We start from the raw sequence: 144,179 nt of genomic DNA on the forward strand, positions 1-144,179 counted from the left end.
GTGAGAATTATGCCCACAGAAGGCACAGCACCCTGTGCCATCAAGGTGGTAGCAGTGATGAGCACCAATTCTCAGCTTCCCACACAAAGCCCGTCCTTTGAACTGTCACCAACCCATGTCTCCTTGACCCCCCTACCCAATCTCCTACTTGGAGCCTCCAAGGACCCTCAGCTTCCTTACCCAAAATCTTTCCCTTCTCTTTCCACAGCTGGCCTACAAAGACACAAAGCACCTTCTAGTTATCTCTATGGTGAGATTTCAATAAGTCACAAAGTCAGTCTTCCCCAGCCTCATTCTTCCCCAAATCTACTCTGAGCCCAGCTCTCCCAGGCTCTTTCTCTGGTCTCTCTAATGAAGGCATTCCGAGCACTGTGTCCACAGGAGGGTAGGGCCAGAGGAGGAAGACACTGTGCTCTCTTGATGTGGAGAACTCCAGCTGGGAGGGAGAAGCCCTGTCCTTGACTCCCTGGAGCCCACTCTGTCCACAGGTCCTCTCACCTGCTGCTGAAGCCCCATCTGGACTCTCTAAAAATGTCCCTAATTAGCAGAGTCAGAAACAGGGGCAGTGAGACTGTGCTTCCCTCATCAAGTTACAACCCAGCCCCACCAACCTCAGATCATTGATAACTGCCTTAGTCAGCTGGTGCAATGCTTCTACCACCTCCAGTAGGCCTGGATTCTAGATTTACTCCCAGCTCCAACATTCACTGCGTGTGTAACCTCGGGCATGCACCTGGGCCTCCCTGAGACTGTTTCCTCACCTGACAAGTGTTGTTATACCCAACGAGTTAGAGAAAGCGCCACACTCTGAGATGAATTAAGAGTCCTTTATTAAGCCGGCGGCCAAAGAGATGGCTAACGCTCAAAATTCTCTCGGCCCCAAGGAAGGAGCTTGATTAACTTTTATACCTAGGTTTAGGAAGGTGAGGGGAAATCAAATGCAATAATTCTATAGAAGTAAAAACATGCAAGTATCAAAAAACAAATGGTTACAAAGAGATAAACAATTTAAAAGACAAATGGTTACAAAAAGAGCAACAGTACCAGGTGCAGGGCTCCAAATACTTCATTATAATTAGATATAGGTGCTATGCCGGACAAGAACTCAAGGTTTTATGTTGTTGTCCCTTTGAGAAAAATCCTGGGAACTTCATACACTGTTGGTGCCAGTACCTTATCAGTTAATTGGGCTCCTTTGAAATGCTGAGGATCTGCTTAAGACAGGTCAACTCCTTGCGGAAGGGGGTTGGGTAAGGAGCCCTTAGTGTCTTGTAAATTAAGGGGTCAATTGGAGTTTGTCCAGCTTTCCCAGCTAGAGAGAGTCTTATTTACATGAGAAGCAAGGCTAGGTGATTAAAGAGCCAAACAGGATAAAATTCAAAGTAGCGAGTTAGAGTAAAAACAAGGTTAGGCATTTCAGTGTGGTGGGAACACCTTCCTCGTAGGGCCTCCTGAGGACCCAGTTGCATGTGGCTATCACCACTTGTTCTCACCATCATCCCTCTCGGGAAGAGGTAGGCACAAGAACTCTCAAATTTCCTTCCTCCGTTGCACCTTATCATGACCCTGAAAGGCCTGCACAACAGACTTCCTGCATTCTCCAGATGAGGAAACGGTGGCCCAAAGATGGCAGTGACTTGCCCAGGGTCCCACAAGAGAGGCTGGCTCCTCCTCCCACCTGGAGGGCCTCCCCTAGCTCCCTTCATGCCACACACCAGCACCACTACTGGTTAGGGTCCCATCCTCTAGACTCTATGGGAGTCCACACCCCCATCCAGGGCCAGCTGTGGTGGAAAAGGGACATGGTGTATTGGGTGGCCTGGTCGAGCAGTGCCAACTTGTCCCAACTTCACTGGGATTGCAATCTCACAAGCTGGGTTTGAGGGTATGCCAAAGACTTCACCTCCCTATTGATCCACCAAGAAAGATTCGCACACAGAAGTCTCTTTCTTTATCCACTCCCTTTAGTTCATGCGTGTTCCCCAACCACCAGCTGCCGGCCTCCACTGTTACTGATACCCAGGGCTGATCTCACCTGCCTTGACAAGGCTGCTGAGATTCAGGTGGACCTAAACAGATGTTTGGCTCAGACAGGTCACTTCAGGCTTGTGTCCTGGGCCATCCCCCTTGCTCTTCAGAAGGCCCCTGCCAGCGTCAGTGTGCCAAGCCCTGACCCTAGTGGTCTCTCCGTAAGGACTGCATCTCACCCACCCTCTATCACCAGGGCTCCTGCTCAGCCCTTGTCACTTTCCCAGGACAAATCTAGCTTCACAGACACGTCTAGATCCTGTGCATTTCTCTTTGTGGTGTTCAAAGAAAAAGAATAATTTCCATTTTTTTTCTAACTTGACCTACAACCTATTTATTGTGAAGATGTCCAGGCTGCAGGCCATGTCTACTCACCTACTCAGAAGGCTTCAGCTCTTGCTTTAGTGCCTTCTGGGTCCATTCTGTCGCTAAATGTTTATGACCTCAAGGGGGAAGCATGAGCAAATGCAATTCCATTGGTACCAGTGCAGTGAGGGCGGGGCCAGAAGGGTGAAACTCACTGGGATTATATAGAAATTTTATACAAGATACACATTTCAAGATTGGTTTGGAGAAATGCAGGAAGAACTATCTTTCATAGATGACAGTATGTAGAACTTAAGTTTCTTAGCCAGAAGTTCACGGGTCCCTCTTACTAAATGTGGCAATATGTGATGATATCCCAATGGCCATAACACACACACATAATTTATGGGACTCATTTTGTATTAGAAATTGTGCATTTCAGCCAAAAGTTTTTTACACATGGATAGTTTCCCACATTGCTTGAAGATTGGAAGTGAGAGCACTTTATGAAATGTCCTTTTGGACACACTTTCATTGAAGGTTCCATGTCCCAAGGAGCAAAGAGACAAGTCATGATCAAGTGGCCTTATCATATGGGGTGATGCCTGGTCTCATGATTGAGGAAATCAAGAATGCAGACACACCAAGGGTGATGTTGGAGGAGAGGTTTAATAGGTGAAAGAAAGAGAACAACTCTCCGCTGCAGAGAGGGATCCTCAAAAACTCTTGACTTTCAGGAGTGAAATGCAATGGTTTTTATACATGAGCTAGTGGAAGGGAGTGTCTTATCCACATAGGGCATGAAAAAATGGTTAGGACCAGGTGTGTCATCTCCATAGAACACGAATCTCTGGCAGCCCACACTCCAGCCTTGTATTATGCAGGCGGGTTCTTAGCCTGAGCTACTCCAAGTTGCTTATCTCTTTCCTACTGTGCATGTGCAAAAAAGTTGGGTGGAGCCCCCCATGTTGAATGTGTCTGGCCTAAGGTGGTCCCTTCTTTTGGTGCAGCTGCAGTCATACCCTCTCATATAAGCTTCTAGCTTCCTTATCTATGATTGCAGCCCCATCTTCCAGGTTGCTCTTTGTTAAAGAGAAGTGATTTCTTGGGCTGCTTTTCTTTAGAAGGGACGTTCTGCCGAGGACTGTGCTGTATCTGACTAGCTAGTTTCTTTCTACCTCCACTCTCAATGATAACTGTCCAGCTTTTAAGGGCATCATGGGGTTGGGAACAGACAAATTTGAGACCACAAAGTACCTTAGAATACGACTTTACCCTTCTATCAACTTTAGTGTGAATTGCACATCTACTGTAATATCTGCTTCATGCACTACTGAATATAACAAGAAGGGAAAATGTGTATCTTCTAAGAATCCAGATGACAAACAGACTTTCCACAGATTCTTTGCATCCTCCTGTTTCTAGAGCTTGGTCATTCCAGTGTAGATTGTTCTCTTCGGAAACACCAGGTGATGAGGAAGCCTAGGCTGGCAAGCAGGACACTGTGGATTACTTGTTGCGGAGGTGTTTCCGTGGGGTCACTAAAGGGGCAGGCACAGCAGCCCACAGGACAGCTTCAGCAGCGATTCCCTCTGGCTCTGCCCCAGCAAGGTAAGGCAGGCAGCAAAGCTCTGATTCCTTGTCCTAAAGGGCGACCTCGGCCGGGTAAGCCCCAGCCTCCAGAAAAAAAGGGCAGATCAGGGAGCGCCCCACGTTACGGCCTTGTTGTGGGCTGCACCTGCAGCCTCACTGGTGCATGACTTCTAGGTTCTGTTCTGGTCCTTCAGGAGGCAGAAGATGACGTTTCTCTTCGATTCACCACCCTGTTGGCTGGGCCTGGGAAGGACTCGAGGTCTGCACGGTGGTTTCCGAGTCTCCAGCACCCAGTTTTCCCAATGTGCTGACAAGCAGGATGGCCAGAAGTACCTGGGTGGGGAAGACATAGGGTGAGCAGAAGAAGGTGAGCTTCCAGAAAGAGGCCTAACACAAATGCTTAGTGCCTGGGTGGATGCGGATATTGCTGGGTGCTACTTGGGGGCAAGGCCCTGTGCCCTTCTGGAGATCGCCAAAATAACCACATTCTGCCAGGAGTCACCGGGGATTGTCTGAAAACCTTTGGAAATGATACAGGCCCCCGTTGCTCAGTAACTGGAAGAAGCTGCAGCTGCAGCCAATCACTCAGGCCACTGAGGGGCGCTGGGACCCACACCGAGTACCCCTTGTACGGCAGCCTGGGAACACAGCCTAGGTCTGTGGCACCAGTGAGAGCGCAGCCCGCGCCTCCACTGCCCTGGTTCTCTTCTGGCTCACTCCTCCCGTGGCTGTGCCAAGATTCTAGAGGCTTGATATCTGCCTTGCCTGAGAAGTGTGCAAGGCTGAGGAGGCAGAGCAGGGGGAGGTGACAGCCAAGAGCCCTGCTACAGTGCTGGGCACTGCGAGGAGACAGGACAGAGGCGGTCATCTTGTTCTGCTCGGAGAGGAGAGGCCAAAGCTCATGACACACTATTTTTAGGGGGCCTCCCATTCAAGTCCTATCCAGTCTCCACTGTCCTACACTTCTCCAGACTGAGGAGATAAGGCTCTGGTAGATGGGCATGGCCACAGAGGTCAGCATGTCCCCCTGGACAGACCCACAGACTGATGGAACTGGGCCCTGCACCAAGGAGGCTCTCTCCAGTGGGCAGGGCAGTGGACTCCCGCATTGGCAGTAGGAAGCTCCCTAGCCCCTTCCACCAGCCACCTGCCTTCAGTGACTGAGATCCTCAGGGCTGAACAGGCCCCCCGTGGCAGGGCTGCTGAGATTCAGATGAGTCGCTTAAGTTTTCAGTGTCCTGTGCTATCTTTCCTGGCCTTCAGAAGGCTCCTGCCAGCCTGATTGGGCCAGGCTCTGACCCTGGCTGCATCTCCCTGGGAGCCCCATATCACCTGCCCTCCATCCCCAGGGCTCCTGCTCAGCACTTCCCATCTTCCCAGGACAAGCCTGGCTCCAACAGACATGTCTAGACCCTGTGTGTTTCTCTTTGTGGTGAGTAACGAAAAAGAATGATTTCCATTTTCTTTTTATTTTTTTCTAACTTTTAATTTATTTATTGTAAAAAGGCTTGGGCTTCAGGAGACCTGACCTACCCCGCTAGGGGTCTTAGCATTACTACAGTACCTTCCCAACCCACCCTGTCACTAAATATTTCCACTCTTAACAAAATAGGGGGAAGCACAAGCAAGTGCAATTCCACTGGCACCAGTGCTTTGAGGATGGGGTCAGAAGGGTCATACCCATTAGGATTCTATAGGAATTCTGTAGAAATAAACATCTCACAATTTGTTTGGACAGATTGACATGGAGAAATAACTTTGATAGGTTCTAGTATACAGAAGTTAAGTTTCCTAACAGCCATGAGCTTACAGGTTCCTCTTGCTGAATTTGGCCATATTTTCTGATGTCCAAATTGCCATCATGGGCATACATATGTAGAATAGTTTATACCATTCATTTTTACATTACCAAATGTGCATTTTTGGCCAACAGTGTTTTATACATCATGGATAGTTTCCCACATTTCTTGAAAATTGGAAGTGACAGTCATTTATGGAATGTTGTTTTTGACACACTTCCATCTAAGGCTCCATGTCCCCACAGTGCTAAGAAGACAAGTAGTCATCATGCTTCCACTTAGAGGGGCCCAGGGAAAGCAGACATAATATGAGAATGAAAAGTACCTTGGAATCAGAATTCACCTTTCAATCAGTATGAATCAGAGGTCTATTAGAATAGCCTGTTCATGCACTCTTAAGATTTCAAAGAGGGACAAATGTCACCTTTGAAAAGTCAAAGTGACGAATGGACTTCTCTCAGATTTTTTTGTTTTGTTTTGTTTCTGGCACTTGGTCATGCCATGGTAGAGCATTTCTTTTGGAATTACTGGGTGCTGAGAAACCCCAGGCTTGAAAGCTGGACACCAGGGAGTCCCTGTGGGTGAAGTGTTATTGAGGTCGCTAAAGTGGCAGACACTGCAGCCAGCAGGAAAGCAGCATCCAACATTCTCTATGGCACGGCCCAGGTGCTGGGTGAAGCAGCCAGCCCAACAGCTTATTTTATGTGTGGAAGAGTGACCCCGTGCCTCTGCACGGCTCCAGCTTTCAAGAAACAGGCGCAGGCCAAGGAGCGCCTTGCACGTTTACTGCTGCCACGTGTGGGGCCTGCATCCGCCACTGGGAGCCCCGCTTCTTCCTTCAGTGCCAGGTCTGTTCCATTCCTTCTGGAAGCTTCAGAGGACTTTCCTCTCTGACTCCCGGCATGTTCACCTGGATACTGCAGGACCCCATATCTGTGCATTTCCCGAGTCTCTACGGTGCCTGGTGACCCACTGTGACAAGGAGGATGATCCAAAGTAGGGGATTAGGGCCATGAGGTAAAAAAAAAAAAAAAAAAAAAAGGAGAGATGCTGTATGGATGAGGCTTGATGGGACCACCTCTAATCTGGGGCTGCTGGTGCCACGCGGGCAGGGCTGGTTGCTGCCACACGAGGTGATCCTCTGTGCTGAAGATTTTCAACCTTTCCACCCTTTCCCCATCGGGGACGCCTGGGTAACCAGCTAGAGCACTAGTTCCAGTCCAGAACAGACTGCGGACCCTGGTGTGGGCTCCAGCCTGCAGGACACGCGCATGAACCTCGGAGCACCCCATATGCCTAGGTTGTTGTGGGCTAGACTGGCACTTCCCACTGGCCTGCTGACTTCTTCTTGGAGTGTAGGGGTTTTGTTCTGTTCTTTCTGGAGGTGGCAGATGACTTTCCTTCTGGACTTCTTGCCTGTTCACCTGACCTTTGCAGGACCTGAGATAGGTGGGGTTCCCGGGTCTCCATAGTGTCAGGCACTCTACTGTGATGACAAATAGGATGACAAAAAGTATGCCGGTGGTTGAGGAAGAAGAAAAAGAGGAGGAGTGGAACTGCAGGGAGGAGGCACAACAGGATGGCCTCCAGCCTGGGGCAGCTGGGTTGGCAAGATTAGGGCTGGTTGCTGCCCAGGCAGGCAAGGAGATAAACCATACTGAAGAACGCCATTAGCTCCGTCTTCAGCTTGGCATGCCTGGGCATATCTGAAAACCTTGGGAAAGTGTTCACGTTTTCAGCACTTACGAAAAGGAAGAAACAGCAGTTGCAGATGCTCTTCCAGGCCTTCCAGCAGCATCGTAGAACCTGCTCTATGTGACATGTGGGCTGAAGCCTGGGCCTGCAACCTCGGGCCAGGGGACCCGTGAACGCAATCGTCTCCATGGCCCCCCTCTTCAAACTTGATTCTCCCCTGGCTGGGCCAGAGTTCAGTTCTCCTCCTCCTTGGTCTGCCCCATCAGAGTGCAGAGGAGGAAAAATGAGGGGGTGGAGTCAGGAGCCTTTTTCCATTGCTGGTGTACTGAGAAGTATCTGGTTGTGCTTGAAGGGGAGAGGCCAAAGCCCAGGACATTCTGCTTTTTTAGGTAACTTACGTTTCAAGCCCTATTTGGTCTCCACCAGCTTTTGCTTCTGAGGACAGAGGAGCTGGGGCTCTGTTACATGGATATCTAAAGAGATATCTTGCCCTGAATGACCGAGAGACTGATAGGTCTATCCCAACACCAAGGTAATGTGACTCTCTTTTGCTACCTGTGCCCTCCCTATGGATTGGACATATCACTGGGCCAAGCACCAAGGTAATATGACTCTCCTGCTTGTACCCTGCATACACTGGGCATTGTGACATATCACTGAGCCTAGCACCCAGGTGATGTACCTCCTTTTTTGGCACCTGTCAACAAAAGGGATTGTGACATATATCTGTCCCATCACCCAGGTGATGTGACTGTTGCCTTCTGTTCACTCACAGATAGGATTATGACCTCCACCTAGGCTCAGCACACAGGCATCATGATGTCTTTCAGATGCAGAACCACCCAATAAAAGAGATTTTGACTCTCATAGATAGATTTAGGGTGAAGGATAAGGTCCTGAGTCTCCTACTTGTGAAAAGTTACAGAAGAGTCTGACACACACATATATTAGGAAGCTTTTGGATGGTACAGAGAGTTTTATAATACAAACCAGAACACAGTTGACATTGTGATTCTCATAGCCACATTCTTCTGAAAATTTGATTTGTCACCCTCATAAATGGACAGAGCCCACTTGTGAGATCTGTAATCTCACATGCAGAAGAAGTCCACAGTTGGAATTGTGACTGTTATATGTAAATCTGGCCACAGGTGGGATGGTGACTCATTTCTGGACCCAGCTCACAGGCCCAATAATGACTCTAATACCTGGACCCCATCAATAAAATAAATGTTTGCTTTAGTAACTAGACTTAGGGCAACAGGGAATGTCCTGGGTTTCTTACTTGTATGAAAGTCACAGAGCCCTACAACAATCAAGCATACAGTACAATGTCCTCAGGTGGTAAAGAGAGTTTCATAACAGGGTCCAGCACACAGATGAAATTGTGATTCTTGTCTGCACACTCAGCTAACTGTAAGGACTATCATCCACCTACATGGGCACAGCCCATTGTTGAGGTTCTGAATCTCACACCTGAAGGCAGTTGAAAGTTGAAACTGTGACTCTCATACATGTATCTGGACAACAGATAAGATGGGGGATTTTGGATCAACATTAAACACCCTGTTAGGCTGTTTCTTCTTTATTAAGACACCGTTTTTAGATGAGTTTGGGGATCTCATGCACAGATGCATTCCACTGTTGACATTGTGACTCATGTACTTGGACAGAACTCACAAAAGGTGTTGACTTTCATATTTGGAGCCAGGCCATATGCAGTATTGTGAATCTCATCCCTGGACCTTTCTGCAGGCATGATTTTGACACATATCTTTGCCTAGCAAATGGTTGATTTAACTATTCTGCCAAGGTCCCATCTAAACATGGGATTATGACCTATACCTAGGCCAAGCACATAGGTGATGTGACTCTCCTGCCTGGGCTATACTCTCAGAGTAGATTTAGAAATGTTTATGCACAAATCACCTAGGTGATGTGACTCTCCTCTCTGGCCTGGGCTCAGCCCACAAGGGGCTTTGTGACATATCACTGGGTCCATCACCTAGGTGATGTGACTCTCCTCTCCTGTCTGGGCCCCATCCCTATTTGAAATTTTGATATAACCCTGGGTCCATCACCTAGGTGATGTGACTCTCCTCTCTCCTGTCTGGGCCCCATCCCCATTTGAAATTTTGACATAACCCTGGGTCTATCACCTAGGTGATATGACTCTTCTCTTTTGCCTTGGACCTGCTTACCTGGGTTATTGTGACGTATTACTGGGCCCAGCACCTGGTAGATTTGACTATTCTTTTTTGCCTAGACTTTCCCTGCCAAAAAGATTGTGACAAATCAATGGGCCAAGCACTCAGGTGATGTGGCTCTCCTGTCTAAGCAATGTCTATAGTTGGGATTGAGAAATCTACCTGGGCCATATTTTCTGGTGATATAACTCTTCTACCTGAGCCCCTTTCTCAGAGGCATTGTGACATATCTCTGTGCCTATCACCTAGGTCATATGACTCTTCACTTTTTTCCTGAGCTCTGTCCACAGGGTAATTTGTGACATATTGCTGAAACCAGGACCCAGGTAATTTGACTCTCCTGTCTTGTCCCCGCCCACAAAGAGTATTGTGACATATCATTAAGCTCAGCAGCCAGGTGATGTGACTTTCCTGCCAGGGCTCTTCTCTCAAAATGGATACTGACATATCTCTGGCCCAGCATTCAGGTAATGTGGCTCTCCTTTCTGGTCCCTGCCTACAGGTGGTATTGTCACATATACCTGGGTCCAGTTCACAGGCATAATAATGACTATCATACATGGACACAACCAATAGAAGAAATTCTGACTCTTCTAGCTGGGTTTATGGCAATGTATCATGACTTCGGACTCCTATATTTGGAAGGATCACAAAGTATTAGGAAGCTTGTGCATATTCTATAATGCCCTTTAATGGTACACAGAGTGTCATTACAGGGCCCAGCACACAGCCAACAGTTAAAATTGTCAATCTCACACCCGGACATAACAAACTGTTAAGGCCCTGAATCTCACTCATAGACACAGTCCACAGTTGCAATTTTGACTGTCATATGTGAATCTGGCCATAGGTAAAATGGGTGACTCATTGCTGGACCTAGCTCACAGGCATGGTAATGATTCATATCTGAACCAGTCAATAGAAGGCATGTTGAATCTCATTTCTGGGCTTGGAGTAACAAGTAAGATCATGGGTTTATATAAGCACAAGGTTTCAGAGTGGATTGCAAGTCTCAAACATATCATAAAAAGCCACAGGTGGTGCAAAGAATAATAAAACAAGGCCCAGTACAGTGTTGAGGGTTTGACTGTCATTGCATACACTGCCAACAGTAAAGATTTTCACACTCCCACATGGACACAGTCCACTGTTGAATTTCATGCCCAAATGCAGTCAAAAGTTGGCATTATTATGCTTATATGTGGATCCAGCCTTCAAGTGAGTTGATGAGTCTCTGACCAAGATTCCACAAATATGTTAGGTTTCTAACTCTCCTATTGTGTGTTGTCTGAGGTTGAGGCTTTCATGCATGGATCCAATTTACTGTTGAAATTATGACTTGCATACTTGGACACATGAGGCATGTAAAAGTTTATGAGGTGCATACTTTTTATACCCAGAGCCAGAATATGTGCAGGAATGTAAGTTCCATTCCTAGACCTTCCCACAGGTGTCACTGTGACATATAGTTTTGCCCAACCAGAACTTGACTGATTTGAATATACCACCTGAAGAAAGCCCACAGTTTAGATTGTGACATATACCTAAGCCAATAACCTTGGTAATGTGGCCCTCCTGCATAGTCCCTTCTCACAGGTGGCACTGTGATATACCTCTGGTCTCATTTCCAGGTGATGTGATTATCCTCCCCTGCCCAGGCCCCATTCCCAAAGGTGATTGTGACACATTGCTGAGCCCAGCACTCATGCAATGTAATCCTTCAGCCTGTTCTGCACACAGGGGACATTGTAACAAATCACTGGTCCCAGCACCATAGTGATGTGAATTTTTACCAGCACCAAACTCCCAGGGGGATACTAATATATCTCTGGCTCGGTATTCAGGTGATGTGACTCTTATGCCTGGTTCTGTCGACAGGTAGGATTGTGACATATATCTAGGTTCAGGTCACAGGAATAATGATGACTGTCATATGAGAGCCCAGCCAAAAGAAGAGATTTTGGCTCTCATGCCTAAGCTTAGAACAATCAGTAAGGCTCTGAGTCTCCTAATTGTATAAAGATTACAGATGATTATGACACTCATGAATATTGTATAAAATACTTGGGTCTTATCAGAGTCCATTACAGAGGTAAAATTTTGCCTCTCATGGGCACACTATCCAACAGTTGGGATTGTCACTGTCACACATGGACAAAGTCCATTGGTGAGGATCTGCACCTCACATGTGCAAGCAGTCCACAGTTAGAATTGGGACTGTTATATGTTGATCTAGAGACAGAGTGGAAGGTGACCCATTTCTGGACCCAGTTCATAGGCATGTCAATGTCTCTCATGCCTAATCCCAGAAAATATGAGAGATGTTGACTCTTGCATCAAGGCTTACAGCAACAGATAAGATCCTGGGCTTCATACTTTTACAGAGGACTTAAAGAATTACAACATTCATGCATGTTGTATAATGCCCTAAGGTGGAACAGAGAGTGTTAAAACAGAGCCCAGCTCAAAATTCTGATTGTGACTCTTGTATGCACACAGACCACAATTAAGATTAAATGTGAACAGAGCCCACTCATGAGGTCCTGGATCTCACTCACAGAAACAACTCACAGTTGGAATTGTGACTCTCATATCTGGATCCATCCAAAAATGAGATGATGGCTCATTTCTGGACCCAGTTCACAGGCACATTGATGACTCTCATACCTGGACCCAGCAAATAGGACACACATTGACTCTCATGCCTGAACTTAGGGCAACATGTAGGATCATGGGTTTATACCATCAGTAAGTTCTCAGAGCAGGTTTCACTCTCATGCAGATCATATGAAGCTCTTACGTGGCACAAGGGGTGTCTTATAGAGACCCACCACAGAGGTAACATTGTGACTCTTCTATGCACACACAACATACAGTCAGGAATGTCATCTTCCCATATAGACATAGCCCATTATGGTTCTGAATATCACATCCAGATCAGTTGAAAGTTGACATTGTGACTCTCATACATGGATCAATTTCACAGGTAGAATGGTGACTTTTATACCAATGGTGAGTTTGGGTATAAACTCAACACAACTGTGAGGCAGTGACTGCCCTAATTGGACAGTTTTGGCAGGTGATGTTGGAGCTTTCATGCATGAATTCTGTCCATCACTGATATTGTGATCTGTGTACCTTAACACAAATCACAGATGTTGTCTCTTATGCCTTGATCCAGAAACTGTGTGGGACTGTGAATCTCATCCCAGAGCCTTCCAGCATATGTGACTTTGACATAATTTTTTCTCAGCACTTAATTGACTTTACTTCCCTGCATGAACCCTGCCAACAGTTGGGTTGTTCTGACTTATACCTAACCCAAACACCTAGATGATGTGACTGTCCTGTCTGGGCCTTGCCCAGAAGGGGTATTGTAAGGTATCTCTGAGCCCATCACCTAGGTGATGAGATTCTACTTTCCTGCCTGTGCCCTGCCTCCAGTAACAGAAATACCAGCATATTTCCCAGGTGGTATGACTCTTCTCTCATGACTAGGCCTCATGAAGAGGGAGGACTGTGACATATTGCTGGTCCAGCACCTAGGTGATGTGACTCTTTTGACTGGGTTCTGGCTACAGTGGGCATTGTGACATATCATTGAGCCTAGCACAAAGGTGATGTGACTTTCCTGTGTGGGTCCTGCCCATGGAGGGATATTGACATTTCCCTGGCCCAGCATTCAGGTGATGTGGCTTTCCTCCCTGGTTCTGCTCACAGGTGGGGTTTTGACTTATACTGAGGCCCAGGCAACTGTCATGATCATGGCTTTCTTACATGGACCAAGCCAATAGGAGAAGTTTTGACTCTAATAGCTAGGCTTAGGGCAACAACGAAGGTCCTTGGTCTACTAATTATAAAAGGTCACAGAAGATTATGACACTCACATGTATTTTATAAAGCCCTCGGGGTGTATAGAGAGTTACATAACAGGCCCCAGAAAACAGGTGAGCTTGTGACTCTTGAAGACACATGTAGCCAACAATTAGGATTGTCACCTTCATACATGGACAGAGTCCACTAGTGAGATTCTAAATCTCACACATGGATGCAGTTCAGAGCTGAAACTGTGACTGTCATATGTGGATCTGCCTTCAGGCTGGATGATGACTAATTTCTGGATCCAGCTTAAAAGCATGGTGTTGACTCTCATACTTAGACCAAGCCAATAAGACATACGTTGACTCGTACCTAGCCTTAGAGCAATGGGTAAGGTCCTGAGTTTCCTACCTGTACAGAGGTCACAGAGAAATATGAAACCCTAACATATGATACAATTCTCTCAGGTAGTACAGAGTATGCTCAGACAGGGCCCAGCACACAGTTGAGGTTGTTACTTTCACATACACATCCAGTCAAAAGTTAAGATTGTCACCCTCACATACAGACAGTGCCCACTGCTGAGATGCTAAATCTTTCGTGGATGCAGCCTACAGTTGACATTGTGACTGCCACAGGTGTGATGCTGACTTATTTCTGGACCCCACTCACAGGGACAGTGATAAATATTAGTCCTGGACACAGCCAATAGGAGAGATGCTGACTCTCCTCTCTGGGCTTAAAGCAATGTGTAAGATCATGTGTCCACACAAGCATACAGTTCTCAGTATTGTGACATATTTTTTTGAAATGGAGTCTCACTCTGTCATCCAGGCTGGAGTCCAGTGCCACGAACTTGACTCACTGCAACCCCCACCTCTTGGGTTTAAATGATTCTCCTGCCTCAGCCTCCTGAGTAGCTGGGATTACAGGCATGTGCTACCACGCCCGGCTAATTTTTGTATTTTTATTTAGTAGAGACGAGGTTTCATCATGTTGGTCAGGCTGGTCTTGAACTCCTGACCTCATGATATGCCAACCTCAGCCTCCCAAAGTGCTGAGATTACAGGCATGAGCCACCACACCAGGCCAAGTATTGTGACTCATTCCTATTTTTTAAAGCCCTCAGGTGGCACACAGAACATCATAAAATGGCCCAAAATACCAGTGAGATTGTTACTCTCATATGCACTCCCAGCCAAAGCATTGTCAATTTCCAAATGAACACAGCCCACTGTTAAGCTTCTGAATCTCACATCTAGAGTCAGTCAAAAGCTGAAATTGTTACTGTCATATAGGGATTCTATGTACAGGTAGGATGGTGACTCTGGACCAAGGTTCAGCACTTTGTGATGTTTTTATTTTTCACTGGGACACTGTCTGCAGGTGAGATTGGGACTCTCATGCACAGACTCAGTCTACTGTTAAGGTTGTTACCTGCCTTTTGGGTGCAACTCACAGGAACTATTGCCTCTGAATCCAAAGCTGGGGCATATGAGAGATTGCAAATTTTATCTCTGGGCCTTTACAGGGGTGTGACTGTGACATACACCTTTGCTCAGTATCTGACTGATTTAATCTTTTGCCTAGGCCCAGTCTACAATTTAGATTGTAAAATATACTTAGGTTTAGCACCTAGAATATGTGACTTTCCTGCCTGGACTCTGCCCTCTGGGGAAAAAGTGACATATCTCTGGCCCAATCACCTAGGTAATGTGGCTCTCCCATTCTGCCTGGGCCAGTCCACAAGGGTCATTGTGAGATATCTCTGGGCCCATCACCTATGTTATCTGACCATTTTCTTTGTCTTGAATTTGTTTACAGTAGGAATGATGACATGTTACTGGGACCATCACCTAGGTGACATGACTGTCTTCTGCCTGGAACGTGTTTACAGGGTGGATTGTGACATATTGCTTTGCCTAGCACTCAGAAGATACAATTTTTATTGCCAGGACCCTGCACACAGGAAAAATATTGACATATCACTGGCCCAGCACCTAGTTGATGTGACTGTCCCTCCTGGTCTTTGCCCACAGGTGGGATTGTCACATATAATTAGGTCCAGCCCACAGGTATGATGAAGACTCTCTTATATGTGGACTAGCAAATAGAAGAGATTTTGACTCTTATAGTCAGGCTTAGGGAAACAGGCAAGGATCCAGGTCTTCTACATGTAGAAAGATGGATGCATTACAATACTCATGCATATTCTATAAAGCCCTTGGGTGATATAGAGCATGTCATAGCAGGGCCCAGCACAGGGGTAAAACTGTGACTCTGTGGGCACACCCAAATGACAATTAGCATTGTTTCCCTCACAAATTGACCAAACTTACTGGTGAGGTCGTAACTTTCATATGGGGACACAATACACAGTTAAAATATTGACGGTCAAATGTGAATCTGGCCAAAGATCGGATGGTGAGTCATATCTATACCCAGCTTACAGGCCCAGTGATGACTGTTATACCTGCATCCAGCCAATAAGAGAGCTGTTGACTCTCATAGCTAGGCTTAAGCCAAAAAATAAAGTCCTGAGTTTTCTACTTTAAAAAAATAATAATAACAGGTGATTACCACACACACATATTGTGTAAAGCCCTCAGATGGTACAGTGAATGTCTTAATAGTACCCAGCACAACATTGAGATTGTGACTATTGTATGAACACCTAGCTGACTGTTACAGTTGTCACCCATACACATGGACAGAGCAGAATAATGAGTACCTGAGCCTCACTGACAGATACAGTCTTCTGTTGGAATTGTACCTGTCACATGTGGATTGAGCCACAGGAGGGCTGTTGACCCATTTCTGTACCCAAATCACAGGAACATAAATTGCTGTCATACCTGAACCCAATAAACAGGAGAGATGTTGACGGTCATGCCTGGTCTCAGGGCAATGGGGATAATCATAAATTTCAGATGGTAACATACACCTGGGAAAGCACAAAAATCTCAAAGCAGATTGTGACTCTCAGATACACCATGTAAAACCATCAGGTGGTATAGACAGTTTCATAACAGGAACCAGCAAACTGGTGAGATTGTGACTCTCATATGCACACCTGGCTCACAGTAAAGATTCTCACCCTCCCACAAAAACCCAGCCTACTTATGATATTCTGAATCTCACACTCAGAGGCAGTCAAAAGTTGGAACTTTGACTCTCATACATGGATGCAGTCCACAGGTAGGATAGTGACTCTCACACCAAGATTCAGAACACCTGTGAGGCTGTGACTCCCTTACTGGGACACTGTTTGCAAGAGGGGTTCAGATTCTCATGCACAGATCAAGTCCACTGTTGAGGTTGTGACTTGAGTACTTCAACGCACCTCACAAGATATGTTGACTGTCATAAGTGAAGCTAGGACATTTGTAAGATTTTGAATCTTATCCCTAAACTTTTCGAAGGTGTGATTGTGACATATACCTTTTCCCAGCACCTGGTTAATTTTACTTTTTTGCCTGGGCCCAGTGTGCAGTTGAGATTGTCACATACACCTGGACCATGCACTTTATTTATGTGCCTCTTCAGCATGAGCCCTGCCCTCAAGGGAAATTATGATGTATCTCTGGGTCAGTCATCAAAGTGAAGTGACTCTCCTTTCCTGCCTGGGCCCTGCCCTTAGTTGAGATTGTGACATATCACTGGACCCTTAATGCAAATGATGTAACTTTTCTGCCTGGGTTCTAATTAGAGAAGGGATTGTGAAATATCCCTGGGCCTGTCACCTAGGTGATGTAACTCTGCCTTCCTGCCAGAACCTGCCCCTAAGAGGCATTGCAGCATATCACCAGGTCCAGCTCCTGGGTGATATAACTGTACCATATCAGCAAGTCCAGCTCCCAGGTGATATAACAATGCCACAGAGGGTATTGTGACATATTGCTGGGACAAGGACATAGGTGATAAAACCTTCCTGAATTGCCCCTGCTCCCAGGGGGGATTTTGACCTCTCACTGGGCCAATCACCTGGGTGATGGGGCTCTCCTCTGCTGCCTAGATCCTGCCCAAAGTGGCAATTGTGACATATCTCTGACCACCACCCGGGTGATGTGACTCTGGTGCCTTGTCTCTCCCCACAACTGGAATTGTGAAATATACATGGGTGCAGCTTACAGGTGGGATGATGACTCATACGTGAAAATATTTGACTCTTGTAGTTAGTCTTAGGGCAAAAATGAAGGTCCTGTGTCTTCAACTTATAGGGTGGTCATGGAGTATTTTGACCTTCATGCACATTGTATAAAGCCATCAAGTGCTCCAAGAGTGCCATAATGTAGTTCATCACACAGGTGAAATTGTGGCAGTTGTATGCACACCCAGCCAAAAATAAGGATCGTTACCCTCCGACGGGAACAGAGCCCAATGTTGAGGTTCTGGTCACACGCCAAGAAGCCATAAAGTTGGAATTGTGAATCTCATATGACAATCCAATCCACAGATGGGATGATAACTTCAAGACCATGATTTAGAACACCTGGGGACTGTGTTTCCCCTATTAAAACACAGTCTTCAGGTGAGCTTTGGGCTCTCGTTCACTGATTTAGTCCACTGTTGTGGACTAACTTGCATACTTGGACTCAACCCACAAGAGGGGCTGACTCTTATACCTTTAGCTGGAAAATGCACAGGATTGTGAATTTATCTTGTTGACTGGGCCCAGGTATAAGTTTTATTGCTATGCCTGTGAGATGGGTTCAAAAATGAGTCACTATCTCACCTGTGGCTGCGTCTATGTATGACAGTCACAATTCCAAATATGAATTGGGCTTGCATGTGAGATTTAAGACCTCACCATTGGGCACTGTCCATGTGTGAGGTTGACAATTCTGTCAGCTGGTTGTACATATGAGAGTCACAATCTCACCTTTTTGCTGGGTCCTGTTATGACACTCTCTGTACCACCTGAGGGCTTAATACATTGTGCTTTGGTGCCCATAATACACTATGACCTTCGTTAAAGTAGGAGACGTAGGACAATGCCTCTTGCCCTAAGCCTAGCTATGAGAGTCAAAATCTCTTCTCTTAGCTTGTTCTGTATATGACAGTCATCATACCACCTTTAAGCTATGACTATATATATTTCACAATTTCACCTGTGTGCAGGGACAGACCCAAAAGTCACATCACCTAGGTGCTGGATCAGGTGATATGTCCCAATTCTTATTTTGGGCAAGGTCTAGGCAACAGAGGAGAGACACATCACCTACATCATTGGCCCAGTGATGGATCACAATTCTCTCTGGGAGAATAGCCCATTCGGGAGAGTCATATCACCCAGCTGCTTGGCCAAGAAGTATGTCAAAATGCCCCCTGTGCACAGGGGCCGAGGCAGGACAGTTACATCATCTGGGAGCTGGGCCCAACAATATGTCCCAATTCCTTTTGTGGAAAGTGTCCAGGCAGAAGAGCAGAGTCAAATCACCTAGGTGATGGTCCCAGAGATATGCCACAATTTCATTTGTGGGCTGGGCCCTGGGATAACAATAACATCACCTGGTGCTGGACCCAGCAATATGTTACAATGCCAACTGTAAAAAGGTTCCAGGCAAGAGAGGAGAGTCACATCACCTAGATATGGCATAATGTCCCCTTTGGGCAGTGCCAAGGAAGGAGTGTCTCAACTCCTCTGTGCTGGGCCCAGAGATATGTCACAATACACAGTGGGCAGGATCCCAGCAGGAAAGAAGAGTCATATTACCTAGGGTTTAGACAAGCAACATGTAAAAATTATTCCTGTTGGCAGATCCCAGCCCCTCATCCAAAAGAATCAAGTCACCTGGGTGCTGCTTTCTGTGAAAAGTCACAAGCCCTTTTGAGTGCAAAGCCCATGAAGCAGAGGCGATTCACATTACCTAGGTGATGATCCCAAAGATATTTCACAATGCTCTCTGTGGGGAGGGCCCAGGGAGATAAGTCACCTCACTTGTGTGCTGGGCTCAGAAAACATCACAATCTTTTCTGATGGAAGAGCCCAGGAAAGAAGGAACAGCCACATCACCTAGGTGCTGAACCCAGTGATTTGTCAAAATCTCTATTCTGATCAGAGTCCAAGCAAGTGAGGAGAGTCATATCTTTTAGGTGATTGGTCCAGAGATATTTCCCAATGCCCCCTGTGCACATGGGCCAGACCAAAGGCACACATAAGCAACATTACCTTGTTGCTTAGCCCAATGATATGTCATTATGCTTCTTGAGGCCAGGGCGCAAACAGGATCAGACAGTCACATCATTAAGTACTAGGCTTAGTGATATATTATAACCTTACCTGTGGGCAGGGTCCAGTTAGGGGAAAAGCTTTACATCACCTATGTTCAAAGTAGAGAGATATATCACAATTCCTTTGAGGGAAGTGTCTAGGCAAAATAGTCACATCACCTAGGTGTTTGTCCCAGGTATAAGTCACAAGATATCTCTGTGCTGAGCTCAAAAGAACTGTCAAATCACTAAGGTTCTAGGTGGAGGTGTATGTCACAATTATACCTGTGGGAAGGCCCAGAAATGAGACCCCCAATCCCACATATTTACCCACTCCAAGTAGAACAGTCAACAGCTCCTGTGAGTTGGGTCCAAGTACATGAGTCACAATCTCAACAGCGGAATGCATCCTCATGTGAGAGCCCCAATCCCTTCTGCAAGCTGTGTCCTGGTAAGGGAGTCCCAGCCTCAATGCTGTGCTGAATCTTGGTGGGAGAGTCACCATTTAACCTGTGGACTGGATCGATATGTAAGAGTCACAACTTCAACCTTTGACTGCCCATGGGTGTGAGGCTTAGAACCTCAGTTGTGGGCTGTGTACATGTGGGCATGTGACAATTTCAACGTTTGGCTGTGTGGTCATCCAGGTCTCTATATCTCACCTGTGAAATGGGTCCTGTTATGAAACTCTGTGTACCACTCAAGGGGCATATTCGATATGCGTGGGTTTTATAATCCTCTGACCTCCATACAATTAGAAGGTCCAGGACCTTACCCATTGCTCAAAGCCCAGTTATGAGAGTCAAAGCAGATGCAGTGAGATTTGAGATGGGAGGAGGACTGAGATGTTCTCTGTGAGGGTGTAATTGTTATTGTCCTGGGGCTATTTCTAGATATGTTCAAATAAAATAAATTTAGAGACTTTATCCTAAAGGAGTATTGCAATAGTGGAAGCATCAAGCATAATATCTGCAAACATCAAAAATACTAGGCAGAAAAGAGTTGTCTTTCGAATGGAAGAGAGAGCCTCATTAGAAAGAAGGGTGGGAGAGGAAGGGAACAATGCAGAGTGGCAAAATCCATTCAAGATTAGAGAAGGTTTCACCCTGAAATCAGCCTGTTCTTGGGAGGGGTATAAAGAGGGGTTGTATGTTTACTCAGACTGAAGGTGGAGCAGAGGCCAGGGGCCTGGGGGAAAAAAGAAACAAGCAAACTGAGCCTAACAAGTATTTTCTTCTGAACTCTGAAGACAAAAGTGTTTAATTGTTTATGAGGAACAAATGGGAATGTGGAGAATCTGCGAATCTGTGATATCTAAAAGAGGTTGTACCATCTAGGTCACAATGGTAAAGGTGTTTCTTTGCAATAAGCTGTTCTCACAGAACACAAAGAATTAGAGAGTTTTCTTACATCACTATTTACCAGGACTCGCTACCCAACCCATCTTTCTTTTCTACTTTTCTTTGCTGTATCCATTCTCAGCATTTGTCTTTTTCTGAATTGTATTTATTATAATAACCGGGTAAACAGGTGAAATATTTTGCCAAGTTCTGTGAGTAGTTTCTCAATTATTAAACTTGACGAAGAGGGTTATGGGAGCTTATGATTTATAGATAGCTGCTCAGAAGCATGGATGTGCCCATATTGGTTGTGACAGGCATGTGCAGTTGGGATAATGTGGGACTGAGTCCTGAACTTATGGGGTCTATGCCGAATCTGGGTGGTGTCAGAATTAGGTTGTTAAACTCCCAGTTGGTGTTGATGAATTGGTTGGTGTTCAACAAACTCCATATATTTGGCCTTAGAACAAAGATATCACAGCAACCTTGGCTGGAGGTATACTGTGGGTCTTTTGGGGAATAAAGACTATTTTTTTACACACATGCTGTAACAATGTGAATTGTCTTGTGATAAGAGGTCTCATCCAGGGTCAGAGGGAATTGAGGACTAAAAGGGATGGAGTTCTGAGGGAAGACTCCTCTCCCCACCCTGCTGCTATAAAGTGATTCCTGCACACTCACGCACATGCACACTAGGCAATGATGTAGCTTCACCCCTCCCATAACAAGGCTTCACCCTCAGGAACTGTGCTGAACCTCTGCATCTAGAGTTTCCTACTAATAGGCTACCTAAGTGCCCAGAAGACTTGTGGCTTACTCCTATGCCCACATCTTGTATCTGCACCAGTGACCTATTTTCTCCACTATCCTAGGCTTCTAGGCCCTCTGTCTCTCTCATCTGCCTGCATACACACATTTAGAAATCAGAGTTACCCTGCGTGGAACAGTGTCTATAGCACTAACCAGTCCTTTCACCAACTGTGCACTGTCCCCTTCCCATGGGTTTTTTGTATCACTTTCTCTTAGTCTGCTTTTTTCTTCTCCACAAATCCTCTTTCACAAACCCAAGGCCACACCTTAGGTGCCTAATACAAACCCTATAGACAAATTGAATGTCTATGAGTTAAGGATAAAATTTTGGGAACCGTTTATTGTAAGCATAAACACAAAATAAAATAAAAATAAGAGACTTAATGTTTCAACTTGAAAATAAAAAATAAAATTTACTCCTCTCATTTTTCTTAAATTATTTAATTTAGATAAATTTTATATGTAAATTATTTCTCTGCTTTTATCTTTTTTGTTGTCTTTTATTGAATCTCTTTCTGTTCTAATTTTTATTATTTTGTTTATTATGCTAACATTAGGATTAATTAGTTTTTTCCAAGGCTTTTGCAAATCAAAGTCACGTTGTTTCTTTCTTCTTATTATAGAAATATATCACTGTAAACTCTTGTATAACAATGGCTTTTTTGCATCCCAGAAGTTGTTGTATGTTGTGTTTTTATTTCTATTTTTCTGAAGATACTTTGTGATTTCCTTTTTCTTTTCCACTTTGACCCATTTGTTGTTCAGGAACATGTTGTTTAATATCCACATATTTGTGAGTTTCTAAATTTTTTCTGTTATTGTTTTCTAGTTTTATAAAACTGTGATTTAAAACGTTGATATAAATTTATTCTTTCTAAATTTGGAGAGATTTTGTTGTTGTTGTTGGCCCAACATACGATATATCCTGGATAACGTTCCATGTGTGCTTGAGAAGAATGTGTATTCAAATACTGCTGGATGAAATCTTCTGTGTATATCTATTAGGTGCACTTGTTCTATAGTGCTATGCAAGTACATTGTTTTCTTTCCTTTTGATTATTATTATTCTTTAAGTTTTAGGGTACATGTGCACAACGTGCAGGTTTGTTACATATGTATACATGTGCCGTGTTGGTGTGCTACACCCATTAACTGGTCATTTAGCATTAGGTATATCTCCTAATGCTATCCCTCCCCCCTCCGCCCACCCCACAACAGGCCCTGGTGTGTGATGTTCCCCTTCCTGTGTCCATGTGTTCTCATTGTTCAATTCCCACCTATGAGTGAGAACATGTGGTGTTTGATTATTTTGTCCTTGCGATAGTTTGCTGAGAATGATGGTTTCCAGTTTCATCCATGTCCCTACAAAGGACATGAACTCATCATTTTTTATGGCTGCATAGTATTCCATGGTGTATATGTGCCACATTTTCTTAATCCAGTCTATTGTTGTTGGACATTTAGGTTGGTTCCAAGTCTTTGCTATTGTGAATAGTGCCTGTATAAACATACGTGTGCATGTGTCTTTATAGCAGCATGATTTATAATCCTTTGGGTATATACCCGGTAATGGGATGACTGGGTCAAATGGTACTTCTAGTTCTTGGTCCCTGAGGAGTCGCCACACTGACTTCCACAATGGTTCAACTAGTTTACAGTCCCACCAACAGTGCAAAAGTGTTCCTATTTCTCCACATCCTCTCCAGCACCTGTTGTTTCCTGACTTTTTAATGATCACCATTCTAACTGGTGTGAGATGGTATCTCATTGTGGTTTTGATGTACATTTCTCTGATGGCCAGTGATGATGAGCATTTTTTCATGTGTTTTTTGACTGCATAAATGTCGTCTTTTGAGAAGTGTCTGCTCATGCCCTTTGCCCACTTTTTGATGGGGTTGTTTTTTTCTTCTAAATTTGTTTGAGTTCATTGTAGATTCCGGATATTAGCCCTTTGTCAGATGAATAGGTTGCAAAAATTTTCTCCCATTTTGTAGGTTGCATGTTCACTCTGATGGTGGTTTCTTTTGCTGTGCAGAAGCTCATTAGTTCAATTAGATCTCATTTGTCAATTTTGGCTTTTGTTGCCATTGCTTTTGGTGTTTTAGACATGAAGTCCTTGCCTGTGCCTATGTCCTGAAAGGTATTGCCTAGGTTTTCTTCTAGGGTTTTTATGGTTTTAGGTCTAACATTTCAGTCTTTAATCCATCTTGAATTAATTTTTGTATAAGGTGTAAGGAAGGGATCCAATTTCAGCTTTCTCCATATGGCTAGCCAGTTTTCCGAGCACCATTTATTAAAGAGGGAATCCTTTCCCTATTTCTTGCTTTTGTCAGGTTTGTCAAAGATCAGATTGTTGTAGATATGCAGCACTATTTCTGAGGGCTCTGTTCTGTTCCATTGGTCTATATCTCTATTTTGGTACCAGTACCATGCTGTTTTGGTTACTGTAGCCTTGTAGTATAGTTTGAAGTCAGGTAGCGTGATGCCTCCAGCTTTGTTCTTTTGGCTTAGGATTGACTTGTTGATGTGGGCTCTTTTTTGGTTCCATATGAACCTTAAAGTAGTTTTTTCCAATTGTGTGAAGAAAGTCATTGGTAGCTTGATGGGGATGGCATTGAATCTATAAATACCTTGGGCAGTATGGCCATTTTCACGATATTGATTCTTCCTACCCATGAGCATGGAATGTTGTTCCATTTGTTTGTATCCTCTTTTATTTCCTTGAGCAGTGGTTTGTAGTTCTCCTTGAAGAGGTCCTTCCCATCCCTTGTAAGTTGGATTCCTAGGTATTTTATTCTCTTTGAAGCAATTGTGAATGGGAGTTCACTCATGATTTGGCTCTCTGTTTGTCTATTATTGGTGTATAAGAATGCTAGTGATTTTTGTAAATGGATTTTGTATCCTGAGACTTTGCTGAAGTTGCTTATCAGCTTGAGGAGATTTTGGGCTGAGATAATGGGGGTTTTCTAGATATAAAATCATGTCATCTGCAAACAGGGACAATTTGACTTCCTCTTTTCCTAATTCAATACCCTTCATTTCCTTCTCCTGCCTGATTGCCCTGGCCAGAACTTCCAACACTATGTTGAATAGGAGTGGTGAGAGAGGGCATCCCTGTCTTGTGCCAGTTTTCAAAGGGAATGCTTCCAGTTTTTGCTCATTCAGTATGATGTTGGCTGTGGGTTTGTCATAGATGGCTCTTATTATTTTGAGATACATCCCATCAATACCTAATTTATTGAGAGTTTTTAGCATGAAGGTTGTTGAATTTTGTCAAAGGCCTTTTCTGCATCTATTGAGATAATCATGTGGTTTTTGTCTTTGGTTCTGTTTATTTGTTGGATTACATTTATTGATTTTCATATGTTGAACCATCCTGGCATCCCAGGGATGAAGCACACTTGATCATGGTGGATAAGCTTTTTGATGTGCTGCTGGATTCGGTTTGCCAATATTTTACTGAGGATTTTTGCATTGATGTTCATCAAGGATATTGGTCTAAAATTCTCTTTTTTGGTTGTGTCTCTGCCAGACTTTGGTATCAGGATGATGCTGGCCTCATAAAATGAGTCAGGGAGGATTCCCTCTTTTTCTGTTGATTGGAATATTTTCAGAAGGAATGGTACCAGCTCCTCTTTGTACCTCTGGTAGAATTCGGCTGTGAATCCATCTGGTCCTGGACCTTTTTTGGTTGGTAAGCTATTGATTATTGCCTCAATTTCAGAGCCTGTTGTTGATCTATTCAGAGATTCAACTTCTTCCTAGTTTAGTCTTGGGAGGATGTATGTGTCGAGGAATTTATCCATTTCTTCTACATTTTCTAGTTTATTTGCATACTGGTGTTTCTAGTATTCTCTGATGGTAGTTTGCATTTCTGTGGGATCAGTGGTGATATCCCCTTTGTCATTTTTTATTGCGTCTATTTGATTCTTCTCTCTTTTCTTCTTTATTAGTCTTGCTAGTAGTCTATCAATTTTGTTGATCTTTTCAAAAAACCAGCTCCTGGATTCATTAATTTTTTGAAGGGTTTTTTGTGTCTGTATTTCCTTCAGTTCTGCTCTGATCTTAGTTATTTCTTGCCTTCTGCTAGCTTTTGAATGTGTTTGCTCTTGCTTTTCTAGTTCTTTTAATTGTGATGTTAGGGTGTCAATTTTAGATCTTTCCTGCTTTCTCTTGTGGGCATTTAGTGCTATAAATTTCCCTCTACACACTGCTTTGAATGTGTCCCAGAGATTCTTGTATGTTGTGTCTTTGTTCTCATTGGTTTCAAAGAACATCTTTATTTCTGCCTTCATTTCATTATTTACCCAGTAGTCATTCAGGAGCAGGTTGTTCAGTTTCCATGTAGTTGAGCGGTTTTGAGTGAGTTTCTTAATCCTGAATTCTAGTTTGATTGCACTGTGGTCTGAGAGACAGTTTATTATAATTTCTGTTCTTTTACATTTGCTGAGGAGTGCTTTACTTCCAACTCTGTGGTCAATTTTGGAGTAGGTGTGGTGTGCTGCTGAAAAGAATGTATATTCTGTTGATTTGGGGTGGAGAGTTCTGTAGATGTCTATTAGGTCCGCGTGGTGCAGAGCTGAGTTCAATTCCTGGGTATCCTTGTTAACTTTCTGTCTTGTTGATCTGTCTAATGTTGACAGTGTGGTGTTAAAGCCTCCCATTATTATTGTGTAGGAGTCTAAGTCTCTCTGTAGATCACTAAGGACTTGCTTTATGAATCTGGGTGCTCCTGTATTGGGTGCATATATATTTAGGATAGTTAGCTCCTCTTGTTGAATTGATCCCTTTACCATTATGTAATGGCCTTCTTTGTCTTTTTTGATCTTTGTTGGTTTAAAGTCTGTTTTATCCGAGACTAGGACTGCAACCCCTGCATTTGTTTGTTTTCCATTTGCTTGGTAGATCTTCCTCCATCCCTTTATTTTGAGTGTATGTGTGTCTCTGCACATGAGATGGGTTTCCTGAATACAGCACTCTGACGGGTCTTGACTGTTTATCCAAATTGCCAGTCTGTGTCTTTTAATTGGAGAATTTAGTCCATTTACATTTAAAGTTAATATTGTTACGTGTGACTTTGATCCTGTCATTATGATGTTAGCTGGTTATTTTGCTGGTTACTTGATGCAGTTTCTTCGTAGCCTCGATGGTCTTTACAATTTGGCATGTTTTTGCAGGGGCTGGTACCGGTTGTTCCTTTCCATGTTTAGTGCTTCCTTCAGGAGCTCTTTTAGGACATGCCTGGTGGTGACAAAATCTCTCAACATTTGCTTGTCTGTAAAGTATTTTATTTCTCCTTCACTTATGAAGCTTAGTTTGGCTTGATATGAGATTCTGGGTTGAAATTTCTTTTCTTTAAGAATGTTGAATATTGGTCCCCACTCTCTTCTGGCTTGTAGAGTTTCTACCGAGAGATCAGCTGTTAGTGTGATGGGCTTCCCTTTGTGGGTAACCCGACCTTTCTCTCTGGCTGCCCTTAACATTTTTTCCTTCATTTCAACTTTGGTGAATCTGACAATTATGTGTCTTGGAGTTACTCTTCTCGAGGAATATCTTTGTGACATTTTCTGTATTTCCTGAATTTGAATGTTGGCCTGCCTTGTTAGATTGGGTAAGTTCTCCTAGGTAATATCCTGCAGAGTGTTTTCCAACTTGGTTCCATTCTCCCCGTCACTTTCAGGTACACCAATCAGACGTAGATTTGGTCTTTTCACATAGTCCCATGTTTCTTGGAGGCTTTGTTCATTTCTTTTTATTCTTTTTTCTCTATACTTCTCTTCTTGCTTCATTTCATTCATTTCATCTTCCATCGCTCATACCCTTTCTTCCAGTTGATCACATCGGCTACTGAGACTTCTGCATTCATCACATAGCTCTCGTGCCTTGGTTTTCAGCTCCATCAGGTCCTTTAAGGACTTCTCTGCATTGGTTTTCTAGTTATCCATTCGTCTAATTTTTTTCAAAGTTTTAACTTCTTTGCCATTGATTCGAATTTCCTCCTGTAGCTCGGAGTAGTTTGATCATCTGAAGCCTTCTTCTCTCATCTGGTCAAAGTCATTCTCCATCCAGCTTTGTTCCATTGTTGGTGAGGAGCTGCGTTCCTTTGGAGGAGGAGAGGCACTCTGATTTTTAGAGTTTCCAGTTTTTCTGCTCGGTTTTTTTCCCATCTTTGTGTTTTTATCTACCTTTGGTCTTTGATGATGGTGACGTACCGATGGGTTTTTGGTGTGGATGTCTTTTCTGTTTGTCAGTTTTCCTTCTAACAGACAGGACCCTCAGCTGCAAGTCTGTTGGAGTTTGCTAGAGGTCCACTCCAGATCCTGTTTGCCTGGGTATCTGCAGCGGTGGCTGCAGAACAGCGGATATTGGTGAACCGCAAATGCTGCTGCCTGATGGTTCCTCTGGAAGTTTTGTCTCAGAGGAGTACCCGGCTGTGTGAGGTGTCAGTCCACCCCTACTGGGGGATGCCTCCCAGTTAGGCTACTCGGGGGTCAGGGACCCACTTGAGGAGGCAGTCTGCCCAACCTCAGATCTCAAGCTGCGTGCTGGGAGAACCACTACTCTCTTCAAAGCTGTCAGACAGGGACATTTAAGTCCGCAGAGGTTACTGCTGCCTTTTTGTTTGTCTGTGCCCTGCCCCCAGAGGTGGAGCCTACAGAGGCAGGCAGGCCTCCTTGAGCTGTGGTGGGCTCCACCCAATTTGAGCTTCCCAGCTGCTTTGTTTACCTAATCAAACAACTAACTGAGCAATGGCTGGCACCCCTCCCCCAGCCTCGCTGCCACCTTGCAGTTTGATCTCTGACTGCTGTTCTACCAATGAGCGAGACTCCGTGGGTGTAGGACCCTCTGAGCCATGTGCGGGATATAATCTCCTGGTGTGCCGTTTTTTAAGCCCGTTGGAAAAGCGCAGTATTAGGGTGGGAGTGACCCGATTTTCCAGGTGCTTTCTGTCACCACTTTCTTTGCCTAGGAAAGGGAATTCCCTGATCCCTTGTGCTTCCTGGGTGAGGTGATGCCTTGCCCTGCTTCAGCTCATGCAGTGTGCACTGCACCCACTGTCCTGCACCTACTATCTGGCACTCCCCAGTGAGGTGAACCCAGTACCTCAGCTGGAGATGCAGAAATCACCCGTCTTCTGCATCGCTCATGCTGGAAGCTGTAGACTGGAGCTGTTCCTATTCGGCCATGTTGGCTCCACCACGTCTATGTTTTATCACATGTATTTTTGCTCTTGTATTATGTCCTTGGGAGCTTGATCTTTTAACCATGTGGTGGTGCTTTCTTTTGGTCTCCGCCTTCAGGGAACAGGAATTTTAAGTTTCATGTCATAGTTAGCTCTAAAAATCATATTAAATGGTTAAAAACATTTTCAAGCTCAAAATTAACTACTCTAGACTTCTTCTGGGAGGCAAAGTAGCGACCTTCCTGTGCTGTAGCTCAGTAGTCAGGGTCTTGCACTTTCACAGTGACTGTCTGTTGTTCGATTCCCCACCTTCAAAATAAGTCATTTCTGGTTTAGTATCTGAGTGACCTTGTCTATTCTCTTCTCCTCGTCGGACTGTCTTAAATTTTCCTTTCTCTAAGCACCTAGGGGGTTACCTTTGGTAAAGTTCAGAAGCTAGAAATATTGGCTGCTTGGCATGGCTAAAGTTGGGTAATAAGAGATCTGAAAGGATTTTGTTTGTTTGTTTGTTTGAGACGGAGTCTTGCTCTGTTGTCCAGGCTGGAGTGCAAGCTCCCCTTCCCGAGTTCACTCCATGCTCCTGCCTCAGCCTCCCAAGTAGCTGCAACAAGTACATTGTTTTCTTTCTAACTTTCTGTCTGAATAATCTATTGCTTTAAGTAGAGTAATAATAGCTTCCATTATTATCATAATGGTCTGTTTTTTCTACAGTAATATATAAAATATATATTATTATATAGATATATAGATATTTTTATATACATATATAAATATGTCTACATATTTATGTGCTCCAATGTTGGATGCATATATAAATTGTTATAACCTTTTGATAAATTAGCTTGTTGTCATTATATAGTGAACTTCTTTATATCTTGTGACAGATTGTTTCTAGAAGTCTATTTTGTCTGATATAAATATAACCACTAATACAGTCTTTTAGTTATTATTGGCATAGTAATTTTTTTAATTATTTAACCATTAACCTGTGTGTGACCTTAAATCTAAAAAATGTTTCTGGTGTACAACATACTATTATATTTTTTAATGTCATTTTTTTATTATACTTTAAGTTCTTGGGTACATGTGCAGAACATGCAGGTTTGTTACTTAGGTATACACGTGCCATGGTGGTTTGCTACACCCATTAACTTGTCATCTACATTAGGTATTTCTCCTAATGCTATCCCTCCCCTATCCCCCCACCTCATGACAGGCCCTGGTGTGTGATGTTCTCTTCGCTGTGTCCATGTGATCTCATTGTTCAACTCCCACTTATGAGTGAGAACATGCGGTGTTTGGTTTTCTGTTCTTGTGTTAGTTTGCTGAGAATCATGGCTCCCAGCTTCAACCATGCACTGCAAACGACATGAACTCATCCTTTTTTATGGCTACATAGTATTCCATGGTGTATATGTGCCACATTTTCTTTATCCAGTCTATCATTAATGGGCATTTGGGTTGGTTCCAAGTCTTTGCTATTGTGAAAAGTGCTGCAATAAATGTACGTGTGCATGTTTATTGTGTGCATTTATAGTATAATGATTTATAATCCTTTGGGTATATACCCAGTAATGAGATTTCTGGGTCAAATGGTATTTCTGGTTCAAGATCCTTGAGGAATCACCACACTATCTTTCACAATGGTTGAACTAATTTACACTCCCACCAACAATGTAAAAGTGTTCCTATTTCTCCACATGATCTTAAGCATCTGTTGTTTCCTGACTTTTTAATGATTGCCATTCAAACGGGTGTGAGATGGCTTAATTAGATTCCATTTGTCAATTTTGGCTTCTGTTGCCATTGCTTTTGCTGATTTAGTCACAAAGTCTTTGCCCATGCCTATGTCCTGAATTGTATTGCCTAGGTTTTCTTCTAGGGTTTTTATGGTTTTAGGTCTTATGTTTAAGTCTTTAATCCATCTTGAGTTAATTTTTTATAAGGTGTAAGGAAGGGGTCCAGTTTCAGTTTTCTGCATATAGCTAGCCAGTTTTCCCAACACCATTTATTAAATAGGAAATCTTTTCCCCATTGCTTGTTTTTGTCAGGTTTCTCAAAGATCAGATGGTTGTAGATATGTGCTGTTATTTCTGAGGCCTCTGTTCTGTTCCACTGGTATATATATCTGTTTTGGTACCAGTACAATGCTGTTTTGGTTGCTGTAGCCTTGTAGTACAGATTGAAGTCAGGTAGCATGATGCCTCCAGCTTTGTTCTTTTTGCTTAGGATTGTCTTGTCTATGTGAGCTCTTTTTTTGTTTTATATGAAATTTAAAATAGCTTGTCCTAATGCTGTGAAGAAAGTCAATGGTAGCTTGATGGGGATAGCATTGAAGTTTTTAATCTCTTTAGACATTTTGTGAATGTTTTAGTTCATTTTCTGTTTCAATAACAGAATATTCTAGAGTGGGCAATTTATAAAGAAGAAAGTTTACTTAGCTCATTTTTTTAGATGCCGAAAGTCCAAGAACATGCCATTGCCATCTGATAAGAACCATATTTCCAAGTCACAAAATGGTCAAAGGCATAAAGAGGGCAGAAGGTGTATATCAGAGAGCTTTCTTTTATAACGGAACCACTCTCATGATAACTAAGCCATCCTGGAAATAATGACATTAATTCATTCATGGAGTAGAGCCCTCATGACCTAGTAAATTAATAAATGTCTATCCTCCTAATTACATAACAATGAGTTAAATTTCAACATAAGTTTTGGAAGGGACATTCATACCACAGCAATGTGTTTTTGTTGGGTAATTTGACTTTTTATATTTAAAAATATTGATAAGTAAGTACATATTACTGTCATTTTGTTAATTGTTGTCTGATCATTTAGTAGTTTCTTTGTTTTTTTATGCTGTCTTCCTTTGTGTTTTTGTTTTTTTTTTTTGCTTTTATTACTGTTATATGCTTTGATCTCTTTTCTTTTTTGTATCTATTATAACTTTTTTCTTGTAATTACCAAGAGACTTACATAAAACATCTCATAATTATGAGTCTTGCTTAAGATAGTAACAATTTATCTTCTATGCATAAAAAACTCAACAATTTTACTTTTTTCAACACACAATTTATGTCACACTTTAAAGTACATTGCCTTAAAACCATCCTCTACAAACGTTTCAACATTCTCTTTTAAAGCTTCTATGTGGGCTGAGAGCAAAGCTACAAAGGACCACAAGACTCCCTTAAGTTAGAGGCAAAACTTTAGTCCTCAGCTTGCTGACTAAGCTGCTAGGCACCTGAGTGGGCTGCCTGTGACCATAATTATAAATTTCAGGCCAGCCTTTTCTGTCTTTTGGCATCTCATCAGCCGACCTGGATTTCATGTTCTTCAGAAAATCTTTGGCCTTTCTTAGATGAAACTTTAGTATTTCCTCATGGCTTCGATGCCTCATTTGGTCCAAGAGCTCATCAAATTGGGCCTCCCGGACCTGAGATCTGCCTCCAAAACAAGAAGAGGCTGAAATGAGACACCAGAGCTCAAAAAGTTTAAACGGCATGCAGAGATTCTGCAAGTAGAACTGAAGACCAGGCACCCAGACAGGTGCAGAAATTTTATTACTATGAAAAACGGTACCAAATTTGCCACTGACCTCCCATTTGTCTCTGATTTGGGCCTCTGGTCTCCTCTCTCTTTCTGGAATGTTCTTCTCTGCTCAATTTCCATCTACCAAGACCCAACACATATCACACTCCTCAGGGACACTTATTCACCCCACCTGTTTGGTCACCTTCTATACCTTCCTATGGTACTTGCTTCTTACTTTTCTTCTCACCATTTATACTTGAACTCAGATACAATGTACAACCCCTATTCACATCCTAGAGTGAATAGGAGATGCCAGACAGAAACACAAACTCAGCCCAGGTGTGGTGGTCCACACCTGTAATCCCAGCACTATGGAAGAATTGCTTGAGCCCAGTAGTTCAAGACCAGCCTGGGCAACATGTTGAGACTCCATCTCTACAAAAAATTTTAAAAATTAGCTGGACATGGTGTGTTGCAGGCCTGTGGTTTCAGCTACTCAAAAAGCTAAAGAGGAGGGTCACTTGAGCCTGAGAGTTCTAGGTTTCAGTGAGCTGTGGTCAAACTGCTGCACTCTAGCCTGTGTGACAGTGAGACTCTGCCTTAAAAAAAGACAACAAAATGATATAATTGTATAGCTTTCTACGAATGGTATATAAATATACAAATATATAATTCTGTAGCATCATAATGATGATGCATAAAGCATTCTATTTCTTTTATAGAACCTGAACGGCTAGAGCATAAAAACAATTATAAACCTTTCTTAATGGATATGTTATATAAAAATACAAAAACAAATATATAAGGTAATTTAAGTTTTTTTTCTTTTCTGTATTATTATTATACTTTAAGTTTTAGGGTACATGTGCACAATGTGCAGGTTAGTTACATATGTATACATGTGTCATGCTGGTGTGCTGCACTCATTAACTCGTCATTTAGCGTTAGGTATATCTCCTAATGCTATCCCTCCCCCCTCCCCCCACCCCACAACAGTCCCCAGAGTGTGACGTTCCCCTTCCTGTGTCCATGTGTTCTCATTGTTCAATTCCCATCTATGAGTGAGAACATGCAGTGTTTGTTTTTTTCTCCTTGCGATAGTTTGCTGAGATGATAGTTTCCAATTTCATCCATGTCCCTACAAAGGACATGAACTCATCATTTTTTATGGCTGCATAGTATTCCATGGTGTATATGTGCCACATTTACTTAATCCAGTCTATCATTGTTGGACATTTGGGTTGGTTCCAAGTCTTTGCTATTGTGAATAGTGCCGGTATAAACATACGTGTGCATGTTTCTTTATAGCAGCATGATTTATAGTCATTTGGGTATATACCCAGTAATGGGATGGCTGGGTCAAATGGTATTTCTAGTTCTAGATCCCTGAGGAATCGCCACACTGACTTCCACAGTGGTCGAACTAGTTTACAGTCCCACCAACAGTGTAAAAGTGTTCCTATTTCTCCACATCCTCTCCACCACCTGTTGTTTCCTGACTTTTTAATGATTGCCATTCTAACTGGTGTGAGATGATATCTCATTGTGGTTTTGATTTGCATTTCTCTGATGGTCAGTGATGATGAGCATTTTTTCATGTCTTTTGGCTTCATAAATATCTTCTTTTGAAAAGTGTCTGTTCATATCCTTTGCCCACTTTTTGATGGGGTTGTTTGTTTTTTTCTTGTAAATTTGTTTGAGTTCATTGTAGATTCTGGATATTAGCCCTTTGTCACATGAGTAGGTTGTGAAAATTTTCACCCATTTTGTAGGTTGCCTGTTCACTCTGATGGTAGTTTCTTTTGCTGTGCAGAAACTCTTTAGTTTAATTAGGTTTGAGGAGAGATGCAGAGAGAACATTTTGTATGCAATGAAAGTTAATTTTTTACCAGCTTAAAATATATTGTAACTTCAGGATATTTTATTTAATCAACCTGATAACCACAAAAAATACCCATAGAGATACAGAAAAGAAAATCAGAAAGGAACCAAAGCATATCACTACAAAAGAAAAGAATCTATGAAACACAAGAAAAGCAGTAAGGGAGAAAATGAGAAAAAATAATAGCTACAAAAAGGAAACACAAGTAACAATATAACTGATATGATTTAGCTCTGTGCTTCCACCCAAATCTCAAGTCAAGATGTAACCCCCATGTGTCAAGGGAGGGACCTGATGAAAGGTGATGGGATCATGGGGGTGGATTTTCCCCATACTGTTCTCATGATAGTGAGTGACTACTTACGAGATCTGATGATTGAAAAGTGTGGCACTTCCCCCCCTCTTTCTCTCTCCTGCTCCACCATTATGAGGACATGCTTGTTTTCCCTTTCCCTTCCACCATAATTGTAAGTTTCCTGAGTCCTCCAAGTCATGCTTCCTGTTAAGCCTGTAGAACTGTCAGTCAATTAAACTTCTTTTATTTATAAATTATTCAGTCTCAGATAGTTTTTATAGCAGTTTTAAAAGACTAGTATAGTAGCCATAGTAAGTCCACCTGTTACTAAAATTTAAAAAACATACATGATGTTCATCATCACTAGAACATCCATATTAGAAATGCTAAAAAGAGACTTTTATGTTGAAAAATAAAGCAATGCTAGACAGCTAATTATAAAACCATGTAAAAATAAGGAACTCTCTGTTAAAGGTAAATATACAAAAAATAGAGAATTTTCTATTATCATAATGATAGTGTATAAAATACACATAATTCTGCTATAAAATTGTAAAAATAAAAACACTAAAAATTTGCAAATATGTTTGTTAATAAGTACACAATATAAAAATGTATATGTTGTAAAAATTAATAAGGTAAAATTTTATTGTTTTAACATAATGAGGCAAAGAAGAGATGTAAAGAGGTAGTTTTTTGCATGCAATTAAAGTTAAGTTGTTATGAGATAAAATATATTGACATAATTTTAAAGTGTTTTATATACTCTCTATTCCTCCTGATGATCACAAAGAAAATATCTATGGGAAGTACACAAAAGAAGATAAAAAAGAAATCAAAATATGTCCATTCAAAATCAACAATGCACAAAAAAAGGCAGAAAGAAGGAAAAGGAGAAAAAAACATAACTATAAGAAACAGAAAATAACTGAATGGCAATAGAAATTCTTTTTCTACAGTAATTACTTTAAATATAAATTCATTAAACTTTCTATACAAAAGGCATAAAATGCATAAGTGGATTCACAGTAAACAATATCCAAAAATATGGTGTTTTTAAGAGACTCACTTTTGGTCTAAGGAATTAAATAGGCTGAAAGAAATAGAATGAAAAAGGATAATCCACATGAATAGTACCAAAATAGGACAGAGTCATCATACTTATTTTAACCCAAATATGCCTCAGATTAAAACTGTCAAAAGAGACAAGGAATAATATGATATAATGATAAAAGAGTCTATTTGCCAGGAATCTCTAGGAGGTATAAATATAAATATGCACATAATATAAGGGTTCCCAAATACGTAAAGTAAATATTGACCAAAGCAAAGCAAGAAATATACATCAACACAATAATTGTGGGAGACTTTAATACCCCACTTTTAATAATAAATAGAAAAAACAGGTAAAAGATCAGTACAAAAGAAAACTTGAACAACATTAAAGACCAATTAGACCTAATAGACATATGTAGAGCTTTTCAGTCAACCATAGAAGAATAAACAATATTCCCAATCACATGACACACCCTTAAGAATAGACAACACATTAGGACACAAAACAAGTCTTATTACATCTAAGAAGACTGAGACTATACAATGTATTCTTTCTGGCCACAATAAAATGAAACTAGTAGCTAAAAGCAGAAAGAAAACTGTCATATCCCAAAATATGCAGAACTTAAGCAATACACCTTTGAACCCACTCTTGCTCAAGGGTCGGATGACTTCATATTGTTAAAATGTTAATACTGCCTACATTGACATACAGGTTCAATGTAATCCCTATGAAAATTACAATGGTACTTTTTTGCTGAAACATTAAAAAAATCTAAAATTTACATAAAATCTCAAGCCACCATAAATAGCCACCATAGCTTTAGAAAGGAAGTATAGAGTTGGTCAGGTGCGGTGGCTCACACCTGTAATCCCAGCATTTTGGGAGGCCAAGGTGGGTGGATCACGAGGTCAGGAGTTCAAGACCAGCCTGGCCAAGATGGTGAAATCGCGTCTCTACTAAAATACAAAAATTAGTCGGGTGTGGCAGTGGGCACTTGTAATCCCATCTACTCGGCAGGCTGAGGCAGGGAATTGCTTGAATCTGGGAGGCAGAGAATGCAGTGAGCTGAGATTGTGCCACTGCACTCCAGCCTGAGTAACAGAGTGAGTCTCTGTCAAAAAAGAAAGAAAGAAAGAAAGAAAGAAAGAAAGAAAGAAAGAAAGAAAGAAAGAAAGAAAAGAAGGAAGGAAGGAAACAAAGAAGGAAAGAAATAAAGAAAAGTATAAAGTTAAAGACATCATATTTTCTGATTTCAAGACATATCACAAAGTTACAGAAATTAAAACAATAAGGTAATAGTATAAAGACAAAGAGGTGATGAAATAGAATAGAAACCCCAAAATAAACCCTTGTGAATATAATCAGATGACCTGCACTTGGGTTGCTATGACCATACAATGGAGAAAGAATAATCTTTTCAACAAATGATGTTGGAAAACTGACTATCCACCAAAAGAAAAATAACAAAGTAGGACCCTTCTCTTGCACCGTATATAAAACTATCTTAAATATTTCAATGTAAAAACTATAATTATAAAAGTTTTTGAATAAAATATTCCAAGTACATTTTACAAGGTGGGAGAATTATTACTTTGATCTTGACAATATTTTCTTGAATATGACACAAAAAGGCATAAGCAACAACAACAAGAAAGTAAAATGAGACTGCATAAATCCATACATAACTGGCTTATACTAAACATCACAAAAACGAGTGTTCAATAAGTGTCCACTTAATGTCATCAATAGGATCTTGAAAAATGACATTTTTCAAACTTCTATTTTAAGTTCAGATGTAAAAGTGCAGATTTGTTACATAGGTAAACCTGTGTCATGGGGGTTTGTTGTACAGATGGAAAATGACTTTAAATGAAACACTGTACTGTATGCCATAGAAATGTAATGCTTGTTTATATCAAGCATTTATAATAAAAATTATAATATCAAGCACTAGTATTATATTATATATTTGTATGTGTAAAATTATACATACAAATACACATACACAGGCACACACACATAGTTGTTTATTACATGTTTGTCCTTATGGATAAGCAAGTATCCATAGGGGATTTGTTCCAAGACACCCTTGGGATACCAAAATTCTAGATGCTCAAGTTTCTTATATAAAGAGAAGGATTATTACCTTTTTTTTTTTTTTTTTTTTTTTGAGAAGAAGTTTTGCTCTTGTCACCCAGGCTGGATTGCAGTGATGCGATCTCGGCTCACTGCAACCTCCACCTCTCGGTTTCAAGCGATTCTCCTGCCTCAGCCTCCTGAGTAGCTGGCATTACAGGTGCCCACCACCATGCCAAGCTAATTTTTTGTATTTTTAGTAGAGACGGGGTTTCACCATGTCAGGCAGGCTGGTCTTGAACTCCTGGCCTCAGGTGATCCACCTGCCTTGGCCTCCCACAGTGATGGGATTACAGGCGTAAGCCACCACACCCGGCCAAGAGAAGGATTATTTTCATATAACCTAGGCACAATCTCCTGTATAATACTTAATTCATCTCTAGATTACTTATTATATCTAAAGCAACATAAATGCTATGTAAATAGTTCTGTATTGCTGAGGGATAATGACAATAATATCTGTACATGTTCAGTACAAAAGTAAACATTGTATGCTTAACTACATATTTTATTCAAGGTTGGTTTGAATTCACAGATGTGTTATTCATGGACTTCAAGGGCCAAATCGTGTGTGTGTGTGCGTTTGTGTGTGAGTGTAGAAAAATAAATTCAACACCCTGTACCTATCAACTACTTAATAAAACTTTACCCCTACATTTGAAGCTGTCTGTATTGTCTACACAGTGTTTCCCAAATATAATTATTTGCTTCTCTACCTCAGAAAATCATCATTCATCTTAAGTTTTGAGAAAGTATAATCCATTTGACTTTTATTATTAATTATACTACATATGTAGGTATCTAAATAATACATTGTTTAACTTTGTAAGTTTTAAAACTTTCTGTAAAGATCCATGCTGTATATACTTCTGTAATGTTCTCTTATTCAACATTGTAATTTAAAAAGTCTTTCATGTTTTAGTTTCTTCCTCAACTTTCTGTAACGATGCATGCTGTACATACTTTTGTAGTGTTCTGTTATTCAACATTGTAATTTTAAAAGCCTTTCATGTTTTAGTTTCTTCATCAAATATATGCATTGTTTATAAATTAGCCTCTTAATTGAAGATACTGAACTCTGCCTCAAAGAGAATTCTTGAGACAATAAATGCAAAATTCTCATAGCAGTGCTTGACTCATTGTAGGTGTCCAATAGTGTGATATCCTACCGTGTTTTAACCTGAATTGACTCCCTTAGCTGAGAGAGCCAGACAGACTCCATTTTGGCTCCTTCAGTTGCAGTCCCTTACCTACCCCCCTTCCTCAAGGACTTAACTTGCGCAAGCTGACTCCCAGCACATCCAAGAATGCAATTACTGATAAGATACTGTGGCAAGTTATATACGCGGTTCCCAGGAGTTCGCCCAGTTGATATTACCCAAAGCCCCCATGTTTGTGTCCGGTTGACAGCACCCAAAGCCCCTGCATCTATCACCTTGTGATAGATTTAAAGCCCTGCACCTGGAACTGTTTGTTTTCCTGTACCCATTTATCTTTTCAACTTTGTTGCCTGTTTTGCTTCTCTAAGATTGCTTCAGCTAGGCTCCCCCTCCCCTTTCTAAACAAAGGATAAAAGAAAATCTAGCCCCTTCTTTGGGGCTGAGAGAATTTTGAGCACTAGCCATCTCTCAGTCACCGGCAAATAAAGGACTCCTGAATTAGTCTCAGAGTGTGGTGTTTCTCTGTAACTCACTCGGTTACAACATTTGGAGGCCCCAGTGAGATTTCTCCACCGGGTGAGTGCTGGACTCATTCCAGGATCCCCCAGACAGATGGCGGGCTTATAGGGGAGGCATCACCTGAAGACGCTCCAGGGCCCCATAGGCCACAGTCTTCCAGAGGGGAATGGATCGACTGCTGGTGTGTGCCCACCAAATTCAACTCCTGAATCTTCAGTCTCTGGTCCTGGGAAGTTAAGTCAGATCTGACTCTGTTTCTCTGGGAGGGAAACGGCCCTGACAAGGGCCCTCCCTCAGACTCCATACACACTCCAGGATGCTGGTTTCTGTCAGGCTTCCTGTTAAGACTCTCTCTCTCTCTCTCTGTCTCTTCTTTTCTCGTTCAGGTCTCAAGGAGACCTCTGTTTAAACGGGTATAAAAAAATTGTAATAAACTCTGAGTGAGTGAGTTAGTGAGTGAATGTGGAGTTGAAGGGCTTGCACTTGAATTTCCAGTTTGTAGCTCTATGGTAAAAGCTATGGAGTTGGAGTGGGCCCTCACCTGCAGTTCCGTGGTGACCTTATAAGGCTTAGGGCAGCATTGGGCGTAGCTCGATCTGAGCTGGGGATTTATACCAGCCTGCCAATGCCAAGAGGAGCCTAAGTCCCCACAAGGGGAGCAGCCAGGTGGTCATTTGACTGATCCCATCACGGGAACCCCTCCCCTTGTCTGTCTATAAAAACTGTCATAACTGTTTTTATATCCCAGTGTCTATTGTGCTGTCTGCTGTTTGTCTAAGTTTCCTATGTCAGGTCATTGATACTGCCCAAGACGACCGGGCAAGGACTTCTTCAAGGTCCTCAGTACAGATTTTCTATCCCAGGAGGTCAAATCTCTCATTAGTTGTTTGGGCTGGCCATCCCAGTCCTGCCTTTTCTGTCAGAAACAAATCAGGTGTTGTTATGGGGAAGGGTGTGGGAAACATTAGCCTCATTGGGATTTCTGGCACCATAAAGGTTGCTGGCATTTGAATTGCCATATCCTGTGCCACAATGACTGGACCACCTCCTCCTTAGACCAGTGGTGGTTTTGAAATAGCTACCCTGCAGACCTCCTTATTCACCTTTTCTGTCATCCCGTAAATTTTCCCATGCCCTTGGATAAGGCACTGTACAGAGAAACCTAAGCCCATACTGCTTTACTCCTTCTGGACTCCTATTCTATTCTTCTGTGGCTATTCTCCTACCTTAGGAAAGATCTGAGTGGCCCCTTTCCTCCATATCCCCATCCCTTACCCCACACATCTCATTTTCCTATATCACAGCAAGTCCAGCACCTCCAAGACTTGGCTCTGCTCTCCCTCCTAAAACCCTTAAAAGAAAAGGCCAAGTTTGAACTTTTTGCCTTCAAGTCATGGAGACACCAAAAATATTTGGGCTATAAGTCAAAAAAGAGAGGGGGATCACATAGGTCCCACTGGCCTCGGACCCACCTCTTTTCCTCTCTCCCTAGATCTCAAAGTGTAAGAAGACAGACCTTATGTGGCAAGAAGTGTTGGCTATAGTTGTTTTCCTACTTCTTCTGGTGATAATACTTCTGTTCTTCTGATACTACAGTCCCCCAGGTTGTGAATTTCTCTGTCAACGCTGGGTTTAATATTTCTGCTCAAACCTTGTTAAATTGCCTCCAGAATGGGAAACTCTTCTTCCCAGCCTCATAGAGATTGGAGCCCTCTCCAATGTATGTTACAAAATTTCTCTCTAGGCTTCTCAGAGGATTATGGGGTCCACCTTAATAAAGGCAAACTCTGGACACTCTGTGAAGTAGAATGGCCACAGTTTGGAACCGGGTGGCACCCAGAAGGGTCACTGAATCTCACAGCTGTTCAGGCTGTGTGGTGGGTCATTGCTGGAACTCCCAGTCACCCTGATCAGTTTCCCTACATAGATCAATGGCTGAACTTGGTCCAGAGCCCTCCCTCTTGGCTCTGCTCATGCGCAATTTATAATCCTACCTCCAAGGTCCTTTTGAGCCAGACCTCACTGTCTTCCCAACCCTCAGCTCGCTCAGCTCCTCCTGTACTGCCTCCTTCTGAAGAAGAGGAAAGTTTTCCTCACCCATTTCCACTGCCCTATAACCCTCCTGCTCCCCCAGAATCTTCCCTAGTCTCTTCAACTACATCCCCTGTGGCCTCTCCACCTGTAGCCTCCCAATTATAGCCTTGGCAGGAGGAGGTAGTCCCCCTCCTCCCACTGAGAGAAGCACAAATCCCTCTAGGTGAGGAGCACTCTGCTCTATTTTTAGTTTATGTCCCCTTCTCTACTTCTGACCTGTACAACTGGAAGGCTCATAATCCCCACTTCTCTGAAAAGTCCCAGGTCTTGACCTCACTGATGGAGCTCATGCTCTGGACTCACCGGCCCACCTGGGATGACTGTCAGCAACTCCTTTTAACCCTTTTCACCTCTGAAGAGAGGGACCATATCTGAAGAGAGGCCAGAAAGTATTTCCTTACATCAGCCGGTAGACCAGAGGAGGAAGCCCAAAACCTCCTAGAGGAGGTTCCTCCACATACCCAGCCTAATTGGGATCCAAACTCCTCGGGTGGAAAGAGAGCTTTAAATGATTTTCACTGGTATCTTCTTGTGGGTATCAAGGGAGCTGCTCAAAAACCCATGAATCAGTCTAAGACAACTGAGGTGGTCAAGGGGCCTGATGAGTCACCTGGAGCGTTTTTAGAATGCCTCCAGGAGGCCTTTCAGACTTACACCCCTTTTGACCTGGTGGCTCCCAAGAATAGTCGGGATATTAATTTGGCATTAGTGGCTCAGTCAGCCCCTGATATTAAAAGAAAATTACAAAAGCTGGAGGGATTTGCTGGAATGAACATTAGCCAGCTTTTAGAAGTAGCCCAGAGAGTTTTTGACAATCGAGAGTTTGAAAAGCAAAAACAGGCAGCTCAGGCAGCTGAAAAGCCTGCTGATAAAGCACCCAAAAGCCAAGCAAAAATCTTAATGGTGGCCATCCAGGAAGCCAAAAAGGAAGGGCCCCCATCACAGAACACTAGCCAGGGGACCCTAAGTCCACACCAGAAAGGCCAGAAAAGCGAGTGGGCTTCCCTACAAAGAAACCAATGCGCTTATTGCAAGCAGATTGGACACTGGAAGAAGGAATGCCCATTAAAGCCAGAGGAAAAACCAGAAAAGAAAAAGGTCCTCACCCTCCCCACAGCGGAGGAGTCTGATGACTGACGGGACCAGGGCTCCCTCTCATTTGGCCCCCCGGGAACCCATGGTGACTGCTACAGTTGGGGGCCAGCACACACGCTTCCTAGTAGATACTGGGGCAGAACACTTGGTACTGCACACACCCTTGAGCAGTGTCTCTAATAAAAAGGTGGCTGTACAAGGGGCTACTGGAGCTATTCAGGAATATCCTGTCACACACTCACAAGAAGTGAGTTTGGGACAGAAAAGAGTAACCCTCTCATTTCTTGTAGTCCCAGAGTGCCCCATTCCCCTTCTCAGACAAGACCTGCTCCATAAGCTACAGGCATCTATCTCTTTCTCAGCCCAACAAGCTCACCTCACGTTAGGGGACACAATGCTCCCTACTGCCCGACTCCTGTTTACTACCCCTCTGTTGAAGGAATATCTCTTTGTTTCACCCTCACAACTGCTGAAGAATGAAGCTAATCCTCTCCTATTGGATCTACAGACTCTCTTTCCTTGAGTTTGGTCTGAGTCAAACCCCCAGGACTAGCAAAGCATCATCCACTGGTAGTTGTAGAACTCCTGGCCACTGCCCTGCCATTCCAGGTAAAACAATATCCTGTGAGTCAGTGGGCTGAGAGGGGATCAATCTCCATATTCAGTGACTGTTACAAGCTGGTATACTCACACCATGTCAGTCCACCTGGAATACTCCATTTTTGCCAGTCCAGAAACCCAGAACAAATGATTACCAGGCAGTACAGGACTTGCAGGAAGTTAACAAGTGGACAGTTACTGTCCATCCGACTGTCCCTAGCCCTTATACTTTACTCAGCCTGCTCCTGCCAGAACATACAGTATACACTGTCCTTGACTTAAAGGATGCCCTCTTTGCTATTCCTCTGGCCCCCAAAAGCCAACCTATCTTTGCTTTTGAATGGACAGATCCTGGCTTGGGAGACACCACCTAATTAACCTGGGCTCGGTTACCCCAGGGTTTTAAAAATTCCCCCACACTTTGTAGAGAAGCCCTCCAACAAGATCTCATACCGTTCCATGCCAGTCACCCTAACTGCACTCTTCTCCAGTATGTGGATGACCTTTTACTAGCTACTGAAACTACTGACAGCTGCCTGCAACATACTAGGGACCTGCTTTGCCTTCCCCAGGAACTCAGGTACCGGGTCTCAGCTAAGAAGGCCCAGCTTTGTCTCCCCAGGATTTCCTACCTGGGGTACGTGATAGACAAGAGAAAAAGGGCACTCGCCAGTGCTTGAAAGGAAACCATCCTGTGGATCCCCATTCCCACCACCAAGAGACAGGTATGTGAATTCCTGGTGGCCATGGGATACTGTTGTCTACGGATATCAGGTTTCATGGAAATTGCCAAGCCCCTATACTCCACTACTGGAGGAAATGGTCCACTAGTTTGGACTGACACAGAGGAGCAGGCGTTTCAAAACCTTAAGAAAGCATTAACTGAGGCCCCTGCTCTAGCCCTCCAAATATCTAAAAGCCATTTTACCTTTTTGTTCATGAAAGCCAGGGAGTCACTAAAGGGGTACTCACTCAAACTTTGGGGCCATGGTGATACCCAGTGGCCTATTTGTCTAAGAGACTGGACCCTGTGGCCTCTGGGTGGCCAAGTTGTCTGTGAGCCATAGCAGCCACAGCAAGCCTGGTTCAAGAGGCTGATAAACTGACTCTAGGTCAAAATTTAACCCTTATGGCTCCTCATGCCATAGAGACATTGCTAAGAAGTGCTTCTGGCAAATGGATGTTGAACGCTCGCATCCTGCAGTATCACAGTTTACTGTTAGATCAGCCTCGTTTAACTTTCTCTCCCACAAGGTGTTTAAATCCAGCTACCTTGTTCCCTGATTCAGACCTTACCCCACCTATCCATGACTGCCAGGAACTGTTAGTGACTATGGAAACTGGCCGACCTGATCTCCAAGATGTGCCTTTAAAGGAGGTGGATGCCACCATAGTCACAGATGGTAGCAACTTCCTCGAACAAGGAGTACGAAAGGCTGGTGCAACCGTTACTACAGCAACAGACATAGTGTGGGCCCAGGTGCTGCCGGCAGGCACCTTAGCATAGAGGGCTGAATTAGTTGTCCTCACTCAAGCCCTCTGATGGGGTAAGAACAAACGCATTAATATCTACACTGACAGCAGGTATACTTTTGCTACTGTGCATGTACACAGAGCCATCTATCAGGAGTGTGGGCTACTCACCTCAGCAGGAAAAACTATCAAAAATAAAGAAGAAATTTTGGCCTTGCTTGAAGCTGTTTGGCTCCCTCAACAAGTGGCTGTAATTCACTGCAAAGGACATCAAAAAGAAGACACGGCCGTTGCTCGTGGTAACCAAAGAGCAGACTCTGCAGCTAAAGAGGCAGCTCAGTACCCAGTCACGCCTTTGACCCTGCTGCCCGCTATATCCTTTCTGCAGCCTGACTTGCCGGGCCACCCAGAATACTCCCCAAAGGAGAAAAAACAGGCTTCGGATCTTCAGGCCAGTAAAAATCAGGAAGGTTGGTGGATTCTTCCTGATTCCAGAATCTTCATTCCCCGAGTCCTCGGGGAAACTTTAATCAGTCGTCTGCATTCTACCACCCATTTGCAAGGAGCAAAACTGGCCCAGCTTCTAAGGAGCCATTTCAAGATACCCCACCTTTGGACTTAACTAATCAAGCAGCTCTCCGGTGTACAGCTTGTGCTCAGGTAAATACCAGGCCAGGTCCTAAACCAGCCCAGGCCATTGCCTCTGGGGAGACTTACCAGGAGAAAGGTGGGAAATTGACTTTACAGAGATAAAACCACACCGGGCAGAGTATAAATAGCTCCTGGTGCTAGTAGACACCTTTTCCGGATGGACTGAAGCATTTGCCACCAAAAACGAGACTGCCACCATGGTAATTAAGCTTTTACTCAATGAAATCATCCCTCGACATGGGCTGCCTGCTGTCATAGGGTCTGATAATGGACTGGCCTTCACCTCGTCCACAGCTCAGTCAGTCAGTAAGACATTAAACATTCAATGGAAACTCCATTGTGCCTATTGACCCCAGAGCTCTGGGCAGATAGAACACATGAATCGCACCCTAAAAAGTACTCTTACAAAATTAATCCTAGAGACTGGTGAGAATTGGGTAAAGCTCCTTCCTCTAGCCCTTCTTAAAGTAAGATGCACCCCTTACCAGGCTGGGTTTTCACCTTTTGAAATCATGTATGGGAGGGCTGTGCCTGTCTTGCCCAAACTAAGGGATACCCATTTAGCAGAAATCTCACAAGCTAATTTGTTACAGTATCTGCAGTCTCTCCAACAGGTATAAGACATCATCCAGCCACTTGTCCAGGGAGCACATCCCAATCCAGTTCCTGACCAGACAGGGATCTGCCACTCTTTCCAGCTGGGTGACCTGGTATATGTTAAAAAGTTCCAGAAGGAAGGACTCACTCCTGCCTGGAAAGGACCTCATACTGTTATCCTCACCATGCCAAAAGCTCTGAAAGTAGACAGCATTCCTGCTTGGATTCATCACCCTCACATCAAGAAGACCAACAAAGCCCAGCAAGAAACATGGGTCCCCAAGCCTGGGACAGGCCCCTTAAAACTGTGCCTAAGTCGACTGAAGCCATTAAATTAATTCTTTACCTCTTTTGTTTGTTTCAGCCTGTCATGCCTTCTGGTCCTTCCTACTCTTTTCTCCTTACTTCTTTCACGACAGGACATGTGTTTGCAAACACCACCTGGAAGGCGGGGACCTCCAAGGAAGTCTCTTTTGCAGTTGATTTATGTGCTCTGTTCCCAGAGCCTGCCCATACCCTCGAAGAGCAACACAATCTGCTGATCATAGGAGCAGGAAACATCAACTTTGCTGCAGGGTTTGGATACTCCTAAAGCCAGACTTGATGTGGAAGCTCCAAAGGTGCAGAAAAAGGACTCCAAAATGCTGACTTTTACCTCTGTCCTGGAAATCACCCTGGCTCTAGTTGTCGAGATTCTTACCAGTTTTTCTGCCCTGACTGGATACGTGCAACTTTGGCCACCTACTGTGGGAGATCAGCCCGATCTTCAACCCTTTCCATACCTCGTGCTTCCCATCCTAAACTGTACTAGGGGAAATTGCAATCTTCTTACTATAACCATCCATAACCCTAATTTAGCTCAATGGTATTACAGCATGTCATGGGGATTAAGACTTTATATCCTAGGATTTGATGTTGGAACTACGTTCACCATCCAGAAGAAAATCCTGGTCTCATGGAGCCCTCCTAAGCCAATAGGGCCTTTAACTGATTCAGGTGATTGTCTAATTAGCACTGGATATAACTTATCTTCTTCTCCCTTTCAGGCTACCTGTAATCAGTCTCTACTTACTTCCTTAAGCACCTCAGTCTCCTACAAGGCACCTAACAATACCAGGCTAGCCTGCACTTCAGGTCTCACTCGTTGCATCAGTGGGACTGAACCAGGACCTCTCCTTTGTGTGTTGGTGCATGTGCTCCCCCAGGTCTACATGTACAGTGGGCGAGAAGGACAACTTCTCATCACTCCCCCTGAACTGCATCCCAAGTTTCACTGAGCTGCCCCACTCCTTGTTCCCCTCCTGGTCGGCCTAAGCATAGCTGGGTCAGCAGCCATTGGCATGGCTGCCCTGGTTCAGGGAGAAACTGGGCTAATGTCCCTACCTCAACAAGTAGATGCTGATTTAAGCCATCTCCAATCAGCCATAAATATACTACATACCCAGGTAGAGTCTCTAGCTGAAGTATTTCTTCAAAACCGCTGAGGCTTAGATCTGCTATTTCTCTCTCAAGGAGAGTTATGCGCAGCTCTGGGAGAGAGTTGTTGCTTCTAAGCCAATCAGTCTGGAGTCATAAAAGATACTCTTCAAAAAGTTCAAGAGACTCTAGATAGACACCAGCAGGAGTGGGAAAATAACACCCCCTGGTACCAAAGCATGTTTAACTGGAATCCATGGTTAACTACTCTAATCACTGGGTTAGCTGGACCCCTTCTCTTCCTATTGGTAGGTTTAGTCTTTGGGCCTTGTATATTAAATAGGTTTTGGTAAAGCAGCACATAGCTTCTGTCAAGCTTATGTATCTTAAAGCCCAATATAGCCCCCTTGTTATAACTGAGGAATCAATGATTTGATTCCCCAAAAACTTCAAGTGGGAAATGTGATATCCTACCTTGTTTTAACCTGAATTGACTCTCTTAGCTGAGAGAGCCAGACAGACTCCATTTTGGCTCCTTCACTTGCAGCCCCTTACCCACCCACCTTCCTCAAGGACTTAACTTGTGCAAGCTGATTCCCAGCACATCCAAGAATGCAATTACTGATAAGATACTGTGGCAAGTTACATCCGCAGTTCCCAGGAATTTGCCCAGTTGATAGTACCCAAAGCCCCCACATTTGTATCTGGTTGACAGCACCCAAAGTCCCCACATCTATCACCTTGTGATAGATTTAAGACCCCTGCACCTGGAACTGTTTGTTTCCCTGTAACAATTTATCTTTTCAACTTTGCTGCCTGTTTTGCTTCTGTAAGATTGCTTCAGTTAGGCTCCCCCTCCCCTTTCTAAGCCAAAGTATTAAAGAAAATCTAGCCCCTTCTTCAGGGCCAAGAGAATTTTGAGCACTAGCTATCTCTTGGTCACCGGCAAATAAAGGACTCCTGAATTAGTCTCAAAGTGTGGCTTTTCTCTATAACTCACTCAGTTACAACAATAGTGTATATATAATAAGATATATAATGTTATAAAATTAATATATGTAGTATTATAGTGATTAGTCCTTTCTCTGTAAATCTATAATATTTCATAAAATGCATTATTCATTAAAAGTTTTTTGCATTAAAAGTTACTAAACTGTAATAATATTTGAGTGACATGAACCTTTGGAGAAGGACTCATTCTAGAGACTTGAAGTTTCAGGATAGCTAAGATTTAAATTTTCTATGTGTCAAATTATTGTCAAACATTTTTTTTACCTTTAAACAAACTAAAAGTATTATTTTTATTTTTAAAATTTATACTTTCCAAATTCTCTCTTGAACATTTTTAATGAACATATGTGACAGAGCTGTCATCAGACTGTGCAAGTTGTTTTGTCTTTTTTTACAATATTATATTATTTATTCACTTATTTATATTGGTGTGGCCAACATTGTTGCAATTTTAATATATTTATATGGTTAGAAGGGGAATAAGTTAAGAGAAAGAAAATGCAGCCATCTGGCTCTGAGTCCTTACCAGGAAGAATTTTGGGATCTCAAGTTCTTGCACAGAGCTCATCATATACTTTTGGTGGCTAAATTTTTATGGAAGCTTCTGGTACAGTTTCTACTGTGCTGTACAAGGTTAGCTTTGATCTTGTAAGCTGACAACACTGAATTTGTGGCTGTCTGGAACCCTGTGCTAAAGAGGACTGGAAGTCATATACAGGCTCAGTAGGAAGGAGGTCTCTGATGTATTTCTGCTGTTGCAATAGTCACATGTCCCAGCAACGCCTGCTCAGCAACTCCTACTTGTTATGACAGGACTTGTGGTGGGATTTCATGGGGACGTGAGAAGGAAAAAAGTAGTCAGGGATAACTTATGGTGCTCCCCTCAGGGAAGAGGCCCCAGGCCTGGGAGTCATCAGCAGAGACATGGTACCTAAAACTTTGAAACTATGTGGGACCACTCTGAGAAGAGAGGGACGTAGGGAGAGAAGAGGACTAAGAATTACTGGAGATGTGGTGGAAAAGAATGAGTAGAATGGAAAAGGTCAAAAAAAATCATGAGTGGGGTCTTCAACAGGAAAGTGTTTCAAGAAGTAAGTCTTCCATTGGATTATCCATGTCCAATACAGCTCACAGACTGAGCAAAATAAGAACAAACACTTAACCTTGATTTTAGTCAAATAAAACTATTTTATCCATTTTGTCTAGATTTTCTAATTTGTGGGTCTAGACGTGTTCTAATACTCTGTTAATTTCAGAGCACTCTTTAGTGTACTCTAGTGTAACAACCCATTATCTGCATGCTGAATGAGAATAGAGTTTCAAGGAAAATGCAGATTCATTAAGTCTTGAGGTAATAACCAGAAATAATAAGAAAGTGCTTCAATAAACCCTTGGGAAATCACCATCCAAGGGTACTTTTGATTCTTTTCACAGAAAGACAAATGAATAGTGACTTTTTTCCAACTAGAATCCTAAAGAAAGCTGAGCAAAAATCTGTTACTGTGAACCATTTGGAATCAATGGGTACATCCGATAATGAGGTTTTAGGGTTAGAAACTACAGGAAACCTCAATATCACAACATAAGGCCACATCCACAGGATCTTCACAGAGTAAATTGTTCTGACCCCATCTTATCTGGCAGAAGAATGTCTTCAGGCCCCCAAATCAATTCTCAGAGGCTGGTCTTTTAGCTCATTTAGATGAAAAAACAAATCACACTTTCTGAGCCAGGACACAACAAAAAGACCGATCTCTATAAACAGTGCAAAACATAAACAAAAAGAATTGTTATTTTTAAGCATTTGTTTAGTAAGAATTCTTTCTCATTAGTCTCTGACTATTTGGAATGTATTTATAGAGTCATTAAAATATAATTCTGTGAAGAAACCAATAAATTAACATTTTTATTTTATGTGGCTTCATAAATTTAGGTCTTCTGGGTCATTAAGGTATTAAGCTTCAGTGTCTTACTTCTTTTTTAGTCCTAAAGCAACATGTTACTTCCCTGTTTAGCTATTCCATGACCTTCAAGACCTAATTATTAATAACAAAGAGACAGCTCACCTTCTATTGTAATCACACAATCCAATGTCAATGCTGGTTGACGTTCATAGATCTTGATTTCTTAAAATGTATTTATATAGGTCAAGAAAAATGGAGCAGGAGAAAACTTCACTCAAATTATGTAGCAATGTTAAACAAATTCAGTTTTTGAGTCCAAATTAAATTATTTATGTCTCTAAACTTTACCTTGTAACTTTTCTTACAGCAATGTAGTTTTGAATTTTATCCACGGATAATTTTTTTTTTCAGACAAAGTCATGATTCTGGAGAAACATTGATTTAGATGTATGGAATCTGTTTCCTTTTTAATAGAGCATGAAAAAATGGAGCATTATATATTTAGCTTACCTAAGTTGTTCTCTTTCAAAAAGACTAATATAATGAAAAATTTGAAAATTTCCCTGTAGTATATTTTTATTCAAAATACATAAATATGCTGAATTTAAAACAATTTTCCAAAACAACTGGGTTTTGGCCAAGATTCGAGAAGCCCCAGAATGTCTTATCCAAAACAATAAATTAAAGACTGTCAATTTAAAATTAAGCAATAGTGCTTAAATGTCATTTGTTTTGTTTTCTTTGTTTTAGAGATGAGGTATCACTATGTTGCCAAGATTGGAGTGCAGCAGCTAGTCACAAACATAATCGTGGTGCGTTACAGCCTGGGCTCAAAGGATCTTCCTGACTCAGCCTCCTGAGTGGCTGGGACTAAAGGCATATGCCACCACACCTAGTTATGTTTTTAAAAACCACCTTTACACTATTGTACCTTTTTGGTTATTGGGAAACAAATATATTTTGACTCTCAAGAAAAAGGTACTTGGTGGCACACTAAAGAATGAATCAATGAGTTTATAAAACACAAGAGGCAGGGTACAGTTGCTCCAAAGTGATACAAAACAACATTATGATTTTGCTTTTGTTTGAAGAGAAACAAAATGTTTTCACTCAAGTTTTAAGTGCCAAAATAGCTAATTACTGTTAAAATGTCATCAACGCTAGTACCATTACTCAGAAATCAACTATTTCCAACAGAAAAAAATATTTAGTTACCTTTTACAAGAACTACATTGTAACTTTCATTTTAAGGGTATTATATTGCCTCAGTATTACAACAAACCTCTTTATTAGATTTAAATTTAACTAATTCTAACCCAACCCAAATTAAAAACTGCTCACATTTAAGAGCAAGAAATACTATTGCACATTACACTCATATGTGAAGAATGTGTGCTTCCTCCCATGCCCCCCAAACTGAATTATATTCTATGAATTACATTCCATTATCTGAATTTATAACACTTAAAGTTCTTATGCTCTTCCCCCTAACAAATACATTAATATACTCGTAGCCTCAAAATACTTCATGAACTCTGAAGTGAATCTCTATGGTGGGAGCTTCCTTTGTGAAATAAATTTGGCTAGTCACCTGCAAACCAATATCCCCAAGTATCTAAACAAATTTATTTTGCTCCTTTCCAATATACTCAATAGTGGGAATGCTGGATGGTATGGTAGTTCCATTTTTCGGTTTTTGCTTTTTGTTTTTTGTTTTGTTTTTATTTTTGTTTTAAGAAACCTGCATAGTTTTCCATGCACGTTTCTAAGAGATGAATAAATCTGAAAATGTACTAAATTTACATTCGCATCAACAGTGCATAAGTGTTCCCTTTTCTCCACATCCTTATTAAACCTTGTTATCTTTCGTCTTTTTCATAATTCTACATGGGGCGAGGTGCTATCTCACGTTATTCTGGATTGCATTTTCCAGATGATTGGTGATGTTGAGCATTTCTTTGTGTCTTCTTTGGAAAAATGTCTATTCAGGTCTTTTGCTCACTCTTCAGTTGGGTTTTTTTTTTTTATTTTTATTGCTGCTGAGTTGAGTCTCATGTAATTTGGATATTAATTCCTTGGCAAATGCACACAATATTTTCTTTTCTAGATTGTCCTTTCACTCTGTTAATAAATTTCTATGCTGTCCAGAAGCTTTTAATATTTTACTGATATTAATTTTTCTGTTTTCTGACTTGATAGAGAGGTAAGAGTTGGCCCTCAGCTTCATAAGTTATCTGTCTTCTATCTCACTACTTTTAAGAGTTTTTTTCTTTTTGATGCCTTGCATTTTGATCATTATTCTTTTAAGATTTATTTTATATATAATGATACGTAATAATTGTACATATTTATGGGGTACAGTGTGATATTTCAATGCATTTATACACTATACAATGACCTAATCAGGGTAATTTGCATATCTAGCACTTTAAACATTTATCTGTGCTAATAAAATTCAAAAACCTCTCTACTAGCTGTGTTGGAATAAACAGTGCTGAGACCAGCTGTGTCATGGAGACCCTAACCCAGTGGCGCTAGAGGAATTAAAGAAACACACACAGAAATCTAGAGCTCGGAGTGGGAATCGGGGGCTGACAGCCTTCAGAGCTGAGAGCCACAAACAGAGTTTTACCCACATATTTATTGACAGCAAGCCAGTGATAAACACTGTTTCTATAGATTATAGATTAACTAAAACAGGAGACAAGGGGATGGGCTCTGGCTAGTTATCCGCAGCAGGAACATGTCCCTGAGGCACAGATAGCTCATGCTATTTTTTGTGGTTCAGGTATGCCTTAAGCAGTTTTCCGCCCCGGGTGGGCCAGGTGTTCCTTGCCTTCATTCTGGTAAACCAACAGCCTTCAGCGTGAGTGTCATAGCCATCACAAGCATGTCACAGTGCTGCAGAGATTTTGTTTATGGCCAGATTTGGGGGCCTGTTTATGGCCAGATTTGGGGGCCTGTTTCCAACAGAATAGTACATTATTATTAGCTATAGTCACCCTACTATGTAATAGAACACCAGAATTTATTCTCTCTAACTGTAACTTTGGAACTTTGACAATCCTCTCCCCATCCCTTCATCCCTTCACTCTCCCTAGCCTCTGGTAACCACCATTCTACCCTCTACTTCTATGAGATCAATTTTTTAAGATTTCACATATGAGTGACATCATGTGGTCTTTTTCTTTCTGTGACTGGCTTTTTCACTTAACATAATGTCCTCTAGATACATCCATGTTAACATGAATGATAGCTCATTCTGTTTTATTACTGAACATTATTCGTGTGTGTGTGTGTGCGTGTGTGTAACATTTTCTTCATTCATCTGTAGATGGGCACTTATACACTATTGGTGAGAGTGTAAATTGGTACAACCATTAGGGAAGACAGCATGGAGGTTTTTCAAGAAATTATAAAAAGAACTACCATATACATGACCCAGAAATCTCACCACTGGTTATATGTCAAAAGGAAATGAAATCAATCTTCAGAAAGATAATTGGACTCCCATGTTTATTAAAGCACCATTCAAAATAACCAAAACCATTCTTTAAGTATTTTTTATCTTTTTTGACACATTACACACTAAACTTTAATAGGATTCATGTCTTGTTTCCAATTTCTGAAACTTATGAGTCACCAATCCTTTCAATATTGCCTTCCTGTTTATATAATCTAGTAAAACAATTAAATCATTTTCATTTCTTCTCATCTAATCTTCATATATATATTTGTATTTTGTATTAATTTGCACTCTATAAAGTATATGACTACGTTAATTGTGCTCAACATTTCAGTGTAGTAGACCGCTCATCAGCTCAGTCTATTTTAATGTGTAATTTGTATGCTGTACATTAAATTGTTTTACTATATTTTCAATAGTTTACTTTCCATTTGCCTCTTTTCCAAATATGACTGGACAAGCTCATAGTTTTTTCCCACAGTATTTTGGTTTCATGTTTTTTTATTATGTTGGCAAACATTTAAATATAAACCTTATATCTGAGTTTTATGTGCTGTATAATTTATCTAAGGCTTCACACTAGTAGTGTATCTCCTTTTGTGCAATGTAATTCATAATTTAGTTCTCACATATGGAACACAGCATACTTGGGATGCCTGCAGGCAGTTTATCTGGATTTATTCCATATGCCTCCTCAGAAGCTGAGCAACACACATGGATCTGACATCCTTCTGATCAGATGCATCTGAATGGAGCAATGGCCTCTTAGGTTGATACTTCTGTGGATCATTACCTTTATTTTCTTCTGGTCATGAAAAGTTTCCATAATTTTCTTTCAACTATATTAGGCATTTTGTGAATTCTTGTAACTTCTTGGTGATTTTAGTATCTGCATTAAGTTTTTAAAGCATGTTGTTTTCCTAAGAAGCAGAAATGTCAACAGTTGCATACATGAGTAAAATATTTTACATAGATTTTCTATGGCATAGATCATCCCCTCATGAGAAATTCCATGTTTCTTCATTTGAAATACTGCTCTCTTCCATAGACCATATTGTAATAATGTAGCAGGACAACCTGCCGACAAAACCCCTCAGACACCTAGTTAAAGAAGAAAGGGCTTTATTCAGCTGGGAGCATCAGCAAGACTCACGTCTCCAAAAACTGAACTCCCCAAGTGAGCAATTCCCGTCCCTTTTAAGGGCTTACAACTCTAAGGGGGTCTGCATGAGAGGGTCATGATCGATTGAGCAAGCAGGGGGTACATGACTGGGGGGCTGCATGCACCAGTAATCAGAACTGAACAGAACAGGACAGGGATTTTCACAATGCTTTTCCATACAATGTCTGAAACCTATTGATAACGTAACCAATTAGGTCAGGGGTCAATCTTTAACCAGGCCCAGGGTGCAGCAATGAGCTGTCTGCCTGTGGATTTCATTTCTTCCTTTTAGTTTTTACGTCTTCTTTCTTTGGGGGCAGAAATTGGGCATAAGACAATATGAGGGGTTGTCTCCTCCCTTAATAATTCACAGAATGTGATTCCTTTTTTACCATTAGAAAATTAATTATGTATTATGCACAAATTTCTGAAATACTGCACTGCAGTAAATAGTATATGGTTACAATTATTGTTTCATTTAACATAAAACTAATATGAGCAAAATTATTTACCTGAATTAAGATCTTTTGGCTTCAATTGCCATTCTATCTCATTAGCACTTCCCTACCTCCATAAAAGGCATCATTTGAATTTTTTGTTTAATTTAGAATTGTTCAAAAGAGGATTTTTTAATGTTATAATGTTTTTATTGCAATTGAGGACATTTTCAATAAATATCCTAAACTTAAGGCCTTGGCTAAGTATTTCTTTTGTACTAGAAATCAGATTTCTCTGGCACAACTCCACTGCCTGCAATAATATTTATGAAAACTACAAATGCCAGCACACTATTTCAACACTGTACTCAGTTGTTCATATCTAAATATCTCATTAGCTATGAAACAAGCCAAATATAAATGCTGAATATATAGCACAAATAAACAGATTCTTCACAGAAGACAACAATAACAGACTAATTTTCTACAATATGTCACCTGTTCATTAGTTCTTCAATAATATTATTTAAGCTGTTTCAAGTACAAGAAGTTCTTTTATCTAGGTTCTAAAGGGCATAAACAAAGATGCATATAGTCAGATTTATTTTTATAAACTATTTTTTTTTGCTGTGCGCCTTACCGTGACTATAAGGAGACAAGGACAAATGTACATTTAAGTTATTAGTTGTTATATGTGTTTTGCATATATGACTTTTTGCTTATATTGAAGTTGTAAATGACAAGATAAAATAATGAAGTTTGATAAACTTATCTGTGCCCTGTAAATTTTAGTCCACTTACTGTATAACTTGATTCAGTCATTATTTATTAGTTTAAAAGCTGGTTTTAAAAAGCTGCAAACTAAACTTTATTACACATTTCAAAATCAGGAAGAGGTAAACTGTGACAGAGCTCCCTTGTGCCACAGACTTTTTTGGGGAGAAATGTTCCACAAAAAATAAAATAAAATAAGTGTTTCCAAATTGTATTTTTTAAAAAGCTTGAGATTTTTTCTATCATTAAACTTCACTCTACAGTCCCTTTTACTCAAGGCATGGTTCCTGGGTCATCTTTTCAAGGTTTAGTTTCTGGGAACTTTTCAGCAAACCTTTCTCATGCTTTGTCCCAGTTTTTTGTTGTTGTTGTTGTTTGTTTGTTTTGTTTTGGAGAAGGTGAACATCTTCAATTGAGGATGGATTTCCTGTCTCCGAGCCTATGTGTGTTGGTGAACTTGACGCTAAATTGGAGTTTTCATTCCCCCATCATCTTCCTCAGTCCATCTCCTTTTTTCCAACCCATCTTCTTCAACGTCTTCCGACCTTTGTTGCTGTCAGTAATTTCAGAATGAATAGATGCAGAAGCATCATCTTTTTGGAAAGTTCCTTCACTTCCAATCTTCTCACTACATTTTCCAGCTCTATTTTTATATTTTGGAAGCTTTAGTGTCTATTCATCTTCATAGTCTGTATTCTGTAAACCATATTTTACTCACATTTTTAAAATTATTTTCTTATTTCCAAATCTTTTTCTTCTTAGTGTTGGACCAACAAACATTCACCTTTCTTATCAAGGTGAAAGTGAGCTCTGACCTGCTGTGGGTCACAGCCATCACAGGTATCACTGCCAGGGTGAATGCGAAAGGGTAACACAGTCTCTCCAATTTTCATTTCATGTCTATGTATGCTCAAGTATGTAAGGGTCACATTTAGCTTTCACTTGAACAATCCGTTTTTCACTAACAATTGTTCCATTTTGACCGTCTTGATCTACAAGGACATAACTTTGCTAGTCATGGTCAAATTTCTGCCTGAAACTTACAGACACCAACTTCAGGGATTCAAAGAAAGAGTATGCTCTAGATCATTTTCTCTTCCAATTGTAGCCGGTTTTACAGCAGTAATAATAAACAGTGACCCCGTATACAACACAGGTGATCTAATGGCAATTACCCTAATACATGGGGGCCAATGTTTTGTCTTATTTTCCTCCTCAGTGTCTTCTGCATTACATTGTCTTCACTGGTAATGTGAGTAGGGGCTGTGCTGGGGCCCTAAAGGATGTCTGCGGAGCCAGAGGCCACGGGAATGCCAGCGACAAAAGCCAGCCTGGCCATGGCTGGCTGCTGTGGCCCTCACAAGGATGCCCTGACACACGTTACCTGGAGCCATACAGGGTTGTGAGCAATGAGCAGGGGGAATGCTGATGGCTCTGCCCGAGCTGCAGGGCCTGGAAACCAGAAAACTCCTGGGAACTATGACATCTTCCCCAGCTGGAGGAACAGCAGGAGGAGTGTTGCAGAAGTCAACGGGCCAGAAGCTCTTGGGCCGTTCCTGGGTTGAGCCAGAAATGGCGGCCAAGAGAGTTTTCAATAAAGTTTACATGTGGCTAGATATGACCTGCTGATTACTCTTAATTTTTTTCACATTTATTGAGCTATGATTTACACATTGAAAAGTGTATATATTTATGGTATATATAATAGAGTGCTTTGAGGTGTGTATACATCTTTAAATTATCTCAGTGAAGCTGGTTAATCTATCCCCTCACATACATTATACATTTCTTTGTGTGTGATGAAAACACTTTAGATCTAATTTTGTAACAAATTTCAACTACACGTTGTTATTAAATATAGTCACCATTCTGCACATTAGGTCCCCAGCAGTTTTTCATTATATAACTGAAGGTATGCTGCTTTCAATGGTATCTCCCCACTTTTCCCCACTTTCTAGCCTGTGGTAACTACCATTCTATTGTTTCTTTTTTTTTTTTTTTTTTTTTTTTTAGATTCCACATGCGAGATCATGCAGTATTTGTCTTTCTGTATTTGGCATATTTCACTTAGCATAATGTCTTCAAGATTCATCAATATTGTCATAAATGAAAGAATTTCATTATTAAAGCTGAAATTATCTCTCTCTCACAGTTTATCCATTTGTTTGTATCAGAGGAGTGCAGATACCCTTGGCGATACTGATTTTATGTCCTTTGGCTATATTCTGAATTGGGATTAAGGGTAGATCAAGTTTAAAAATGTTAAGGAATCTCCATACTGTTTTTTTATAATGGCTGCACCAATGGACATGCTCAGCAACTGTCTACAAGTATCCTATTTTCTTTGCACCCTAACACATTTTATCTTTTAACTTTTTGATAATAGCTATCCTAAAACCATGATAAGGTGATATCTTACTATGATTTTCATTGTAATTACTCTTATAATTAGTAATGTTGAGAATCTTTTTATATACCTGCTGGCCATTTGTATGTCTTTGGAAAAAATGGCTATTTAGATATTTTCCCCAATTAATCAGGGAATTGGCTTGTGTTTCGTTCTGCTGTGAAGGTTTTTTTTTCTTCATATTGAGTAGTATTAAATATATTTTGGATAGCAACATATTATCCTACATATGGTTTACAAATATTTTCTCCCATCCCATATATTGCCTTTATATTTTGTTGATTGTTTCCTTTATTGTGCAGAAACTTTTTCCTTTGATATAGTTCCACATTTTAATTTTTGCTTTTGTTGCTTGTCTTCTTTGTGTTGAATCCAAAACATCATTGCCATGACTAGTGTTAAGGAGCACTTTTCCTATTTTTTTATAGAGGATTCACGATTTCAGTTCTTATGTTTAAGTCTTTATTTTAAACTCATTTTTGTGGTGGTATAAGAGAAAGGTTCACTTTTTGTGTATGCATATCTAGTTTTTCCCACACCATTTCTTGATGTGTCTATCTTTTCCTAATTATGTGAGATCACTCGACTGAATATGTGTGACTTTATTTCTCGGTCCTCTATTCTGTTCCATTGGTTTTTATGTAGATACTATAGTACTTTGATGACTATAGCTCTGTAACATAGTTTGAAATCAGGAAGTTTGAGGCTTTCAGCCTTTTTGTTCCTATCAGTGTTTGGCTATTTAGGGTATTGTGTGGCTCCATACAAATTTTACAATTGTTTGTTCTACATTTATTTTAATGGCATTAAAATTTTGATAGGAAGTTATTTATCTCTGCAGAAGAGTTTGTGTAGTACAGGTATTTTAACAATATTAATTTTTCGAATCCATGAACACAGTATATATTTCTCATTTTGTATTCTTCAATTTGTTTCATCAACATTTTAGTTTTCAGAATGCAGATCTTTAATATTCTTTGTTAAACTCATTCTATGTAATAAATTATATATTTCTTTCTATTTGATGTTGTAAATGGAATTATTTTTATTCCTTTTTTCAGATATTTTGTTGTTACTGTATCAAAATACAACTGATTTTCATGTTAATATTGTATCCTGCAACTCTACTGAATTAGTTTGTTATCTATAACAGGGTTTTGTTGTTGTTGTTGTTGGTAAAATGGTGGGCATTCTTAACCCTGAATACATTTTAAATTGATAGTTGCTATTATCATTTCATAATTCTTTAAATCTGACCAGATGGGTGTCTGCTGTCATGAATTCAGTGGAATTCAAATGTTCCACTAAAAATAATTGTGTGGGTTTTGCCTGCCCTCTGGGATGGGCGGCGCCCCGAGGGAGCCAGGAGATTCAGGACGGGGAGGGAGAAGCGCTCAGGGAAGAGGCTAAGCAGGGGAGGCAGAGAGGGGGTCAGGAACAGCAGCAAGGAGAGGGGTCGTGTCAGACCCAGTGGGGACAGAGAACGCGCCAGAAAAGAGATGAAGGGTGGGAGTGAGCAACAGGACTGCTTCCCCGCCAGGGCAGTGGGCAGGGAAATTTGCTAAAACTGCAAGCCCCAGTGAACAGTGCGGGCAGGGTGGGAGGGAGTGGAGAGGACCAGGAGGATCCTAAGGTCAGTTAGGAGAAAGGGACATTTCCCGGTTCCTTCACCTCTGCCCAGCGTTTTGCGGGCATGGCAGGCACCCCCAGGGGCAGAGCAGGGGAGAATGCGGCTCCCGGCGGGCTCGGAGAGCTGAGAGGCGCACACCCGTTTCACAGGGCCGGGGTGGTGGCATAAGCAAGAGATGGCTGCGGATCCCGCTGACCCCGCGGGTGGGAGCGGAGGGCGTGGGCGGGGCCGAGCTCAGGGGGCCCAGAGCAATGGTCTCCAAGTGGCCCTGGAGGTATCCACCCGCTCATGCAGTGGCCTTCCGGGAGAACAGTATGGAAGGCACGGTGGACACGCCCTTCCCAGCTGGAACATTCGTGAGCCTGGAATTTAAGCTGGGGCAGAAAAGCGGCAGGAAGAAGGACTGGAAGAAACCCGAGCGCAAAGTCCAGCCCAAGGGGAGGAAGCGGAAATGCCTGGCCTGAGTCAAACTGGGTTCTGAGGAGAAGGTTCCGGCACTGATAGTAACTATCCAGAGAGACGGCGGTTTGGCGGGAGCCTGAGGGGCACCAGGGACCCAGTACAGCTAGGGGGAGTGGGCGGTGAGGACCCCACAGCTACTGCTTCCCTGTACAGTTCGTCTTCTCCAAGGCCCGGCCCCCAGCTGAGCCCAGCACTGCATGGCGCCTCCTGGACCACTGTCGCGGGTGACCAGTGGAAGACCCCACCTCCCAGGGAGAGAACCCCACTATATCCCCAGCTAATACAGCTGCTTCTCCTACCAAAAATAAAAATGAATTAAATTTTTGTTCGGTCTTTGAAAATGGTGTGTATCCTCTATATACTGGTCAACATGCTGCCCATTTATCTACATGCCTAATTAAACTTTTGAAAGAAGTTATTTAACGTTATGATCCTTTATTATGACACAAAATAGTAAACTTTGTAATGGTTTTAATATCATCTAATATGATTTAAAATATGTCAATTTGTCATTGCCAATGAATCTTTGTGTTACTTATTTTACACTGTTAAATATTCTGTCTACAAATGTCTAATGGCTTACAATCTTGCCTAACATATTGTATCTGCTAAGTACTAACTACTCTAATTCAACAAATTTTCTTTTTACACCATTCTTAAAATACAATATCATTTTGTATTTATTTTTATTAAAATTATTTTTCTGCATCATCTAAATATTTATGAAAATTATGTGGTCTATTCAGTCTGCCCTCTTGATGAAAGTCAGGGTCTTTTTCTCTTTATTAGTATGTTAGTACAAATGCAGTTTCATTACAGGAACATGTTGTACAGTGATGAAGTATGGGCTTTTGTGTAACAATCATCTGAATGGTGCTCATTGTCCCAATTAGGTATTTTCTCATTCCTAAACCCTCTACCAACCTCCCATCTTTCTGAGTCTCCAGTGTGTATTCTTCCAGTCTCTATATCCAAGTGTATGTATTATTGAGCTACCACTTATAAGTGGGAAACTTCAGTATTTGATTTTCTGTTTCTGAGTTATTTCACTTACAATAATGGCCTCCAGTTCCATTCATGTGGCTGCAAAAGATGATTTTATTCTTTCTGACTGAGTAGTATTCCATGGTATAAATGTATAGTCAGTCATTGATAAATTTCAATTGATTGATAAATTTAAATTGAAGATATGCTACTGTGAATAGTGCTTCAATAAACATATGAGTGTGGGTATCTTCTTTACATAATGAATTATTTTCCTTTAAGTAGATACCCAATAGTGGGAGTGCTGGATCAAATGGAAATTCTATTTAGTTTTCTGAAAAATCTCTGTATGCTTGCCAATATCTATCCTTTTTCTGCTTTGTAATAATTAGCCATTATGAAAGTGTAAAATGTGATTGTAAAAAATTGTACAAAATTTCATTGTGATTTTTAATTAGCATTTCTCTGATCATTGGCAATGTTGAACATTTTTTACATGCTTGTTGACCGTCATTGGTCAACAAGCTTTCCAGGTTCACACCATTCTCCTGCCTCAGCCTCCCGAGGACTACAGGCGCCAGCCACCACCCCCGGCTAATTTTTTGTATTTTTAGTAGAGACGGGGTTTCACTGTGTTAGCCAGGATGGTCTCAATCCTGATCCGCCCGCCTTGGCCTCCTGAAGTGCTGGGATTACAGGCGTGAACCACCGCGCCTGGCCTCCTGTAATCTTACTTTAGGAGAAACCGCTTCTAATTTTAGGCATTTGTTCATAGCAGGTGCTAAATGAACCAACGCCAAATTAGCATTGTTTTTAGGGTAATAAATCTACATATCTACAGTGAGAACTACTCACTGTACAGGATTTTGTCTTCTGACCAATGACATGATTCTGTCTTTCGTAGGCTACTCCAAAACTTCTATAATGATGGTAGAGTTCAGTGAAGTGGAGCCTCAGGCCTGCCATCCCCATGCTTCTGGCAAGCAGCAGCATCTCCCCTGAGCATGGTGGCATAGGGCATGCCATTAAAACCACCTTGCTGCTGTTCATCTCCACATACTAAGTTGCTGTACACTTTGCAGTGGAATTCCACCTTGCTGCGTCTGGTTGGCCAGAAGCCCTACAGGTAGAATGGGATGGTCAGGAGAGCACATTGAGAGAATAAATGGGAGCTTAGAGTTTGCCTACCTTGCTGCCCCTGCCCATGGGTCACAGCCCTCACCTAGCTGTCCAGCTTGTATGTCTACTGAAGGCTGCTGAACTTGTTCTCCATCACAGAGGTGGTGTGACAGCAGTCTGAGGGCACCACACTCCATGACCGGGCTCTACTGCTGGTGCCACAGCTCCAGGTGAGCTGTGGGAAGGCAGGTGAGCCAAAGACAGGTCCCGCCTTCCACATCCAGGCCACACTCCCACCAACTTCCAGGCCCACCTCGATATTCTGATGTGATGCTCTTTTCAGTGCTCTTCTCATTACCTGAGAAAATTTTATATTATTATATCATAAATATGATAAATATTATGACATCACAAGATATTATGACATCATAATTCATATGTATTTATAACATCAAAATATATTATGATAAATATGACAAATATGATAAAGATGATATGACATCACAATATATTACAGCATAATTCATGTAACATCACATAATTCATATAACATCACAATATATTATGACATCATAAACACTATGTATTGTGACATCATTGTATATTATGATGTTATAATATGCATCCACTGTGACATCACAATATATCATGATGCCATGATGTGCTTGTATTAAGACATCACAATATATTATGATGTCATCATGTGTAGGTATTATGACATCACACCATATTATGACATCGTAATTCGTATGTGTTGTGACATCACTATAATTATGACTTAACAATTCATATGTGTTATGACATCACAATATATCATGACATCATAATTTATATGTATTATGATGAATTCATGTTACATAATTTGCACATAATATGATGTATTACAAATTATTATGTAATTCATATGTATTACATGTGTATTAGATTGCTCTGGATGCCCTGGGCTCTGGGGGGCAGGCTGGGGGTGGGAGCAGGCACCCAGGTTGCAGAGGGAGTGATTGGGGCACAGGGCCCTGGGGTTCCAGGAGCAGTAAAGAGGTCAGGACAGGCCTGTGGGGACTTAGATGTTGGCTCTGGGTGAGATTGTTACTGCAGATGTGAGCACACCAGTGATCGGGGGCTCAGGTGACTGCCGTGGGGCAGATGGACAGAGGGGTTAAGGCACAAGGAGACAAAAGCTATAGCACAGCAGGAGGGGAGGGTGGTTGTGGGTGCTGTAAAAGGGGTGCCAACAGCATTTTGGGGGAATGGGCAGTGGGTGTGAGAGAGCAGGCAGGGGGATAATGCCCAGGCATTCTGGCCTGGAACAGTGGCAGGTGGACTTTGCCCAGCTGCGGAGGGGTCTGTCAGGGAGATAGGGCTTCTGATTTCAGAGGAGACCAGAGGTGTGCTCATGCAGATGAAGGTCCTCATGGGATGGACATGGAAGGGGCAGCTACAACCTGGGGACAAATGGTGGTGGGCTGAGCCCCTGGGACTTCTGGAGTGAGCAGGCAAGAACCTGAGGAGGAGCCAGGCAGGGAGCCAGAGGCAGAGGGTAAAGAGTAAAGCAGAGCCCAGGAAAGGGGCAGATCCAGCAAGTAGATGAAAATTTCCCCTCACCTGCCCCGTTGGCCTCTGTCCCTGCCCACACGCCCTAGTGCCCTCGCCCTGAGTTTATGCTTGTCTCTGCCTACCTGGCCATCCCAGACAGGTGTGGGGTAACTGTGAGGGAAACTGAAGGGCCACTTTCAGAAGGCACAGTCTAGAAGTGAACAGCATTGAGTCACTGTCGTCTCCCAGTCCTGGGAAGAGCCTCTGCCACAACCCGCTGAGCTGTCTTCATCACCAACGGGTCTCCTTCCCCCACCCCTGGAGGTCCAGAGGACAGCTCAGAGGTGTGATTGGTGCCTCTTCCCAGTGTCTCTCTACACTGCTCCTGCCTGTGCCTCAGCATCCTCCTCCGAGAGGTGGGCCTGTCGCTGCACGTGAATGGCGAGCAGGTCACTGTGGGGAAGGGGCTCCTCCTTCCTCTTTCCTGGGCTCCTGGTGCCTGTCTCCTGGGGGTATGGCAATCCAGCCTACCCATGAGTCCAGGCAAAAAGGCAGTCCTACTCCAGCCCCCAGAAAGAAGAAAAACTAGTTGAGCTTTCGGGGTAGGAATGGTGAAAGCCTGCACACTAGGACAAAAAAGAGTTGAGGCCTCCAGGAGGCCATCCTTACTGGTGCCCGCTGGGCCCTGGAGCTGTGCAGGAGGTGGCTTAGGGACTCAGAGACTTGTGGGCCAAGGCTTCTCAGCTGCTTCTGAGGCTCCCAGCTCTGCAAGGGGCTGGGTTTGCCCTCCTGGTAAAGTGCTCCCAATGCCTGTCCTGGCTTGTTCACTTAGCTGGGCTACCTGCTGGGCCTCCGTCTTCGTGGGAGCTCCCATTGTGCCTCTCTGGGTGAGTGGGGGCTCCTCTGGAAACTCTGTTCTTCCCTGAGGCTTTCAGTCCAGGATAAAGCACCCCAACTTCTCAGCAGGAGTAGCCACTGGGGGAAGCAGAGGGAATGGGATGGGACACTTGGCCCAACTCTGAGCATGACTGGGCAGGGACATCGTGTTGTAGCTCCTGGGAGCCTCATGCAGTGCAGGAAGAGGTCCTTGAAAGGCCAACACTCTACCTACACAGAAGGGAAAACTGAGGCTGGGGGTGGGCAGGGCGACCTTGAATTGGGGGTCTGGTCAGATGGGTCTCTGCTCCTCACCTCAGGAGCTATGGCCTTCATGTGCACTTCCACCAGCAGAGGTGCCTTACTGGACTTGGCCCCAGTGGATGGACAGGAAACTTCCAGCCATGGTGGCCACCCAAACCAACTTTCACTGCCTGGCTCCTGGCAACCCCACCCTCTCCATCTCCTGGCTCCCATTTATCTGCTTTTTATTTTCAGGAAATTGTGGGCACCAGCTCAGGAGAGGCAGCAGGAGCCACCACTCAAATTTCTGGTCTCCTTTAATTAATTCTGTGAGAGAGGATTCTAGGGTGAGGGCAAACCTGGATGAGGTCTTAGGAGAGGATGGATCTGGGCAGAGCTGCGACAGAAAGTGGGCCTCATGCGTCTGACGTCTATGATGGTGGAGTATTTCCAGTTCTGTCTTTCCTAAGTCTGCCCAATGGAAACTTGACTCCTTGAGTTTGTGTGATTTTAATCTATTTTAGCCATTTCCCTGTTAGTTTTTATAACACACAATTACAAGGAATTTAACCAAACTCTTAGGGTTTTTTTAGGAAAATTATATGAGAAGCTAAAAAAATTATTTTTACTAAGGTAAAAGAAACAGGAATAATCACAACAATAGCAATAATTCTTCTGTCCATGAATAGCCTTTCTGGTGGTAACATTAGAACTCACAACAACAGCCTGAGGGAAGTGGAACAAATGCAGCCAAAGTCCCCTCTACACCTCCCTTCTCTCTTCTGACCACAGAATGTTGAATTCAATCATTTAGCCATTTGCTCTGGAATGAAAGTATCTGGACAGCAGAAACCATGAATGTTTCATCTGTTTTTCTAATGGTCATATGATATAGTTTAGATGTTTGTTCCAAATCTCATATTGAATTTTAATCCCTAATGTTACAGGTGGGGCCTGATGGAAGGTGGTTGAATTACAGGGATGGATTTCTCATAGCTCTCTGCTGTCCTTGTCATGGTAATTACCCACGAGAGCTGGTGGTTCAAAGTGAGATGTATCTCTCCCCCATCTTTCTTTCTCCCACTCTTACCACATGAGATGCCTGCTCCTCTTTCATCTTTCACCATGATTGTAAGCTTCTTTATATGTTAGTTGTTACAAAATTTAACTCAATATTTTCATAAAATTACCTGACAAAACTTTGTTATCATATCATAAATATGATAAATATATTATATAATCACAATATAGTATATCATTTGTGTCATGACATCACAATATGTCATAATCTATATATTATAACATAACGATATATTATGACATAATTAGTACATATTATGATGTCACAATATATTATGACATCAAAATTCATATATTATGATATCACAATATATTGTAACATCATAATTTGTATGTATTATGACATAAGAATATATTAGGACATAATTTGTATGTCTTATAATATCATAATAACATATAAAACTGTGTTAGGTAATTTTGTAAGACAATTGAGTTAAATTTTGTAACAACATTAACATATAAATTTAATGGAACTTAAGAACATTATCTGCTCTTGTGTAAATAACTGCTTTATGATATTATGATAAAATAATATATCAAAATTTGTTTATATGTCAAATAAATTTTATATGATATTATGGTATCAATGTATAATGCTATTATAAGTTCCATTTAAATCTTATTTAAATTCAGACAGTTTTGTTAGGCAGTGTCCGTATGTCTACCATCTGATATTTTTTTGGGTTGCACTATTTGCATAGACGGCACAGCTGGGGAAACACAGACTCACCCAGGACAGGCTCTTCCCTGAATCTTTCCCCTCCTCAGGGAATCAGTTCTTCCATCAACCAAGTCATTTTAGAGTGGAGGCCGAGTAGTCTCTGACATAAAAGGTCTCATTTCAGCATCCTCTTCTCAGAAGAGGGGAAAACAAGAAGGTCCTTTTAGGTGACACTTGCTGGGACATACACTAAGCCTTCTACGGTTTGAGAGCTCTAACCAGCAGATACAGACTTCACAGTAGGAAGGGATGAGGCAGCTGTCCTGATCCTGGAGCTCCACCATACCTTGTCCCATCTCGTGTAAGCAATTTTTAGAGGCTGCTCTGGAATATCTCGATGGTGGATGTTAGGAAACCACACAGGCTTTGGTGGGACTCAGGTGGTGTCTGTTGTGTGAGTACAGGAGCTGAATGCTCAGGATCTAGGCTGTTTTTCTTGTGGTCAGTTGGGTTACCTGTTTGGGACCAAGTCCATTTTTACTAGGGAGGTTGAATAAATACTACAGAAAAAAGTGGAGCTCCTAGGATGACTGAGGAAGGGTGACAAATAGGGAAGTTTCTCTCTCCACCTAGACTTTTTGCTACCTCAGGAATCAGGGGCTGATTAAGTTAGCATCAGCTCTAATCTAATCAATTCAATTCCATTGTATTTGATCTAACTATCATCCCTATCGTTAAGGTAGAAAGGGCCATTTTATTTGGTATTTACTTTTCTCTACATTTTTATTTTATAATATATGTTTGTATCTAATACAATCAACCATAATTTTAATTTGACATTTCCAAGCATTTGAGAAATTATAATATCCATGTACATGATTTTAACATTATGTAAAATTTTCTTTCTTTGCAAAATATATGACACATTTCACTATAAGTATGTTTAAGTCTGCATCTTGAAAAATAAGCAGTAACTTAATTACTTCCAGGTAGGAATTGGGACAGAAATTAGAATAAATGATTCCCTTATCTTCTGATTCCTGTGCCCCGGCTTTGTTTTTTTGTTTTATTTTGTTTTTTAGGGTTTTTTTTTTTTTGGACACTATGATAAGACCCAGAAAATGTCTCCCCTTAACTTTGTTTAGGTCCCTAGTAAAACTATATGGCATGAAACTTTTCTAATTGAGGCCCTAATGAGTAGCAGGAAAAAGAAAACTATTCAGCCAATAACAGTAAGACATGGCCAGCTGACGGGCATATAAAAGGCAGGCCAGCAGGATAACACATAGTCTGAATCTGGACGTGTAAGACAGAGCATGTTTCACTTGAGCTTGAACACGGGAAAAGGAAATGAAGACCCTGATTCCCCACTGCTCCTCCATCCAATGCCCCACTGACCAGCCTTCTTTCCAACAGATCTCCTTTACAGAAAAGGGCTCAGGTGAAAAGAGATTATTCAAAGAAAAAGGCAAGACCCCTTCCTCCCATTCCAGTGAGGAGCACATGCAAAGGCAGGGTATGGCCTTGGGCTGTTCCTATGGAGGCTGGAAGGAGGTTTGGAATCAGGGATACTGAAGTATGGTCTTTGGTGGGGTTTTATTTTGAAATTGGAAATGGGAAATGGCTTACATTCCCGAGGACACTTTGAGAAACGTATTCACTCATGACAGTGGCAGAAGAACTTCACTTGAAAGACTGATCCACAAATACTTGTCAGAGACAGATTATGGGACTCTGTGCCTGGAAGAATTGAGTCACCTAAACTCCATGTTGTGCTAGGATCAAAGCCAAATGAGGAGAAGAATTTTATCATACAGTAGATTCCATCCATTCACTATACTTTTCTAACTGAGTTGTCCTACATGCAAGTACATGTCTGTCTTCTGTGCTGTTCCTGTAAGTTTGCTATTAAAATACATTAAACTAAAAAAAAAAAAAAAAAAAAAGAATTCTGAATAAACTAAGCTCAAAGACAGAAACACACAGCTAGATCTGGTAAAATTAGACTCTTTGAAGGTAAAAAGAGATGGCAGCAACACCGTTTCCCCTGGCAAGGAAACTGGGAGCTCTTTGGCAGCCAGGGCCTTAGAGATCCTGGACTTTGGAGAACAGAGCAGAGCTTGGTTTGGTGGCAACTTCAGCTCCTGTGTGTTCAGGATGAACTAAGTCTTAGGGTGTTTGGTTGGAGGCACTAACTCAAACTCTCGTTTTATCAACAGATCAACAGAACCGGAGTCGAGCTCACATGAGGGAAACTCCAAGAAAAGGAAAATCAGTTCCAAGGACGGCTGCCAAGACAGAGCAAGTAGAATTTTTTTTTTTTTTTTTTTTTGCCCCCAAGGGCAAACAAATAGGAGACTTTTATACAGGGCTGGAACAGCAAGGAGGCTTCTTAGAGACTGGGAAATTTCTTGAGATCCTGGCACTTAGAGAATATGTGGGGACTCAAAAGAGGTTAAGCTTCACTTCATTAAAGTGCTGAGATGGTCAGGATGGAGAAGAGACAAATGAAGTTCACCTGAAGGTGCAAGGGAGGTTGTGGAAATGAGGGTCTGTGGGCACTTTTCTGGAGAGTCTCTCGCTCACATGCTTCCTCTGCAGAGACCTGTCCAGGAGAGGAGCGCAGCTTGATGTTGAAAAGGAAACTAAAGCCCTCCACCCCTGTGCACAGCAGTGAAATCCAGGAGACCTGTGATGCCCACCACAAAAGGCCTTTCATGGCTCACACTGGGTGCAACAAGCGGCACAGGCCTCAGGCTCCAGGAGTTCAATAGCCGTCACTTCAGAAAGCTTCGTGACTTTGCAAGGTAGGTCAAAGGCCATTTATCAAGACCTACTCCAGGTGTTGGTGCAGCAGCTCCATTCTCCACTGACCTGGGAGCAGCTCACTCGGCTTGCTTGGCTCTTGGGACCTCTGTGCGCTCAAGTGCAGACATTCTATATTATGGCCACCCAGGCAGGTTATGTCTTTCCTGCTAAGAAATGGCTTGCTTCAGCCACACTCCTGGCCCTGGGGATCCAGCCATGGATAGACAAGCCCACCCCTTGCCTGGGCAGGAGATAACTGAGCCTCTCAGTGGATCAGATGAGGCTTGAGCTGGCTGCACTCACACCCTATTCAGCAGAGAATGCAGCTCTTGGAATGAGAATAATAACCTGCTACTTCTCAGATTCTTCCAGATAAGCAACAATGACAATTTTAGATGCACTATGTTAATACATGACAAAACCTGAAGCAGTCATAGGAAAGGGACTTGAACAACATACTCAAAATGGTGAAACCTGCATTTTGTAGAGGGCTAAGATTCTAAACAAATTTTATATTTCTTGTTAGACGTTTGATGTCTTTTGGATGTCTGAAAAAGTCTTGCATTTCTGTATTATCAAACAAATATTGGAATGTAATCATTCATATGCCTTTGCATATTTTAAATTGTAGAAAAATAAATATAAAATTATATTCTCTTTTAATTTAGAAAAGGTTGTAACCTCTCACTCTCCCACGCTGAACCCATGGAGGACTAGTATCCACAAGCCTTTAATAGTACTCCCTACGGAAAAATGTCAATATATTTTTATAGTTTAATAAAATTATGGTGAAATCACTACACAAGGTGTTTACTATTAATATTTTTACATAAATTGAAGTCAAGATATGTTAAATGTAATTGATTATACTTATTTATTCTTCACACAACTCACATTTGCCTCATTTTAAATTTTCTAAATTTAAACTTTCTTCTATTTGATACATTTCAGTTGATCGTACTGTATTGTAGGACATTAAATGTAATATATTGTCGTTTATTTCACATATTGCTATATTTATATTTTTCTTCTTGAATTTTACAGTGAGATGAAATCTTTCATCATCTAAATGTACTTTTGTTCTTTGCCTGATAATTTTCATACACATAATGATACAAACATTAATGTTTTTGAGAATATTCAATTTTAGATAATTTTGTATTTCATCCATACTGAACTTGTATTTACTCTATGTGTGAGTTAGAGGACTTTTTATCTTCACTTCTTCTTTATTTTCACCCTGACCTCTCCACACTCCACAGCTCTTGTTTTAGTCAAAGAATAGTGATTTATCATTCCAGTAAATGGAGCCAATTCAATGAAAATATACAAATATACCTTGGAGATATCTAGTTTTGCTCTAGAGCAGTGCAATAAGACAAATATCACAATAATGTGAGTCACACAGCTTTTCTTGTTTCTCAGTGCATATAAAAGAGATATTTACACTGTACTGTAGAATAAGACTGAAACAGACTAGGTTTACAATAACAATGTATATACCTTAATAAAAAATGTACTTTATTGATAAAAATGCTGACAAAGATACACACACACACACAGATCACATGATGTTGGAAAAAATATTGTTGACAGAGTCACTGAAGGTAAGGTTGCCAAAACCCCTCAATTTGTAAGAAATCCAACACTTGGGAAGCACAATAAATTGCAATAAGACAAGGTATGCCTTGTAACAGTCAATGTTCACTAGTAATATACTTAGAAATCACACATAAAAGATATTACATGTGTATAAAAGTAATTAACAAGTTACAGAATGGGTAGGAGATAAAAATTACAAAATGATTTACAAGGTAAATTAAAAGGGAGACCAAGCCTGAAACATTCCTGAGCAGACAGAATCAGTTAGACCTTTTCGGTGACCTCATCTTGTTGACTTGCAAACAAGCAAAACATAATGTGAGCTATTTTTGTGAATACCTGTATTAAAAATCAACAATAACAGAACTTAAGTTTATCAGAAGTACCCAAGAAGGTATAGTAATATATGTCTATAAGATAAACCAAAAAAGACAGTTTTTTAACTGCAACTAATCAAATAACTTAAATATTTTCCTTCTGCATATTTTCAATACAATCTTACCTCTGACACTTTGTCATTTAAATGCTAAACCTTTTTTGGTCTCATGTTCCACAATTCATTAGTTGCTTCCTACTCAAGAAAATGTTTTTTGAAACAGATTCCTGCTCTGTCGCCCATGCTGGAATGCATAGACAGAATCGGAGCTCTCTGAAGCCTTACATCCTGAGCTCAAGCCATCCTCCCACCTTACCCCATGAGTAGCTACAAGTACAGGAATGGACCTCTACACCCAGCTAATTTCTTCTTATTTTTTCATAGAGATAGGGTCTTACTATGTTTCCCAGGCTGGCCTCAAACTCCTGGGCTCAAGTAATCTCTCACCTTGGCCTCTCAAAGTGCTGGAATCACAGATATAAGCCATCATTCCCAGCCAATAAAACTTTTAAAATTTGTATTGTGCTACAGTTTACTTTTTAACAGGACAAAGTAAAATAAACTAGCCATACATAAATCTAACAAAAATTTGTAAAAAGTATGAGAAAGATCATAAAAAGTTTTTGAAATATGAGAAAATCAGCATAAAAAAGTGGAAAACCACATCATGTTCTAAGATAGAAAAACTCAATATTACTCAATCATCAATTTGTTAGAAGTAGTTCAAAAATTTAATTTTGTCCCAATTGACATACCATCTGGTGGAGAAAGCAGGCATTTTATTGCGGAACTCGTATAGATGAAAACACAAATAAGAACAGCTGAGAACACTTTGAAAAAAATAATTAGAGTGGCTATTACACTCTATGAGACAAGTTGATTAATGAATATATGGATAGCTCAGTGGAAGTATAAATTCAAAAATAAACCACAGTACATGAGAAAGTGTCTTTGTTCAGGCTGCTAAAACAAAGTACATTAGACTGGGTCATGTATAAATAACAGAAATGTATTGGTCACAGTTCTGGAAGCTGGAAAGTTCAAGATCAAAGCACCAGCAAATTCAGTGGCTGGTGAGGGTCCCATTTCTCATAAATGATGCCTTCTTGCTGTGTCCGCACATGGCAGAAGGGACAAGGGTGCTCGCTTCAACCTTTATTACAGGGTATTCATTACATTAACGAGGATGAAGCCCTCCTGAGTTAGTCACATCCCAAAAAGCTCCATGTTTTAAAACTATCACATTAGGGATTAAACTTTTACAAATGAGTTTTTAGAAGGAGACACAAGTTCAGATCATAGCAAAACGTAAATTGGCAATAAAAACTACAGCTGGGGAGCCATCATTAATGATTTGGGTTTAGGAATCTGATGTTTCTATCATAAAGGTAAAAAATCATGTACTAATTATAACCTGCAATAAAATGAAGGTCAAATGAAAGATAAATCTATACTGAAAAAAAAAACAAGTTTTTACAAGGTGAATTCTTACAGGTTGTATCAGGATTTTTGTGGTTTCTGGGGATAAATAAGACCCCAGATTTTTCTCCTGTGACTTTTTTACTGATGTTTCTGACACTCTTACTCAATTTCAAAGTGGAAAATTATCCTTTCTGTTTCTGTCTATGAGAAATTCAAAATAAAATTGGCCTCCATATGCCGGATCCTAAAACAATTATTCACTCAGTGGTGCTCTGCTGAGGAAGGGCACTGAATCTCACACGCACAGAAACAGCATGTTCTGTCAGATACAGGACTTCTCCTTGAGGCAGAGCCTCATCACTCATACATAATCAGAGGTTTTCCCAGGCATGCACTGCTCTGCGCCCTCCCACACAGGCTCAGCCCTGAGCATCTGACTCTGAAGGTGACTGATGAACATGTTCCCTGGCACTCTAATTTACAGGGATTTTGTTTTCTCTTAATGATCTCTTCCAGAGCTCTAGGGTCTTTCCTGAGTCCAGCTACCACATACAGATAGAGACTGAGAGATTTGGACAGAAGCTTTGACCCTCACTCTGAGCCCTGCCCTGTCCCATCAGCTTTTCTAGAAGTACAATGTTCTAATTACTCCTGAGAGACCACATATCAGGGCATCTCTCTGTGCCAATAGTTGAATAAAAGTGAGAAGAGAAACAGGCAAGAATTTCTGCTGAGGGCTGCATCTAATGGTCTACTTGCCAGACTTATATTTCTATTTTACACAAATATTGGCAAATATAATTTCATCTCTAGATTAAAAATTAAAGAAGGAACCACAGAGTAATGAGAAAATGGAATCAATGCTCTATAGAATGCAGCTTACCTCAGCCATGGAGTGCTAAGTCTCTCAGAAAAAAGCAATTGTTCTCTATCATCAGAAACAAGTGTGGCCTCAGACAGCTGGACACTGAGAGTGCAGGATGCTCCCTGGGATTCCATGCCTATATCACAGAGGGATGGAATTCCTAAGAGAGGCTGAACCCACAGGTCCTGTTCTACCATTTGGTCTAACTAATACTCTTCCTCCTTCTGCCCCAACAGGATTCCCCAACTCTTCCCTTGGTCTCACTAGGGATAGTTCAGAAAGACAAAAAGTTATTAATGTCCCTCCATTTCTGTAGTTGCTGGGGTCTAATTTGTTCATTTTTAGGTTTTGGGTTTTTGTCCTCCATCTACATTCACAGAATTTGTGTGCCCTATTCCAGTACCTACAATTTTAAGTAGGTCTAGTCACCCATGCTGTCTTGTAGTCATTTTTTTTTCTAGTAGAGCCAGATGATATGGACACAAGAACTTCTATATAAAAGTTCACCATAAGTAAGTTGGGTACCACAACCCCTCTATGGGCTGGACTGCCATTCAGAGAATCTAGCAACAAGATTTTCCTGGTGTGCAGTTGAGGAAAAGAAAGGCACATCTCGTCCAGTAATGGTCAGTGAGAAATCTCAAATTTTGAAAATGGATGCCTATAGACTTCAATGATGTTCTCTTCATCTTGGAGTCAGTCAAGAAGAGATTTCGGGGTTCTGAGGGGACAGTCACATTCAACCAACAAATTAGCCAACATTTGTGGAACAAGAGAAAAAAGAAAGTAAAATCAAATAGTTTGGCCACGTTAATAGATTTAGTGATAAAAGCTATAATGTGATTAAAATGCAAGTAGTCTCAAAAGCCTAAAGGTTACACGAATGAGCTTCAAGGGACATATGGTGTGGCTGGAGTCAGCTGACTATTATGCTAAAGATGTCAATAGTGATGAGACATGACCGATACCTCAGGAGGTAGGCCAAAGGCCAGTGCCATTATCATGCTGGGAATGGTCTGGGGCCTTCTGAACCATGAGACAAATAGGTCAACTTTCAACAAGAAACACAAGCCTGGCATGCAGTGATGACCTCTGCATTACACATGGATTCAGGCTTGGTTTTTGGCTTAACTGTGGTTAGTATTTTCAGCGAACAGACCCTTACAGTGGACTCCTAAATGAATGACCTGACAGATCAGCAGCTGAAATTCTTTCTGATTTGAAGCCAAAAAAGGATGTCCTTACTCAAATAGCCTTTAGTTTCAACGTGAAAGACCAAACAGTTAGAACATGGGCAATGACCCACAACCCTGAGCTCTTACCATTAAGTGGAACAACCACCCCTGCTTCAGGTTCTGTGTGGTTGGCACTAAAGTTAGACAACCATAGCAGCCCAGCGAGCACCAAAAGGTGGCAGCTTTCTTGACTTGTCAGGGGATTAGGGCCAGGCATTTAGGAAATATTTAGTGAATTGAAGACCCCATAGAGCCAGCAGTTTTGCTTCAAACAGTGGAGGGGGCGTATTCGTTCGTTTTCACACTGCTGATAAAGACATACCCAAGACTGGGCAATTTACAAAAAAAGACGTTTAATAGACTCACAGTTCCACATGGCTGGGGAGGTCTCACAATTATGGCAGAAGGTGAAAGGCATGTCTCACATGGTGGCAGACAAGAGGAGAGAGAACGAAAGTAAAGTAAAGTAAAGCAAAAGGGGTTTCTCCTTATAAAACAACCAGATCTCTTGAGACTTATTCAGTACCTTGAGAACAGTATGGGGAAACTGCCCCCATGATTCAATTATTTCTCACAGGGTCCCTCCCACCACACTTGGGAATTACAGGAGCTAAAATTCAATATGAGATTTGGGTGGGGACACAGCCAATCCATATCAAGGAGCATAAAATTTTCACCAAAGAACATATTTTTTTTTTTTACAGCTAATGTTCCTGTGGCAGCCCAATTTTCTCTTAGAATGTGTTGTATTCTAAGTGGCCTTCTGATGTCTTATAGAACTCAAATTTACTCAGTTCAATATTGGAATATCAAGCTGGGAAACCCTAAGCCCTTGATCTGTCAGGATTCAATTTGACAGGAGCTTGGGAGCAAGCTTGTCACTGACTTTCAAATCAGCATTAAGTAGTAGTGTCAGGGAGACTATGTGTCAAAAATTCTAAGGGCCACCTCTAGGTGAAGGCTGATTCCCTCTCTCAGAGGCTTCAGAGGAAAACAATATCAAGTATTTTTTGGCTGCTGGAGGAACTGAGCTATGTAAATCTGCCCACATAGTTCCAGTGAACCTTAACTGGAAAACAGGACTACGGGATTTTGAGAATTGTATCAGCTATTGGCAGAGAGATGTTACCATCCTAGACAAGAGCATGAAGGCAGGTGCTTCCAAATTGGCAGCCAACAGAACCTCACCTACAGAGTTGAACTTTTTGCACATTAGAGGATAGAGACACTCATGATAAATTCTGCCATGCCACTGTGGCAAATGGCAGGGAAGATTGTCTCACTTGCAAAGTGCAAGTTACCAGTTCCTCACCCTGATTAGAATAATCCCCTCTGGCACTTATGGGGCAGGCAAGGACAAAACCACCAAACCTGAATACTGCTACTATTGATTCTGATGTAGAAACACAACAGGATGTGGACTGAGCTCCAAGAACTCCACCTCCATTGTTATGTGATCTTCCTGCCTTCACTGTCACCCTGCCCAAACACTATTAGTTGAGTTTTGCTGTTTATTTTTATTTTATTGTTTATCTTTGTTTTATGTTATCCTATACATAAACACAGATTAATAAGTTACCCTATATCCAGGACAGGGGAATACAAAAGACCAATAAAGGCTGGCACAGGTGTGTGTTGGGGATGGGACAGGGCAATGGGAAACTGTTACTTTCTTTAAACTTTTCACCCTGAGGTCTGTGCTGTCCCTTCACCTTGGTACATTATAGCATTTGGAGAGTATTCAGGGTCAGAAGGTTCCATATGATGAAGGAGGATGAAGGACTTTATCTGGAGGATGAAGTCCAGGGTCAAGGTGTGGGCAGGGTGTGTTGCCCCCAAGGCTTCTCTCCTAGGGTTGTAAGTGGCCACCTTCTCCGTGTGTCCTCACGTGGTCATTTCTCTGTGTGTGCACATTTGTATCCTTATCTCCTCTTGTATGGAGACATCAGTTAGATTGGATCAGGGCCCACCCTAAGGTCATCATTTTAAAACATTTTTTATTCTAACTAGTAACTAATAAAAATTGTCTACATTTGTGGAACTGTTTTTAAATATGCATACATTGTGGAATGGTTGACCCAAGCTAATTGGCATATGTGTTACCGCACATACCCATCATTTTTCTGTTGTGAGAGCACTCAAAATCTACAGTGTTAGCAATGTTCAAGAACAGATTACATTAACTGTAGTCACCAAATGCAATAGATCTGATGTCCTTATTCCTCCTGTCTAGCTGAAATTTTGTATAATTTGACCATCTCCCCACTCCCTCATCTCTACCCCCAAATACCTCATTTTAATATAATTACCCCTCCAATGTAGTCACATCCTTAGGTACCGGGGGTGACAGTATCAACATATGAATTTTGGGAAGCATGCAATTCAGTTCACAGCAGCCTCTGTCAGTTCGTAACGTTTACATTGAGATCCCGGTAACTCAGCAACAGAGGGAATGACTTGCAAAGATTTTGGGAAGAAAATTCCAGGCAAAGAATTCTGTGGAGCAAGGGTCCTGAAATGTGAGTGAATACGGTGAGTTTGAGAAACCACAGACCAATGGCAGGAGGGAGGGGGCACAAAAAGCAAGGGGAGGAGGTGAACTCACAGGGTCTTGGTAAGACATGTAAACCTGACTGTGATTTCATTCCCTATGCAGTGAGAAGTCATTGGAGGGTTTTAAGCAAGAGGCACAATAAGAATCAGATGTTCAAAAGTTTTTTCCAGGTGTTTTATGGAGAATGCATTCTAAAGAGGGCAAATATGGAAACAAGCAGTCTTTTGTCACAGGTCAGGTGAAAGTGATGGTGGCTTTGACTGGGTGATGCAGAATCAGAATGAAGTAGGTGGATTGGGGATACATTTGAGCATGAGGCTATAGGACCTGTTGATTTGTTGCATGAAAGGGCAAAGGATCTTCAAGACTACTGCTACATGTTAGTCAAGTCGGAAGAATTTCCAGAGATGTAGTGGGGCCCTTTACTGAGACAGAAAAGAGAACAGGCATTGGGAGAACATCCAAGTGATATAGTATTTTCCTAACAGCATGGGTCAGGAAACTTGGTGGAGCCTGGGCATCCTCAGAAGTACTGACACACTCCTCCCACTGGGTTGTTATATCACTGATACCTAGACCAAGAGCACAGAAATTCCCAAATGGGAAGAGATGTGATGCTGTAACATCACAAGCCTAGTGATGAGGTTGGTGGGGCTTTGCAGCTCAGCAGCTGTGTGATCTCGATGGAGACCTGCTGCTTCTGGCCTGAGTGAGGCCAGTCCTCAGTGCAGTGGGGATAAGGGCATTCACCTCATAGATCTGTCTGATGATTCAACAGAGTCATACTCCTGAAATGAATGCAAGTCCTGGCACACGCTGGGTAACTGGCATGAATTATTATTGGCATTCTTATTAATATCTTTGATGTTATTATTAATATTCTCAATACTGATGGGACATCAGCTCAGCCACTCCAACAAAACCTTCAGAGATATCCAAAGGCCCTCAGACAGTCTTCACTCTTCCATATAGTTCTCCAGCTTAGTAGCCAACTGACTCAGTTCAGCATTATTTGGGTTTTTAAGTTAAACCAGTGGCTCTAGGCATGTCCCTAAGGCTCTGAGCAGTGTGTGGGTTGTGTTCTGTCAACTCCAGGCCTTTGAGAGGATGGTAGGCAAGGAGGGGGTGGCAGCTGTAGGCCCATGGAGACAGTGGCATGAGCAGGTTGCTCCCCACATACAAGGCTGCTTCTTTTTGCTCGTTCAACAAATAGAAGCCCACTCAGTCTCACAAAGTTTGCTCCCAAGTGAGACAATATACATTTTGCCTATAGCTGTATTTTTCTACTGCTGACAACAGATGAAACTAAGAAAGTCAAGTACAGTATCCCCCCGACTATGTATGTTCCAAGAACCCACTGAATGCCTGAAACCAAAGATAGTACCACACCTTACCTATACTATACACAAATTTCATTTTGCTTCTTCACAATTTCCCACTAGATTTGTTCCTACAATAGACATTAGCAACCTCAGCCTACAAGATTGTTTTTCTTTTCTTATTAAGCTTAGAACTTTTGGGTTTTCATTTTTTAAAAAAGCACTTTATGGCTTTTCTTTGGCATATCTGAATTCCCAGTATCACTGCTCTGTGCCTTGGAATCATTATGAAGCAAAATAAGAGTTCGTTGAACCCGTGCATTACAATAACATAGCAGTCAATCTGATAATCGAGACAGCTACTAACATGACTAACAGGCAAGTAGCAGGTACAGAGTGAAAACATTGAGCAAAGATGATTCACATCCCAGGTGAGTGTGAGATTTCATCAAGCTACTCAGAATTGGTGAACAATTTAAAATTTATGAGTTGTTTACTTCTGGAAATTTCTATATAGTATTTTCAGACTGCAGGTAACTGAGACCCCAGAAAGCAAAACAGTAGATAATGGGAGACTATCGTATCAGTCTTCTCTTGGAGTACCATAGACACAATTTTACTGTCCAAATTAATGAGCGTTCATTGATCTACTAATGTTTATTGAGCACCTACTAAGTCTCAGACCCATGCTGGTGTGTCAGTAAAGTGGGGGTATCACTTTGCCTCCCATGGGGGTGTTGAGCCTCATTGTGCCAGGTTTTGGGGTATCTTCCTCCCAGTCACCCACCTGACTTGCAGAGGTCCCAGGCCTGAGCCCAGCCAACAAGAGCAGTTGGTCTTCTACAACAGTTGGTTTGATGAAGCCACTCTCTTGGTCAACAATGGCACAGGACTGGTTTCCTGGATCACATCTTTGTGGGGCCCCAGGAGCTGTGGGTGCTGGATGCCTCTCAGCAGGATGCTGGGTCCTAGAGCTGCCAGGGCTCACCCCATGCATGCTGTGCCCTTTTGTTGTCTATGTGACAGGTGAGTGCTTTTTTTTATTTTCAGACATGGTCTCACTCTGTCACTCAGGCTGGAGTGCAGTGGCACAGTCATGGCTCACTGCAGCCTTGACCTCCTGGGCTCAAGTGATCCTTCCACCCCAACCTCCTAACTGGGACTATACGCATGTACCACCATGACCAGCTAATTTTTAATAATTTTTTTGTAGAGATGGGGTTTTGCCATGTTGCCCAGGTTGGTCTTGAAATCTTGGGCTCAAGCAAGCCGTTCGCTTCAGCCTCCCAAAGTGCTGAGATTACAGGTGTGAGCCACGCGCTTGGCCATGAGTGCCTTCTGGGGCTGCATGAAACTGGATGGAGGGGTCCAGGGCCACTGAGTTCCCTGAGTGGGTGCATGGCCAGGAGCTGCTGGGGTCTCAGGAGGTGTGGGTGCAGCACCCCTGCTCTGAGGGTCTCCCTGATCTTGGTGAATAGGAGGTCACCCCAGGAGATAATGCCTGAAAAGGGGGTTCCAGCCCCACCTGTGAGGGCCACCTGGGGTTCCCTGGGGCACATCAAAGACTGAGATCCAGACAGAAATCCATTGCCCCCAGCTGAGAAGCAGCAGGCATCTGGACTTGGGCCATCCTGGGGCCACTGTCCACTCCCACCTTCCCCTACATTGCAGATGCTCCATCCTTGGGAGGTGGGGAAGATAGGAGGACCAAGCTAAGACACAGGCAAGATCAGATTCCATGCACACAGATTGTCTAGGGGTAAGGCCTGCTTTCCTTCCAACTAGCTGTGGCCTTGAGTAGCAGGGGAGAAACTGAGGCCTGGGGATGACCTCCTTGGAGTCACACAATGGTTGACATCCCCTCAGGGTGAAGGTGGGGCTGGGCCATCCAGATGTCCCTCGATGCTTTGTGCTGGGCTCTGGGTGGCTGGCTGGGGGTGGGAGGAGATGCCCATGCTGCAGATGGGGAGATTAAGGCACAGGCCTCTTGGGGTCCCAGGAGCTGTGAGGAGGCCAGGACTGGCCTGTGGAGACTTTTATGTTGGGGTTCTGGGTGAGGTGACTACTGCAGGTGTGAGCACAGCAGTTGGTATGGACTCAGGTGGCTGCCGTGGGGCAGATGGATGGAAGGGTTAAGGCACCAGGAGATAAAAGCTACAGCCCAGCAGGAGGGGAGGGTGGCTGTGGGGGCTGTAAAAGGGGTGCCAACAGCATTTTTGGGGGATGGACTGTGGGCGTGAGAGATCAGGAAGGGAGACAATGCCTAGGCATTCTGGCCTGGAAGAGTGGCAGGTGGACTTTGTCCAGCTGTGGAGGGGTCTGTCAGGGAGGTGGGGCTTCTGGTTTCAGAGGATCCCAGAGATGTGCTCATGCAGATGAGGGTCCTTGTGGGATGGAAATCGAAGGGGCAGCTACAACCTGGGGACCATTGGTGGTGGGCTGAGCCCCTGGGACCTCTGGGATAAGCAGGCAAGAAAGTGAGAAAGAATCAGCCAGGGAGACACAGGAGAGAGAAAAAAAGGAAAGTAGGCCCAAGGAGAGGAGCAGACCCAGGAACAGGATGAAAATTTCTGCTCACCTGCCCCATTGGCCTCTCCCCCTGCCCACATACCCTAGTGCCCTCGCCCTGAGTCTCTGCTTGCCTCTGCCTACCTGGCCATCCTAGGCAGGTGTGGGCTAGAGCTGTGGGAGTAACTAAAGGGCCACTTTCAGAAGGTACAGTCTAGAAGTGGGCAGCGTTGAGTCATTGTCATCTCCAAGTCCTGGGAACAGTTTCTGCCACAGCCCACTGAACTGTCTTCATCACCCAGGGACCTCCTTCCCTCACCCCTGGATGCCTAGAGGACAGCTTGGAGCTGTGATAGGTGTCTCTTCCCAGTGTCTCTCTACATTGCTCCTGCCTCTGCCTCAGCATCCTCCTCTGAGAGGTGGGCCTGTTGTTGCACGTGAATGGCAAGGAGGTCACTGTTGGAAAGGGGCTCCCTCCGTCCTCTTTCCTAGGCCCCCAGTGCCTCTGTCCTGGGGGTAAGGCAATACAGCCTACCAACGAGTCCAGACAGGAAGGCTGACCCACCCCAGTCCTAAGAAGAAAGAAAAATTCGTTGAGCTGTGTGGGAGGGAATGGTAACAGCACTGGACACTAAGACAAAAAAAGACCTGAGGGCTCCAGGACGCCATCCTCACCAGTGCCCGCTGTGCCCTGGAGCTCTGCAGGAGGTGGCTTCAGGGCTCAGAGGCTTGCAGGCTAAGGCTTCTCGGCTGCTTCTGAGACTCCCAGCTCTGTAAGGGGCTGAGTTTTCCCTCCTGGTAAAGTGCTCCCAATGCCTGTCCTGGCTTGTTCACTTAGCTGAGCTGCCTGCTGGGCCTCCTTCCTGGGGGGTCCTCCCAGTGTGCCTCCCTGGGTGGGTGGGGGCTTCCCTGCAGACTCCCTTATGCCCTGAGGCTATCAGGCCAGGATGAAGCACCCCGACCTCTCAGCAGGAGCAGCAACTTGGGAGAAGCAGAGGGAATGGGAGGGAACACATGGCCCGGCTGTGAGCATGACGGGGCAGGGACATTGTTTTGAAGCTCCTGGGAGCCTCATGCAGCCCAGGCAGAGGTCCTTGAAAGGCCAACACTCTCCCTATACAGGAGGAAAAACTGAGGCTGGGGTTGAGAAAGGGCAGCCTTGGATTCAGGGTCTGGTCAGATGGGCCTCCGTGCCTCACCTCAGCTACGGCCCTCACTTGCACTTCCACAAGCAGAGGCCTTTTACTGGACTTGGCTCCAGTAGACGGACAGGAAACTGCCAACCATGCTGGCCACCCAAACCAACTTTTGCTGCCTGGCTACTGGCAACCCCACTCTCTCCATCTCCTGGCTGAAGAACCACAAGGGTTCTAAGGAGAGCATCACATCAGGACATCAAGGGGTCCCTGGAAGTTGGTGGGAATGTGGCCTGATTGTGAAAGGTGGGACCTGTCCTCCATTCACCCACACTTCCACCTGGAGCTGTGGCACCAGCAGTAGAGCCTGCTCATGGAGTATGGTGCCCTCAGACTGCTGTCACTCCACCTCTGTGATGGAGAACAAGTTCAACAGCCTTCAGCAGACATACACGCTGGACAGCTGGGTGAGGGCTGTGGCCCGTGGGCAGGGGTCAGGAAGGTGGGCAGCCTCTGAGCTCTCATCTATTCTCTCAATGTGCTCTCTTGACCATCCCATTCTACCCACTGGGCTTCTGGCCAACCATACACAGCAAGGTGGAGTTCCACTGCAAAGTGTACAGTGACCTACTATGTGGAGGTGAACAGCAGCTAGGTGGGTGTCAATGGCATGCTTATGTCACCATGCTCAGGGGAGATGCTGCTGCTGGCCAGGAACATGGGGATGGCAGACCTGGGGCTCCACTTCACTGAACTCTACCATCATTATAGAAGTTGTGGAGTACCTTCTGAAAGACACAATCATGTCATCAGCCAGGAGACAAAATCCTCTGCAGTGAGCAGTTCTGAATATGAACTTGGTGCTGGTTCATTTAGCATCTGCTATGAACCAGTGTCTACAATTAGAGGCAGTTTCTCCTAAAGTAAGATTATATGAGTCAACTGATAAAAGTGGGAACCACTCCTGTGAGTATTGTCCTTCAAGATTTATTCAAAACATTTGCTTCTGCCTTTGCAACTTTATGCTCTCTGAATTCCCACACTGAGTGAAAACCTCCCTGGTGAGCTTATAATCAATCTCACAAATTAAACAATTTAAGTTTTATGTTAAGGTCCACTATAAAATATGGAACAGAATCTATCTGATTTATAGTAGATGTAAAACAAAAAATTAGGATGGGCATTCTGGACATGTAGAATTAGTTCCTTTCATATTTATGAGTTTTCTACCAACCTGTATTTATTACAATAAAAATAATGCTAAAATACATTTTATTTTATTTTCTGGAGTTTAAATGGATACACTTGATAATGGAATACTATTAACTAAATGAACACAGATGTCTATTTTTTTCAGTTTTTTAAAAAATTTATTTTAATAGAGGGAGGAGCCAAGATGGCCGAATAGGAACAGCTCCGGTCTACAGCTCCCAGCGTGAGCGATGCAGAAGATGGGTGATTTCTGCATTTCCATCTGAGGTACCCGGTTCATCTCACTAGGGAGTGCCAGACAGTGGGTGCAGGTCAGAGGGTGCCTGCACCGTGCACGTGCCGAAGCAGGGCGAGGCATTGCCTCACTCGGGAAGCGCAGGGAGTCAGAGAGTTCCCTTTCCTAGTCAAAGAAAGAGGTGACAGACGGCACCTGGAAGATCTGGTCACTCCCACCCGAATACTGTGCTTTTCCGACGGGCTTAAAAAACGGCGCACCAGGAGATTGTGTCCTGCACCTGGCTCGGAGAGTCCTACGCCCACAGAGTCTCGCTGATTGCCAGCACAGGAGTCTGAGATAGAACTGCAAGGCGGCAGTGAGGCTGGGGGAGGGTCGCCCGCCATTGCCCAGGCTTGCTTAGGTAAACAAAGCAGCCAGGAAGCTCCAACTGGGTGAAACCCACCACAGCTCAAGGAGGCCTGCCTGCCTCTGTAGGCTCCACCTCTGGGGGCAGGGCACAGACAAACCAAAAGACAGCAATAACCTCTGCAGACTTAAGTGTCCCTGTCTGACAGCTTTCAAGAGAGCAGTGGTTCTCCCAGCACGCAGCTGGAGATCTGAGAACGGGCAGACTGCCTCCTCAAGTGGGTCTCTGACCCCTGACTCCCAAGCATCCTAACTGGGAGGCACCCCCTAGCAGGGGCAGACTGACACCTCACATGGCCGGGTACTCCAACAGACCTGCAACTGAGGGTCCTGTCTGTTAGAAGGAAGACTAACAAACAGAAAGGACATCCACATCAAAAACCCATCTGTACATCACCATCATCAAAGACCAAAAGTAGATAAAACCACAAAGATGGGGAAAAAACAGAGCAGAAAAACTGGAAACTCTAAAAAGCAGAGTGCCTCTCCTCCTCCAAAGGAATGCAGTTCCTCACCAGCAACGGAACAAAGCTGGACAGAGAATGACTTTGATGAGCTGAGAGAAGAAGGCTTCAGACCATCAAATTACTCCGAGCTACGGGAGGACATTCAAACCAAAGGCAAAGAAGTTGAAAACTTTTAAAAAAATTTAGAAGAATATATAACTAGAATAACCAATACAGAGAAGTGCTTAAAGGAGCTGATGGAGCTGAAAACCAAGGCTCGAGAACTATGTGAAGAATGCAGAAGCCTCAGGAGCCAATGCAATCAACTGGAAGAAAGGGTATCAGCGATGGAAGATGAAATGAATGAAATGAAGTGAGAAGGGAAGTTTAGAGAAAAAGGAATAAAAAGAAATGAGCAAAGCCTCCAAGAAATATGGGACTATGTGAAAAGACCAAATCTACTTCTGATTGGTGTACCTGAAAGTGACGGGGAGAATGAAACCAAGTTGGAAAACACTCTGGAGGATATTATCCAGGAGAACTTCCCCAATCTAGCAAGGCAGGCCAACATTCAGATTCAGGAAATACAGAGAACGCCAAAAAGATACTCCTCGAGAAGAGCAACTCCAAGACACATAATTGTCAGATTCACCAAAGTTGAAATGAAGGAAAAAATGTTAAGGGCAGCCAGAGAGAAAGGTCGGGTTACCCTCAAAGGGAAGCCCATCACACTAACAGCGGATCTCTCGGCAGAAACTCTACAAGCCAGAAGAGAGTGGGGGCCAATATTCAACATTCTTAAAGAAAAGAATTTTCAACCCAGAATTTCATATCCAGCCAAACTAAGCTTCACAAGTGAAGGAGAAATAAAATACTTTACAGACAAGCAAATGCTGAGAGATTTTGTCACCACCAGGCCTGCCCTAAAAGAGTTCCTGAAGGAAGTAGTAAACATGGAAAGGAACAACTGCTACCAGCTGCTGCAAAATCATGCCAAAATGTAAAGACCATCGAGACTAGGAAGAAACTGCATCAACTAACGAGCAAAATAACCAGCTAACATCATAATGACAGGATCAAATTCACACATAAAAATATTAACCTTAAATGTAAATGGACTAAATGCTCCAATTAAATGATACAGACTGGCAAATTGGATAAAGAGTCAAGACCCATCAGTGTGCTGTATTCAGGAAACCCATCTCACGTGCAGGGACACGCATACGCTCAAAATAAAGGGATGGAGGAAGATCTTCCAAGCAAATGGAAAACAAAAAAGGCAGGGGTTGCAATCCTAGTCTCTGATAAAACAGACTTTAACCAACAAAGATCAGAAAAGACAAAGAAGGCCATTACTTAATGGTAAAGGGATCAATTCAACAAGAAGAGCTAACTATCCTAAATATATATGCACCCAATACAGGAGCACCCAGATTCATAAAGCAAGTCCTGAGTGACTTACAAAAAGACTTACACTCCCACACATTAATAATGGGAGACTTTAACACCACACTGTCAACATTAGACAGATCAACGAGACAGAAAGTCAACAAGGATACCCAGGAATTGAACTCAGCTCTGCACCAAGCGGACCTAATAGACATCTACAGAACTCTCCACCCCAAATCAACAGAATATACATTTTTTTCAGCACCACACCACACCTATTCCAAAATTGACCACATACTTGGAAGTAAAGCTCTCCTCAGCAAATGTAAAAGAACAGAAATTATAAGAAACTATCTCTCAGACCACAGTGCAATCAAACTAGAACTCAGGATTCAGAATCTCACTCAAAACCGCTCAACTACATGGAAATTGAACAACCTGCTCCTGAATGACTACTGGGTACATAACAAAATGAAGGCAGAAATAAAGATGTTCTTTGAAACCAACGAGAACAAAGACACAACATACCAGAATCTCTGGCATGCATTCAAAGCAGTGTGAAGAGGGAAATTTATAGCACTACATGAACACAAGAGAAAGCAGGAAAGATCCAAAATTGACACCCTAACATCACAATTAAAAGAACTAGAAAAGCAAGAGCCAACACATTGAAAAGCTAGCAGAAGGCAAGAAATAACTAAAATCAGAGCAGAACTGAAGGAAATAGAGACACAAAAAACCCTTCAAAAAATTAATGAATCCAGGAGCTGGTTTTTTGAAAGGATCAACAAAATTGATAGACCACCAGCAAGACTAATAAAGAAGAAAAGAGAGAAGAATCAAATAGACGCAATAAAAAATGATAAAGGGGATATCACCACCGATCCCACAGAAATACAAACTACCATCAGAGAATACTACAAACACCTCTACACAAATAAACTAGAAAATGTAGAAGAAATGGATAAATTCCTCGACACATACACTCTCCCAAGACTAAACCAGGAAGAAGTTGAATCTCTGAATAGACCAATAACAGGCTCTGAAATTGTGGCAATAATCAATAGCTTACCAACCGAAAAGAGTCCAGGACCAGATGGATTCAGAGCCGAATTCTACCAGAGCTACAAGGAGGAACTGGTACCATTGCTTCTGAAACTATTCCAATCAATAGAAAAAGAGGGAATCCTCCCTAACTCATTTTATGAGGCCAGCATCATCCTGATACCAAAGCCAGGCAGAGACACAATCAAAAAAGAGAATTTTAGACCAATATCCTTGATGAACATTGATGCAAAAATCCTCAATAAAATACTGACAAACCGAATCCAGCAGCACATCAAAAAGCTTATCCACCAAGATCAAGTGGGTGTCATCCCTGGGATGCAAGGCTGGTTCAATATACCCAAATCAATAAATGTAATCCAGCATATAAACAGAACCAAAGACAAAAACCACATGATTATCTCAATAGATGCAGAAAAGGCCTTTGACAAAATTCAACAACGCTTCATGCTAAAAACTCTCAATAAATTAGGTATTGATGGGACGTATTTCAAAATAATAAGAGCTATCTATGACAAACCCACAGCCAATGTCATACTGAATGGGCAAAAACTGGAAGCATTCCCTTTGAAAACTGACACAAGACAGGGATGCCTTCTCACCACTCCTATTCAACATAGTGTTGGAAGTTCTGGCCAGGGCAATTAGGCAGGAGCAGGTGTATAAGAATCCTTGTGATTTTTGTACATTGATTTTGTATCCTGAGACTTTGCTGAAGTTGCTTATCAGCTTAAGGAGATAGGGCTGAGACAATGGGGTTTTCTAGATATACAATCATGTCGTCTGCAAACAGGGACAATTTGACTTCCTCTTTTCCTAATTGAATACCCTTTATTTCCTTCTCCTGCCTAATTGCCCTGGCCAGAATCCATCTGTGAATCCATCTGGTCCTGGACTCTTTTTGGTTGGTAAACTATTGATTATTGCCACAATTTCAGCTCCTGTTATTGGTCTATTCAGAGATTCAACTTCTTCCTGGTTTAGTTTTGGGAGAGTGTATGTGTCGAGGAATTTATCCATTTCTTCTACATTTTCTAGTTTATTTGCGTAGAGGTGTTTGTAGTATTCTCTGATGGTAGTTTGTATTTCTTTGGGATTGGTGGTGATATCCCCTTTATCATTTTTTATTGTGTCTATTTGATTCTTCTCTCTTTTTATACACCAACAACAGACAGAGAGCCAAATCATGAGTGAACTCCCATTCACAATTGCTTCAAAGAGAATAAAATACCTAGGAATCCAACTTACAAGGGATGTGAAGGACCTCTTCAAGGAGAACTACAAACCACTGCTCAAGGAAATAAAAGAGGATACAAACAAATGGAAGAACATTCCATGCTCATGGGTAGGAAGAATCAATATCATGAAAATGGCCATACTGCCCAAGGTAATTTACAGATTCAATGCCATCCCCATCAAGCTACCAATGACTTTCTTCACAGAATTGGAAAAAACTTCTTTAAAGTTCATATGGAACCAAAAAAGAGCCCACATCACCAAGTCAATCCTAAGCCAAAAGAACAAAGCTGGAGGCATCACGCTACCTGACTTCAAACTATACTACAAGGCTACAGTAACCAAAACAGCATGGTAGTGGGACCAAAACAGAGATATAGATCAATGGAACAGAACAGAGCCCTCAGAAATAATGCCGCATATCTACAACTATCTGATCTTTGACAAACCTGAGAAAAACAAGCAATGGAGAAAGGATTCGCTCTTTAATAAATGGTGCTGGGAAAACTGGCTAGCCATATGTAGAAAGCTGAAACTGGATCCCTTCCTTACACTTTATACAAAAATTAACTGAAGATGGATTGAAGACTTAAATGTTAGACCTAAAACCATAAAAACCCTAGGAGAAAACCTAGGCATTACCATTCAGGACATAGGCATGGGCAAGAACTTCATGTCTAAAACACCAAAAGCAATGGCAACAAAAGACAAAATTGACAAATGGGATCTAATTAAACTAAAGAGCTTCTGCACAGCAAAAGAAACTACCATCAGAGTGAACAGGCAACCTACAAAATGGGAGAAAATTTTTGCAACCTACTCATCTGACAAACGGCTAATATCCAGAATCTACAATGAACTCAAACAAATTTACAAGAAAAAAACAAACAACCTGATCAAAAAGTGGGCAAAGGATATGAACAGACACTTCTCAAAAGAAGACATTTATGCAGCCAAAAGACACATGAAAAAATGCTCATCATCACTGGCCATCAGAGAAATGCAAATCAAAACCACAATGAGATACCATCTCACACCAGTTAGAATGGCAATCATTAAAAAGTCAGGAAACAACAGGTGGTGGAAAGGATGTGGAGAAATAGGAACACTTTTACACTGTTGGTGGGACTGTGAACTAGTTCAACCATTGTGGAAGTCAGTGTGGCGATTCCGCAGGGATCTAGAACTAGAAATACCATTTGACCCAGCCATCCCATTACTCGGTATATACCCAAAGGACTATAAATCATGCTGCTATAAAGACACATGCACACGTATGTTTATTGCGGCACTATTCACAATAGCAAAGACTTGGAACCAACCCAAATGTCCAACAATGATAGACTGGATTAAGAAAATGTGGCACATATACACCATGGAATACTATGCAGCCATAAAAAATGATGAGTTCATGTCCTTTGTAGGGACATGGATGAAATTGGAAATCATCATTCTCAGTAAACTATCTCAAGGACAAACCAAACACCGCATGTTCTCACTCATAGGTGGGAATTGAACAATGAAAACACATGGACACAGGAAGGGGAACATCACACACTGGGGACTGTTTTGGGGTGGGGGGAGGGGGGAGGGATAGCATTAGGAGATATACCTAATGCTAAATGACGAGTTAATGGGTGCAGCACACCAGCATGACACATGTATACATATGTAACTAACCTGCACATTGTGCACATGTACCCTAAAACTTAAAGTATAATAATAATAAAATTTAAATTAAATTTAAAAATAAAATAATAAAAAAATATAAACAGTGACCCTGTCTGCAACATAAGTGATCTAATGACAATTACTCTAGTACATGGGTGGGATTTTTTTTTCATTGTCTTCCTCAGTATCTTCTGCAGTTACATTGCCTTCACAGGTAGTGTGAGGAGGGGCTGCACTGGGGCCTTATCAGACATCAAAGTGCAGGCAGTGAAAGGCAGCCTCGCCCAGGCTGGCTGCTGCAGCCCCCGCCAACACTCCCTGACACACGTTGCCTGGAGCCAAACGGGGCTGTGGGCAACAAGCAAGGGGATGGCTGATGGTCCTGCCTGATCTGCACCACCTGGGAAGCGGAAAACCCCTGGGAACTTTTTTTTTTTTTAAGTCGGAGTCTCACTCTGTTGCCTGGGCTGGAGTGCAGTGGTGCAATCTTGGCTCACTGCAACCTCTGACTCCCGGGTTCAAGTGATTCTCCTGCCTCAGCCTCCTGAGTAGCTGAGATTACAGGTTCACGCCACCAGGCCCAGCTAATTTTTGTATTTTTAGTAGAGATGGGGTTTCACCATGTTGTCCTGGCTGGTCTTGAACTCCTGACCTCAGGTGATCTGCCCATCTTGGCCTCCCAAAGTGCTGGGATTTACAGGCATAAGCCATCACACCTGGCCACCCATGGGAACTATTATATCTTCCCCAGCTACAGGAACAGCAGGAGGAGCGTCGAAGTCAAGGGGCCAGAAGTGGTCCAGAAGTTCTCGGGTTGAGCCAGAAACAGTGGCCAAGAGAGTTTTAAATAAAGTTTACATGTGGCTAGATATGACCTGCTGATTACTCTTAATTTTTTCCACATTTATTGAACTATGATTTACATATTTAAAAGTGTATCTATTTAGGGTGTATAATAGAGTGCTTTGAGATGTGTATACATCTTTAAATTATCTCAATGAAGCTGGTTAACATATCTATCCCCTCACATAGTTACTTTATACATTTCAGTGTGTGTGGTGAACGCATCTGAGATCTACTTTAGTAATAAATTTCAACTACACATTATTATTAACTACAGTCACCATTCTGCACATTAGGTCCCCGGCAGTTTTTCATTATATAACTGAAGGTATGCACCCTTTGATGGATATCTCCCCAGTTTTCCCCACTTCCTAGCCCATGGTAACTACCCTTGTTCTCTGTTTTTTTCTTTTTTTAAATATTCCACATACAAATGAGATCATGCAGTATTTGTCTTTCTGTATTTCACTTATGTCACTTAGCATAATGTCTTCAGGTATATCAATATTGTTGTAAATGAAAGAATTTCATTCCTTATTAAGGCTGAAATTCTCTCTCTTACAGTTTATCCATTTATTTGTATCAGAGAAGTGCAGATACCCTTGGCTATGCTTATTTTATGTCCATTGGCAATATACTCCAAATTGAGATTAATGGTACTTCTAGTTTAAAAATTTTAAGGAAACTCCATACTGTTTTTTTCTTTCTTTTTTTTTTGTATAATGGCTGCACCAATGAATATGCTCAGCAACTGTGTGCAAATATTCTCCTTTCTGTGCACCCTAACACTTTGTTCTTTTGACTTTTTGATAATAGCTCTCCTAACACAATGATAAGGTGATATCTCATTGTGATTTTGATTTTAATTACTCCGAGAATTAGTGATGTTGAGATTTTTATATATACTTTTTATATACTTGCTGGCCATTTCTATGTCTTTGGAAAAAATTGATATTTTGCCCAATTAATCAAGGAAATGGATTTTTTGTTCTGCTGGTTTTTTTGTATTGATTAGTATTATATATTTTTTGAATAGTAACTTATTATCCTAATATGGTTTACAAATATTTTCTCCCATCCCATATATTGTCTTTGTATTTTGTTGATTTTTTCTTTTACCATGCAGTAACTTCTTGCTTTGATATAGTACCACTTTTTTATTTTTGCTTTTGTTGCTTGTGTTCTTTGTGTAGAATCCAAAACATCATTGCCATGACCAGTGTCAAGGAGCTTTTTCTCTATTTTTTTAGAGGATTCATAATTTCAGTTCTTATGTTTAAGTATTTAATTTATTTTAAGCTTATTTTTTCTAATTATATAAGAGAAGGGTTCACTTTTTGTGTGCGCATATCTAGTTTTTTCTACACCATTTCTTGATGTGCCTATCTTCTCCTAATTCTGTGGGATCAGTTGATTGTATATGCGTGCATTTATTTCTGGGTCCTCTATTCTGTTCCACTGGTTCTTATGTAGATACTACACTATTTTATTTTAATGACTATAGCTTTGTAATATAGTTTGAAATCAGGAAGTTTGAGGCTTTCAGCCTTTTTGTTCTCAGTATTTGGCTATTTGGCGTCTTTTGTGGCTCCATACTAATTTTACAATTGTTTGTTCTACATTTATTTTAATGGCATTAAAATTTTGATAGAAATTTCTTTAACTCTGTAGATGACTTTGTGCACTATAGATTTTTAACAATATTATTTTTTAGAATCCATGAACACAGGATATAGTTCTCATTTTGTATTCTTCAATTTCTTTCATCAACATTTTATAGTTTTCAGTATGCAGATCTTTAATTTTCTTGGTTAAACTCATTCTATTTAATGAACTAAGTATTTCATTCTATTTGATAATATTGTAAACGGAATTGTTTTCTTCCTTTTTCAGGTATTTTGTTGTTACTGTATCAAAATACAACTGACTTTCATGTTAATATTGTATGCTGCAATTTTACTGTACTAGTTTGTTAGCTCTAACAGGGTTTCCTTGGTGGTGGTGGTAAAATGATGGGTATTCTTAACCCTGGTTACACTTCAAATTGATAGTTGCTATTATCATTTCGTAATTCTTTAAAATCTGACCAGAAGGGTTTATGCTGACATGAATTCAGTGGAATTCAAATGTTCCCATTTGAAATAATTTTGTCGGTTTTGCCTGGGCCCCGGGATGGACGGCACCTTGTGGGAGCCCAGAGATTCAGGATGGGGACAGAGAAGCGGTCAGGGAGGAGGCTGATCAAGAGAAGCACAGAGGGTCTCCGGGAACAGTAGGGAGGAAAGAGTGTCCTGTTGGAAACCCAGTGGAAAGAGAGAATGAGCCGGAAAAGTGGTGAAGGGTGGGAGTGGGCAACAGGACTGCTTCCCGGCCTGGGCAGGGGCCCAGTGTGGGCAGGGTGGGAGGGAGTGGAGAGGACCAGGCGGACCCCAAGGTCAATTTGGAGAAAGGGACATTTCCCTGTTTCTTCGCCTCTGCCCGGCGTTCTGCGGCCATGGGCCCCAGGGGCAGGAAAGGGGAGGAGGCGGCTCCCCGGGGCTCCGAAAGCTGAGGGGCGCATACCCGCTTCGCAGGGCCTGGGTGACAGCGGAAGGAAGCGAGGGCTGCGGATCCCGCTAGCCCCGGGGGTGGGCAAGAGGGGCTCAGGCAGGGCCGAGCTCATGGGGCCCAGCGCCAGGGCCTGCAGGTGACCCTGGAGGAATCCACCTGCCTGTGCAGTGGCCTTCTGGGAGACCAGTGTGTACGGCACCATGGACACGGCCTTCCCAGCTGGAACATTTGTGAGGCTGTAATTTAAGCTCAGGCATACAAGCGGCCAGAAGGTGGACTGGATGCAATCTGAGCGCAAAGTCCAACCTAGGGGGAGTAAGCGGAAATGCCTGGCCTGCGTCAAACTGGGCTCTTAGGATAAGGTTCTAGGCTAGATGGCCACTGCCTTATAGAGACGCAGGTTCGGCGGGAGCCTGAGGAGCACCAGGGACCCAGTGCACCAGGGCGCAGTGGGCAGCGACAGCCCCACAGCTACTGCTACCCTGCACAGTTCACCTTCTCCAAGGCCCGGCCCCCACCTGAGCCCAGCACTGAATTGCATGGCGCCTCCTGGACCACTGCCGGGTGTGACCAGCGGAAGACCCCACATCCCAGGGAGAGGACCCCACTATATCCCCAGCTAATAAATCGCTCCCCCCACCAAAAATAAATAAATACAAAATAATTTTGTTTGGTGTTTGAAAATAATGTGTATTCTCTGTTTACTGGTCAACATGCTGCCCATTTATCTATATGCCTAATTAGTCAAACTTTTTAATGAAATTATTTAACATTATGACCCTTTATTATGAAACAAAACAGTAAATTTTATAATGGTTTTAATATCATCTAATATGATTAAAATATGTCAATTTGTCATTGCCAGTGAATCTTCCTGTTATTTATTTTACACTGCTAAATATTCTGTCTACAAATGTCTAATGGCTTAGAATCTTGCCTTGCATATTCTCTGTGATAAGTACTAACTACTCTAATTCATCAAATTATCTCTTTATACCATTCTTAAAATACAATATTATTGCCTGGGCATGGTGGCTCATGCCTGTAATCCCAGCACTTTGGGAGGCTGAGGAAGGTGGAGTTCGAGACCAGCCTGGCCAACATGGTGAAACCCTGTCTCTACTAAAAATACAAAAATTAGCCTGGCATGGTGGTGGGCACTTGTAATCCCAGCTACTCAGGAGGCTGAGGCAGGAGAATTGCTTGAACCTGGTAACCAGAGGTTGCAGTGAGCCGAAATCACACCACTGTACTCCAGCCTGGGAAACAAAGCGAGACTTTGGCTCAAAAAAAAAAAAAAAAGAACTATATATATATATATATATATATATATATATATATATATATATATAAATGTAAGAGAATTAAGAGAATTCTATATATATGTATACTTTATTTATTTTGTATAATTATTTTTCTGCCTAAATACTAATGAAAATTATGAGGTCAATTCACTCTGCCCTCTTGATAACAGTCAGTTTTTTTTCTCTTTATTAATTACAAATGCAGTTTCATTACATGGATATGTTGCATAGTGGTGAAGTAGGGTCTTTCGGTGTAACAATCATCTGAACAGTGCTCATTGTCCCAATGAGGTATTTTGTCATTCCTAAACCCTCTACCAACCTTTCATCTTTCTGAGTCTCCAGTGTTTATTTTTCCAGTCTCTATATCCAAGTGTATGCATTTTTGAGCTCCCACATATAAGTGAGAAAATTTAGTATTTTTTCTGTTTCTGTGTTATTTCACTTACAGTAATGGCCTCCAGTTCCATTCATGTTGCTGCAAAAGACATGATTTTATTTTTCTTTATGGCTGAGTAGTATTCCATGGTATAAATGTATAGCAAATTTTCTTTATTCAATCATTGATTGATAAATTTAAATTGACTCCCTATCTTTGCTATTGTGAATAGTGCTGTAATAAATATATGGGTGTGGCTATCTTCTTTATGTAATGATTTATTTTCCTTTGGGTAGATACCCAGTAGTGAGAATGCTGGATCAAATGGAAGTTCTGTTTTTAGTTTTTTGAGAAATCTCCATACCGTTTTCCATAGAGTTTGTAGAAATTTACATTCTCACACACAATGTATAAGTATTCTCTTTTCTCTGTATCCTTGCCAGTATATGTCATTTTTCTTCTTTTTAAATAATTAGCCATTATGAATGATGTAAAATGGTTTTTAATTGGCATTTCTCTGATCATTGGCAATGTTGAGCATTTCTTACATGCTTATTGGCTATTGTTTTCTTCTTTTTGAAAAATATATGTTCCCATTATTTGACTGCTTTTTAATGAGGTTACTTGTTTTATTCTTGTTGAGATGTTTGATTTCCTTGTATATTCTGGATATTAGTTCTTTGTTACATGCATAGTTCGCAAATATTTTTCGTATTCCATAGGTTGTCTGGTCACCTGTTAAATAAAGCTTCTTTTCAGGAGCTTTTTAGTTTAATTAAATCACTGTGGGGAAGGGGCTGCCTCCTTCCTCTTTCATGGGCCCATTGGTCTATGTTTCCATTTATATATTTTTGTTATTGTTGCATCTGCTTTTGAGATCTTAGTCATGAATTATTTGTTCATGCCAATGTCCAGCTGAGTTTATCATAGGGTTTCTTCTAAAATTGTTATCATTTCAGGTCTTACATTTTAGTCTTCTAATCCATATTGAGTTGATTTTTGTATATGGTGAGGGTTAGGGATTCCATTTCATGCTTCTGCATATACTAATATAATTTTTCTAGCACAATATGTTGATTAGAATGTCATTTTCCCGTGTATGTTTTTGTTGACTTTGTAAGAGATCAGTTGTGTGTAGGTATGTGGCTTTATTTCTAGGTTCTCTATTCTGTTCCATTGATCTATGTATCTATTTATATCAGTACCATGCTGTTTTGGTTATTAAAGCCTTCCGGTATAATTCTGAGTCAGGTAATGTATGTTGTCTTTGCTTAAATTTGCTTTGGCTATTTAGGCTTTTCTATGGTTCCATATGAATTTAAATTTTGTTCCAATTCTATAAAAACAATTGGCATTTTGGTAGGAATTACATTTAATATGTAGATTGTTTGAGGCACTATGGTCATTTTAATGATAATAATTCTTCCAGTCCATGAACACGGATGTTTTTCTCATTGTCTGTGTCTTATACAATTTATTTCATCAGTGTTTTGTAGTTTTCCTTACAGAGATCTTTCACCTATTTGATTAATTGTATTTCTAGGTATTTTAACCTTTTTTGTAGCTATTGTAAAAAGAAATTGACTTTTTAATTAGGTTCTCAGCTTGATAATTATTAGTATATAAAAATACTACTAATTTTTGTGCATTGATTTTCATGTCCTGCAACATTATTAAATTCATTTAACAAATCTAAAAGTTTTTGGTGATCTTTAGATTTTTCTGTATACAATATTATGTAATCATCAAAAAGGGACAATTTGACTTCCTAATTTAAACCATATGGATGGTCCCACCAAGATCAACAGACAGTATCTGTGGGGAGGGCACAGGTGATGGTATGTCTTTAAAGTGGTCAATGTGACTACGGTTGGAAGCCTAGGCTGACAGCCACTTAGAGAAGCATTGCCTGTGCAGTTTCAATGTACATACAAATCATTTCTGATTCCAGGCCTCTCTCTTAGTGATGTGATTCTGCAGGTTTGGAAGGGGTCCATGAACTGGCTTACAATCATGGTGAAAGATGAAATTGAAGCAGGCATCTCACATGGTAGGAGTGGAAACAAGAAAGATGGGGGAGGGATACAACATACTTTTAAACCACCAGATCTCACGAGTACTCACCATGACATGGACAGCACGCAGCCATGAGAAATCCATCCCCATGATTCAAACACCTCCCATCAGGCCCCAACTGTAACATTAGGGATTAAAATTCAATATGAGATTTGGAACAAACATCTAAACTCTATCATATGACAATCAGAAAAACAGATGAAACATGTATGGTTTATACTGTCCAGATACTTTCATTCTAGAGCAAATTGAATTCAACATTCTGTGATCAGAAGAAAGAAGGGAGGTGTACAGGGGATTTTAGCTGCATTTGTTCCACTTCCCATAGACTGTTGTTGTGAGTTCCGATGTCACTAACTAAAGGGCTACTCATGGACAGAAGAATTATTGCTGTTGTTGAATTATTCCTATTTCTTTTACCTTAGTAAAAATAAACTTTTTAGATTCTCATATAATTTTCCTAAAAAACGCTAAGAGTTTTGGTTAAATTCCTTGTTATTGTGTGTTATAAAAATTGATAGGAAAATGGCTAAAATAGATTAAAAATTATACAAACTCAAGGAGTCAAGTTTCTATTAGGCAGGCTTAGGAAAAACAGAGCTGGAAATACTCCACCATCACAGACATCGGATGCACGAGGCTCACTTTCTGTTGCAGCCCTGCCTGAATCCACCCTCTTCTAAGGCCTCATCCAGGTTTGCCCTCACCCTAGAATCTCCTCTCACAGAACTAATTAAAGGAGACCAGAAATTTGAGTGGTGGCTCCTGCTGCCTATCCTGAGCTGATGCCCACAATTTCCTAAAAATAAAAAAGCAGATAAATGGGAGCCAGAAGATGGAGAGGGTGGGGTTGCCAGGAGCCAGGCAGTGAAAGTTGGTTTGGGTGGCCACCATGGCTGGAAGTTTCCTGTCCATCCACTGGGGCCAAGTCCAGTAAGGCGCCTCTCCTGATGGAAGTGTGCATGAAGGCCATAGCTGAGGTGAGGAGCAGAGACCCATCTGACCAGACCCCCAATTCAAGGTCGCCCTGCCCACCCCCAGCCTCAGTTTTCCCTTCTGTGTAGGTAGAGTGTTGGCCTTTGAAGGACCTCTTCCTGCACTGCATGAGGCTCCCAGGAGCTACAACACAATGTTCCCATCCAGTCATGCTCAGAGCTGGGCCAAGTGTCCCATCCCATTCCCTCTGCTTCCCCCAAGTGGCTACTCCTGCTGAGAAGTTGGGGTGCTTCTTCCTGGACTGAAAGCATCGGGAAATAAGGGAATCTCTACAGGGGAGCCCCCACCCACCCAGGGAGGCACAATGGGAGGGCCCATGAGGAAGGTGGCCCAGCAGGTAGCCCAGCTAAGTGAACAAGCCAGGACAGGCAGTGAGAGCACTTTACCAGGAGGGGAAACCCAGCCCCTTGCAGAGCTGGGAGCCTCAGAAGCAGCTGAAAAGCCTTGGCCCACAAGTCTCTGAGTCCCTAAGCCACCTCCTGCACAGCTCCAGGGCCCAGCAGGCACCAGTAAGCCTGGCCTCCTGGAGGCCTCAACTCCTTTTTGTCCTAGTGTGCAGGCTTTCACCATTCCTCCCCCGAAAGCTCAACTAGTTTTTCTTCTTTCTGGGGGCTGGAGTAGGACTGCCTTTTTGCCTGGACTCATGGGTAGGCTGGATTGCCATACCCCCAGGAGACAGGCACCAGGAGCCCAGGAAAGAGGAAGGAGGAGCCCCTTCCCCACAGTGACCTGCTCGCCATTCACGTGCAGCGACAGGCCCACCTCTCAGAGGAGGATGCTGAGGCGCAGGCAGGAGCAGTGTAGAGAGACACTGGGAAGAGGCACCAATCACAGCTCTGAGCTGTCCTCTGGACCTCCAGGGGTGGGGAAGGCGACCCATTGGTGATGAAGACAGCTCCGCGGGTTGTGGCAGATGCTCTTCCCAGGACTGGGAGATGACAGTGACTCAATGCTGTTCGCTTCTAGACTGTGCCTTCTGAAAGTGGCCCTTCAGTTACCCTCACAGTTACCCCACACCTGTCTGGGATGGCCAGGTAGGCAGAGACAAGCATAGACTCAGGGTGAGGGCACTAGGGCGTGTGGGCAGGGACAGAGGCCAACGGGGCAGGTGAGGGGAAATTTTCATCTGCTTGCTGGATCTGCCCCTTTCCTGGGCTCTACTTCACTCTTTACCCTCTGCCTCTGGCTCCCTGCCTGGCTCCTCCTCACGTTCTTGCCTGCTCACTCCAGAAGTCCCAGGGGCTCAGCCCACCACCATTTGTCCCCAGGTTGTAGCTGCCCCTTCCATGTCCATCCCATGAGGACCCTCATCTGCATGAGCACACCTCTGGTCTCCTCTGAAATCAGAAGCCCTATCTCCCTGACAGACTCCTCCGCAGCTGGGCATAGTCCACCTGCCACTGTTCCAGGCCAGAATGCCTGGGCATTATCCCCCTGCCTGCTCTCTCACACCCACTGCCCATCCACCAAAACTGCTGTTGGCACCCCTTTTACTGCCCCCACAGCCACCCTCCCCTCCTGCTGGGCTATAGCTTTTGTCTCCTGGTACCTTAACCCCTCTGTCCATCTTCTGCACAACAGCCACCTGAGCCCATGAGCACTGGTGTGCTCACATCTGCGGTAACAACCTCACCCAGAGCCAACATCTAAGTCCCCACAGGCCAGTCCTGGCCTCTTTACTGCTCCTGGAACCCCAGGGCCCTGTGCCCCAATCACTCCCTCTGCAACCTGGGTGTCTCCTCCCACCTGCCGCCTGCCCCCTAGAGCCCAGGACATCCAGAGCAATCTAACACATATGTAATACATACGAATTACATAATAATTTGTAATACATCGTATTACATGCAAATTATGTAATATGTATGAATTCATCATAATACATATAAATTATGATGTCATGATATATTGTGATGTCATAACACATACAAATTATGATGTTGTAATATGGTGTGATGTCATAATCCCTATGCATTATGCTATCGTAATATATTGTGATGTTTTAATACATGCACATTATGGAGTCATAATATATTGTGATGTCACAATACATGGAAATTATGACATCATAATAGACAATGGTGTCATAATACAGATTATGATGTCATAATACATTGTGATGTTATAAATACATATGAATTATGATATCATAATATTGTGATGTCATAATATCATATTTTTATATTTATGATATAATAATATAAAATTGTCTCAGGCAATAAGAAGAGCTCTGAAAAGAGCATCACATCAGAATATCGAGGTGGGCCTGGAAGTTGGTGGAAGTGTGGCCTGGATGTGGAAGGCAGGACCTGTCTTTGGGTCACCTGCCTTCCCACAGCACCAGCAGTAGAGCCCAGTCATGGAGTGTGGTGCCCTCAGACTGCTGTCACACCACCTCTGTGATGGAGAACAAGTTCAGCAGCCTTCAGCAGACATACAAGCTGGACAGCTGGGTGAGGGCTGTGACCCATGGGCAGGGGACAGCAAGGTGGGCAGCCTCTAAGCTCCCATCTATTCTCTCAATGTGCTCTCCTGACCATCCCATTCTATCTGCAGGGCTTCTGGCCAACCAGACGCAGCAAGGTGGAATTCCACTGCAAAGTGTACAGCAACTTAGTATGTGGAGATGAACAGCAGCAAGGTGGTTTTAATGGCATGCTCTATGCCACCATGCTCAGGGGAGATGCTGCTGCTTGCCAGAAGCATGGGGATGGCAGGCCTGAGGCTCCACTTCACTGAACTCTACCATCATTATAGAAGTTCTGGAGTAGCCCATGAAAGATAGAATCATGTCATTGGTCAGAAGACAAAATCCTCTACAGTGAGTTCTCACTGTAGATATGCAGATTTATTACCCTAAAAACAATGCTAATTTGGCATTGGTTCATTTAGCACCTGCTATGAGCAAATGCCTAAAGTTAGAGGCGGTTTCTCCTAAAGTAAGATTACATGAGGCCGGGCACGGTGGCTCACGCCTGTAATCCCAGCACTTTAGGAGGCCAAGGTGGGCGGATCATGAGGTCAGGAGATTGAGACCATCCTGGCTAACACAGTGAAACCCTGTCTCTACTGAAAATACAAAAAATTAGCCGGGGGTGGTGGCTGGCGCCTGTAGTCCCATCTACTTGGGAGGCTGAGACAGGAGAATGGCATGAATCTGGGAGGCGGAGCTTGCAGTGAGCCGAGATGGCGCCACTGCACTCCAGCCTGGGTGACAGAGGGAGACTCTGTCTCAAAAAAAAAAAAAAAAGAAAACTTTGAATTTGTGCTTCACAATATGGAACAAAATCTATTTGATTTATAGTATATGTAAAACAGAAAAATTAGGATAGGCCATTCTGGACATGTAGAATTAGTTCCTTTTATATTTATGAGTTTTCTGCCAAGCTGTATTTATTACTCTAAAAATAATGCCAAAATACATTTTATTTTTTTGTGTGGAGTTTAAATGGATACACTAAATAATGGAATAAGATTAACTAAATGAGCATCGGTGCCAATTTTTTTCACTTTTTAAAAAAATCTATTTTAGCAAAGTTTTTCTTTTTACTGTAAAATTGCACTTGATTAAATCTACTCCTAAATATTTCTTTCTTTTTCATATATATACGAATGGAATTGTTTTCTTAATTTTATTTTCAGGTTGATCATTGCTAGTACATAAAAGTACAATTGAACTTTGTATATTGATTTTGTATCTTGTTACCTTGCTCAACTCATTTATTGGTTGTAGTGGGTTTTAATGAATTTCTTATAAACTTTTATATTCACGTTATGTCATCTGCAATGATAGAGAATTCTAACCTCTTATTTTCCCACATGGATAATTTTATTTTTCTTATGTAATTTCTTTGGATGTTAATATTTTTGTCTCGTTTTCAAATGTCAAGACACAACCAGTATTTTATTATTATGGGGTTAACCGTAAGTTTTTCACTGATGCCCTTTAGCAGATCTAGGAAATGTGCTTGTACTCCTCCTTTCCAGGGTGATTAATTGTGAATGAATATTGGATTGGTCAAATGTTCTCTGTGGCTGTTGAAGGGATGTTTCTGTTACTTTCCTTTATCCTATCACTTTGTTTAATGCATTGATTATTGGATTGGTCAACATTGCATTTGTGAAATAGTTCCATTTGGTCATGAAGTAGCTGGGACCACAGACATGCACGACAATGCCTGGCTAATTTTTTTCATTTTATTGTACAACATACATACCCTTCCCAGTGTGTATGTTGTACACGCTGCTCTTGAACTCCTGGCCACATACATATAATTTATAAATAAAAATAATGTTATATACAAGGTTAAATGCAAATGTCCTACAGTGAGGGCCAGGCTTCAGAATAAGGAGGAAGGCCTGCCTGAAAAGGGCTGCAGCTTGGAACTTTTCACCCCAAAGAGGTGGGGCCTGGAGCTCTATTATCCAATCACTGGTGCTGGGGTAAAAACTTTCTTAAAACTTTTTTTTTTTTGAGACAGAGTCTCGCTCTGTCGCCCAGGCTGGAATGCAGTGGCGCGATCTTGGCTCACTGCAAGCTCTGCCACCCGGGTTCATGCCATTCTCCTGCCTCAGCCTCCTGAGTAGCTGGGACTACAGGCGCCTGCCACCACACCCATCTAATTTTTTGTATTTTTTAGTAGAGACGGGGTTTCACCGTGCTGGCCAGGATGGTCTCCATCTCCTGATCTCATGATCCCCTGCCTCGGCCTCCCAAAGTGCTGGGATTACAGGCGTGAGCCACCGCGCCTGGCCCTTAAAACTATTATTTTAATGCTTAGCAATGTTAATTTTTAGTGAGAAACTTAAGATTACTTAATTTAACATAACAAGATTTTAAGATTTTAAATTACTGAAAAAAAATTAAAATTATAACACAGGTACTTCTAATGTTTTTTGTGGCGGGGGGTTCAAGTACCTTTGTTATATATTGAAACCTACTGTTTCTGTAAGCTCTACTCTTAAGTCAAAACAACCTTGAATTTATTGTGAACAAGTACTTAGAATAAATCCAAACCTTAGGCAAATTCATATAGTGATTTCAATTGTCCTTCACATCCCTTTCCTGGGATAAGTGTCTGGGTTTTGGGGGGAGGGTTGGTAACAGTGCGGGGATCCACCATCTTCATCCATCTGATACATAGCTTCTATTCATAAGTCCCTCTTAAATATTTCCTCCTAAGAAACTTGATTTGTCAGCCTCTTTCTTCAACCTCTCAACTCTTTTGGCCTTTAAAGGTAGGTTTACATTTACCTACTTACAACAAAACAACGTAATATATATGGTCTGTCCATTTCTAGAACATTGTTTTGTGTTTCATGACTGTAATGTGTAGCACAAAGTACAGTTTTGTGCATGAATAGTATATTTTATATAGCTACTTTCTATTACACATCACTAAAACAGAAGTTCAGTAAGTGCTCACTTAATGTCATTGATAGGTTTTTGGAAACTGATTTTAAGTGAAATAAAAAACTATATATCATAGGAAAGTAACTCTTGTTTATATCATTAGCCAATGGTAAGTTTGGTTTCATTTATATAGTAATAAAAAGTCACAGTTTCCAAGAATCTATCAACAAAGTGAGAACATACTGTAATTAGTATTATAGTAAATAATACATTACAGCATTACACTATTAGAATATGTTACTGCAGTCTTAGCAGTTGGTGGTACAATGTGTTTCAGTTTCCCCCAAGATCACAGAATTATTCAGACCAATCAATAACAACATCCTGTAGAAACCAGGAGCATCTCACCCTCTTGATACTACAAAGCCTTTCCCGACACCTCCTGTTTCTTCTCTCTGCTCCCAAGTGCAATCCCTGTGTGGATGTGTTTACCTTACATACTTTCCTCCTTCCATGATTATATGTAATGAATAACTGCTGTCAGTCTCATCTGTCCAATGATTGATGCCATGGTTTTAATTGTTCCAGTAGCCCTAGAGTGGTCATTTCTCCCTCGCCAATGGGGTAAAGGAGAGGCTAATCAAACAATTCACCACACTAACTGGATTAACCACCCATGACTGAGGACATCTGCTCAACTTTAACTGCTTTTGGCCTACTGGTTTCACGATACATTAAAAGTCACCTCAGTCAGAACCACCAGTTGCTGCTGGATTTTTGCTTTGGTCTAAATAGAAGTTTGTGGCCTTTATCATGAGTTGCCTTCCCTACCCACACTAAAGCACACTCATCACCTAGACATAAATGGTCAATTGACTGTGCTCCAGCATGATGGGTCATCATGTTTAGCCTGTGTTTGGCAGGCAGTTTGCAAGACACTTGCCTGTCAAGGCAGTGAAAACACAGCACCTTAATCAGTCTGCAGTTCAGTCCTGATTACCAAGAGTCTGGCTATAAACCTGTGGTCACTTCATCTGATCTGGTTATCATTACTAAATGTGTGGGTAGTCATCTGAACATTATTTATTATTCCACACTCTCAGGGTAGGCCCAGGGATGGTCTTTTGTAAAACTGCAGAAACAAAAGGGACTTTTACTTTGGAGAGAATTATGCATGTCACTCAGTTGCCCTAACAAGTGCTACTGTCATGCAAGCAAGAACAGTGGCCTTGTCTTTTCTGAGCTGCTGCTTCCTTTGCTGCTGTCACATGCATTCTCATGATGAGGTGCACCTTCCTTGTGACTTATGGTTTAGGCACTGATGAGTAATAAAAAGGAAAAAGAGCATTTGATATTAGTCCCTCCCAAAACATGTGGGTAATTCTCTCACTGTAAAACCCCTACTCATCGTGTGGGCTTTTAGCACTGCTGCTTACCAGTATGCCAGAGGTGCAATCTTAGGATCAGAAGTTTGATGGACTCAAGCAAAATGACCATAGTGCATATGGGTGCCAATCCCAGTGAGATTGAGTGGCAGTATACACCTTCATCTGAAGAGAAGACAGATCACAAAAAAACAAATAATGATATAACTCAAGAAACTAGAAGAGAAAGAAATTATCCCAAAGTTACCAGGTGATGAAATTAATAATAAAAAAAATTAGAGCAGAAATAAATATAATGGAGACTAGAAAAACAACAGAAAATGTAGGAAAAATGTAAGAGATTTTTGGAATCACAAAACTGACATATCTTTAGCTAGACTAAGAAAAAAATGCTCAAATAAATAAAATCAGAATAAAAGGGAAGACAACACAACTGGTAAAACAGAAATACAAAAGGTTATAAGACTACTATGTACATACACTCCTATGTACAATTATATCCCAACAAATTGGATAAAGTAGAAGACATGAATAAATTTCTAGACATGTACAACCTACCAAGACTGAACCATTAAAAATAGAAAGTATGAATAGATCAGTAATGAGTAAGAAGTTTAGATCTGATTGCTGCTGAATTTTACCAAACATTTAAAAAGAATCAAATCTTTGAAAAAATTGAAGAAAAAGGAATACTGCCAAACTCATTTTATGAAGCCAGCATTACCCTGATACCAAAGCCAGAGACGGACATTAAAAGAAAAAAAATTAAAGGCCAATATCCCCAATGAACATAGATGCAAAATCATCCACAAAGACGCAAATGAAATTCAAAAGCACTTTAAAAGCATCATGTATTATGATCAAGTTGGATTTATTCCTGGGATGTAAGAATATTTTTAGTATGTGGAAATTAATAAATGCCATACACTTTATTTATACAATAAAAAGATTAAAAATCATGACATTTTTATGCATGCCTAAAATTATTTTGACAAAATTTAAAATCCATTTCTAATAAAATGTATAAGGAATTAGGTATACAGAAAGAATATACCTCATGATAAAGAAATACATTCTTTATTAACTATAGGACAAGCCCATAGCTAACACTATAGAAAATGGTGAAATGTTGGAATCTTTTTTTCTAAGATTTATTTTAAGATAAAGATGCCCACTCTCACTACTTCTTTCAACACAGTACTGGAAATCCTACTCAGAACATTAGAAAAGAGAAAAAAAAGAAGGGCATTTAAATGAGAAAGAACAAGATCTTATTTTCATGGAGATTAACACTCAGATTTTTTACAGATTAGATTTAACAGCATGAAAGCTGGTACCATGCAGGAATCAAAGGAACTGTCCCTGAAGACACAGGACTTTAGGGCATCAATTATTAAGGGGCTATATGAAAGCAGAAATGCTCCTGGGTGTTTCCACTGTTTAGACATAAATTTCAACAGATCAGCCCCAGCAAGTAAGGGCACATCCCTGACTGCTGTGGATGATGAGCTTTTCACGCAAAGCAGAGATGTGAAACCTGACAGGTATGAAAGACTCCCCCACACAAGTGCTCCATACGTTGAAAGTTACTCCCACAAATCTATTCCTGAGGGATCAGGTCATCATCTGTGTGTTTGAGACAGTGGCCAGTTAGGCTTCAGTCGACATGAGGCCAGTGATTTTAAGTGTAAAATGCCTAAACCATCAAAAATTTTAGGTAGGTATTTGGGGGCCTGCTCACTTAAATGGGTTGGTGAAATGTCACACCAGACACATGGCTGGGAATTGGGGTTTTCTCCTCTGCTCTTAGCAGCACCTTGGTAACCAAATAATTACCCTCCCTCATGCCTCCACGTCCACATCTGCAAAAAAGGCACTGGTGAGGGTGACAATTGCGCGAAGCCCCAGCCCATGGTCTCTCCCTGCAAAGCTCTGAACTTGTGCATCCCCAGGCCAGGCGGTAGGTGTCTTTCAAAGGCAGCTGAACTTGCGCTCTGCTTGGAGATAGCGGAGGGCAGCAGCACAGTGGACAGCGTCTGGGACCTCAGGCTAGTTCCCATAGCCACTTAAGAAAGCTGGCGGCTCCAGGGGCTGGAGGAGGCGCGATGCTGTAGAAAGACCCTGGGTGCCGGTAGGATAGAAAGTCGAGCTGAGTAGACGGAAGGCGGGTGAGTGAGGACCAGACACTCCCGATTTGGGCAAATGCGGGGTGCACTTCACAGCAACACACCCTCCTCACTGCCCAACCCAGACCTGCCCCTCAAGTTCCTCTCCTGACTCAGTCCCCTTGGCGACGGTTTGGCATGGAATCAATGGCCAGCAAAGCTTTGCAAGTGAAGCCGCTTACACCACCCTGCCCCTCCCTCCAGGGATGCGCCCCTGCGTCCTCTCCTGCCTCAATCTGTGTTGTCATCCTGCAGCTCCGCCATCCACCGTTGGGAACCAGTGAAGAGACTGCAACTCCTAGCATGTCCCGCGAGGCGGGCACCGCCCTGCCCCTCCCCCAGAGCTACGCGCTCCCCCAGCCCGGAGCAGGCCGACATTGCAGACCCTCTGCCCTGCAACCAACCTGCGAGGAGCGGACCAGACACTGTAACTAATGCAATGCCTTAAGACTATTCTGCTCCCTGCCCAGCCCTTCCATGCAGCCGAGCCCTTTGGCCATGGGCAGGGAAGCCTTGCTGTTCCCAAATCTCTCCCGCCTGGGGAGACAGTGCAACTATGTCTGCTAGTTTTACCTTGCAGTTGTGGCACCCCGTCTCCCGGAGAAGCGGGCTTCGGGCTTGTCCTGTTCGAAGTTTGATTTCTCGCAGACCAACATAGGGCGTGTGGCCTCTCAAGGCCTCCGCGGCACGGTTGCCATGGTAACGCTCCTCGGCCCGGATTGGGCACGCCCCGCCCCTTTTCTCGTCCCGCCAGTCCACTCAGCCCCGCCCCTTCCCGCTCATTCCTCCCCTTGCCACGCCCTTGCAGACATGCGCAATGCAGCCCGTCCCTATGGGTGGGGTCCCTATGGGGCGGTCCCGCCCTTTCATACATGCGCAATGCCCCCGTCCGTTGGGGTAGGGTCAAGAGCCTGTTCTTTCAGACATGCGTTGTGCAGCCCGTCCCTAGGGGTGGGGTAACGGGCTTGCCCTTTCAGACATGCGCAGTGCACCCGTCCCTAGGGGTAGGGTAATGGGCCTGCCCATTCAGACATGCGCAGTGGCAGCGCGTCTCTAGGAATGGGCTACCAGGCCTATCATTTCACACATGCGCAGTGCACCCCTCCCGAGAGGTTGGCAAATGGCCGCGGACCCGCCAGTTCCCAGGCTTCTTGGGATCCCCTCGAAAAGCCCCCTCGCGAGTATCTGAAGCCATCAGTTCACTGCCAGAAATGAAAACTTCCTGTCACTAGTCACCTGCCGTTTGCTTTTTCAAAACCACCATTTCCGCTGTGCTCTGGGTTGTCACAAATCCTCCTTCACCCCAGGAGCGCCCCTTGGACCCCTGGCCGGTGGCAGGGCCCACACCTGGGTTGGGCCTCTCACGGGGACGCTCCCGCCACTGCAATAAAGAGGAGAAAACGTCCCAGGGGAAAGACCTGACCCTGTTACATTCAGTCAGAAAACAGCCACAGGAAGGGGCTTTGGGAGCTACATCCACCACTCCTCTGACCCGACCCAGGCTGCTTCCCAGGCCTCGGGATCCTAGTGTGAACCTCCGGGCCGTGATTAACGCAGGTCAGCAGGGCCAGAGCGCCCCTTGGTCGCTCCCAGCACATGAGGGAAATTTGTGTGGTGAGGTCAGGGACAGTGTCTGCGTTTCTGCCCTGAATAGGGCTCCCTTGGAAAATCTTTTAATATTTCTTTTTAAAAACAGCCCCATTGGACCACTTTTAATAGTTTGCTGATATAACTAAACAGTGATCATTCTCTTAATTCATGTTTCCATTAAGTTTTTCAGATTAAGTACTCCAAGACTGCACGCTGTTGAAACTGTCATAGGCACAGCCTCAGCTCCCTGCAGGGCAGACACACGAGCAGAATCTCCGTGGGGCATCTTTCTGGAGCATCAATATTACTGCAGGCTTTGGAAGAAACAAATATAAATAATTTCTAAAGTAAAATATGGAACATTTAAGACAAGGCTGGAAAAGTCATCCACCTTTAATAACTATCACCTGTGCCTCACATGGCAGACTTTCTCCAAGAAAAATACTCTAAGGAGAACCTATTTCCATTCTTATAAATAATAAAAATGATAAATCATATCAAGTAAATTGAAAGTCCTGCCCTGCTAGTTTCCTAAATCACAACATGGCCTGGGCATCGTTTTATTTGTATTTTTGCAGGGGGCAGGAGGTGGACCTTTGGATATAAAAATTTGGGTTTTTGAACAATTTTTCGAAGTCTTCAGGTATTCGTTGTTGATTTACTTGTGTACACCATCTAATTCTTCTGTCTCTCTTCTCTCCTCAGACTCAATCATTCCACGGGTCTCTAAGGCTCTGTTTATTTTCTGTAAATTTTGTTGATTTACTTTTGTACCCATTTAATTTTTTCTGTCTCTTACCTTTTGTCAGACTCAGTCATTCCACAGGTCTGTAATGCTCTGTCCATTTTCTTTAAGCTTTTTCTTCTTTTTAACTTCCATCTTCACATCAGATAATTTCTATTGCTTTGTCTTCTGTTTCTGATCTATAGATAAGCTCAAAATTATTGTTTTTACTTTATATTTTTATATTTGGCTACTTTTCATTTCTCTGCTGAGGTTCCACATCTGTTTATTTATGAGAATATTTTCCTTTGCCCCCATGAGCATAGTTACAATACCTGCCTTCAAATTCTTGTCTGCTAGTTACTTCTTGGAGATGTCTACTGCCTGCTTTTTATCTTGTGTAAGTATTATGTTCTCATGTGTCTTCACACATCTCATGGATTTAAAAATTGTGCACCACAGACTGCGTACAAGAGTTATAGAGACTCTGGTTTCTGTTGTGTCCCTTGGAAGAGTGTTGTTTTTTAAAGAGGGTGTTAATTGGGCTGGATTCTAGCTTCAATAGTTATTTCTCCTATGGAGAGCACAGATGAAATCCTCATTCAGTTCTTATATACATATACTCATATATGTATGCAATATAGAAGTGTTTCTAAAATGATATATGTGGGGAAAAGAAAGATCAAAATGGAGTTTTTTGTAAAGGGGGCCTGCCCCTCCACACCTGTGGGTATTTCTCATCAGGTGGAGACGAGAGACTGAGAAAAGAAATAAGACACAAAGACAAAGTATAGAGAAAGAACAGTGGGTCCAGGGGACCTGCGCTCAATGTGCAAGGACCCGCACCGGCTCTGGTCTCTGTGGTCTCTGAGTTCCATCAGTATTTACTGATCACTATTTTTACTATCTTTGCAAGGGGAGTGCAGCAGGAGAACAGGGTGATGGTGGGGAGAAGGTCAGCAGGAAAACATGTGAGCAAAGGAATATGCATCATGAAAAAGTTCAAGGAAAGTTATTGTGCCCTGATGTGCACGTAGGCTAGATTTATGTTTCACTTTACACAAACATCTCAGTGTAGCAAAGAGTAACAGAACAGTATTGCTGCCAGCCTATCTCACCTCCAGCCACAGGGCGGTTTTCTCCTATCTCAGAATAGAATGAATGGGAATGGTCAGCTTTACACAGAGACATTCCATTCCCAGGGACGAGCAGGAGACAGAAGCCTCCCTCTTATCTCAACTGCAAAGAGGCCTCCCTCTTTCACTACTCCTCCTTAGCACAGACCTTTTACAGGTGTTGAGCTAAGGGATGGTAAGGTTTTTCCTTTCCCACGAGGCCATACCTCAGGCTGTCTTGGTTGGGGGAAACCTTGGACAATACCCTTCTTGGGCAGAGGACCCTGCTGCTTTCCAGAGTGCATTGTGCCCCTGGTTACTTGAGAATGGAGAATGGTGATGACTTTTACCAAGCATACTGCCTGCAAACATACTGTTAACAAGGCACATCCTGCACAGCCCTAAATCCCTGAAACCTTGATTCAATACAGCATATGTTTCTGTGGGCACAGGGTTGGGGCTAAAGTTACAGATTAACAGCATCTCAAACCAGAACACTTTTTCTTAGTACAGATCAAAATGGAGTTTCTTATGTCTTCCTTTTCTACATAGACACAGTAACAATCTGATCTCTCTTTCTTTTCCCCACAATATATACTATTTTATCCAGGGTTCACTATTTTTCTCTATGAGAGTGTTAGTTCAGCTAGCTACTTCACCATTAGTGGAAGCCAGAACCTCAGTTTTGATTTTTGGATTTAATATGAATGAAATTATATAATATAGATATGTTTACATCAATTTTTATTGCAAGATTATGTTTGTGATATTTATTTACACTGTTGCAGATTTCTATAGTCTGTTCATTTTTAAAAGTCTTTTTTTACATTGTGGTAAAATATACATAAAATTAATTATTTTACAATTTTTTAACGTGCAGCTCAGAGGAAATAATCACACTGACGTTGTTCTGCAACCATCATCCACATTCATAGGGAATTTTATTCATTTTGCAAAACTGAAACTCTGTTCCTGTTAAACAACAGCCCCCCTTTACCTTCCCTTTGGCCCCTGGAAGCTACTCTTCCACTTTGTGTTCCTGTTAATGGAACTACCATAAGTACCTCATATGTGTGGAATCATACAATGTAGTAAAAAATATCATGAGGAAGAATAATACACATTGTATAACATATTTATTAATTTTAAAAACTTGTTTTTTAATTTAAATAAACACAGAGATCAGTAGCATATAGAGAAAGATAGATAAAAAAGAAAAAGCAGTTAGAAGGCTGTGTTAAATTTATGACTATGGTGTCTCAAATTCCGGAGCAGTGAGGCCCCTGCCCCAGACACAGGGCTGGTCACGGTTCAGCTGGGAGCCCAGTGCAGCTGTCTGACTCCCAAAGCCCATGCTCAGCCCAAACATCACTGAGCCCTGAGGCACTCTGCCCCTGCCAGCCCAGGCACTCAGTGCCAGTGAGATTCACCATGGCCTGTTCTTGGTCTTTGGGGTGTTGCTGACCTCCTGGGATGGGGGCTCAGCTGACAGAACAAGTAGGAGTTTCAGGAAATAGTGGCAGCTGTGAGGCTACCAGGAGCCACACCTCAGGCTTCCCACTGCCTGCCCAGGGGTCCCCATGCAACAGGGCCAAATGTTGACCAGGGAGCCATAGCCACAGGCTTTCTGAAGCTGGCCGCAAGATGGAGTCTTCTCCTACCCTCTGCTAATCTGCTACGCTCTCACCTTTTATTCTGACTGTGTCACACTTCATGAACTGGAACCAAACCCCAAATTCTTCTTCAGTTGGAAGATGACAATTATCTCTTGTCACTGAAGCAGCTGCATTTCTTGGAGGATTTTGATCTAGAGACAGACAGAAGGACAGGATTCTGACAGGTCCTGGGTGGAAGATGATAAAGGGAAATTGTGGGGGAGGGAGGAGGCAGAAGCCAGTCTCTGGGGCTTATCCTTTAAGGGGTTCCATCATCCCCTCCAATCCCATGTAGTGCCAACCGGTTCTCAGAGTTGGATATAAACAGTCCCTCCTATAAGAACTTATAATTGATTCTAGTTCCCTAATCAAACCCTCTATTGCAATGGGTCTCCTCCTTCTCTATAAAACAAACCTTCCCAATAAATCCAAGATGCAGAGGATGGAGCCAGGTAGTGTCCTCCCTAGGGTCGTCTCTGACTTTCACATCCCCACCCTCCCTCACAGTGAGGGCCCCAGCGGCTCATCTCACTCCTTTACTTAGTGTGGATTATATTTTCCTAGAAGGTGGACAGCCAAGATCCCTCAGAAAGGCTCCCTGGCCCATGACTAGCCCTCATCCCATGTACTTCCTATGCTGCACCACCACCAGGGCCACCAGGGTCACAGCATGAGCATAAAACAGGACTTGGACCTTCACCAAGTTCTGGGTTCTACAGAAGGGACACTGAGGCTCAGTGAACTTTTGCCCTGATTCTCTGTGATGATAGACAGAAAAACTGAGGATTTGGAAACAAAGAAGGTACTCAACCATGTAGGAACTGCCTGTCTTAGGAGGGGCCCAATTTCTCTCTTCTCCAATGGGCACCACCTAAGGCAGAGGCTGAGCCTCAGCTCTGCAGCTTCACTACTCAAGGAACAGGGTGGTGTCTTTGCTGGAGCCTCCATCACTTATAGATAAGATGGACCTGACACCCCATTCACAGGGGCACCTGGTAGGCTCTCAGGAAAGAAGGTTTGCCAAGTGCTGCAATCTCAGGGCTCAGTCCAGGACTCTGTCCTTTACAAGTTTCAGGATCCTGGTCCCCACCCTGCCTGCTTCTCCCAGTCTCACGCACATTCATATAATCCTCTCTGGGAACTTCCAGCATCTGCATGTCAGTGAGAAGTGTGCCCAGAAAGGGCACAGCTCCTTGTGCCATCAAGGTGGTAGCAATGATGACTACCAATTCTCAGCGTCCCGCACAAGGCCTGTGCTTTGAACTCTCACGAACCCACATCTCCTTGACCCTCCTACCCAAGTTTCCCACTTGGAGCCACCAAGGACCCTCAGCCTCCTTGCCCGAAATCTTTCCCTCCTCTTTCCACAGCTGGCCTCCAAAGACACCAAGAACCTCCTAGTTACTTCTGTGGTGGGATTTTAATAAGTCACAAAGTCAGGTCATCCCCAGCTGCACTCTTCCCCAAATTCACTCTGAGCCAAGCTCTCCCAGTCTCTGCCTCTGGTCTCTCTAATGAAGGCATTCCAAGCACTGTGGGCACAGGTGGGCAGGGCCGGAAGAGGAAGACACTCTGCTCTCTTGATGTGGAGAACTCCAGCTTGCGGGGAGGAGCCTTGTCCTTGACTCCCTGGAGCCCCTCCCTGCCACAGGCCAACTCACCTGCTGCTGCAACCCCATCTGGACTCTCTAAAAACGTCTCCAGTTAGCAGAGTCAGAAACAGGGTCAGTGAGACTGTGCTTCCCTCACAGTTACACCTCTGTTCTCCTGACCTCAAATCTTAAATAACCACCTGAGTCAGCTGGTGCAATGCTCCCACCACCTCCAGTGAGCCCTGATTCTAGATTTACTCCCAGCTCCAACATTCAATGTGTTCGTAACTTTGGACATACAGCCAGGCCTCCCTAAGACTGTTTCCTCATCTGGGAAGTGTGATGGGAACAACACCTTCCTCACAGGTTCTCCCAAGGATTCAGTCACATGTGGCTATCACCATTGTTCTGACCTCTTTCCTCTCAGGAAGAGGTAGCCACAAAAACTCTCAAATTTCCTTCCTCCTTTGCACCTTATCATGACCCTGTGAGGCCTGCACAACAGGCTTCCTGCATTTCCCAGATGAGGAAACAGAGGACCAAAGAGGGCACGACTTGCCCAGGGCCCCATAGGAGAGGCTGGCTCCTCCTCGAACCTGGAGGGCGTGCCGGAGCTACCTTTATGCTACACACCAGCACCACCACTGACCAGGGTCCAATCCTCTGGATTCTATGGGTGTCCGCATCCCAATCCAGGCCCAGCTGTGGTGAAAAAGGGACGTGTTGTCTAGGGAGGCCTTGTTGAGCAGTACCAGCTTGTCCCAGCTTCACTGGAATTGCTATCCCACAAGCTGGGTTTGAGGTCATGCAAAATACTTCACCTCCTTCATGATCCACCAAGGGAGTTTTCCAAACAGAACTCTCTCTTTATCCACTCCCTGCAGTTGGCCTGCCAGTGAAATCATGCCAGTGTGGTAGACAGGTGTCCCACCCCACCCACCAGCTGCCAACCTCCAGTGTCTCTGATACCCAGGGATGATCATGCCCACCTTGGCTAGGCTACTGAGATTCAGGAGGACTTAAACAGATCTTGGCTCAAATGGGTTGCTTCAGCCTTGTGTCCTGGGCCATCTCCCTTGGCCTTCAGAAGGCGCCTGCCAGCCTCAGTGTGCCAAGTACTGACCCTAGTGGTCTCTCCTTGGGGACCACCTCTCACCCACCCTCCATTGCCAGGGCTCCTGCTCAGCCCTTTTCACTTTCCCAGAACAAGCCTGGCTTCACAGACACATGAGATTCCGTGCATTCATCTTTGTGGTGTTCAAAGAAAGAGAATAATTTCCATCTTTTTCTAACTTGACCTACAACCTATTTATTGTGAAGAGGTCCAGGCTGCAGGAGATCTCTACACACCCACCCAGAAGCCCTCAGCCCTTGTTTTAGTACCTTCTTGTTTCACCCTGTTACTAAATGTTTATGACCTCAAGGAAATTGGGGGAAGCATGAGCAAATGCAATTCCATTGATACCAGTGCTTTGAGGGCAGGGCCAGAAGGGTGAACCTCCCTGGGGTTATACAGAAATTTTATACAGGATAGACATTTCAAGGTTGCTTTGGAGAAATGCAGATAGAACTAACTTTCATAGGTGACAGTATGCAAAAGTTAAGCTTCCTAACAGTCACGAGTTCACAAGTCCCTCTTACTAAATTTGGCAGTGTGTGGTGATGTCCAAATGGCATAATACACATACATCAAATAATTAATAGCATTCATTTTGTGTTAGAAATTGTGCATTTCAGCCAAAAGTTTTTAATACATCATGGATAGTTTCCCATATTGCTTGAGGATTGGAAAAGAGAGCACTTTATGAAATGTCCTTTTGGACACATTTTCATTGAAGTTTCCATATACCAACAGGCAATGAGATGAGTGATAATTGAGCAGCCTCATTGTCTGGGGTGACACTTGAACTTCTTGGTCTCACAACTGAGGAAATCAAGAATGCAGACACGCCAAGGGTGAGGTTAGATCAGAAGTTTAATAGGTGAAAGAGAATAGCTCTCTGCTGCAGAGAGGGATCCTGAAAAAGAGTTGCCATTCTGCAGTGAAATGCAAGGGTTTTTATATATGAGCTAGTGGGAAGGAGTATCTTATCCACATAGGGTGTGAAAAACATGTTAGGACCAGGTGTGTCATCTGCATAGAGCACAAATTTCTGACAGCCCACATCCCACCCTTTTATTATGCAGGCAGGTTCTTGGCCTGAGCTATTACAAGTTGCTCATCTCTTTCCCACTCTACATGTCCAATGAAGAGGGGAGGAGCCCCTCATGTTGCATGTGTCTGGCCCAAGGTGGGCAGTGCAGCTGCAGGCATCCCTGTCCATGAAAGCTTTCAAGCCTCCTTATCTATGATTGCAGCCTGATCTTACAGAGCTGTTCTTTGTTAAAGAGAAGTGGTGTCTTGGGCTGGTTTTCGTTAGAAGGGGAGTTCTGCCGAGGACTCTTTGCTCTATCTGCCTACCTAGTTTCTTTCTTCATCCACTCTCAATGATAAATATTTGCTTTTAAGGGGATTCTGGGGGTGGGCACAGACAAATTTGGGACCACAAAGTACCTTAGAATAAGAATTCACCCTTCAATCAGCTATAGTGTGAATTGTACATCTATTATATCGGCTTCATGCACTACTCAATATAACAAGAAGGGAAAATGTGTATCTTTTAAAAATCTAGACGACAAACGGACTTTCCACAGATTGTTTGTGTTTTCCTCTTTCTAGAACTTGGTCATTCCACTGTAGATTGTTTTCTCTGGAATCACCAGATGATCAGTAAACCTAGGCTGGTAAGCAGGACACGGTGGATTCCTTGCAGGGGTGGTGTTTTGCAGGGACCCTAAAGGGGCAGCCACTGCAGCCGGCAGGAAAGCCTCAGCAGTGATTCTCTCCAGCGCTGCCCCGGTGGGGTTAGGCATCCACACAAAGTTCTGATTCCCTCTCATGAAGGGCGACCTTGGCCAGGCAAGCCCCAGCCTCCAGGAAAAAAAGGGCGGACCAGGGAGCTCTCACCTTCCGGTCTTATCGTGAGCTGTGCCTATAGCCTACACTGGGGCACAACTTCTAGGTGCGTGGATCTGTTCTGGTCTTCCAGGAGGCAGAAGACAACATTTCTCCCTGATTCGCTGCCCTGTTGGCAGGGCCTGGGATGGACTGCAGGTCTGCATGGTGATTTCCAAGTCTCCAGCACCCAGTTGTCCCATTGTGATGACAAGAGGGATGGCCAGAAGTACCGGGGTGAGGAAAACAGAGGGCTACCAGGAGAAGGGGAGCTTCCAGAAAGAGGCCCACTGCAAATGCTTAGTGCCTGGGTGGGCACGGGGATTGCTGGCTGCAGCTTGGGGGCAAGGCCACAGACCCTGCTGCTGGTCACCAGATAACCACCCCCTGCCAGAGGTCACCAGGGATTCTGTGAAAGCCTTCGGAAATGATAAATGCAAACCTTCGGAAATGATCAGCCACAGCCGTTGATCCAGGCCGCTGAGGGGAGCAAGGAGCCACGCCGAGTACCCCTTGGACTGCAGCCTGTGAATGCAGCCTGGGTCTGGGGCACCAGTGGAAGTACAGCCCATGCCTCCACCGCCCTTGCCCTCTCCTGCCTCGCTCCTTGTCTGGTTGTGGCAAGATTGTAACGGCCTGTTCTCTGTCCCGCTTGAGAAGTGTGCAAGGTTGGGGAGGCAGATCAGAGGGATGTGATCGCCAAGAGCCCTGCTCCTTTGTTGGGCACTGCGAGGAGACAGGACAGAGGTGTTCATTTTGTTCTGCTCGGAGAGGAGAGGCCAAAGCTCATGACACTGTCTTTTTAGGGGGCCTCCCATTCAAATTCTACCCTGTCTCCACTGTCCTACACTTGTGCAGACTGAGGAGATAAGGCTCTGGTAGATGGGCGTGGCCACAGAAGTCCGCATGCCCACCTTGACAGACCCACAGACTGACAGCACTAGGGTCCACACCTGCAGAGGCTCCCTCCATCTGCCGGGCAGTGGACTCCCACATTCGCAGTAGGCAGCTCTTCTGCCCTATCCACGGGCAGCCGCCTTCCTCCAGTGACTAAGATCCTCAGGGCTGATCAGGGACCCCCTGCCCCACTGTCAGCAAGGCTGCTGAGATTCAGGGCCAACTGGACAGATCTTTGGCTCAGATGAGCCGCTTGAGCCTTCAGTGTTCTGGGCCGTCTTTTCTGGCCTTCAGAAGGCCTTTGCCAGCCTGAGTGGGCCAGGCCCTGACCGTGGCTGCATCTCCCTGGGAGCCCCATCTCAACTGCCCTCCATCCCCAGTGCTCCTGCTCAGTGCTTCCCACTTTCCCAAGACAAGCTGGCTCCAACAGGCATGTCTAGACCCTGTGTGTTTCTCTTTATGGTGGGCAAAGAAAGAAGGATTTCCATTTTCTTTTTATTTTTTCTAACTTTACCTATAACTTATTTATTGTAAAAAGTCTTAGGCTGCCGGAGCCCTGACTCACCCACCCAGGAGGCCCCAGCCATTATTTCAGTACCTTTCCAACCCACCATGTCACTAAATATTTCCACCCTTAACAAAATAGGGAGAAACACGAGCAAGTGCAAATCCACTGGCACCAGAGCTGTGAAGGTGGGTCCAGAACGTCATGCTCATTAGGATTCTACAGGAATTCCATAGAAATAAACAACTCAAGGTTTGTTTGGACAGACTGGCATGGAGAAGTAACTTTGATAGGTTCCGGTACACAGACATTAAGCTTCCCAACAGCCATGAGTTTACAGATTCCTCTTCCTGAATTTGGCCATGTTTTTTCGATGTGTAAATTGCCATCATGGCCACACATATGTAGAATAGTTTATACCATTCATTTTTGTATTACTAATTGCTCAATTTGGCCGACAGTGCTTCATACATCATGGTTGGTTTCCAACCTTTCTTGAAAATTGGAAGTGATGGCCTTTTATGGAATGTTGTTTTTGACACACTTCCATCCAAGGCTTTGTGTCCCCACAGTGCTAAGAAGACAAGTAGTCATCACTCCCATTTTGAGGGGGTCAGGGGAAGCAGACACAATTTGAGAATACAAAGTACCTTGGAATCAGATTTCACCTTTCAATCAGTTTTAGTGTAAATTGCACATCCATTAGAATAGCCTGTTCATGCTCTCTTAAGATTTCAAGGAGGGACAATTGTCACCTTTGAAAAATCAAAGTGATCAATGGACATCCCTCAGATGTTTGTTTGTTTGTGGCGCTTGGTCATGCCATTGTAGATCATTTCTTTTGGAATCACTGGGTGATGAGAATCCCCAGGCTGGAGAGCTGGGCACCGCGGAGTCCCTGTGGGAGAAGTGTTATTGCGGTCGCTAAAGTGACAGACACTGCAGCCCGCGGGAAAGCAGCATCCGCGATTCTCTCTGGCGCAACTCGGGTCCTAGGTGAGGCAGCCAGTCCAACAGCTTATTCTGTGTGTGGAAGGGCGAACCTGGGCCTCCGCGCGGCTTCAGCTTCTAGGAAACAGGCAAGGGCCAGGGAAAGCCTTATACGTTTACCGCGGCGGTGTGTGGGGCCTGCATCCGCCACTGGGTGCCCCACTTCTTCCTGCAGTGCTGGGTCCTGTTCCATTCCTTCTAGAGGCTTCAGAGGACTTTCCTCTCTGACTGCCGGCATGTCTGCCTGGATGCGGCAGGACCCCCCACATCTGTGGATTTTCTGAGTCTCTATAGTGCCAGGTGCCCCACTGTGACAAGGAGGATGAACAAAAGTAGGAGATTAGAGCCGTGAGGGAAAAAAAAGCAGGAGAGATGCTGTAGGGGGGAAGTCTGATGGTACTGCCTCTAACATGGAGGCTGCTGGTGCCGCTCGGGCAGGGCTGGTCGCTGCCAGGACGAAATGATCTGCTGTGCTGAAGATTCTCACCGTGTCCACGCGTTCCCCTTCGGGGACGCCTCGGTAACCAGCTGAAGCACTGGTTCCGCGTCCGGAACAAAGACTGCGGACCCTGGCGCGGGCTTCAGCCTGCAGGACATAAGCGTGAGCCATGGAGCACCCCACATGTCTAGGTTGTTGTGGGCTGGACCTGCAGCCCCCACTGGGCTCCTGACTTCTTCCTGGAGTGCGGGGGTTTTGTTCTGTTCATTCTGGATGCGGCAGATTACTTTCCTTCTGGTCTTCCTGCACGGTCGCCTGACCTTTGCAGGACCCAAGATCAGTGGGGTTCCCGGGTCTCCATGGTGTCAGGCGCCCCATTGTGACGACAAGGAGGATGACCAAAACTATGCCAGTGGTTGAGGAAGAAGATAAGGAGGAGGAGTGGAGCTGCAGGGAGGAGGCTCGACAGGATCGCCTCCAGCCTGGGGCAGCTGGGTTGGCGAGGCGGGGGCTGGTTGCTGCCCTGGCGGGCGAGGTGATAAACCATGTTGAAGAATGCCATTATCCCCACCTCCAGCTGGGGGCGCCTGGGCGTATCTGAAAACCTTGGGGGAAGTGTTCACGTTTTTGGCGCTTAAGAAAAGGAAGAAGCGGCAGCTAGCTGCAGAGGCTGTTCCAGGCCTTCCAGCGACATCGCAGAACCTGCACCGAGTGCCACTTGGACCGCAGTCTGGACCTGAAGCCTCGGGCCGGGGCACCCGTAGGAGCTCAGCCCTCACCGCTCCCTCCCTCTTTGGATTCTCTTCTCCCCGAGCTTGGCCAGAGTTCAGGTCTCCTGGTTTCTGGTCTGCCCGGTAAGAGTGCAGGAGTGGAGAGGTGAGGAGGGGGAGTTAGGAGCCTTGTTCCGGTTCTCAGCATAGTGAGAAGTCTGAAAAGAGGTGATGATCTGGTTGTGCTTGAAGAGGAGAGGCCAAAGCCCAGGACATTCCGCCTTTTTAGGGGATTTACCTTTCAAGCCCTATTTGGTCTCCACTAGCCTTTGCTTCTGAGGATGAAGGAGTTGAGCCTCTGTTACATGGATGTCTACAGAGATCATAACCCTTGCGCTGAACGACCGAGAGACTGATAGCTCTAGGGCCAGCACCTGAGAAGCCTGTAGCCTGCCTGCCAGTGGACTCGTGTATCCAGAGTAGACAGCCCTCCTGACCCCCCTGCTGGCTGCCTGCCTCTAGTGTCTTTGATTCCTGCAGCTGGCCAGGCCTTCCTTGCAAGTGACGCTGAGATTCAGCAGTTTGTGCACAGATCAGATTGGCTGCTTGAGTCTTTGGCATCCTGAGCCATCTCCCTTGGGCCTTCAGAAGGGCTATGTCATCCTCGGTGGGCATGGCCTGGATCCTGCGACCTCTCCATGGGTGTCCAGTCTCACCCTGCCTTCAATCACCCGCTCAGCCTTTCCGGCTTTTTGGGGACAAGCCCCGATCCACCAGACACGTCTATTACCTGTGTGTTTCTTTTAGCAGTGTTCAAAGAAAGAGATCTATTTCCATTTTTTCTCCCATAACTTGGCATCTAACTCATTCATCATAATATAAGTTTGACGGGTAGATATGCCTGTAAATGTGTGCCCAAATGCTTACTGTGGGAAAGAGGTCTGCCTCCTGCTAAGCTGATTTCCTGGTGAGCTCTGGGAAATTCTTCCTGACTGATAGGTTGTTTCAGCATTGCAGTCTTGCTCTTTCTGTGGATCCAGATTCGGAAAAGATTGTGCCTTTTGGTGAAACTCCTGAATCTACAGGAGATAATCGAAAAGGCTGAAGGTCTGTGCAGATGGCTAGTGCTGCTGCTCAAGCAGAAAGAGCAACTTCTTTGTGGCTTGTGTCTGCTCCCAACACAGGAGAGACTTGGGGTGTCCAGTCAGCTGTGGTGCTCCTACTTTGGATTCTCATTGAAGCTGAGGCTTCCTCTTTAAGGACACACCTGCCAGGCCAGCATGCTCATGGTCCTTGTCCTCCTGGCACATTCTTTGGTACAGAGGTTAAGATCCTGATGATGTGAGAGTGTGCCTCCTAGAGTTGGTCCTGTTGACACATGGCCCCTGAGTGCCACGGAGGTTTGGAGATCTCTTTTGTATGCAGGGCCTGGATGAGCTGGTGCATTGCCACCCTTGATGCCTGACTTGGGCAGCCCACAGAGGGATCCCAGGGACCATAAGATGTGTATGGTAGAGGAAGAACTGGTACAACTGACCCTTTGCTGGTGAATGGATTGAAGGCAGGAAGAAGATAGGTTCTTCTTGGATAGATGTACAGGTGGCCTTGCTGCAGCTGAACAGTCAGGTGAAGCCTCTCACTTAGGCCTAGTGCTGGAGAATTTACAGACCCACTTCTGCTCTAGCCTGCACGACTGATCCTTTGATCTGACACCAGATCTGAATTCTGGACTCTGGAATGCCTGTCTGTTTCACCAGTTTCTCTTTGGTGGTGATGCTAGGAAAGCAATTTTTCTCAAAGGCTTGGATGTGGACACTGGTCTGGTATCTAATAATTGCTGCCCACTTTTTCCTGACTTCTTGGGAGACGCATTCATGAGTCCAAAGCTGAGGTCAAAATCACTTCTGTCTTATCTGACATTATCTCTCAAAGCAAATCTGGATTCTAGCCTCCAGAATGCCCATTTCTTGGGCCAGTTTTTCACTGGTAAATCTGCAAGGGTACAGGTTCCATTTAAACCATGCTGGTTGGGTATCCTTTTGACTTGGCATAAAATACTTCTCCTTCATTATGATTCACTTGGGTGAAAGCCAACAGAAAGTCTGGAAAGATCCACTGTGAAAAGATTTCATCTGGACTCCACAGACACCGCTGGCCAGCTCTCACTTGCACAGGATTTCCGCACACCGAGCCAGCCCCAGCCCTTGCTTCAATATTTTCCCACTCCAGCTCATTAAACATTTTAGTTTTTTGTTATATATTTAAGACACTGAAGAAAGCATAGGAAACCAGCAAAAATTGAATTTTGCTAGAATTTAAGTTTGAGAGCAGCCCGCAAGAGGAACACATTGAGCGGGTAGACATGTTGTGCTTTTTAATTTTTTTCCTGTAAGATAGTCAACAATAATTAATTTGAACAAGAAAAAAATGGTTGTCATACATATATAAAAGTAAAGTCTAGAAAAATAAAAAGTTTTTGTTTTGACTTAATTCAGATTATATAAAAATAGAAATCACAGTATTTGTTTTTACGTATTTTGAAAATTAAATAACCTTGAAATGATAAGGTGCAGAAAATAATGTGAATAATAATGTTGAGTTTTCTAGTCCCTCTTCTGATCCTTCATCCTGGTAGCTTATATCCTGTTTTGCTGCATAATAAATAATTTTATTCTCACCTTTGGGAAATACCAAATTTGGAGTGTCTGTAGTGAGTTTATTTCTGGTTTTTATAGTTACACACCTGGAAGTTGGACAAACCCCACATTGATTTGACATCATTGTGATTAGTCAGTCGGTATGTAAAGGGAGCACCTACTTCTTAGTTTGGTTACTCCCTTGGATGGTTTCCTGTATTTAATTTTGCTACTGGGAAGTGTTTACATTTCCCTTTCAATTATTTTCAGAATTCAGATATTCTTGTAACTTCTTGAGGAGTTTTAGTGGTCTTACTTAAAGTTTTTACAATATATATTATTTTTTCCTCAGGGTACACATGTGTGAAATATTTCACACAGATATTTTGTAATGGATAACAATATTTTATGAGAAATTGTAAAGTTCTTCACTTGGAACATTGCTCTCCCTCAGATATACCATATGCAGGTAATAATTTGAACAGAAAGATTTTTTTTAATATATAACATTTTATTCTTTTTTTTTTTTTTTTTTTGCAAATTTCTGAAAAGATAGCTATCATTGCAGTTAATAGTACCTATACATAGTCAGAATTTCTGTTTTCATGGAACACTTTAAGCTGATAGAGTGGAATTATTTACCTGAACTGAAGTTTCTTGGCTCCAATCACCAGGCTTCCTTTTTAGCATGTACCTGATTGTAAAAATAATCTCAATTTAGATTTATCACTTAACGCAGAAGTAAATTAGAAGGAACTGAAATAAAATTTGTATGTGGCTAGGTATTACTGATTAATCACACATTAATTCACAGTTGCTACTTTCATTTCACAAAGTCTAGAAAATATGACCTTCATGAATAACTTTATGACCTTCATAAAGTTAATGACATTTTTTGGCCTAAAACATTACTATTTTAAATAACTTTTTCATAAGTTGAAAAACAATGTGTATCTCATGTTCACTAGTAAAGAATGTTGTTTATTTATTACTGTGCCTAATTAGTCACACTTTTAAATAGTTATTTTTCTTTATGCTCATTTATGTGTTATATATCAAAACATTTCATTTCTATGATGGTTTTAATGTCACCTAATAAGATTGTAAATATATCAATTGTTTTCTTGTCAATAAATACTGTGGTATATATTTTAATCTACTAGGTATTAAATCTGTATGTACAAGCCTGGGCAACATAAGAGACAACCATCTGTATAAAACAATAAAAAATTAGGTGTAGAGATGTGCACCTGCAGTTGCAGCTACTCAAAGGGCTAAGAATCACTTCAGCACAGGAGGTTGAGGTGGCAGTGAGCACTGATTACACCACTGCACTCCAGCCTGCATGACAGAACAAGACCCTGTCTCTAAAAAAAAATTTTTTTGAATATGTGTAAATGACTTAGAATAGTAACTAACACATTGTATTGACTAAATAACTACTTAGTACTTTGATTTATCAAATTATTTTTGTTCATACCATTCATTATTTATTATGTTGTTGAATATTTGTTCTTATTAAAATTTGTTATTCTCTCTTATCTAAATATTGATGAAAAACTGTGGGCTGTGTTGATTTATCCGAAGCCAAATGGCATCCTTCACTAATTTTCTTTCTATTTAATAACTCATTTGATTATGCAATAATATGATTATTATGTACAGGCAGTTATCATCATATTCTTCATCTTCTGACAGAGGAAAATTTGAGTCATTCGTTAATTAAACCAAAGCCTCAATCTCCTACATTTAACTGCCTGAATCTTGCATGTCAACTGCTTAGAAAATATAAAAATATAAATACTACACATAAGAAATAAATACCTTGATAGACACAAATTATCAAAGTGAATCCAAGAAGAAATAGAATATAGAAATATGCATATAATAAATAGATACAATTAACTAAAAATCTTTCACAAAGAGAAGTCCATAGCCACATGAGCTAATTGACAAATTCTACCAAACATTTAGTGAAAAATTAATACCAACTCTTCACAAACGTTTTCAGAAAATAGAACACTATGGGGAACACTTCCCAATTTATTCTATGAGGCCAGTGTACTCTGATACTAAAGCCAAACAAAAGCAGCAGGAGTAAAGAAAATTGTAAATGAATATCCCTGATAAACAAACACAGATATCCTCAAAAAATACTAGTGAGCTGAATCCAGTAATATATTAAAATGATTGTACACCATGGCCACATGGAATTATTTCACAAATGTAATATTGACCTAACACTCAAAAATCAATGTAATACACAAAAATAATATGATAAGCAACAACAAAAACATCCTTTTAATAGACACAGAAAAGCATCTGACAAATTCAGTGCTCAATCGAGATTAATCTCCCTGGAAACTAAGAATACAAAAAACTAAAACTTCCAAGATCTGCTAAAGGGAATCAACAAAAAACCTACAGCTAACATCATACTGGTAAAAATATTGGCTGTTTGTGCTTGACATTTGAGAACAAGATAAGAATGTACACTAGACCACTCTATTCATCGTGGAACAAGATGTATCACCCAGGGAAATGCATAAGAAAAATAAACAAAATTCTCCATATTTGAAGAGCTTAGAATTGTCTTTTATTGCATATGACATAAACTTGTATATAAACATTTGTAAGGAATTCACAAAAGCCCACTAGAGTCAATAATGAGTTCAGCAATTTCACAAGATACAAGACCAATATACAAACTTTAAGTGTACATTTACATACTAGCAATGAGAAACCCGAAAGTGAATTAAGAAAACAATTTCAGGCCAGGCATGGTTGTTCACATCTGTAACCTTAGCTTTTTGGGAGGCCAAGGTTGGAGGATCATTTGAGCTCAAGGGTTTGAGACAAGCCTAGGAAACACAGTGAGATGCTGTCTCTACAAAAAAAAAATTAAAAATTAGTCAGGCATGGTGGTGCACACCTGTAGTCCCAGCTACTCAGGAGGTTGAAATAGGAGAATGGCTTCAGCCTGGGAGGCTGAGACTGCAGTGAGCCATAGTCATGCCACTGCACTGCAGCCTGGGCCACAGAGTGAGACTGTCTTTCTCTTTATAAAATAATAATAATAATAATAAACATTTTTGTTGGTCATCACCAACAAAATATATATTTCTTTATCAAAAATAAAGAAATATTGAGGAGTGAATTTACCAAATCAAGCATAAGCCTTTTATAATGAAAGAACTGTTAAAATATTTTTTTAAATTTGAATAGACATCAATGTTCATTTAGATTACATTCCTTTACTAGCAAGTGTATCAGTTTAAGCTTGACAGAAAAAAATGTATTTTAGCATTATTTTCATTATTAATGAATAAAGGTTAATAAAACTCATAAATACAAAAATAACTAATTCTACATATTCAAGAATAGCCCATCCAAATTTGCTTTCATTTTACCTCTATAATTCAAATACACTTTGTCGCATTATTTTATGGTGGATCTTAAGATAAAATCATATTCGTTAAATATGTGAGATTAATTATAAGTTCACCCATAAGGTTTTTAGTCAGTGTAGGAATTCAGACAGTGCAGAGTTGCAGAGGGTAAAGCAAATGTTTCTGAAAGGATTATTAGGGACAAGAGTGACCGGAGTGATTCCCATTAGTATTGACTGACACATATATTCTTACTTTAGGATAAACTGCATCTAATTTTGGACTTTGGTTAATAGTAGTGCTATATGAACCAATAGCAGGTTTGTATCCAGAATTGCTAACTGCTGAAGATGTTGTCTCCTGGCTGGTGACATAATTTTGTCTTTCATAGGCTACTTTAAAATCTAAAATCTAAATCTAAATCTAAAATCTATAATTCTGGTAAATTTTATTAAAGTGGAGCCTCCACCCTGCCCCCAGCCCTGCGCATGGCCAGGAGTGGCACCCACCTTGAGCATGGTGATGTAGGACATGCCAATGGGCCCATCCTGCTGTCACTTACCTCTCCACGCTGTCACAGTGCACCCTGCAGCAGAACTGCTCCTCCCAGCCCAGCACCACCTTGTGGTTGGTGGCAGCCCCGCAGGCACACTGGATCTGTGAGGAGAACACTTGGCATAGGCAGGCCAGGGCGGAGCTCAGTCCTCACCCCGCCTGTCCAGCATGTATGTCTATTGGGCGCTGTCAAACTTGTCCTCCATGACAAGTTCAACTAGTGGAGTACCAGCAGTTTCAGAGCACCATGGTTTTCATGACACCAATCCACTGCTGATGTCACAGCTCACTGTGGAAGGGCGAGTGAACAATGGCAGACCCCACTCCCCAACCTCCCCCACCAGGCCCACCTTGATTCCCTGATGTGACGCTGTCAATGGAACTCCTTGCCCTTCTTCAGCCAGGAGATGGAGGAAGTGGGATTGCTGGTAGACAGGCGGTGAAAATGAAGAGTTTTGCTGCTTCTTGTCCTCGAGTCCAGCAAGGAGCCCTTCCCAGTGAAGGTGCACGTGAAGGCCATAAGGTACATGAAGGCAGGAAGCAGAGGCCCATTTGACCCAATCCATCTTCTGAGGCTGCCCCTGCTAATACCTCAGCCTCTTTTCCCTATTGTGTAGGGAGAGTGTTTCAAGGACCCCTACCTGGGCTGAATGAGGCTCCCAGGGGCCTTGACACCTTGTAAGCCTGCCCCCAACATTCTCAGCACTGAGATGTGTGTCCCCCACCTCTAATTCCCCCAAAAGGCTGCTCCTTCTGAGAGGTCCAGAGTGCTCCCAGCTGGCCTGGGACCCATCAGGAAAAAGGACATTTCCCAGCAGGGAGCACCTACCACCTAGGCAGTACCCTTCCTTTCTCTTCCCTTCCACCAAGGGGGAAGCCCAGAACCCAGCGGGAAGCCCAGCTGGGTGGAGGAGCCTGGACAGGCCTTGGGAGCAGTTGGCCAATAGAGAGAGCCCAGCTACCTGAAGAATCTGGAGCCTCAGAGCCAGGTGGGCTGCATCAGCCCGCTAGAATTGAGACCCCAGGCCACCTTCTGCATAGCTCCAGGGCCTGACAAGCACCCACTGACGGTGACATCCTGGAGGCCCCACCTCCCCCATTCAGAAGCCCAGGGCTGATGCCACCTTCTCCCTCACAGCTCAACTACTTTGTCACATTCCTTGAGGCTGGGATAAGAGCTGCCTTCCTGCCAGGACTCCTGGGGAACCTGCGCCAGCATCCCCTAGAAGGGATGCACTAGGCCCTTAGAACAGATGAGGAAGTCAGCCCTTCTCCACAGAGACCTCCCTGCCATCCTCTCACAAGGATATGCCCATCTCTCAGAGGAGGACACCGAGGCACCTGTGGAAACAGTGTGAACAGATGCTGGAAAAAGCTACCTCCCAGAGCTCTGAGCTGCCCTCCTTGGCCTCCCAGGGTGGAGATTAGAAGACCCCTGGGGTGTTGGAGGCAGCCCAGTAGGCTGTGGCAGAAATGGTTCCCAGAAAAAGAAGATCACAAGGACTCAATGCTGCCCACTGCCAGATGATGCCTTCTGATGGGCCCTCCAGTGACCCGCAGCCTGAGCCCACGCAGAGCAGACACCGAACTCCTGCCTGGAATGGCCAAGCAGGCAGGGGCAAGCAGGGACTCGGGGTGAGGGCACAGGAGTGTGTGCTCTGGACCAGGACTCAGGCAGAGGCAGAGCCAGAACATGTTCATCATCTCTGAGCATTCTTTCCTCCCCATATTTGCTTCCCCCCTGGGATCTGCTCCCCAGGTCTCCCCCTTCTTTGTCTTTCTGGCTGGTTCCTCCTCACCTCCTTGCCCATTCACCCCAGAGGGGCCAAGCCTCAGCCCACACACCACTCTCCCCAAGTTGTAGCTGCCCACCCATGTCCATCCCATCGTGATCTATCTGTATGAGCACATCTTTTGGCTCCTCTAAAACCAGAAGCCCCACCTCTGTGATGGGTCCCTCTATGGCTGGGCAAAGTCCACCTGCCACTTTTCCAGGCCTAAATGCCTGGGCATGGTCCCCGTGACTGCTCTCTCACATGCACAGACCATTCTCATGGAAATGCCACTGGCACCCCCTTTACAGCCCCCACAGTAACCCTCCCCTCCCACTGGGCTGTGACTGTCACCTCCTCATGCCTTTAACTCCTTAGTCCACTCACCCCATGGTCACTGCCTGAGCCCACATGCCCTGTTGTACTCATACCTGAGGTGGCCCACCTCACCCAGAGCCAATACCAATGTCCCCAATACCAATGGCATGAGGAGGCCAGCCCTGGACTTCTCACCACACCTGGAGCCCCAGAGCCCTGTGTCTCAGTCTCCCCATCTTTAGCACGGGTATCACCTCTCATCTCCAGCCTGCAACCCAGAGCCCAGGGCCAGGCATCCAGAGCCATATGGATGACCCAGCCTCTGCTTCACCCTGAGGGGACCCCAACCCAAGGTATTACCTCAGGAAAGTCATTCTAGAGACCTTGGTTCCTCACCCACTTGTAGAGGAGAGTGCTTGGTGGGTGGGAAGCAGGCCATACCCCTGGCCAGCTTTGTGCCTGGAATCTGGTCTCACCTGTGTCTTAGCCTCATCCTTCCATCTTTCTCACTTCCCAGTGATGGAGCATCTACATTGCAGGAGAGGATGTGAGTGGGTGTGGCCAGCAATGCAGGAGAGGATGTGAGTGGGTGTGGCCAGCAATGCAGGAGAGGATGTGAGTGGGTGTGGCCTGCAATGGCCCACATCCAGGTGCCAGCTGTTTCTCAGCTGAAAGAAAGGTCTTTTTCTCCTGAGACTCAGCCTCTGACCTGCCCCAGGAGGACCCTAGGTGTCCCTCACAGGTGGGGCAGGGATCCTCATTCAGACAGCACCTCCTGGGGGTGCCCTCCTCTCTACCGACACCTTCAAGGCCCTTGGGGCAAAGGGTGAAGCAGCCACACACGCCAAGACCCCCAGGCCACATATGGTCCCCTCCGCCACTCAGGAAGCTAAGCAGCCCCCTCCTCCTTCCAGCCTGGCATGGCCCCAGCAGGTGCTTACCTGCTTACACACTCAAGGGGCACAGCATATGCTGTGTGAGCTGATTGCAGCAGCTGTTGGCCCCAGCATCTTTAGGGAAGATTTTCAGCACCTGCAAATGCTGGAGCCCAACCAGGATGTGGTCCACAACACAAGCCCTGAGCCAATCTTGACTCAGACAGTGGGTCCCATGGGATCATCTCTGGGCAGGTTACCCCATCAGTTCCATGGTGTTCCTGCTGCCAAATGCGAATTGCTTCTGCAGGCCCTGCTCAGGCTCTGGGACCTCTGTGGGTGAGTCAGATGACCCTAGGCAGGCAACCGAAAATGGGTCTCAGCAGAACTCAACACCCCCACAGAAAGCTTCATGGCACCCCCACTTTCCAGACACACCAGTGGAGACCACAGCAGGCCCTGAGTGAGGAAATATTTGACACAGAGCCTGGAATCTCACCAGACAACCCTCAAAACAGGGGCTGGAAACTGTCCCCATAAAGGCGCAGTGGTCAGTATTTTCAGATTTGCCAACTGGTCTCTGTCTCAAAGACTCAAATCTGCAGTTGAGCATGAGAAACCTTTTGCAGACAACTTGTGAATGAATGGGCATGGCTGCACTTCCAAAATACTTACTTATGGACACAAAGGGTTTATTTTATTTTTATTTTTTATTTTTCTATAAGTTATTGGGGTACAGATGGTATTTGGTTACATGAGTAAGTTTTTTAGTGGTGATTTGTGAGATTCTGGTGCACCCATCACCAAGTAGTATACACTGCACCATGTTTATGGTCTTTTATTTCTTGCCTCCCTCCCACTCTTACCCCCAAGTCCCCAAAGTCCATTGTATCATTCTTGTGCCCAATTTTAAAGTGTCCTGAAGTATAATTCTCCTCTTGATTCATTCAACCCTTTGGAAATGTAGAATCCATTCTTTGAGCCGTTTGGGCTCACAGGTGGCCCAAACACAGGTGGAGACAGGTTGTACTTTGCCAATCTCTGGCTGAAATGGAACTCAGAGGAGGGGAGAGGTTTAACCAAGCCCAGCATCCTCCCAGTGTGGTTTCACCCCAAGAGGAATTGCTGTCAGCACCCACCTCCCCATCCTTCATTTTTGCTGCAGGAATACTTCAGGGGGAGAGCAAGGGAACAGAACAGACCTCAGCTACAAGAAGGAAGAAGATGCAGGTTCAGGCAGTCATGTGGATGGATCTCACTCAACAGTGTCCAGCAGCCACCTGTGTGCCTCTGCCCCTGGGGATGTGCTCCCACCCCAGCTTCTCTGCCCTCAGGTAGAATCAGCCAGGGTCTTTTTTTTTTTTTTTTTTTTTTTTTTTTTTTGAGACGGAGTCTCTCTCTGTCGCCCAGGCTGGAGTGCAGTGGCGCGATCTCGGCTCACTGCAAGCTCCGCCTCCCGGGTTCACGCCATTCTCCTGCCTCAGCCTCCCGAGTAGCTGGGACTACAGGCGCCCGCTACCACGCCCGGCTAATTTTTTGTATTTTTAGTAGAGACGGGGTTTCACCGTGTTAGCCAGGATGGTCTCGATCTCCTGACCTCGTGATCCGCCCGCCTCGGCCTCCCAAAGTGCTGGGATTACAGGCGTGAGCCACCGCGCCCGGCCGCAGCCAGGGTCTTCACCTGCTCTGTTGCTCCAGCTCTGCTGTGCTCCCCTGGTTATTCTAACAGCTTCCTCCCAGCAGCCTGCATTATCCTCTGTGAGACAGAGATCCCAGGCCCTCTGCAGGCAGAAGCCCACCACCAGTCTGCCCTGTGGGCCCACCTGGGCCTCCTCACCCCACTGGCCTTTGAGACCCAACTAGCAAGACCTGGTGTCCTATTTGTACTTTGCTCTTTTCTTCAGTGTGTTTTTTCTGTAACCAACTGCTGTGTGGAATTTCCATCTAAGATGCAGGGTGCAGAGCCTTGCCCATACGGGAAAGCCCCACCCCAGGCACTGCCAGGTCTGGTCAATCCTGTGCTCAGCTTAATGGAAAGGCTCCTGGAGCATGCACTGCTGAGTGAGCTCCATCTACATGCCTGCCTGGCCCTGTATCTCCTTCCTTCCTGTTGCTAAGGCCTGTTCTGATCCCTCACTCTCCACCTGAGCTGCTCCTGAAGCCAAGATGAAGGATGGGAAATGGGGTGCTGAGAGGGACCCCTCCTGGGTAAATCTCTGCTGTGAGGAGGTTAGATTTGCCCCACCCCATCTTTCCCTGCTCTGAGCTCCATTTTTGCCAAAGGTCAGAAAAATGCAACCTGTCCCCGCCTGTTCTTTTATGGCCCATGAGCCAAGAATGAATTTTACATTTCCAAAAGTTCAAACAAATCAAAAGAAGAATCATACTTCATGACCTTTGAAGTCAACATTTTTCATGTCCATCAGTGAAGTTTTATGGGCATGCAGCCAGGTCCGTTCATTCTCAGGCTATCTGTGACAGATTCTGTCATGCTATAGTGACAGAGTTGAGCCCCTAGAACAGAGGTAGGTTGGCAAAATGAAAAATGTTGAACTCTGACCCTGATTTGGGGGTTGTGTGGTGGAAACCTAGGCTCTTGGTCACATCCTTCTTCTCTCAGGGTCTGCTGTGGCCTTTGCTGGTGTGTGTGTAATGTGGGAATGCCCACTGTGCCTCCCATGGGTGGGGGGGTCAAGGGCTGGTGTGCCAGGTTTCGGGGTACCTTCCTCATGTGTCGTATCTCACCCAAAGAGGTCCCAAGCCTGGTCGAAACCAGCAGGAACAGCTGGTCTTTCACTGCAGGGACAACATGGAGCTCAGCTCCCTCCCATCTGGAGGTAGTTTTGTGAGGCCCACTGTCTGGGTCAAGGATGGCTCAGGGGTGGTGTACTAAACTGCAGGCTGGAAGGGCCCCAGCTACTGCAGTGCTGATCACCATCCCTGAGGGTGCCAGGGCCAACAGCTGTTGGCAGCTGCTCGCCCACTTACACTGTGCCCCTTCAGTGTGTGCGTGACAGGTGTTTGCCTACCAAGGCCACTAAGTTCCCTGAGTGGGTACATGGCCCAGGGGTGGCTAGGGGGTCTCAGGAGGTATGGCTGCAGCATCCCTGCCCTAGGGTATTGCTGTTTGTTGGTAGAGATAAGGGCATCCCCGGGAAGTGCTGTGTGAATGAGGGGCCCCAGCCCAGCCCATGAGAGGCACCTGGGGTTCTCTGGGGGCAGGTCAGGGTCTGAGCCCTGGGAGGGAAAGATGCACATTCCAGCTGAGAAGCAGCAGGCTCTTAGATATGGGCCATCATGGGGCCACTGCCCACCCCCCACCCTCTCCTGCATTGTAGGTGCTGCAACCTTGGGAGGTGAGAAAGATTGAAGAATGAGGCTGAAGACTCAGGTGAGATCAGCTTCCAGCACACAGGCTAGACAGGGATGGGCCTGCTTTTCACCACCAAGCTCTGTCCTCAACAGGCAGGGGAGGGACAAATGCCTGGTGGACAATCTCCTTCAGGTCACACCAAAAGTCCGGGTCCCAACAGGATGGAATAGAGGCCAGGCTATCAAAATGATTCTAGATTCCTGGCCTGGGCTCTGGGTGGCAGGCTGGGAGTGACGGAGGGGCACCCATACTGCAGGTGGAGAGACTGAGGCCCAGGACTATGGGGGATCCAGGAGCAGTGAGGAGGCGAGGGCTGGACTCTGGGAACTTTGGTGCTAGCCCTTGGAGAGGTGGGCTACTGTAGATGTGAGGACAGCAGGGCATGTGGCTCAGGTGGCTGCCAGGGAACAAGTGGTTCCAGGGTTGAGGGCACCCAGAGGTGAATGCTCCGGCCCAGTGGGAGCAGAGGGCAGCTGTAAAAGCAATGTCTACAGCATTTCCTGCAGAGGGACTGTGGGTTTGAGAGAGCTGTCAGTGGGACAATGTTGGGGTGTTTTGGCCTCCAGCAGTGGCAGGTGGATGTTGCCCAGCTGTGGAGGGCTGGTCAGAGAGATGGGGCTTCTAGTTTTGGAGGACCAAGAGACAGATGTGCTTGTGCAGACAAAGGTCTTTGTGGAATGAATATGGGGAAATTTACAACTTAGGGACTGATGCTATGTGGGCTGAGACCCTGAGCCCACACAGGAGAGCAGGAAAGGAGGTGAGGAGGACTTAGCTAGGGGGATGGAGATGGGGGACACCAGGGCAGCAGGTCCCAGGAGAGGAGCATACCCGGGAGGGAATCAGAAATTTTGGCCTCAACTGAGCCCTCAAACCCTGCCTGGACCACACTCTCCAGTGACCTCACCCTGAGTTTCTGCTTGCCCCTGCCCACCTGACCATCCTAGGCAGGTGTTAGGTGTTTCTCCCATTGTGGACTTGAGTTTGAGGGTTACCAGGCCACATTTCAGAAGGCACCATCTGGCAGTGGGCAGCATCGAATCACTGTGGTCTCCTTGTCTCAGAAAACAACCCTTTCCACAGCCTGACAGGTTGTCTCTATCACCCAGGGGTCTCTGTCTCCCATCCCAGGATGCTCAGGAGGGCAGCCCAGAGCCCTGGGAGCTGGCTCTTCCCAGTGTTTGCCACACTGTTCTCACCTGTGCCTCAATGTCCTCCTCCATGTGATGGGCATGTCCCTGTGGGTGGATGGCAGTGAGGCCAACTTGGAGAGGGGAATGCCTCCCTTTTCTTTCCTGGGCTTCTGGCGCCTCCCTCCTGGGGGATGATACGCCAGCCTCCCCAGGAGTCCCAGCAGGAAGGCAGACCCCAAGAAGGAACATGAGTTGAGCTGTGAGGAAGTGGTTAGTGGCAGCCCTGGACACCAGGAGGGAAAGAGGTGGGGCCTCAAGGATGCCATCCTCATTCACCTGGTGCCTGCCAGGCCCTGGAGCTCTTCGGAGAGTGGGGTAGGGTCTCAGATCCTAGTGGACTGATACCTCTTGGCTGCCTCTGAGGCTCCCAGCTCTGCAGGCAGCTGGCTTTCCCCTCCTAGCAAACTGCTTCCAAGGCCTGTCCTGCCTCATCCATTCAGCTGAGCTTACCACTGGGTCCTGGGCCTGCCCCAGTGTATTTTCCTGGGTGGGATGGAGCTCCCTAGGGAGATACCTCTATGTCCAGAAGCTTCCCAGGCCAGGAGGGAGCACATTGACCCTCTTAGCAGGAGCAACCACTTGGGGGAAGCAGGTTGGGAGAGGTGAGGATACATGGTCTAGCTTTGAGAATGCTCAGAATTGAGGAAGGGCCATGCTGCAAAAAGCTAAATATGAACCAGATGTCCCCCAACAGGTGGATCAATAAACTGTGATGTAGCCACAGAATCGAATCCTACTTTTCAACAAAATGGAACTATTGCTTCACACCACAAAACTGATGAATCTTAAGTTTATTTCTATAAACGAAGGAAGTCAGATCCAAAAGGCTACATATTATATGTTTCTATATATTTATATGATATTGTAGAAAAAGAAAATTATAAAGATCAAAAGCGATTAGTGGATGCCAAAGAATGGGATGAGGGGAGGTGTTGGCTAAGAAGGGGCAGCATGAGAGAATCGGGGGATAATGAAACAGTTCTGTGTGGTACTGTGAAGGTGGATGTTACTCTAAACAGTTGACAAATCACATTGAACTGTAGACCACAAAGAGTAAATGTCCTTGATGCAAATTGAAAAAATAACCAGAAAGTTGGGACATTTAGATGAAATGCAGTAGGTGATAAATGAGTTTAACCGTACTACAAATGTATGGCCTAAACCTATTGAAGATGGTGGGGATGAAAATTCTTGACCTGAGTCACTTTGGAAAACAGTGTTTTGATTGAATGCTGTAATTCTCAAAAGCTGTACACCAACACTGTATTCTAGTTGGGTTTTTTTTTCCTGTAAAGCTATGGATTAGCAATTTTGAAACTACTTTACATATTAGTGTATATATTTATATATGATTGATTATTAGTGCCTGTTCCTCACTCTAGTTGAAAAAAGTTGAAAATAAAAAGGGTATACTATAATGAACCCTGTCATGCTGATCTGGAGCTGGAAATATCAGAATAAACATTTCTATTGCAATATATCCATCCAGAGAGAGAGAGAGAGAGAAGGAGATATGTGTGCACATCTTAGTTTATGTTTATACATACGTTTCCAAACCCTGTCTGCTAATAGGGCCCGGAAGCAGTGACATTTCAGTATCAATGAGCACACCTAACTTTCGGATCTTGATTTCTAAATACTGTTCTTCAGTAAAAAGAACCAGGGCTACTTGTAACAGTGGATAATTCTAGGGCAGGAGATAGAAAATACAAGTTGAGCCTAGAGTATCTTATACAGCCAGAAACTCAAAAAGTGCTTTCAAAACATACAAGAGAGCATGTCAAAAGGAGCTACCCTGTAAGACCTCCCAATGGCCCAAGGTGGAACAATGTGAGCAGCAAAATAAACAATGATAGCATTAAATTATAACCAAAGAATAAAATACATATCCACACATCCATACCAATATAGAAAAGATGAAATAAATAAGGAAAGAAGGAAGAAGTGAGGGAATGAGGAGGGGAGGAAGAAAGAAAATCTTTACAGAATTCCAAGTACTGTATCTACCAATGTAGATGAATAATTCAAAACAGAAAATCACTCCTAGAACACCCCAGTAATAACGACTGTAGGCAAAAGTTGCTAACGAGTTTTTAAATTGTGGGTAAAATTTAAAGGAGAAAAAATGTATTTTCATAGCCCCAAAGTGTTGGCTTCCAAATATTTTTAAAATATTATTTTCTCTTAATTTTTTAAAAGACCTATAATTACTTAAGGCAAAAAATTAACAGTGTATTATGAGATTTGTAGTGTTTCAATGTAAAATTTACAAGAGCAGCACAAAGGATAGAAGGAGGAAAATGGAACTGTTATGTAGGAAAGTCTTTATATTTTACATGTATTAAAATGTATTAACTCTAAGTAGATTGTGATATGTTAAAAATGCATATTGTAATCTCTGGACCAATCACTAAAAAAATGCAAAGCGGTGTCACTTAAATGCTGATACAGAAATTAAATTACATATAAAAAGTATTGTACAAGAATGTGTATAGACCTTTTAGTCATAATAACCCAAAGCAGAAAGTAACCTAAATGTTTTTCAACAGAAAATGGATGAGCAAAGTGTAGAGCATTCATACAACCAAGTACTACTCATCAATACAAAGGAACAAACTACTGAAGCACACAGCCTGGATGATTCTCACGAACCTGCTAAGTGAGACAAGCTGCACATAAATAATACATATTGTATAATTTCAGACGAAATGAACCTATAATTTAAAAAAATCAACAAAGAAATAAACTCTGGGGGCCAAAAAAAATTGCCCAGAGAGGAGCATGAGAGAATTTTTTGGAGATGGTAAAAATTCTATTCTTAAAAGTTATGAATGTTATATTATATATTTGTCTGTCAAAGTCATACATTTAAGATTCATGCCTTTCAATGTACATATGACCTCACAAAGAAAAATAGAAAAATAATAAAGTAGGGGTGAGCTAGGTTGAAGTATAGATAAAACAAAATGGCACATGATTAGTAGTTGTTGAGGTTGGGTGATGGGTCTGTTATACGATTTTGTATCTGTTGTACATGTTTAAAATTTTCTGTAATAAAATATTTTGTATAAAAATACAAAGTTACTGTACAATGTAGGCTATTAAAAGCTTAGCTGCCATTGGAGGGAGGGAGGGAGGAAAAGAGTAATTGCCAGGGCATGAGTGATGCTGGTTCTCTTTCTTGGCTACACAAAAGTGTATTTGCTCTGCAATAATTCATCGAGCTTTGCATGAATACTTTGTGAATGTATTTTTGTATGCCTGTTGTACATCACAAAGTGATGAAAATATTACATATTTTCACATAAAATCCAACCCAAAATCTCAGAATAACAACAGTATTTTGTTTTGGTTAAAGTCAGACATGTTCTCTCATGACATTATTAGATGAGTTTGAATACTCAGAAGTCTAGTCATGCCCTAATTATCAAGTGAAACAAGGTCTTTTTATTTTTACCTAAATTTGAAAAGTGGCATAGTGTTAATTTTTTTAATGCAACACTTTTTTCCAGGAAATTTCTCTCTTCACAGTGATGCTTACTGAGGCCAGCGCATCTAGGCCCTGCATATAATATGTGCTCAGTACATGCAGAACTGGGTTATGTTAGGAACAAAATGAGTCATAGATAGTGGTTACGGATAACAGCCAGTTGCGGCAGAAGTATATGCAAATGTACTTGATCTTTCTTTAATGAGAGATGCTCTTTGTTGTTTCAGGTGATGATCTGGTTTGTGAAAAGTTCAGTGCCTTTATTTCCCCATTCATCCAGGAGGGGACAAAGCTGGGCAGAGCTGAACCACCAAGTTCATCTATGAATACCCCAATGACGAGCACAGACACTAGCCCTGTTGGGGATGGCTGAGAGAGTTCCTGGTGAGGCTGCAGAGGGGAATGGAAATATATCAGCTACACATCTTAAACCAAGCTTGTCCAGCCCGTGGCCCACAAGGTGCATGTGGCCTAGTATGGCTTTGAATGTGTCCCAAAACAAATTCATAAACTTTCTTAAAACATTACGTAATTTTTTCTGCGATTTTTTTTTTTTTTAGCTCATCAGCTGTTGTTAGTGTATTTTATGTGTGGCCCAAGGCAATTCTTTCAACTTGGCCCAGGGAAACCAAAAGACTGGTCACCCTGTACAGAAAAAAAAAAAATGTGATCTGCTTCCTTATCAAACTTCTGTTCTAGGGCTCAAGACTCTCCGTTCAGACAGACGCTGTCATCTTTCTCCAGACCACAGTGTACCCGAGAGCCACAGAAAACTTCTGTTCCACTCTTCTCCATAGGAGCGGCTATGGGGCAGAACCTATTAACTCAGCCCAATACAGACATTTTTGTGGTTCACCTGATCTTCCAGGCAGGGATGTTGCTGCTTTCTTTAGAGAGGCCAGGCTTTGCCTTTTGCCACATATAGGTGAGTGCCATCTGTGGTGGTGTCAGTTGGTAGGGTCAGCCTAGCCACAGACCCTGAGGTGAGTGATAAGGTGCCAGGAGTGGTGGACTGGGCTAGGCAGTCTCCCAATCTTCAGGCTTCTCGATGGTTCTCTATACAGCATGAATGAGTCCTGGAGGTCCTTGACCTGAACTGGGCCAGTGAACTTGTCCTCAGGTCTTCAGGGTGCAGGTGTTGACTGTGACATGGAGGAGCAGGCTGGTCCCTAGGTCACCAGCAGAACTCTCAGGCAGGGCCAAGCAGAGCACTCAGATGGTGGGAGCTCAAGGACAGATCATAGGCCTGTGAGGGCTGGGCTCGCAGAAAGGCCCCAGGCCACGGCTAAAATCATCATATGGAAGGAGGGCAGCTGTGCTGCTGGCCTGTTCCAGGGAAGGCAGGGCTCCCTCAGGGGGAGCAGTGGAGGCAGGCAGATGCCGGGCACATTGTCCACCCACATTTTTCTCCCACAGGAGCAGCAGCAATATCCTTCATTGGGGTGTGTGGCAGTGCCTGGTCACCCATTGCCTGCCTGGCCCAGCAGTGGCCGTGGCAGTGGCAGCAGTGGTGATGACAGTGGGGGCCCCAGGACAGAATGCAGACCTCCGCAAGGCTGTAATCTCAGAAGACCACTGGGCAGCAGCCAAAATTCCAGGGTGCAGGCAGAGCAGCTGTGCTCCAGGGCTGTCACTGGTGAGCCTTGCCCCACTCCCTTGGTGGGTGCAGTGAAGAGTGACAGCTGTGGGCATGTGGCCCACTCGAACATCCCCCGTGCAGAGCCAGCCATGGATTTCACTGCTAGGTGCACAGAGGTGCCCAGGCTCCATGCTTCCTTGCAAGCCTGGTGGCAGCAGTGGTAGATAATATCTATAATTCAGATAGTTTTGTGGTAGAAAAAAAAAAACTGACCTGTTTATTAGCAATTACTCTAATACAATTAAACATAATGTTCCTTATGGCCATCTGCTAAAATATCATTATTGTAAAATATTTTAAAATTTTGTTTTATCACGTAATTATTCAAACAGTTCTTAAGTATTAGAGATATATTAAAATATCTTCAAATTTAAAAAAATAAAAATATGGCCGGGCGCAGTGGCTCACGCCTGTAACGCCAGCACTTTAGGAGACCAAGGCGGGCAGATCATGAGGTTAGGAGTTCAAGACCATCTGGCCAACATAGTGAAACCCCGTCTCTACTAAAAATACAAAAAATTAGCCGGGTGTGGTGGCTATTATCCCCATATCCGCTACAGTGGACCAAGCTAAAATTATCATTCAGTTCTTACCCTTATCATGTCATATGTATTACATGTAGAGATGTTTGTATATTACTACATATAATATTTTATCAAGAATTTTTTATGTTTTTCTGTGAGTGTATTAGTTCCACCAGTTATTCCACCCTTACTTGAAGACAGAAACTGAATGTTGTTCGCTTTTTGAAGTTTTAATAAATGGGATTAGATAGTATGCATATTTTTAATCTGGTTGAATTTATGCAACATTATATTTGTGATGTTTATCCATCTCATTGCATGTACATATAATTTGTTCATTATTCAGCAATAATACATTTGGTAATATGATATAAAAATAAAAATGTCTGAAGCTATAGTTATTCTTTAACTTTTTTTTTTTTTTTTTTTTTGATGAGGACTGAGACCAGACAATGCACCTGAGCAATGTTACTGAAGAAAATGAGCTCACTCATTACCAAATTTAGGACCCAGCTGCTGCTACTCTACTTTTCCAGGAATTAGGTAAGTTCAGATTTTGCTTTGGTGACTCTCATTTCTACCAATCCCAGAGCCTAGTGTCTTACTTCTACAGGTGACATGACAGTAATAAATCCAGAGGGAAATTAAATGATAGCATTTATTCTTTATACCCATGTCTCAGGGACAAAAATTCATATACACAGAATGACTCCAAGACAAACCTTGGTATCTGTTTCTTAGCTTCATTACTGATGAGTACTCAAGTCTCAGGTGGAAAGTTGGAGGAGGCAGAATTTTATCAATGAGGTCTATAATTTTTGCATGATTTTGCTCTTGTGTCTCACTGAATTATAACTAACTGGTAGGTGTTTCTACATACCATATATTATGAACACATAAACATATTTGTAAGAAAATGTGTGATTTTTTAAATGTTATACTCTAATTGCAGTTTTACTCGACTATTTCTCATTTTACAACAAATTGTTCACTTATGACATTTTTTATCTTGACACTAAATATGAACTAATTTATAATGATTTAATCATATTTTAATTTTAATTTAATTTAATTTAATTTTTATTTGTTTGAGACAAAGTTTCGCACTGTCACCTGGGCCGGAGTGCAAATGGCACAATCTCGGCTCACTGTAACCTCTGCCTCCCAGGTTCAAGAGATTCTCCTGCCTCAGCCTCCCCAGTAGCTGGGACTACAGGCACCTGCCACCACACCCAGCCAATTTTTTGTATTTTTAGTAGAGACGGGGTTTCGCTATGTTGGCCAGACTGGTCTCAAACTCCTAACAACAGGATTAGGTTTATTCTGCCTTGGCAGGGTGGTCCTGAGAGTCGTAGGTGCCACCCTGTCCTGGGCTAAGGGAGGCCCAGAGGGCCAGTTAAGGCCAATGGTAGGCGAAGGTGGGGGTGCAGCCCCTTGAATGAGGTGAAAACAGGCCAAGGCCAGGAGGCAGCTGTGGTAGGCTGGGGCAGGGTGGAAGGCACTGGACTGGGACCCGGTCAGACCTACAAAGCCAAGGACCCAGGCCACATGAGTACCCCCGGCAGGCGAGGCACAGTGTCAGATGACACAGAACATGAAACACAGGCCCAGGCTCACAGTAAGCACATGGACAAGTGGGCGCAGATTCACAGGCCAGATGAACAGCCAGCCATGGCTGGGCCAGACCTGTGGACACAGTGGTGGCTTCACACACAGACCACAGGGAAGACATGGCACTATGTGACACAGTGACTTGACGCCGCAATGCACAGAGCAGGCCGCAGAGCTCAAGGGACGTGGGAAGGGGCCTTTTGGCCCTTCTGCCCTGGAATCCTGTGAGACAGGGGTGGCAGCCACTCTGGAGGTGCCTGGAGTGTCCCCTCGCAGCCCCTCTGGGCTTAGTCCTTCTTCCACACTTTGTTGAGCGGCTTCACCACCTCATTGTAGATGATAAATGCTATGGCCACATCCAGGCAGACTCCGTCAGTGACTGGTGCGGGACAGTGCCCTTGTGAAGGCCTTGAGCCCCTCGGGATCCCGTCCAGAGGGGTGTTTCCGAAGACGCTGGCTGTGCCTGCAATGGCTCAGAAGACCCCAGTGATCAGCGGGTTCATGGGCTTATCTCTTCGGTACCAGTTGCTGCAGGGAGGTCAGGACAAAGAAACAATGGCCTGGTTCCAGCCCTGCTTCAGCCCGGCGGCCCTGAGGCCCTGGTAAGTCCCCTCAGCCCTTGTTCCCGCACAATCTCCCTAACCCCGAAGAATTATCTGTTCTTGGGTTTGGGGAGGTCCGGTAGTGGATGAACTTCACTTTGATGGTCTCCATGGGACGTACGACCACCATGGCCTCGGCCACGCCGGTGTCTAGGCCTCACAGCAGCCCGCGCCTGCTGTTCAGCAGTCCCTGGGCATTCCACATCTGGGTGCAGAGGAACTCCAACTTCCCGAACCTGACTCTGCCTCGGGGATGGAGCCGCAGAGCAGGGAGCTGAGGCCGGCCGCGGTTCAGGCCCAGGACGCCGTGGCTGTGACTGTGCCCCACAGGCCCCCATGCCGGGTGCCCGGCGGGGGCGAGCGCTCGTTGGTCCTCACGTGCTCGGTGGGAAACGGAATACAGGTGTGGATGCTGCCGTCCAGGCCACCTGCCGTGATCGCCTTCCCCGGGAGAGTCCCCTCGGCCTTCCAGAACGCTGCGCGGCCATGGTGGGCGGCAGGGGTGACGCCCGGCATCGCCTTGGTCTGAGCCTCCTGAACTCCCCGCTCCGACCTTAATTTGGTTTTGACACAAATAAAGATCTCACATAAACATAAAATGGGATGTCTTGGCTTGTAATTTTTATTGAAAGCAATAGTATTGTTGTATAGGATAGTGTATTGGGGTAAATAGGTTTTTTATTTTTATTGTTTTCATCAGCTCACTGACATTGATCGAGGGTAGTTTTTAGGTTATTGATGAGCAGTTTTCCCTTAGGTATGCCTTAAGGTAGGGGTTTCTGGTAATGTTTGAGAGGTAGGCTGGGATTAGAGTTTGTTACGGCAACAATATCCTTCTGAGAACCAGGGAATTCAAATACTTCTCATGATACTTTGCTAATATCGCCCAGGTTTACTGTGCCTTCCCTTTGTGCAGCTTACCAGAGATGGTCTCTTGCACTTGGCCCAGCTATAATATGTTCCACTGTTCTTTTTATTCCGTGCTTCTTAGCCTGGTGGCAGGGGTGAGGGAATGAGGAGATATCTGATGTTCTGAGGAAGCCTCACACTCAGCACTGTGAACTGGGGTGTGGGGTTACCGACCTTCAAAGTTTCCTGCCCCTCCTGTAGATGCAATGCCAGAACAAGAGTACATTCCTGTCCCTCCCCCAGTGGTAGAGAGGCTCCTTGTCCACGTTCCTAGCTTCTAGTTGAAGTGTGA

The 144,179-nt window shown here is 43.3% G+C and overlaps 2 long non-coding RNA genes and 2 pseudogenes across 2 annotated transcripts; 1 reads left to right on the forward strand and 3 right to left on the reverse strand.

Moving 5' to 3' along the window:
* Positions 1 to 2,984: 2,984 nt before the first annotated feature.
* On the reverse strand, positions 2,985 to 108,500 carry LOC129137331 (uncharacterized). Its single transcript, XR_010152596.1, has 2 exons — positions 108,363 to 108,500; positions 2,985 to 4,260 (listed from the first exon to the last, which is right to left on the reverse strand). It is a non-coding gene; the product is annotated as an uncharacterized LOC129137331 (long non-coding RNA).
* LOC104002613 (angiogenic factor with G patch and FHA domains 1-like) lies at positions 56,496 to 63,058 on the reverse strand (annotated as a pseudogene).
* Positions 108,501 to 108,901: 401 nt separating the features above from the next.
* On the forward strand, positions 108,902 to 109,885 carry LOC134808786 (uncharacterized). Its single transcript, XR_010152524.1, has 2 exons — positions 108,902 to 109,346; positions 109,562 to 109,885. It is a non-coding gene; the product is annotated as an uncharacterized LOC134808786 (long non-coding RNA).
* Positions 109,886 to 142,663: 32,778 nt separating this feature from the next.
* On the reverse strand, positions 142,664 to 143,183 carry LOC112205853 (tricarboxylate transport protein, mitochondrial-like; annotated as a pseudogene).
* Positions 143,184 to 144,179: the final 996 nt, after the last annotated feature.

This window comes from Pan troglodytes, chromosome 18 (genome assembly GCF_028858775.2).
Source record: "Pan troglodytes isolate AG18354 chromosome 18, NHGRI_mPanTro3-v2.0_pri, whole genome shotgun sequence".
Lineage (NCBI taxonomy): Eukaryota > Metazoa > Chordata > Mammalia > Primates > Hominidae > Pan > Pan troglodytes.